The sequence below is a fragment of the Takifugu rubripes genome, chromosome 14, assembly GCF_901000725.2.
Source record: "Takifugu rubripes chromosome 14, fTakRub1.2, whole genome shotgun sequence".
Taxonomy (NCBI): domain Eukaryota; kingdom Metazoa; phylum Chordata; class Actinopteri; order Tetraodontiformes; family Tetraodontidae; genus Takifugu; species Takifugu rubripes.
Genome location: NC_042298.1, coordinates 4819319 through 4952086, shown reverse-complemented (window position 1 = coordinate 4952086; position 132768 = coordinate 4819319). Strand labels below are relative to the sequence as shown.

Genomic DNA, 132768 nt, shown 5'->3' with positions numbered 1-132768 from the left:
AACAAGATCAGACGCCAAATGGGACAGCAGAGAAAAGCGTGACCTCTTTGAAACCTCTCCATAACGTCCGATGTCCACCTTCGCAAACTTGAGACCGGAACAGTTGTACCTGCAGAATAAATGGGAGAAAAAGTCAAGTGATGCTTAATAAACATTTTATTCTGTTACCCTCACTGCAAGCAAAAAAAGCATACTGTCAAAGTGTTTAAATTCATTATGCACTTTAATCAGCATTAATCTGTGAGTATATCAACAATTATCAGATAATTCAACCAACTGAGATCTTGCAGGCTTCGATATCCTGAATGTCTTTGATCTCTTACTTGAGAGACAGATCGGCAAAGATCGGAGCAAAAGACTGGCATTCGGAGGACCAGTTGGCGTAGAATTCAACGATCCAGCTGACCCGACTGTCTCCCTGTAACTCCTCCTATCCATTCAAGACAGTGTCAGGTTACGCATCGACAAAATGAAACCCCAGAATGAGAAACCTTCAATGTCAGAGTCACATTAATCAAACGTCAGATATTACTCACATCGATGGTCTTGTCACTGAGGTATTTGATGTACTCTGGACCCATGTAGAGGGGGGGTTTACAGGTCATGACGAATGCTTAAGACAAGCAAAAACACAAAAGGAACATTTAATATTCCAGTTGAAATGATTAATGACGTCAATCAATACTGAAATGGCCTGTAAATGAAGATTATTCATTTATATTTATGCTGATTAAGAGTTTTCCCTTTGGTGCCTATACCTGGATATGAAAAAAATACATCTAATATTCCTGAAAATAAAAATCCTTAACAGGTCTCTCTGATGCTAAAAGAGCCATTTTATTAGCCAGACTTTAATGATGCTTGAAAAGCACAATTCTGTGACGAAATCCAGAAAGACCACTGACCCAGACAGAGCGCGAGGTAAAGGATGCCCAGCCTGACGTCCAGCCTGAAGAAGAGGATGACGTTGGCCACTTTGCTGAACAGAAACACGTTGCCTATGTGCTGCTCCAGTGTGACTGAGGAAGAAACCATGAAATGCAAGACCAGGGCAGCTTTTCCACAATGAGCACGGCACTTTCTGACTCCCCTTTAATGCGGGTTTACTCATCAGCTGCACTCTAGATCACAAATACCCATTCAGTTGGATAGTAATGCAGGACGCAACCTTTGAGTCGCTGCTGTGGTTGTGCTGATGTGGGTGACGTTTACACAATAAGCTCAGACAATGGGCTCTAAAACTGCGCTAAAGTGCCTTGTTTAGAGCCATTTCTGGTACATCAAGTGAAGTACACTAATACAAAAACTTCACTGAATTGCATTTCCTTTGCACCTGCATCAATTAGATTTAGATTAAAAATAATGGTGATCATCTGAAATGAGTTTTAAGGTACTGAGGTCAAATAAGCCCATGCATGTGCTCCCCTTCAGCCGTTGAGATGATCATGGTCGTGTACAGTGTCAACAAGTTGTATGACACGAGTTAGTTTACACTAAAATATGAGTGACTCACTCGCTCTCCTGTTCTTCATCATCACTATTGCGCTGAGAAACATCAGGATTTCTATTTCTCTCTGTAAAAAAATAAAATAAATGCAAGAAAACCAAAAAGACTCTGCAGAAGCGAATGAAGCCAGCAGTGATCTCCAGGCTCTCTCACCCAGTCGAAGTCGCAGGAGTTCCCGTCCTCGCGTTCCGTCGCCAGGTGCTCGCACAACCCCGGAGCCTTTCGGACCACCAGGAATGCGACGGTCATGAAGAACGACAATAGATAATACGGCTTCAGGAGCCATTTGTAAATCTGCGGTAAGTGGTACAAAAAGGCGCAGAGTCCTGTGATTAAACCCATTCTGGCTGCGATGACTGGCGAGCACGACTTTGAGGGGGAGTGACAGCTGGATTTAAGGTCGTGGCCAAGCGGACGCCACTGCGCATGCGCCAGATTTGGGTTTGTTTTTGTCCCCTCCTGCTCACCGTAGATTTGGTGAATTTGGCGGGATTTGTGAAGTGTAAACAGAAAATGGAGCAGAGCGAAGTAGAAACACAAGAGCCTGCTGGAAGCCAACATGTCTCAGACAAGGAATCTGAGCACCAGCAAACGAAGGAGGCAACAGGCGATGTTTCTTCTCAGGAGCCGAAGCCTGGATCCGGGGGGTAAGATGTCCGAGGAGAGCGAAGCTCGGGTTAACAGGTTCAAGCTGTTCGAAAAGGTGATGCAGAAGAGCCTGGAGAAGTTCATCGAGCTTGCCAGGTAATATTTCTTCGTCTTTTAGCGTCTCTTGATGGTTATAGTTGCAAAGGTCCAAAACTATAATTGCAGTCATAAGATCACGGTAGGAAAAAAATCAAGATCTCTAAATGGTTTTTACAACGATTCTTCAGTCAGCTGCTGTAAACCGGTTTGGTTGATAATTATAAACCTCTTTTTTGCATAAATTAGTGACAGGTGAGAGTTTTTATCTGTCATTTTTTAACTAACTCTGTTAATTATTATCAAAGCACCGTTATCAGGTCGTCTTGTATGCGGGTGGTCGGATTTGAAGACCATTGCATGCATCGACCTGTGGGTTCACTTCACTGCAGCCTTCCAGAGACCGTCTCTCCTTCAGTTTCCACAGATTTTCCAGCGTGTTCCGACCACTCTACAAGAAGAACCCTCAGAAGATGGAAAACATTCACAAGCAGTTCATAGAGGAGCTAAAGAAAGCTATACAGGTGCACCAAATGCTACAGCGCTTATAGAATTACATAAGAAAATAAAATGTCTGCCTTTATTGGTGAATAACGATTATGACAAAAAAAATTAGGATGACATCTGCAAATTGGTTGAAGAAGGGCAGTTGGAGGCCAAACTGAATGAGCTGGACAAACTGGAGCGTGCAGCCAAAGACCGGCCAAACCCTGCATGGTCCGTGAACCCCATCACACACATTATTTTCATCCTATAACTTTAAAATGAGCTGAATTTTTAATCTAACACAAGTCGCAGCTCAAGATTCATAAGACAATCATTTGCCTTGTTCTTTTTAGGCGGCCCAGTGGGATTCCCGAGCAGGATTTCTGCAGTTTTTTGATGCCGTACTTTCAGAAGCAGGAAGCCTACATGCGAGTGGAGCTGAAAAAAATTCAGGCAGAAAATGCAGCACTGGCACAGAAGGTTCAAGCTGGTCGAGAGGGCATTGCTGAGACCGAACGGCGTATTTCATCAACAGTTGATGAGTGGAAGGTGAGGAGAGAGCACGGAAGACATAGAAAAAACATCTTAAAGGCGTGACAGACACTTAGGTCCTCTGAGCATGAGCAGATGCTGCTGTTCGACATCAAATATGACAGAACAGTACTGAAACTACAAAGAATAACTCTTCTGTTATTTATTTTTCCTCTGCAGGCATCAGTCGCAGAGTTTGAAAGGCTGGCGGCTTCTCTCTCTCCCGCCGACGTGTTTGATGTGTGACTGTCGGAGGGAGACCAGCAGGCCAAAACTGTACATAGTCATTTAGTTATTCTCTGTTTGTCCAAAGAAAATAAAATTGAAAGCTGGAAAATCCAGACCCGGAGACCTGTGGCCTGCATTTCCTGGTGCGATCTAAACTTTGCGTGCGCGTTTGTGTGTGGTATTACGGTACGCAGGCCTCCGGCGGAAGATCACGAAGACGTCGGAGGCCCGACGGTTTGCGGTGGATTCCTCGGGAGTGCGCTCGGCCATGTACGCCTGAACAAACCGGCGGCTTCTTTGTACGTTGTATACATGTATTACTTCCGATAGATATGACTGAAATGTTTTCAACTCTGTTCGGACAAAATGAAGCTCAGGGACCACCTGGCTCGTCGTCCCTGGGTTTTGGACCGAGCAAACCTCCGCCGCCCCTGCCGCAAAGTCAAGTCCCTTTAGCGGCGCAGATGCCACCACAGCTCGGGGATGAAGGCCCTGCTCTTCGAAAACCCGGAGCTATGAATGAACCCTTTTACCTACTGCGAGAACTTCCTGGTACAGTTGAATTAACTTATATTTGGCTGCTTGAGTTATTTTTGACGGCTGCTCTCAATCGGTTGCAGCACCGTTTGTAAACAGTGCTAGCTAGTGCTAGCCAACAAGCTAACAGTTGGAGGAAAACATTCCATCCCCTTTATGTAACAACCAATAGTTTATGACGTTTAGTTATGTGTTGCCCGTTCTGTAAATCAACATTTTATTTAGACTCAAGTTCCAGTTGGTGAGGTTAAATTGATATGTCATGAAGCAAGAATCGGTCCCTTGGCTAACGCTAAACACTAGATCACTAGTCAACCTGACATAAAGTGGTAGAAATCTTTGTCTTTTTAGTGGGAAACGAGCTAACGGGAAACACTAACCTCATCACACACTACAACTTGGAGCACGCCTACAACAAATTCTGTGGGAAGAAGGTGAAGGAGAAGCTCAGCAACTTTCTACCGGAATTGCCAGGTAGGTTTTACCGATCGAAACCCGACAGCCAGTTAGAAAAGACGGGGACAACAGTGATGATGGACAGATCCCAAGAAGGGGAAGTGTGGGGTCAATGATGTCGATAACTTCAAGATTATTCAGGCTTGATCTTTGTAATATCATAATAAACACTGAAAAATTGAATCTCCAGCTAAATGATGTCTTAAGAAACACTTTTAACCTTAACATTTCAAGTTCCCTCCTATGTTGTATAGGATGTTTTCAGTGTTTACCAGAATTACAGTCTTGAAACATGATGAACAATCAGGACTCAGTTGCGATCTGGCTCTGTGACCGGGTACACTATAAAAATCAGCTGTGAATTTCATCACTGCATCCACAAATTAATTCCAAAACACTAAGACCATTTGTCATATGCCACGTTAGAGAACTCATCCTTTGAACGCATTTGTATTCACAATTTGATCAGAAGAAAATCACATTAATCTCAGTGAGCTTGTGTCTTATATTTGTTTGTGTGTGTTTTTCCTGTTGTGCTGCAGGTATGATTGACTGTCCAGGCACTCAGGATGGCAGCTCGCTGCGTTCTCTGATCGATAAGCCTCCGGTTTGTGGGAACTCCTTCAGCCCTCTGACTGGGGCTCTGCTCACAGGCTTCCGATTACACACAGGCCCGGTACTACTCCAATACACCACACACACACACTCTAAAGTTACACCTACCTGTTTCCAGGATTAACGTACAGAAGCTACTGCTGTTAATAAATGTTTATTGTGTGTTTCTTTAGCTCCCAGAACAATACAGACTAATGCACATACAGCCTCCAAAGAAGAAGAGCAAACACAAGCACAAACACCATCGACCGCAGGACCCATTACCACAAGGTACAGAATACAGAAGTTAAGCAGCAATGGAAGTTGTGTTTTCAGAGCGCTAACCTTCATCTGTCACACCTTCAAGAAACTCCATCAGACACTGATCCCAAGAAGAAGAAGAAAAAGAGGGATGATGATCCTGACCGCAAGAAAAAGAAGAAAGACAAGAAGAAAAAGAAAGTAAGACAACCCATCAGCAATTGATCAGTTGTGTTTTTTAGAGCCGAATTTAGTTCAATGCAGAGCTACGAGGCTGTCCGTGACCTGTAAAACTCCCTTAAGACTTTAACATTTTATTATCTCGAAGAGTCAGACCAAATCGGACGTTGTCCTGCTTTAATCCTGGCTTTCTATTATCCTATTTGGGTCATTTCCACTTGAAATTGAAAAGCTTCTGTTCTGAAAAAGACACATATTTGCGGGGCCCCAGGTTTGACTTGTTAACCGGAGTTTGACCTGGTAGTGACCTGTGGCTCCACACCAGAAACAAGCGCAAAGGTCATGACCCTGATGACTGAAAACATTCTGTCAGGAAGGCTCTTGCTGATAAAGCCCCATCCTTGATCAGCCATGGAAACATTTATAGCGGCGTCACATTTAAATGAATAAAGCCATAATTGTCTGCCTGTCCGTCTTTCAGAACCGCCACAGTCCGGACCATCCTGGCCTCACTGGATCACAACCCAACAGCAGCAGCCTCAGATAGGAAGGAAGAACTGTATGGATGCACGTGTGCGAATGGGCATTTTGTAAGAGGCCAAGTGTATTTTACAGATACTTGTATTGTTGAGAGTATGCTTAATATGTGAGGATGGAGTTTCCTGTGTGAAAGGAGCAGGCACACATCCACTGTGTAACTGCGCTGTACATAAGCCCCGCCCCTTTTGTTTGTGATACCTTTTGATCAGAATGCCAAAAATAAAGTTTGGTTATCTTTGCGTTTGTCTGGGGATGTGATTCAGTGTGGTGTAGCTGTTGCAGAAACACAGAACCTTCTGTCCAATCATACATTTATTTATCAAAGGCACAAGCAGAGTATGTGGATTAAACACGAGTACATTTATGGAGACGTAGCAACACTAGGAGCACACAGAGGAGCTGCTGTACATGATTAATTTCAGCTTTAATGCCATGATTACAATCGCGTCCACAGCAGAGGCCTAAAGACTAGCACGTGGGGTGGGGGGGGGTGCTGGATCCTGGTTCTTTTGGCCTCTGCAGCAAAACAAAAAGCAACATTCAAAGCCATCAAAGTCAAACACAGATTAGGTCTAGATCAGCAAAACGGGTTATAGAAATATGATCTGAAAGAAGGTGACCGAACTCTTGCTGCAGGACTGATGCTGTTGCTTATTCCTATTCATTTGCTCCTGGGTGTACTGAGGAAACGTGAGATACAGTACTATCACCTAGCAACAGTCCCCGCACATGGCTTTTGTTTACAGAGGGAGGTTCATCATTCTTCACATCTTCCACGTCTACTTAAACAGCGTTTAGTCTTCAGGCACCGAGTCTTTAATACATCAGGCAAGCATTAAAAACTACTAAAAAAAAAAAAGCAGCAACAAATTCAATCTGTGACAAGAATCTTCCTGTCTTAATATGGAAATCAAAGCGTAGCTGTAGTCAGAACACATCAAAGCCCGTTCTGCCATTTTCTTTTGATCTACAAATTATTGAATATGAGGCAGAAACGCTGTACACGCCTACGTCAATGAAGCGAGCTGAATGCATCACGAAAACCAGAAAAACACATTTGTATTTACACAATTTGATTGTTACATGTCAGTGATTTTGAAAAGGAAGGGAGAAAAAAAAACTGGCAAAGTTTGGACACCCGCTGAATCACCAACGTTAATTCATTTCTATTATTTTAATTATCTTACTACAAAATGACGAATAGGATAGTTGAACAAATACTTCCCTTTTCAACGCTACTGAAGCTAGAGTATAAAAGACACTTAAATACATATTTTATACACACACATCTCTGTGCATAAAGCAGTACAAAGTGTTTCGTAACATTCGCACACACTGTGTGTCGGTTACTCATAGTTTTCCATCACATCTTTCCTATATTCATACATTAAAAAAATCCGAGTATGTGAGGGCATGAAGGCACGACTTGAAATATCCGGTTCTCACAATATTTCCTCAGGTACGATGACAATGAAACCGATGGACCGTCAGGTGATTCGGTTGCAGAGAGACTAAGCACAGATACAGAGGAGGTAGATGTGTCTCTACAACTACAGCGAACATCTGCAGCGAACACACTGCATCTGCATCGAGCTCTAGGAAAAATCCTTAATGACTGAATATCTACAGGCAGGACGTCTGATGTCCATCGGCTCTGAATGACAGCATGAGTTGGTGTAGTAGTGTTATTTATAAATATGTATAATTATAGTTGTAGCTTTTATTTAACGGAGTGCAGTAAAACAGCACAAAGAACTACTTCATTTCTCACACGTTTTAAAACAATACAGGTGCAACACATGTAACATTGCTAATGCATTTAAGTTATTCTTTGGTGTTAGCAACAGTTGAGATTAATGTTTTGATGCTATTTCAAGTACTGTGATAACTGACCCGGGGCTGTGCCCGCAGGCATGTGCTTGTCTGTAAAATCTATGGCTTTGGCTCATACTAACTTGACAATTTTGACTATTGTTGTGACCTGATGGTAAATTGTTCGTGAATTTTGCTAAAACAAACTTGGATCTTTGGGCTGCAGAATAAAAATTCAAATATTTTCCCAGCCCACTAGATGGCGCTACGCATCCACTTTCTGGTGAGGTCGGTACAGCAAAGGTGATGCGACACAATTACAAATTTATGGACTTAAAACCCCCCAAAAAAGAAATAAACTGGTGTTTAAGATAGTGGCAGGGGTAGAGGGATCAATCAGAGCATACAACATTCACTCATAAACACGTAAAGCTAATTTTTAGCTGCTAATTATCCTTCTGTGTGGTTACCAAAGACCAGCACGACCTGTAACCCAGTGTTACCCGCCACGGCGTCTTCGGAACAACAGAACATTCGTGTCAGTCTGTTTGTGACAGAAGTGAGATGAACAGACCAAACAAAAAACATTAGATCGAACACATCATACGCAGAAGTGTTGCGCTAGAAATTTAGTTAAGGTGACAAAAAGTTTTGCAATATATAATACTGCAATATCCACCATCCTATAGGATGGTGATGTCAGGTCTGGGGGTGGACAGGATTCACACCACAAACCTTAAACTAATCTGAAATCGGCTCTGAATGCAGCTTGTGGTGATAAATCGTGCACCAGCACTTGGCCACGAAGAATTAAAACTGGTGGTGGTGCTCATGAGAACACATTTGTAGCGATTGTCGTCTCCGTGGCGTTGATCTAAGCCTCCACGGCGGTCAGGCCGTTGCTTTGAGGTTTGCAACCGTTGGCCCCAGCGTGGTTCAGTGCCTCGACCTCCGGTCCCGCAGCGTGCTTGTCGCGGGCCGCCTTTTCCCTAATCAGGTTTCGACGGTGGTAGAACAGGTAAGCCGGCAGCAGGAAACCGGACAGCGAGAGGATGAGCAGGCCGAAGTTTAACTGAAAGAGGACGCCGGAGTTACAGCGTGTCGGTGCTGTTTATGGTAATTAAATCAAATAAAACTGTGTCGTCAGGAAAACCGCCTGAAACACTTTGTTCTTCCATTTACATGCAAGACTCCTGTATATGTGTGTGTGTGTGTGTGTGTGTGTGTGCGTGTGTGTGCGTCTGACTCACCCAGTAAGCGTTTCCATGTAGCGACCCCACCATGATGATGAAGAGAGGCTGCTGCAGCAGGGCGATCACGGCGCTGATCATGGACTGGAGGCCCGTCAGCGTGCCGAAGTGGTTGGATGGGTACCTGTGGGAGACAGTTTGCGTGACTACAGGTCTCCCCCGGCCCGATTGTGTTACACATCATGTCCAGAGCGCTCACACGGCAGCATAAAGGCCCCCGCAGCAGGAATGGATGAAGCCTCGGACCATAGTGTGGAGGATAAAAGTCAAGATCTGGAGGAGGGAAACAGAAAAGAGCCAATGATTAATATCAGTCATGTGTGTACACTCAGTGTGTGTGTGTGTGTGTGTGTGTTACCTGCAGGGGGAGGCTGTCAATTAGGCAGCAGATTCCAAAGATAATCAGCAGCAGGTTGGTGAGAATGAAGGCCCGCATGGCGTTGGTCACTTTCTGGATCTTCGGGTCTCTTTTGGACCCACTGATGAAGACACACAGCTGATTTATGGTTTTGTTCTTCAGAAAACTAAAAATACCCATCAGCCCACAAATACCAGTAACTGCCCCGTGAGCAATGCTGGGCGTACCTCTTCTCCGTGCCAGAGTTGCCCTCCACATTACACTCCTTCATCTTCCAGTCCATGATGTATCCAATGAGCGGACACGTGACCAGGCACAGCAGCTGCAGGGTGCCGAACATGGACGAGTAGAAACTGACTGAAGAGAGAAGCGGAGGGTCAGACACAAGAACAACAGGAGAACCCCAGCACCCCCCAGCTGCTGACACCACCCACCTTTCTCCTCTGCTTCGATTACCAGCTGCTCTGATGCTGAGACAGGAAAACAGGCGTATTAGCTCAACTCAAATCGATGGTTTCCTGGAAAGGCAGCTGAGGGTTCAGCACTTACGATGTTCTTCACCGTGGGTGACCAGAAACTCCAGCATCTTGTTCATCGCCCCCATGAAGAAGATGATTCTCAACTGGGACATTCCCATGGTAACCAGACTCCACAGGAAGATGGGAGAGAAGACAGACCGTCGGAAAGGGACGGAATCTGAGAGAGAAGAAGATGTTCTCTTAGCTACACCACCCAGAAGCCTGGGTGTAATATGCATGGCACGTATGGAAACTACATTTCTCCTAAAAGAAAGTAAAACAGGACCATCTGATGACTTACTGGGCGCAGGCTCAGGACCATTGGGAAGTTTCTCTAAAGAGTGTTGGAGGTCTCCGTTCTTCTGCTTCAGCCTCTCCTCGGTGGCCTTCTGGTCTGATGAGGGCATCTCTTGCATTGTGAGGATTTTGCTGTCAGAAGGCCACAAACACACACAGATGTGTCAAATCCCTCCCACCATGCTAACGCCTCACAAACGCGGCAGGTGTGCTGACCTGTAGTCGACTTCATCGGGGGTCGGGAAGCCTTCTGTGGGCCAGTTGAAGAAACAGTTAAAAAAGACGAAGCCGGCGAGACCGGCCCACCCCCACATGATCGCCTGGAAGGAGAGGCCTGCGTCGTAGATCAGCTGGGGGGAGGACGGGACAGACGGTGCTTTAATCATGCGCGTGGGCGGCAGGAGAACCAAAGCTATGTTACATATACATATAAAGTGGAATACAGATATTGTAAATCACCTTGACCCCCGGGAAGGTGACAGCAGAGGAGGCATAGGAGCCGATCATCAGAGACATGACGGTTGAGCTCAGAGCACCGAACATGTTGGGCAGCTGCAGGTGCAGAGAATAAACCACCACAGATTAGACTAGCACTCTGTTTGTTCAGTGTCTGTCAAACCCCTAAAACAAATACACACAGTTTAAGACAAATTCCATCCCTTTCCCTTCACGGGGGACGTTTAGTGTTAAAATGTAACATTAGGTCTGCTTTAAACCAGGTGCAGTTCGCCTGTCTGAGCAGCAGGGGCAGACTTCTTGCACCGGACTGAGCCAAACTCAGAAGGTTCTTCCAACGGTTCCTGCCTGCAGAGTTTGTGGTCTACTGCATTTCTCCCTCCCTGCAGAGCAGACTCATTAAAAATATTAGCTGTCATGTCCTGAGGAACACAGGAACCAAGTCATGACCCAGTTTGGGCATTTGCCGTGGTTCAGACGTGGCGCTAAGCCAACTTAGGAGCATCCACCCTCCTCGAGCTCCCTTTTTCAACAATTCTGTGGTGGTAGGATTAAAAAATGTGGACACCGGCCCTTGATGACCTTCAGGGGGCTTTTCGGCCTCCAGTCTGAGGGCACTCATGACACACAGCAAAGGGGACAAGGTGGCAGGCACCAGGCACTAACACATATATTAGGTTGACCTATTTACAGTTGTAAGAAGCTTAGGTCCTTAACAATGACCTATTGTGGCACCAACGCACCCAGTGTCCTTTGAGTTTTAAATGGGTCAATCGTGATTATAAAATCACATGTGAGGGATTTTAGGTGTGATGCATGGCAAACCCACAATGGGTTTCCAAACTTCTCCAGCATCACCTAATCTCCTCGCTGGGTCAGAGTTCACCACACAGTGTCCATTTTCATTGAATAAAAGCAGTTGTGTCCCCCAGACCGATACCATTCTTTCATAATTTTGCCTCTGCTTGAGGACGAGAGCTGGACGACCTGTCACAGGCATCGATGCCCCCCAAAACTGCAAGATGGATTGAGACAAAAGTGAACGGTCAAGTTTCCCGGGTTACACAGCCCTTTAGAGGGCGTCGAAGAACTGAGTGACCCCCGCCCGAACATTCCTTGAGCTACTGTTGGTTCACGGGTGCAGTGCGATGCAAAAGATTACGCCTTCACGGCTTATGTGTGAATGCAGATATACGCGTGTGTGGCGGTTGGCCGGATGTGAGATAAAGCTGTGGCGACTGCAAGCTATACGTTAAAGTGTGTGCCTATGTGCGTGTGTGTGTGTGTGTGCGCGCACTTTAGTGCGAAGCATGGGGTCACTTCAACAGCTCACACAAGAGACTTTCAGGTAAACATAATATGGATAACACATCCTCATTCAGGGCTTCTGAGAAACCCACATACTTCACAGCTGCTCTGTGGCCCTGTGAGCGCACGCACACACACACACACACTCACACCTCGCATCTCCCGCTAACATTTGAGCAAATATTCTGCGGCCATGTGAGCTGTCGACCCACTCAAGAGGCAACAACGCCACTGTGTCGTGGCGACATGTGAGGCAGAGAAGCGTGCGCACGTGTGTGTGCGCGCCAACAGCAGGTGTGGTTTTTCACCACGGTGTTCTGGCATGAAACACATATTTATTTCACTCCTGGAATGCATGCAGCACATGCACCGACCGCCGATGCCACCAGACGGAACCAGATACACGTGAGCGGAGACAGCAGCGCCTACATTTACACATGTCCAAATATTACAGCTATGTGGAAAACGAAGAATAGGGCTGTGCATGAAGACCCCTCTGGCTTTGGTAAAATTGCACTTTCTTGTTTTTAGGACTTGTTTTCCCTCATCATTCTGAACGCGGTCAACATTTTGAGACTCTAAACTTCTAGTGTTGATATTATCAATGATATGTGGACTTTTGTCGGGCGCAGGGGGGCCAACCGGTGTCAAAAAGTGAAACCATTCAACTGTCACAGTTAATAAGTTCAGCCCCTGCTGTGCTCACTCACTCGGGTGTTGGAAGGCTTTGGCACCGGCTTTAATTAAGACCTTAATCACTGGAAAGAACAGGCTAAATGGCAGCTTAAAAAGGCTTTTGATGATGTTCTGCAGAACTCGGGGGAACACGAGTCTAAGAAGTGGGCAAAAAATAAAACCGGGGGGAAAGGGCTTTCCACAGGTGCACCCCCCACCAGACTCTCCTCTCTGTGGAAATCCCAGCAGGATCTTTCTAAACCACCGCTGATTATTACAACCAGGCACTTCCCTCCAATTCATATCTCCGCTGCTTGTTCTCCTAAACAGACGCCTGAGCCCTCGCAGATTTCCACAACACCACGAGAGACAAAGGCTTTAACCCAGAGGCCCGCGGGCTTGGCGCGACGCACGCGCGGCTCCAGTTTCACACAAAGTCACTGTGAATCAATGGACGCTATCATCAATTAACCGGGGTGATGACAGAGGCGTGTCAGGGACCAGACTCCAGCAGGCGGCAATGCTCTCTTCTCTGACAGCGTTTGAACTTGGAAATAAACAAAAAAAACACACAGCCAAGCTTCAGATCAGTGGCAACCATAATGACCGGGTTATCATGCTGCAATGGACAAGCCGAGAGCTGATTTTGTGTATTTTTTATGCATTAGAAAGATCAAAGGAAGGCGGGAAGAGCAGTTTTTTAGGAACCAGATCAAATGTTCTGGAAAAACAACGACAGCCTCTGAGATGTGCGGCTGCAGGCCTCTCATTTACTAACTGCACCCTTGCATTACGTCACCGGCCGCTCTGGTCTGAGGCAGAACCTGAGCTGATAGAGGAAATATGGTAAAAAAAAGGAAGCAACCCTTCAAAAATGTGAATGATCAAGCTCACCTAAAGAGAAAGTCCCAACAAAGTTGTTGATAATCAACAATAAAGTAATTTCTTGACCATCATTTTACACAGAATTCAATGATTTCTGGCTCTCCCCGCCTCCAAACCTGCATCATGTTGTGATCTATCCAGCTGTCTGCTGGCTCTCCACTGTTCTGGCTGTTTCCAGAGCAGATGGGAGAGATTATGGAGGTCTACAAGTGTGGAAGACACATATTTAGGAGGAACAAAGTGCTATTTGCCTTAAAATGGCCCCAGAACAGAAGGAATGGAATGCTTGTGGAGCGGTCTAATCTAAAAAGGCAGGAACGAGTCCTGTCCTGCCTTAGTAGGTGTGAGCTGAGCGCGTGCATGTGTGTGTGTGAAGAGTGTGGAGTTCCTTTAATGGTGCTGTTGTTATTTTTCCAATGGAACAGAACTGAGGTCAAACCAGGACAAACATGGGAGGGTAGTTACTCAACAGAGTTTGTGTGCATGTGATTGAAAGCCATCAAAACAGCTCTGACATTGTCAAGACACAGGAATGGACACGGGACCTGTGTGTGCGTGTGTCCCCTGGTAGCGGGCAGCAGGACACCGGGGGTGGATTCCTTGGGTCATGTGGGCCGTCAGCTTCTGTTCTCTCCGCTGTTCCATTACATAACATTCGACTGGACCACGATGAGAGGTGTTTCAGAGGCCAGGTCAAAGTTTTGGGCCGTGTTCCATCAGTTGTTCCTGGGCTGTATTTGTACCGTGACGGGGTACATCACCCACTCGCCCTCGTCACCTGACCAAATAACAAACCTCCCACAATAAAAGCCACCTTTAAAACCAGGCGGCCAGAGGCATAAACACAACCTTCTGTATAAATACCCAGAAACATGACACTGGTTCTGGTTAGGGTTCCAAACTCAAAAATGGGAACACAACTTGTGAGCAAGCTTAAACAATCAGTCACTGTTGAGTCAGTGCAACCAGCTCATTCCCGTAATAGCTGTTTGTTTTTTCATGTTAATAATGTTCAAGCCAGTTACTTCATGTTGTTTCCTGGCATTTAAGACAAGGTCAGACGTCAGGAGAGATAACAGGTTGGCACTTATGTGTTTAGCATTTGAACCTTTTTTGGTTCAATTTCTCATTATGTAATTCCAAGTCCGTCCACGCTCATCATCCCAAACATCTGGTCCGCGTTCATCTCCTTGCTCACCCACGAGTTGTGCAGGGTTGCAAAAAAAAAGGGGTTTTCGGGGATTTTCTGCTGACTGTAGGGCAGCAGGGGGGAGGAAGATAAGAGGACAAGAACAAAGGAAGGAAGGAAGGAAGGAAGGAAGGAAGGAAGCCAGGTGAGGGAAAGTGTGGCCTTTAAGGTTTGGAACAGAGGTGAGGGGGCGGGACTTCAGGGAGGGTGTGTGTCAACCAGAGGAGGCCATTGGCTGAAATGTGAATTGGAGCTCTTCCATCTGAAGGGACTTCATGTACAACTTAGATACACACACACACACACACACATGCCCACACAGGGTATCAACTAGAAACGCACTTGATAATAATGGTACCAGCTGACACATCACATGCTGATACACATGCCTGTAAACAAACACAGCTCCCAGTCACGACGCGCATGTTTCCTCAGCTGTGACAAGCGGCTGCACTGAGAACCTCAGCTACTAAAACCGTCCAGCCCGTTAGTTCTGGGATCAGTATTTTCCCAGCCTATTCCTTATGTAACCACAGCACAGATCTTTCTGCAGTGTCAGGCCCATGAACCTAAAGGGGGGGGGGGGGGTCATCTGAAAGCCACCGTGTGACAAATTCTCCAAAAACTGCACCCGGTAAAACATTTAAAAACACCACTGATGGAACCGTAAGGAGGGGGCACAGGTGTGATGGTCATGAGCGAGGACCTTGAACACACAACCTCCTTTTAGCTGCAGCGCCCGTAACAGACCCCACATAGCGGGGTTAATTATAAATACCAGATAGGCTGCTCTAAATGATGGGAGGGGCAAGGTTACAGCAAGATTTAAGCTCTGTAAACACATGGAAAGTACTTGCAGACCTGCAATTTCAGTCAGTTTTGACCTGGGCTGTTCAAATATCACTTTTTTTCTCTGTTTGTTGTTTGTTGTTGTGTCTCACCGTGAGTGAAGTGAAGGTCAGGCAGATGCCTCCAAAGCCATTCAGGGACAGCGCCAGGAAAATGAGTGCTGACAACACTGCAAATGAAATCAGATTTGTAAATGCAATGAACTCAAAAGCAGCATTTACTCTCTAAGCAGAGACACTTAAAAAAGTGCTGTTTTAAGGAAAACAAGCCTAATGAAACGCCCTAACGGCCCCTAACATTTAATACATGTTATCATATTAATCTAAAACTTCTCACCTCCTGTTTATTTTAAAAGAAAACATCACTTAATGTTGGAAGAATAGATGCTGATACAACGTTTCTGTTAAAAGTAGTCTGAGTCTCACCACTTTATGGGCTACTGCCCATATTATCATTTACATTAGCAAAATAATGCATTAACAGCTCAAATCAATCACAGCTCCTCCAAATGCTGCTAAGGTTCATTTGACTTTCTGTCAAATGTAGATGAGACTTTGCTGCAGCAGTTCACGTCCAGCAAAAGAACATTTTTACTGGAGAAAAAGGGCTCAACATCAGGTTCATTACTCCTCGGGAACAGGTAAAGTGGGTCAGCGGGACTGAAAGCACTACTGTGCTTCATCATGGAGGGAAACGTGTTTGATGTTAAACAAGAACAGAGGGAACAGCGCTTGTGTTTGTCTGAACGGTGTTTGTTCAGCACGTGCTTGGACTCACCGTGAGGGTCGTAGGCAGAGGCGGCCATGATGACGCAGGACAGACCGAAGCAGGAGCTGGAAGACAAAAAGCCACCATGCTGCTGTTACTGGAACGCCTGTATTTCACTGGGTTTTAGAGGATAACGCCTCCATTCCAGACAGCACACCGGTGTGATCTCTGAATGGCCTCTAGCTGTGAGTGTGAGTAAAAGGTGTGTCTCGTCCTGTGCGTGTTTGTGCGTGGGTGTGTGCGTGCAGCTTCTGTGATCATTATTTCTGCACGCGGCTGCATAATTTACATACTTCTATTTCCCCTACTCTCACACCCAAGCAAGAATGTTTCACTACAACATACATTTACTGAATTTACCGGAAAATCCTCCTACGCCCATCTGTGAAATGTAGTCCATCTTCTTTCTCCCCTTTTACTACAGCCCCATTAACTCGCTGTCACAGCCGACAGGGACTTTTCTCCAGTTCTAGATTTTTACTCTGTTGCCTGGTCTCATCCGCTGAGTGTGATTTATTCCTGATAAATAGAGTTTATGTCTTCTGGGAACATTATAGATCAGCATACAGAAGTGTGTATTGAGCCGTTTCACCCTGCTGGCGATGTGCGGGCCATGACTTTACCTTCCCACCAGGCGGATGGGGCGTGGCCCAAACTTGTCCATAAGGATGCCAAGCGGAAGCGTGGTGGCGCTCAGCAGGAAGGAGCCGATGGTGAAACCCAAATTCAGCATCTCTTCCTGGTCCACACAGCTGAGCCACTCGTCCACCTCGTCGCCCGAGGACGAGTTGCCCAAGGACACGACCACCGAATCGTTCTCTGTGAGGAAGGTTGGGGGGCATGGTTACGGGGGAATATTTGGACTCTTGGGTCCATGCTGGGAACCAGACTGGCACAGTACAGTGTGTTCTGCCACTTCTTATTGGGTATCTGCATTCCCACTGTAAATTATTGCACCCCCCAGCATGACTGGTTGCTACAGTGACATTGTGGGACACGTCTGTGATGCAACACACAAACTCACAGAAGAGCCCCTCTCTTCTCCCTGGATGTCTGCTCCAATGTCAGCAAATATTGAGAAGACAGGTTTTACAGGAACCTGTTTGTTCTGTGACATTTTTTTTAAACAAAATGGGGCTAAAATAAGGATTACTTCTATTTTACTCTTGCTTTAACACATGTGTCCTGAAATCGTGTGCTTGCGTGCCAGGAAGTGCCGGCGTGTTTTCCAGTTGTGATGCCATATTTTAAATGTCCACACAGCCGTTACCTGAACACAGGTGGGAGTAGAAGCCTTCCCTCTTCAGCATGATGAGCAGCGATCCCCAGCCCAGAAGCACAGCCGAACACAGGAGGTTTTCCAGGACCGCCGTCACCGCCATCCACCAGCGCCTCCTGTAGGCCTGCACCAGAGAGGGCGCCATCGCAGCTGCTTGGCAGAGGGAGAGGAGGGCACAATTAGAATGACAGCGGCAGAAAGTTAGGGTCAATTAAGGCAGTTGTTAATCTTAACTGGCGGGTTGCCAGCTATGCAGGTGTCTGACATCCACTGGTCTGGTTTGTCAGTCACCCAGGAGTTAGCGCGCCGCACCTTTGTTTGCTGTTGGCATTAGCAGTGGGATTTTTTTTCTGCGTTGGTTCTTGCGATTTAGCTTTTGTAGCTCAGCGGTGGCACTAAAATGGCAGGTTCTGCTTCCCTCCTGCAGCATTTCTCTTTTACTTCCTCCTGCTGTAGTTAGCATTGTTTTCTAACTGCCAGGAGGACGCTTGACACCTTCCACCCCCTGGACCGTCCCTGAGACACATATTTTCATCACGGAGCATAATGCAGAGCGCTTCTGTGTCCCTATCTTGAACAATGCGGTTGTATCAGTTAAAAAAAGACATTAGTTTGTGTCGCTGAGACACACAGAGGGTCAAACTGAGTACAAACACAACTTCTGTATAAACAATTGGAAAAATCTATAATATGACTGAAATCTATAATATGACTGAGTGCGATAAAGTTGGTCACGATCACCCAGAACACACACACAAACACACACCTAGAATACTGTATATCAGCAAGATCTCAGCTACTCTGTGGGTGACCTGTGCAAACTGAGGGAGGAAAAATCTCAGCAGTTTGATGTGAGACAGGAAGGAGGCGAAGGGGCTTCTGTCAATGCCCCAGACAGGAAACACTATTGGAGTAGTCCCTAATGAGGGTGTCAATGAAGAGCGTGTGCCTCTGTGTGTGTGTGTGTGTGTGTGACAGGAGAAATAAGGGAGATCTAATAGGACAGATTTGACTCTTTGTGTGTGCTTATACGGCGTGCACATAATGCGATTACCCATGGCCCACTGAACTGCTTTTGTCCTGAAAAGAGTTTGAACAGGGAGGATTTCGATGTAAGTGACACCCCATGTCGAAAGGCTGTTCAGTACACACACACACACGCACACACACACTATCCCACTGTGTCTTTCAAGTCTTTTACCAGTTTTATAACAGTAATGAAGAACATAAATGTATTTTTTGCATGCATTCTGTAGAAAAATTACCAGTTTTAAGGACATTTCCCATGGTTCCTATATCTAAAACTTACAATCGTCTGATTATGCCAAAAGACACTCGACAAAGAAATGTACACAGACACAGCAGCCTTTCAGACGAGACGCGCAGCCCCAAGTATGCAGGCCGCGGTCACATGGGATGGATTTACGCTGTTGCGGAGCAAAAAAACTACACGTTGCCAACACATTGCTGCTAAGTCGGTGCTGCACATGCACTGTGGCATTCAGTCAGTCGGGGAGCGCGTTCTAGCTGGTCTTCATCGTCAAACTAACGGTCTTCCTCTGCACTTCCCTCCAGTTTTGTTCACGGTGGCGGTTACATGGACGCTGGCATGCTGTCATGAATGTAAGGCTTCCTTGTTAATGAGGGCTAACTTGGTGTTGTGACACAGGAAAGTCAACACGTGACAAAGACCAGCAAGCAGGCAACCGTCCCCGAAAGGAAACGTCTTTTACAGTTGACAGACAGTTGTTAGTCTTTATTGTAGCACTGCGAAACATGTGTGTGTGTGTGTGTGTGTGTGTGAGCAGTCGGAGCCGGTGAAGCTCATCTGGGAGGAGTGCCATATAAAGAAGTTCCCAAAATAGAGCTTACCTGAGCTCTGGACACTGAATGATGCAATGTTTCTCCATGGAATCCTTTATTGTGGGAATGCGCAGGAGTATTTGATATTGACACAGCAATCAGTGGGAATTTTAAAAACATCGTGTCCGTGTCATTTCTTTCATGTTTGGCTCCTTGCTGTCCAGCTCTTTTTTCCCCACGGGGACGCTTTTGACCTTGACCAGTCGTGTTTATCAACCTCAGCAGGACACAAAGGACTGTGAGGCAAACTCTTTATTCTCACAAGTTTTAGAGAAAATAAACCATACGCTCTGGGAGCCCCTGTCCCACCTGAGGAGTCCGAAAAACGCAACCCCCGAGGCTGCCCGGGCGGCCAACAGCTGTCTCTCTGTAGGCATGACCTCAGGCCGGGTCCGGTTACTGGCATGGTCGGGCTGGAGCAAGTCAGCCGCCGCGTTCAAGTGCTGTGCGTAATGTCAGAACTACATGTTCAACCACACGGGACCATAAAAATAACCCCACACAGTGGTGGGTATTCATGCTCAATCTCTTTCCAGTGGCAAAAAGAGACATGGAATAATGCTGAATAATTTAGATGCAAATCATAAATAATCATTTGAACAGTACAAACATAGATGTAAAATGAACGTACCGAGATTCTTATGTGTAAAAAATAATTTTAATCTAGGCCAACAGAAGATTACTTAAAGATGCATTATTCTAAAAGATGACCCAAATAAACGTGTATACACAAAGTTTCCTCTCCTTTTATTTACTGACGCGACTACTGTCCCCTAATTCCTGCATTATCGGATTTTAAATGCCGTCTTTAAACACGTCAGGGATATTTATTTCCCCCAAACCATCGCGTCCTACCGCGGCGGGGGGGTTACTGTCCCACAAATTAGTATAATTATTCTACAGCCATGCGGTCCCTGTTAGGGACACGTGGAAAAACGCAGGCGAGAGTTTATCACTCAATAAAAGAGGAAGGCGAGCGCCTCCGAGGTCTGTGCCAAAAGAGCGCGGTTTGCCGACCCTTCCACCCTCTTTTCCTCCACCCGCATTCTGCCCACGCGTTTTCCCTGATGTCCCCTCGCCGGACATTCCCGGTTGGACCGACCGACCCCCTCCGGTTTGCGCTCCGTGCCACGTGTGAAGCGGTTCGACGCGCTGTGGTTATTTTACAGTCAGACTCTGTGACAAAACCTCGGAAAAAAGGGGGGAGACGGGAAAATGGGGGGAAACGTTGGATTCACACACTTACTTGAGTTGAAGATTCTTCTCAAAATTGGGGAAAGGCTTCCAGTTGTTTCCTGGTTCGCTGCGCCGATTTTTTTTTAAACTGGTTAAACTGGTAAAGACGCAGTTGCTCGCTGTCCTCCGGTTCCGGCGCTAATAAAAGTTTTCCCTACTTTCTTTAGGTGGTGGTTTCGTCTGACCCAACTCTATCTCTCTCTCTCCGGTTTCAACACACACTCACCCTTCTTACTTTTCCTAATTTGACTTTTAATGCCCTCCCTTTTTTCCTATGTATCTGACTTTAGTCGCCACCCCGCCGCTTCAGTCGTCACTCAGGACAAATGTCTTCACTCGCCCACTGAGAGTCCAGCAGGGATCCTGCGCCTGGAACCACCAAGTCATTTTCAAAAAAGAGAACCTGAGACCGTTTACAGGAGTTGTTGATCGTTAATACAACTGTAATAACCGTGCTGCGCGTTTTCAAAGCCAATGCCAAAATGAGCTGCTCCACATTTGGGATTTTTAGATGCAAACTCAAGTTTTCTCCTCCCGAATAACATATGCTGCTTTAAACATGTTGTCGAAGCTGTTTAAGCAAGAAACACAAAAGAAAAATGTTACATGGCACTGAAGCGCAGGTTAATAATTAAGTGCGTGATAAAACGAATAAATCGCTAAACGAAGACGTTTTTGACTAATTTATTAATTTATTTTAAAGTTTTCATAAATCCACAGAGTATTAAGGACTTGTTAAGATGTGTATTAAACTCCGTGTGAGCTGCTGCATATGCATGAGAGGGAGCAGAAGGACCCAGTCCTGCTACTCCAGAACCCAACAGGGTGCCTGTAAAACCTTAAAAGGGACCAGTCAGTGTGTGTTCCTGCAAAGTAAAGCCTGCAAATGGACGCGTGTTATGCAAAGATAAACTAGGGAGCCCTCAAAGACTGTTTCTTGTGGGTCCCGGTGGTGTGTTGGGTTCATATCCAGCATCAAGCAGCCTGCAAATCAGGTAGCATCAGTCTGATGAGTAAATAAATGTTAACATTTAAAATGCCCCGGAGGTGATTGGAGAATATGAATGAAAGGGATCTCGTTTTGGAGGGAAACTCCTCTTCTACACTACATGCAACTTTAAATCATTAGATTATCATTGTAAAATATAAAATAGCAGTGATACCTGATGGTTATAATAATAATATTAATCATTCTTCTTCCTTGTACAGCAGAAAACGTAATTATTAAGTACGTGGTGGAGCTCATCATCTTAAATCAGATTAAGCCTCCTCCTTTATTAAACTCTCTCTGTGGAGCCTTTTCCAACTGTTCCATATTAATCTTGCCTATATGCACTTCTCAAATAGCCCCCCCAATGGGGCACAAAGAAAAAACTTCAACATAATGTACTTTGTCACTGATGCTTCCTGACAGTCACTCATTAAAAGTTTGTTCCAGCTGTGAGAGCAAATCTGTGAACCCTTTGCCCCAAATTCTTAATCAAATAATCCTCCTGGAATTTCAATGAGCACGCTCCAGCTGTGGGCACCTGGAAATACCACCTTTAGTCTCACCTGCAAACTGCAAACCCGGGGTAATCTACACCCGTGCACCGTGTTCCTGAATGCACCGTCCTGCTGGGAGCTGCAGGACGCACAGATTTAACAATAACTTCAGAAATGTTGAGAAGTCATTTAGGCAACAGGAGCAAATATAAATGCCCAGAAATGGATTGTGGCTAGAAAACAACAACAAAGTTATTTAGAAATCATCCAAGGTGACCAAACATGTGACTGAGGGATATTTGCCTCATTAACATCTTTCAGAACATTTGGATCATGTTACAGATTATGACAGATGGAGGTCAGAGAGATTATCGCCTCACTTCTAATCATCATCGATGACCAAACCAAATCGGTTTTATTAGATTATGTCATGTAATATTTCAGTCCTGCCTCATGTTCAGGTGGAGGAAACACGCGCAGGAAGTGTATTAGTGATTGAAACTGTCACATGGCTGGAAGGATTTCATCCTTGTGACTTCATCTCGGAGCTTCTGTGGGAATAAATTTCGGTTGGCAGGAAACGAAATAATAGGCGCCCTCTGTTGGAGAAACAGCGGTATAATTCCAGCAAATGCAAACGTTTAAAACTTAATAATAAAAACAAAACTTCTGAGGTGAATCTGAATCCGAGGTGGCGTAAAGTTGATAACTAACCTAAGAGGGCTGTGGGGTAAAAAATAAATAAATGGAAAACAACTTCTTGAAGGACCACAAATTAATTAAATGAAGATGCACACATTTTATTAGTTGAAGGGAGACGGGAAATTTTATGAAACCAGGCTGTAAATAAGCAAAATATTGTAATTCTAATATTCTAATTATGACAGAGGGCAAAAATCTACTGAATCGTTGATAATCGCCCGATGGCTCCCTCTCGTGGTCACTGGTCGCCAGCGCAGAAATATTTGCTGCTCAGCTAAATTTTTCTCCTTGGATATTTGTGGATGTCCTGGTGTCGGCAGCGGCAGTAGGTCCGCGCCATGAGAGGAGCTCGAGCAAACAGCAATCGGAAAAGTTTTTAACCATCAATTAGCTCAGAATTTGTGCAACTGACTGCAAAATCTTCAACATGGAAGCATGCAGGTCTGGTGCTTCCACAAACTCATCTGAGTGTTTGGAGTTGAAAGACACAGATGCTTAATTCAAGTGGGTGGATCCGGATATGCTGACCTGTGCATCCATATGAAGGAACCATCTGCTCCCTGCCATAAACAGGAGGGGTTTTGTTTATCTGCTGGAAGACATTTTTCCTCTCAGGGATCACCTGGGTGATTTTTTTTGTTCTGGGGCCCATTTTTTTCCTCCCCAGTGAGCAGTGGTTTATGTTTTGGTGCTCTGCCATGAATCTCGATTGTCTTCACCTCCGTGTTGCTGGTGGATGCATGAATGTTGACCAAAGCCAAGGTCGAAAGAGTGAAGACCCCCAGACTCTGAAACAGACTCGCTCAGCAGTTGTTGGGTTTTTTTTCCTTTATGGTTTACTCCTGGAGAGATTTTGGCAGGGCGCTAACATCTTGGAAGATTCAGAGTTCCTCCACCACATGTACAGAACGTTGCTGGCTGGAAACCAGCTGATTCCTGGAGCTTTTGGAATGAGATTTCAGACTGACAGGCGTCAACCTTATCCCACAGGAAAAGTTGCATTTGAAAGTGAAATTACATCGTTCTCAAAGCCCTGCTGCTGAAGCCTAAACACTCTTCTCCGATCAGAAGGGAGCAGAACCTTGAGTATTTATTAATAAATCTGGTCAGCAATTATCACTTTGCACTATCAACACTATGGCGTGGGAAAGGGGAAGAGTCCTCAGAAGAAAATCTGCATCCTCACCACAAAATTTAGTTTCAAAGGGTTGCAGAGGAACATGGAAACAAGCCTGATTCAATCTGGAAACGAGTCCTGTGGACTCTGACTCTTTGGCTGCAATTAGCATGTTTGGAGAAGAGCGGGCACAGACTTTCATGAAAGGCCCGTCCAACTGTTGTGCACAGGGTGGATGAGGTGGTATGTTGCAGCCAGAGGCACAGGGGACATTTCACAGGTAGAGAGGAGAATGGATTCAGTCAAACTCCAACAAATTCTGCTAGCAAACACAACACCGTCTGTGTAAAGGCCTAAACTGGCGACAGGCTGGTGGAGGATGACCCTAAACGCACCTCAAAATCCAGGACAGACCTCAGGAGGTGCCAGCTGAAAGCCTGCCCACGGAAGTCGTAACATCAGTAAATGGAAACACAAACTTCTGTTTCCTTTTCTGTTAATTGAACACTATAAAAATGAAACTTGGAAAAAAAAGAACCCTCAGTTTTTGTTTGATATGTAAGTAGAATGTATCTTGCCTAACACTTTTGACCGTGGTGCCCAAACAGCATCTTGCTGTTAAATAGACCCCTCAAAGTAGCGTCGATGCTAATAAATGTGTGAGAGATGCTCAAATCCCACACATTAAAGACACAAAGAGATGAGAGCAAAAACAACCCCCCCTTGGGTGTGTGCGTGTGTGCACGTGTGTGGTTCCAATTGACCTGAAGCCCCTCTAAAAGGAGCCCTGTGATGCGGCTGCTGTTTGACATACTCGGGGAAATTCCATCTTATTAGGCCTAATTATCATTCTTCAATCTGTTTCTACTTAAATAAGGTCCAGACAGCAATCAGTGACACACACACACACACACACACACACACATACACACACACACACACGCACACACACACACACACATACACACACACACACACGCACACACACACACACACACACACAGAAACTCAATGTGGTCTTAATTTTCATTACCATTTGGATGGTTGGCGGGTATGTAGGAGAGTCTCACGGTACCTGAAACATAAAACATATCTAATCCCATGATTCCATTAGCAGGAGGACATAACACATCACTCTTCTCAGCTCAGAAACGCACACAGGTGGTCTCTCTCTCACGCACACACGCACACACATACACGCACTCATACAAACATCGGTCATAGTAACACTCGATGCTCACCACAGGAGGGCGACAGAGGCCCGTAAAAACAGCAGGATGCCACTTTTTTACTAGGGGACTCTATTTGAGCTGTAACTACTCTGCAATCATTTTTGGGGGGGTGGTGAGGGGGCTGTGGTGGTGGTGGTGAGGGGGCTGTGAACTGAGACAAAACAGTTTCCACTTGGTTGTTCAGCTCCCGGTAGTTTGCTCCTCGACAACAGTTCAAATGTCTTCTGGACACATTTGAGCTTTCTCATCTTCTCCCTCTCTGAACTCCTGCGCAGCTTCAGTTCCGGCCCAACGAAAATGGAAATAAATGTTATTATTTTTTAAAAATGAGTGAATAATTCTATCCACAGAAATAGTGATGGCAGAGTTTATTTTATTTATCGAGTTTATTTACTCTGGTTATGCAGGTTATTTGCAGAGATCTACTTTAAACTCACTTTTCGTCTGTTTTTATTGAAAGCACGAGACTGACTGTAACTGTAAAGTAAGCGACGTTTCTTTTTTTTTTAAAAAATGCTTTTATTACATATAAATATTTTAATTGTCTAATTTTTAGCCGCATTAAATATGGTGAAAACGCTAATCTGACTCGTTACACGCGCAGAAATGTTATTACACACCTGCATTTTCTGAAGTTTTTGAGATTCATTTTAGATTTTTTTGGTATTTTAAACCTTCAAGCCTTCTACAGTTTGCATACTTTATTGTATTTTATAACGCGTCATTTTAATTAAATAACGTTTATTTCCATATTTAGTCTGCTTTTGTTGTATTTTAGTAAAACGCCTTAATTATTACAAATGCACAGATACATTTTTATTCAATAATATTAACATTTGTTTTCATGTTTTGTTTATTTTGCCTCCTGTTGAAAGACAAGTTAACTTCGTCATGCATTTGTTTTTTACAGTTTATATCGCGGACATTTGCTCCCTACGTGGAATACAAACATGTTTTATGGGCCACTATGTTTTCCTTACTGGAAATATGAAAATGCATTATATTATTTGCTAGTCTGACCTATGGTGTGCGCGTCTGCACGGAAATGTGATTTTATTTAGGCACAGCAACGTTCTAAATTGACACAGATTCTTTCTCTTCAGTTTTACATTACCCAACATCAGCCGTGGAGCCTTTGTGGACGTAATCTGGAGCGCGAGCCAGACAGAATGACCCCCCCACAAAAAAAAAAAAGTACAAAGATTTATTATAACCAAATAAGTCTCTGGTCAGAATTGGAAGAAGATGTAAAAATGCAGTCCAGGTTGAAGATGGTCTGAGTTATATTTTCTGAGGGCATCTGGACCTTTGGGACCCCGAGTGTAGGCCCTGATCCCCTCCCCCCCCACTCCCTGCTGCCTCCTGCAGCTCAATGGCCAGAGCAAAGCACCAGCCATGCCGTGGACCAGGGCTTAGCCCCCCACCGAGGCTCCACAAATTGAAACTGTATGCCTGCATACTACTGAGAGCCCAGTAATAAAACATATCCTCCGAGCTGCATATGGTGCATTTGAGTCCTGTGGGGCGAGTAGGTAAATTCCATTAAAAAGAAAAATCAAAGGGATGTGCCCTTTGACCCGTGGGCCAATCAGATGTCTCCTGCTGGCTTCTATTATGACATAAAGCTTTCAGGTTCAAGTCATGGCGCCTTGAGTAAAAATAAATTGAAGGTAGCACAAGTGTGGGACAAGCATTTTCAAATAAATATGAGATAATTACATGACAGCTTCTTCACCGCCGGCGACAGAGCGTGATGGATGAGCTGGGGAGAGAGAACATGACCACGGCGAGCCGGGCCGCAGATGTAACACTAACTGTGAACGGAGGAATGGCGGAGGGAGGCAAAACAAAAGGTGGATAAAGGGAGGTGGAGAGAGAGGTGCAGGTCTTGGGTCTCCGCTCCTCTCGCCCTTCTTCTGTTTCTGCCTTTTAAGGAGCTCCATAAGTTGGAGATAATGAGTGCCTTGAAGCAGGCTGAGAAAATCAAACAACGGCGTGGAGGGGGGAGAAAAGGTGTGCGAGCGGGTGAGAGAGGACCGAGGGAGGCAGTGGGAAACGGCTGAAGATTAGAGGTGATAATAAATGGAGCGAGAGAGGCAGCGAGAGGCTCTAAGCTGAGCGGAGGTGCAGGATAAGATCACGCATGAACCTAAAAGCATACTTTAATGAAAGCTGGAGATCTCTGAGTGAGGCAGAAGCGCCCAGGTTAGGAAAATACCCCCTCAAACTTCCTGACCTCCTCACACATCTCTATTTAGGGTCCGAACACACACGCTGGGATTCCTCTCTTCTTCCTTTATTTGGGCTCTTGCAGCCTCTCAGCATATATGTCATAACTTTGGCTCTGCTCTTCGATGAAGGGAAGAGGCCGGCCTGCAGCGGCTCGTCTACTGAAATTAGATCATCTAAATTGGGATCAGGGCATTGTAGTCGAGCACCCTCGACTATATACTGGGAACTCCCTGGTCTTTCCCATGGGTTAATCTCTAACTCCTCCACAAACTATTGGAGGGGTTCAATCGGCTACACCGAGTCATGATCGAAAATGCTGACACATGTCACACTCCTGGCTCTCGAAGGTGCGGTGTACAAATGCACATGTACGAAACAGCTATTTAATCCACTGATGCCATTAGGCCGGTAATGAGCTGCTCAAGCAGGGAGCCAGATGTTTCTCTGGATGTCATCTTCTCCGCCTGTTCTTCTGTAAACAGCACGACGTTCAGCCCAGGCTGATCTTTAACCTTCACCCAAATGCTGAAAACGGGCACCAAACAGAAGACAGACAAGACACGATGTTCAGTTTCACAGATATTTCACTCAGGTGTCGGCGGAAACCACAAACAACGGAATAGAGGAGACAAAATCTCCTTTATAACCAGCAACAGAGACACGGCGGAGTTGATGCTAAAACTTCATTACCGTCCAGTTACTGTGGCAAATAAAACAACAGCTTAATATCCCATAACAAGCCAAAAACATCCCATAAACCAGCCAGTTTTGACCAGAGTTTCCACCGTTTGTCTTCCTTTTTCTGCTCCTGAAGAACGACAGTGGTGGGAAATCAGCCCCAGCTGTCAGCACTTTAATAGCATCAAAGAATGTGTCAATCAAAGGACAAGTTCCTCAAAAATGGAACCCCCCCACGCTTGTTATTTCAGCCCCAGTCGGGCCCTCCGCTGAGGGATTAATTCCCACCGTTGAGCTGGATCCCCAGAGCCAAACTGTCCAGCTCATTGGATCTTTGCTGTGTCCAATAAGCAACATGAAAGTCTCCTGCAAAACAACATGTTCTCCGTTCCTCTGAATGCTCCTTCTAGCTATAAACACTTGCGTGGCAACTGCAGGACCTTCCTGATTTTGTCCTGATAAATATTTCTGGATCCAAAGGGACGTGTCTCTCAGGGACATGAAGGCTGCTGGGCCTGCGGGTTCCGCACCGTTCTGAACTTTAACCTTTGTCGCAAACGCGAAGTGACGTCTGCTTGTGTTTCATCTACGTAGGAGGACAAAAAAAAAAAGCCTCTCTCGTCTTTCTGGAGTCCATTTTTGCTCCAATTAAAGAGAACTAACAGAATAGTATCATATTCCTGGGGGTGGATGTCTGGGACCAGGACAGAGTTTGTGCTGCCTTCACTGACTGGTGGGAAAATAGAAGAGTCAGGAAAGAGACGCAGGCCGTTACTGTAAATACACAGGCGGTCAGCTGCTATACAATGAAAACAAAACGCGTAGTTTGATGACGCAGTGAAAAATTATGGGATTATGGGAGCTTTTTCAACAATGTAAGACACTGTGGACCTGATCTGACGTTTGTAAATGTGAAACTACAGTTTTTACAGTTTTTGTTTTTTAACTCTGTTTTCATGAAAATGAATAAGGATTCAGTACAAAACTCCACAGGAAAAAAATTTCCATTAAACCTCAAACCTTCCCGAGTTTTTTTTTTCCCCCACTCATCTGTTTAGCGAGTTTAAGGTCTCACGTCGGCAAACATTTAGACTAAAGCATCTAAAACAACGCTAACTGTAAACACGGCGGGCCGCTGGTTGCATCACATCTGGTGTCGTCACAGTTTTCAGAGCGTTTCTGTCGGCTACAGCATTAAAGGTCGATCAAATGGAGTGCAGATAACTAAATAAATCTATCAAAAATTGCTAGTTTTTGGTTGATGTTACACAGTTTGTGAGTAAGATGTGTTGTCGCTCGCCTGAGGAGAGATTCTTTTCAAGTATTTGATAAAAAAAATATAACAAATATGCTAATCTGACAATGTTTATTGGAAAATTAAATGTTTTACTCTATCCAGTCAAGTACTCTCTCTCTCTGCCTGTGTGTGTGTGGGTGTGTGTACGTGTGCGTGTGTGTGTAAAGAGTCTGCCATTTTTCAATAATCTTTGTCTTTGTGTGTCACACAGACAGTTTAAAAGCTTTCTATTTACCTTTTGCACCATTTTCAGCCCACAAGGAGGAAGGTGTGTGTGTGTGGGGGGGGGGGAGAGAGAGAGAGAGAGAGAGAGAGAGAACTGCATGTCATCCTGGCGTGGGTGGACAGCTTGTCCTAAACAGGCATTTTAGTTTCTAACAAACCGTGACATGTCTAACATGTAACGTAGTCGGCGACACGGCAACACGTAAAATGCTTCATTGACTCCCACTCCGGGCCTCGGGATGGGTGGGGTGGAGGTGGGGGGGTGGGGGGGTGGGGACGAGGAGCCTGACAAAAAAATCCTGCAGCTCACACACAACCTCAGCCATTCATCAGAAATGAAAATTTACGAGGGATGTGGGAGAACACGATATGACGATATGTCATAAAATGAGCAGAGTAAATATGCGGTGGGGAGATGTGGAATCACCTCACCGCAGGAGCTCTTGGCTCCAGATCCTGCCGCTTTTTGGAATCTGCTGCTTTTGTAGCTCCGTCTGTCTCTGTAAGGCGAATCGTCCACATAAGGTTTGTTCCCTCTCTAAGGGTTTGAGACTGGCTGGATGTTTTTCGGAGCTGAAGACTGTTTTTAAACTTGGTGCAATTTCTGCCATTAGCACTCTGATCAGATTTAAAACATTTGTTACGGTATTAAAAAGTGGGAGTCTGATTGGCTGTCAGGGTATCAGCCTAGTTTAAACTAATTTAGCTGATATTTTCATATGCTGGCTCTACTGCCATGTCATCTATTACTTGTTTCTTTCTGCGTGAGACACAAATACCTTCTGTTTTAAAATGGATAATGTAGTAAAACAGTCCACAACCAATGTATCATAATTTGGTATCCTGAGTATATGTCATTCTCCAAGAAAAAAGTTTTCTACAAAAAGAGCATTATTCAGCTGACCTTTGACCTTCGACATGCAAAACCGAACACATCTAAGCCCAGTTCATGGGTGGAGTCCACCGAAAGCGGAAAATGGATGCAGCTTTTCACATTGCCCACTCCAGAAAATCGGTCAGGAATGAGTAAAAATGGTGCTCAAAATGTCACAGAATAACTCATGAAAGCGGCGATATTGCAAGATTAAAACAACAGTGTCCTGCACTCATGAGTCCCATCACATGCACACGCACCATTGTGCATAGAAATTGAAGTCTATGTAAGCAAAAATACATCCGGCCTTATTTTGCTCACTCAATGGCAAATATGATGATATGAGTTGGTTTTATATAGTATTACATTTTATCTTTACAGACAAAAGCACTTCTCTGTGCTCGCCCGTGATGATCGTGGCTTCCTCACGGTATCTCTCTCCCACTGTTTCATATTAGGACGCTTCATTCCCTATTTTCTCCTGCGTCGGACAGTATTTTTGCATCATTATTCAAACCAAATGACTCTGTAATGTAGCGCAGCTGCTCCTGCTGAGATTCAATAGTAACACAGTGATGTGACAGCTTCAGTTATACGCTCCAGGGGGATGACGAGCCGATCTCTTGTCAACGCCACGGGCACACAAATCCGCACAGGCTAATTGCTCGCATCTTGGCGTAGATGATCCAGAGGAGTGGTTGAGGCCTTAACTGATCTTTACTCCATCTCTCAACCAAGCCAAAGGTAATTAAAATTTTAAAAAGTGTCCAAGTCATGTTGAAAGTTGTTTGTTATCATCCCATCCAGAAGAAGCTGACAGGTTCACACTGTAATTAAAGCATTTATCAGTGAGAACGTTGCTCAGGGCTGGCTAATATTTGAAAGTCTGGAGCTGAAGGAGGAGTTTTTCCCATTCATCTTCTCTTGATGTTGGATGAAGAGAACTGAAAAAAGACCAGCGGAGAGCACGACTGGTTTGTACTGTCTGGTTGCTGTCACGCCAGGGAACATCTGAACAGCGATCAACAGGCACATGAACATGACCGTTGGTCCCTGATTTGGTTTATTTGTGACGTGAACAGTCTCAAACAACAGAAGTTCAACAAAGAGCTTGATTAATTAACTAATTTCACAAATTTGAAAAAACAGAAACAAAACTTTAATAAATATGACAAAAGCGAAACAGTCGATGCTTAAGAGGCATTAGGGCCTTTTCAATTTTAGAATTATAAAAGCTGCCAACACGTGTTTTTGTGAACATCTTAGTTGTACCGCCTTCTTTAAGTCCTAATCTCGGTTAAATTTCCCATCATGCACTTGTCATTAAGACTGTATCGCCCCAGTTGCAGGAGCTTTCACACAAACAAGTCATTTGCCCAACAGGTGGGTGTGCCCCAGCCCAATTTTCTCCCTAATTGCTTTAGAAAACACGCAGAGGAGCTGAACATCGCTGCTGTTTTCCCGAGGGACTAAATCAACAAGCACAGACAGTGACATGAAAGCGCCCGTACGCCTCTGCGGCTTGACGCAATCTCACGGGCGACCAATTGATTAACTCATAAATCAGCCTCATCCCAGGCCCCGGGGCCTGGAGTGCCCCCCTCCACCTCCATCAGCCCAACAGAAAAGAAAAGAAAAACGGTAGTGAGCTGCCGCCCATCCCTGTAGCCTGCGGCTAAATAAGTGAAGGCAGGTCGTTCCAGCTCATGGCAGAAACCCAGCAGGAGGAGAAGCCAGGTGGGGCAGGTAGAGTGGGAAAAAAAGGGGGGGAGCAACTGAAACGACAGGTATCGGATTAGAATGTTATTCTAACAAAATGGAAAAGAAAAACACAGAGATGCTTTAAAGGGATACAAATGTGTTAAACACACAAAGGAGAAGGTCGAGTGAATTAGAGGCAGTGTAGCGCTGCCAAAACAAAGAGACAGGGAGACAGATAAGGAGAGAAAAGGAGAGAAAACATAGAGGAATGCAGTAAATCCCCAAGCGACTGAACAATCCTCTGGAGAAAGAAAAGAGGAATTTTTATGTGCTGCAGGTGAGCAGAACAGAAAGGGAGGGAGGAGACAGACAGATGGAAAAAGAGGGCGAGAACGCGGGGGTGGCCCAGGGAATTTGAGAGAAGCGTGAAAGGGTTCGATTGTTGTGCAGAAAAGGGGGACACACCGGGAGAAAATGGAGCAAGAATGGCACAAAATGACACAGAATGGCCACTCAGGGATGACGCCAGGATGGATACGGTGACATGTGGGGGAAGAAAACAACAGCGGGAGACATGGCGTGACAGAAAAGGAACCAAAATGGTGGAAAAAGAGACAACGGGGAAGAGGCGGAGGTCCGGGGAATATTTTGATGAGTGAATCTTAAAGGCATATGAGGTCTTTTAGGTACGTCGGAGTCAACAAGAAGATCGCATCAGTAAAACCCACACTGGCTACATTTGGGCTCTATAGACACACAGGAAATAGCCACCTGGGAACCATCTCTGACCCTGCGGAAGGGAGACTGGACTCCCACTGCCAGTGGGAACTCTGAATTAAGCGGAATCATGACATGAAATCGTGAGCTGAAAAAAATCACTTACAATCAATTATGTGATATTACCGTTATGAGAAACATGGTTCCTTCCATGGTTATGAGATGCAAATGCCCTCCCTGTGTGGCGAAATATCATGTCAGATCATCTACCCAATAGTTCCCAAAGCCCCCTTTCATAGCCTCTACATTTATAATCCCTCGCTCTCGTCTCCACTGGCAGTTTAGTGAGTAAATACAAAAGCGCTTGGAGAGCCCAGACCTCCATTTACCCACATATTGTGACTTATGCCCGTAGCAGGTTGCTTTGTTCTTTAGAAGATCAAAGGTCAAAGTCCCTCTGGAATCTGGAACATCACGAAAATTTATTGAGCTCTTGGACGCATTATCAACATTGCCTGAAAATTCCATTAAACTCTGTTCATAACTCTCAGACAGACAGACAGACAGACAGACAGACAGACAGACAGACAGACAGACAGACAGACAGACAGACAGACAGACAGACAGACAGACAGACAGACAGACACCTGCCTGTGCAGAGGTCCCAAGGGAAACTATCAGTGTCAAAACGCCCTGTGTTCTTAGCAACCATGTTTCTTGTCAGTGCTGTGTTTTGCTTTTAATCTGAAAATCATTGTGCCGCAGATCAGATGTTCGTCAAGAGGAAGCAAAAGTCCCTCCGCCTAGACGCCCGCTGCTTCAACCCCCGGAGCGGCAGGAGACGCCACCGTCGATGCCGTGACAGTTGCAGTGTGTGTTCCTGTGGATGGAGTCGCCGGCCGGGTCACACAGACCGGCCTCGTCTGTCCTGTTCCAGATTAGTTACGGCGGTGTGTCTGTGTGTGGCTGACAGAGAGAGAGACAGGTAGAGGGAGGACGACAATGGTGAAAGATGTCCGTTGGATAACACTGCATGACAAGCCTCATTCCAGCTCAATCCTGACACACAGACAATGACTCACACACGTGCTGCGTGTGCAAACCCACACACACACACACACATATACAAAGCTGCCTTTGTTGACTACTGGCGGTCCCTCAGTCACTGCTTGCGGAAAGTAAAAAACACACAGCGGCTCAAGTGTGTGTCTATTTGCATGTGTATACACACACGTGTGTCACCGTTAACCCTTTCCCCCGCTCAGTGAGAGTCATCAGTGTGTGTAATGACGTGTCAGCGCTGACACAATCGGCCTAACGTTTACAGTATAAGTCACGTCCTGCCTGGATAATCATTATCTGGATTCCTGTGCTCACTTGCGTATTAGCACCTGGTGTGTGCATGTGTGTGTTTGCGTGCAGGTGTGTAAAGGTGTGCGCCTCAGAGGGAGTGGGTGGGAGATGCTCATTCACTGATCTTTTAATGTCTGGCCTGGGGTGAAGCTAGAGCCAGAGAGCTGCAGAGCACATGGGAAAAGAAGAGCAATAAAGTCCAACACGAAGGAAAAGAGTAACAGCTGAGGAAGGGATAGAAGAAGGGATGAAGTTTAGAAACAGAGAGACAGAAGAAGAGAGCAGCTGGATGGGTGTATTAAGGAGGGTGTGTTTTGTACCTGTGCTGGTGTAAATCCCTGAGTCTCAGGTCAGAGTTGTGTCTGGGGAAGGAAGAGGAGGAGGTTGGGGGTGGGGGTGGGGGTGGGGGTGGGGGTGGGGGTGGTGGATGGTGGGAAGAGATGAAAGGAAAAGAAGAGCGATCGTAAATTTTCACCAGGACAGACAAATAAAAACTCTCTCATACACCGCCTCGCTATCTCCAGTCCTTTTGTCATGAATGTGAGCCAGTCTTTGTTCAGAAACCCCCCCCAGCATGACCCCTGACCCCGGTCCCCTCTCGCCCTGTGGCCGTCACCCCCCCCAAACCATTCCTATAAACATAAACCGCTGCTAAATCCATCGCTCTTTCCATTTAGCTCCCAAATGACCAAGTACACAATGCTCGGTACAAAACTTAAGATTTATTCTCTCTTGAGTTACACTACAACATTTTCACATTGACAAAAAAATAAATAAACATCTTGTTCAATAAATATTACAGATATAGGATCCATATTCTTTACCAACCCACGAAAAAAAAGAACAAGGCAATGACTTGACTATAGATTAATGTTAAAGAAGTAATGTAACTGAAGTAAAAGTATAGGATCTTGAATGGCGAACAAAGTGTGATATCTAACTTGAGAGAGGATCTTTGGAATATGTGTTTTCTGTATTTCTGAGTCAGTACAAACATAAAAAAGTGAATCATTCCTTCAAATGAAGAAGAGCTTGAGATGCTAATTGCACTTTTTGATAATGAATTTGTTATTTGAACAGGTCTAATTCCCTTTGAGCCTGTCAGGGCAGGATGTGAGAATTGTGAACAGGCCGGGCAATAAAACTTAACTCATATTCCTGAAGCATTTTGGCCCCGTTCATTAATCTAAATGATCTGAATCCGGCACTGAGCGCATATTTGGCAGGCGTAGAGGATTGTTCCGGCCAGCACATCTAGCAGAACGAGGAGAGAGCGTGGTCACATGAAGGGTTTTTACAACGTAACACCGTCGGGAAATTTAAATAATATGTTTTTAGTCCAGACACCAAGAATTGTTCCGCACTTGCTGTCACACACTGACTAAGCGTCGTTGCGCAAGTTTCCCCTGCGATCATGTCTGACTGGCGAATTGAAACCTGAATACTGCCAAAGTTTAAGTACCTTCATCTTTCCTATTTCTTCACTTGCAGGCTGAGGGAAAAAATCACTGATTATTGCAATTTTCAAGGTGCGCTTTACCTTTGGCCTAGAAAAATAGAAAGAAAAATGGCTGCTGTGAGTTTCTAAAACAATCCTCCTTCCAACTTTAATATTTAGACCTTTCTTTATTTAATCACCTGTACATGTCAACGTTAATGCTCAGAAAGGGCCATAATGGTCTAAACTCAAGGATGATGTGATACACTTGCAATTAAAGCCATCGTGCTGTTTTTATATTGATTAACAGTTGATGCTGGACTTGCTCTGATAAAAAACCTCCACCTTCCATGTGGTACGTGCACCCTTTTTTGATGAATAATGCCATTTAAACACCCATCTACGTAATGATTACCCCAACAAAGCAACGGATATGACTGATAAATTCTAACTGAGGAGGTATTTTCCACAGACGCTGATCAATCAAATGAAAGACACTAAATCCAGCTGTGTGCGCCGCCACCTCTGCCTGAATGTGTAGCTCTGTTGTAGAGTTACTGTAACTGCTCGACCGGATTCTGATTACTCAGCAATACCGCTCCGCTCTGCCCGTTATTCCCAGCGCTGACCCCCTGACTCACGTCTCGCCCCCTCTTCCTCTCTCTACGGCCTCCTCTCCTCCTCTTCAGCCCTCTGTCCATTTCCTCCTCTCCTTTTGTCTTGGGCCCATTCAAAGATGTTGCCATTTACTTCATTTGGCGAGAAAATGATTGTTTGGTGATTCACACGTCTGGGGTCGCTGAATCAGCTCTCTCAAAGGCTGCACTGTCCCTCTGCTCGTCTACCCTGCGGATTTCTGAGATGTGAAGTCCGGTAACTCTGTTGCCCTCCGCTCGCCTTGCTGAATAAGCCACTATGCACATAAGGCGGGTGACAGTGTTGGTAAAGGGTTGTCTTTATGTGTTATATTCCATTAGCGCCTCTGGTGACCTGCTGGAAAAGCCGGTCATTCACTTCTTCCAGTACTGGATGAATGACTGTATTAATCATGCGTGTATTTCAGTGCTTTTGTCTCAGATGTTTCCACCCAAATTTGTGCAAATAACAGATCTAAGCGTTGGCTGCCCTCATGTGAGGCCGCTCAGCCTCGGAATCTCTTCTTGAGGCGGTTGAAGTCCTTCGCCGAGCGCCACAACCAACTCTGGAGCTCTCGTAATATCCAGAACCCCTCCACCTTCCGGGCAAAGTCATTCATAGGCGGTCGCACTGAGAGGAGCGACGAGGATGGCGAGGTAGAGGACAGGAATGGGGTCAGAGGAGGAGAGAGCAAGGAGGTCCCTCTCTGTAAAGACAGAGGAACGGGCTGGGAGAGGAGGGTGTGTTCCTCCGCTGCTGCTAAGTCGTAGAGCAGCGAGATGGTGGAGAGGGACGGTTGGAGGGTGGAGGAGAGAAGGGAGCGTGGAGGCCTGTGCTTTTGGTGGTGGCTGGAGGAGGAGGAGGAGGAGGTGACACTTTGCCTCTCTTCCTCCACCATTAAATGTCCTCTTCCCTGCAGGAAGAACCCATCTTCTTCCCTGTATGTGTCCGTGCGATGTGCGTTCAGGCTGTAGCTGTGTTGATTGTGGCCGCTGTCCATCTGAAGGTTCAGGCTGCTCAGGTATGACACTTTCATCAGCTTCTCTTCGCCCTCACTGAAACTCAGCAATCTTCTCCTCCTCCACTGCCCATCTTCCCACAGCTGTGCCTCTTCCTCCTTCCATACCTCCACAGGGTCCTCACTAAAAGCTCTGCTTTCGGCTTCAGCCTGCCGGGTTGTCCTTCGTCGATTCCCTCCACCCTTCTCTTTTGACCCACCACTCCTCCTTCCAGCAGATGTGGCTCTCCGTTCTTCTTTCTCTCTTCTTCTCCCCCCCTGGTCTGTTTCCCCTCTGACAACCCTCGCCCCACTCCTTCTTTGGCTTTTTTTCTGACCGGACTCAGTTCTGGTCCCAGCTCTGGATCTGTAAATACCCTGGTTAATCAATGGAGCAGGTCTATCGCCCCCTGCCCCCCTCCGCAGGTACTGCAATGCTTCCGCATTATTTCTGCTGTCGGTATAGGATGGAGGAGGAAGAGGGTAACCCAGGCTGGTCATCAGCGCTGATATGGAGCCCAGCAGCCCATCCAAGCCTGTGCAGAAATGAAGCAGAGAGGTCTTGAGGGAGGGGCAGAGGGTCGAGCGGGCCAACTCCCTCACAGCTGCCAGTAGAACAGAGTAGGCTTTCTGGTTCTGAGCCAGTCGGGCCTGGTTCTCCAGTCCGTGCCACAGTTCCAGACGAGTTGCGGCGGTGGGCAGGGACAGAGCCGTCGTGTTGGGTCGTGGAGGGGAGAAGTCTTTCTCATTGAAGGGAGGGCCGAGGTAGGTCAGCTGCAGAGAGGGGCGAGAGGGTGCAAGAGAAGGTCTATGAGAGGAACCAACAGTGAGGTCATGAAATGCACTGACTCAGGGAACCTCCACGTTCTTGCACCAAACTTGATCCTGTCACCTTTTGATTGGAGCTCCTGCAGCAGCAATTTTACCCCCACACCCCCACCCCAATCCCCACCCCCCCACCCCCAGCTGTACATCATTGCTTTCACGAGTTCTTATTTAATCCATAGAGACTTACATAAATGTCCTTGATTTCCTTGAGCTGGTACTCCAGATACTTGGTCAGTTCGTATGTGCTTTCTATGGAGCTCCTCTCGTTGGCCAGGTTCTGCGAAACGTCCCGCGCCGTTGCCATGGCAGCGACAAACAGCAAGACGAGGTGGTGCTGATGGACTGTGAAGAAAATGGAGATTTGAATAATGTAAACTTTTTCCGCATGAATTTTACAATATTCTGTTTTATTTCTTTGTCTCTATGGCGAAGGCCATGTCTGTTTACATATCAAAGTTATCTGACTCTGCCAATAAAACTTTTTTCCCCCGTTTGCAGGCTAAATTTGGAAGTTTATAGCTGTCGGAGGTTTACTCTGGCCTCAGATAAAAGCTTTGTTAATAGCTTCAGACGGACAGACAAATGAATCAGCTATTTAGTGATGAAACACACACACACGCACTCATTTCTGCTCAGTCGCCCGAAAAAAGCGTCTTTTTACAATCATAAATATTAATGTTCGTATCAGTTGTGTGTTTTCATGTTCTTGTTTAGGTTTTCCTGTCTCTACTTGAGTGTTTCAAGTTCTAAGAATGTTTGTAGCCTTAATTATGTGGATCAAATTTGGATATAGCATCTGTGTGTATGTGCGTGAGCATGTGTGTGTGTGTGTGTGTGTGTGTGTGTGTGTGTGTGTGTGTGTGTGTAAACCTTTCAGTGCCCCTGTTTCTGGTTTCAAACAGAGAAAATTGGAGCTGAAAGGCGGTTTTCAACATTAAGGAACTTGGAGTACATTCAGCCCCCCCCACCCCCAACCACCTTCACGTTCCCCCTCTTTCCCAACACTTTTTCGCTCCTTTTTGCTTGAGCATGTCACACATTTCTTTCATCGTTTCTGCTCTCCGTCATTCCTCTCGATCCTCCCTGCGCTCCGTCTCCAGACGGTAGGCAGTGATTCATGCTTGTAATTGCGGGTAAAACATGCTGCTGTTCAACAGGTGTGAAATATGTGTGTTGCACAATGTGTGTGAACCTGTCAGCGCTCTTTGTTTTTCCCCCTCCTCACCTCTGGCCTCCCTTTTGTTAAGCCAAATGAAATCTTTTCGCCTCTTCGGCGAGTCGCTCTCCTTTCTTTGTAATTGCACCCCTGCAACACACAAACTTTCTTCCTCTTGTCCTGGCTCTTATCTCTTTTTCTGCCTCAGGGCAAAATAACAGCAGCCAATTAACCCCGATTAGCTCTCTGGTTCTCCCTCTACAGCACTTTTTTTCCTCTTTTCTTTCATCTATCCATCATGACGGCCCCACAGGATGTTATTTTAAGTGAATGGTTTCAACGCTTGCAAAACATTTGCCTCCAACACATTTTGAAACAGTCAGCACCTTTTCTCTCCAACCCTACAGCTTGTGTCTGACTGGGTTGGTCTTTTTTTTTTAGCTGTACCGTTTTAAACCGGATTATTCCAGCATCCATTTCTTTCGTTCACTGTCTTTTTCCATCCTCATAAAATATTTTTATTCTTCCAAAAATCATGGTGGGTTGAGGAAAGAAAAGAGCTTAGCTCCTGATCCTGAGTCATTTACACCAAATCGTCATCTTTGAATGTTTTTTATAACAATACACAGGGGCCCACACACACCTTGGAGTCGGTCAAGCGGGACAGCGCCCGTCGGCTGAGTTTCCTGGAACAGATAATCCTCATCACCTGTCAAATGCAATAAGCATCTTCAGAGCAACATTTGGAGCTCATCAAGGCCCAGAGCATCCTCCATTAGCATCAAAAACACACCGAAATCAACACAACATCGTTGACTTTCAAAGAGCATAAACAGCCCTGAAGGGGAAGGACAATGTGCGGTGAAGGGTCGCATTCAGACGGAATAAACAGGTGCCCAAAAAAAAGGAGCCTATGCGCCAAAAATCACCCCAAACTGTTCCAAAATGTTCCCTTGTGTGTGCAGCCACATGCTGGGAGATGATTGCCAGACGTGAGAGTCTCCTATTGTTTTGATTGAGCTCTGACATTTGTAAAAGCGCCCAGCGCTCAGGAACCGCTCTTTTCCAAACCGAGATAAGTCGAACTCAGAGTGGTGTTATTGTTATATAATATTATATTAAGTTGCTGAAATGAGGACGGCATGTAGCCCTGCAGGCTTGGCGCTGTGTACCTGGCTGTAGATCTACACCACAGGGCAGGGCTGGAACCAGAACATTCTCCGGGGAGGATTGGATTACAGCAACACAGGAAGTTGACCGTGGCCTACCTCCATTTAACTTTTCATACTTTTCTACACACCTGTTAGGGTCATACACACACACACACACACACACACACACACACACACATGCAGGGATCCATCCATTATTAGCTGCAGATCATATTTGTAATCTACTTTTTGTTTGCTGAACTGAAGTCGGATCTGGCTCTTTCAGATCTGGCCGCCATGTGTAACACAGAGCTGAACACGAGGATCAGGCGCCAGAGCTTCTGGGCTCCTAAAAAGGTCAAATTGAAACCTCCGTTCGGGGATCGGGGTGCAGGGTTCACAGGTGAATTTTAGGGCACCAGATTCTGTTCACGGATGAAAAACTCTGTGTAAAACTCTTGACATGTTTCCCTCCAGATGGTGTTTTGGTAAACCAGTGACCCAGTGTTTTTTTGGCCCTTGTTCTAATATTTCATCTTTGCTAGCGTGCACCACCGTCCAACTTCCAACAAGCCCGTCAACAGAATTTCGGAATTGTGGGAAAAACCATGTGCGAGCTATGCTCTCCGGTCTGGTCCAGGAAAAAATTAGCTCTGTCCCAAAAGAGGTTACCCTCCATCAGCGCAACCACTTGAAAGAGAATCAAAGAGAGCCAAAACATCAGGATATAGAAGATGTTATGAGTCAAATCAGAGGTTTATTATTTCCAGTGCAGCTCTGATTAGGATGACTGCGGCATTTTGTCATTGCTTCATGTTGGTGAGCAGATGTAACATTTTGACAAGATCAAATCAAACTCGACTTCCAGCTCCGGTGGAGGGGGGGGGCGGGGGGGAGTTGGACCGAAACGTCCCATTGGCTCCGCCCACCTCTATTGTCACACGTCAGCATTATCGAGCCATCGTGCAGAACATCGTCTCTGCGAGACCGGGGCGTTCACGCATGAATGCGGATGATTTCATGCCGACGCGGAAGATTGATGCCGTGTGTGCTGCTATGATTGACTTAAAAGACAGCTTTAAAATCCGCTCTGAGTGCCTGCAGACGCAACCGTAGGAGAGAGTCAATCTTTGGCCGAACCTTTCACATCTGAGCAATCGAATAAGTCACAGCACATTAAGAATTCTGACAGATTACAGAGAGCTCAGAGTCTTGGGAAAAGAGCAGCTGGGCCTCTGACACCAACAGATTTGAACAAAAACTACAATGTCGGTGATGTTTTGGGAGGTTTTTTTGGTATTAAAGTGGTTTTAATGTTTCATCAGAATAAAAACAGCAATGTTTTGTGTTGCATGCTCTGAAGCTTACACAAAGTTTGGCCATTACTTAACTTCTGGACCTGGTTTAGCACCACAAATATTGGACGGGCACATCCCAGAGACACTCAACGGTTTGGAATAAGGACTGTCCTGCCCAGTGTTTCATCATCTCAGCCTTTACTGGATGTTTTGCATCACCAAGGACGTACAAACGCTGCTGCAGCATGAAGACAAAGTTCCTTCTATTCCTCTTGTGTTTCCCCCCAAAATGAACATTCATCACATTCAGTGGTTGTAATAACAATTACATTTGTTATTTATGGCTGTCTAATGTGCATGAGATGCTCCCGTCCCGTCCTCACTAACTCGTCAGAGAAAAGGACCCGGTGCATCTTGGGTTGACCCTTGAGGCCAAACTGGGGTAAGGGGGGGGGGGCGTTTCTGATGACCCCGGGGCGCTTTACCCCTGCCGGTCCTCGTGACCCTGAGACGGGGCAGCGGAGTCGGTCCCGCAGGGACCCGCACGTCCGCAGAAGGACATGAGGACAGAGTGACAGAGGGTGGACGGCAGCACGTGCTGGGCTGACGCTGAGGTGAGTGGGGGTGAGTGGGGGGGGGGGGCTCAACAGTCTCTGATATGTGTCTGCGTACCGTTAAAGAGCAGATTTACATGCAAGCTGCACTCAATCAAACGTGCATTCTTTCACTAACTCAATACACACAAACACACAAACTTGCACACACTTAACTCCAGATTGAGCGCCAGAGTTTGGGCCCATCTATGTGCTGACATTAAACCGAGTCAATACACATAAACAAACCACGGCGCGTTCTAACGTCTTTCCCAGGAGATTATCCTCTCTGGAGTTTGTTCAGATGGGATTGATCCTCTCGCTTTGGTCACACCGCGGCGCTGCCAAACCCACCACTGACCCAGAATTCCAAAGCCAGACTCCCAGGAGCACGACGCCCAACATCTAGTTATTCATAAACATCCACTGTTTTACCCTCCGACTTTTCCTGACATCTGTCTCTCTTCACCTTATAAGTCAAGCTGGTTTTCCCTTCAGTCCCTCCATGTTTTATCACCATGTTTGGTTTCGGTTTCTTTGTCGCTCCATCTGTCTGGACCCTCTCCTTAAATCTTCTTCAAACATCAAGCTTCTAAATCGACTCTCAGACTCTATCCCACGTTTACCACTCTTACCTTTCTCTCGTTCCATTTGTTCCCTCCATCAGTCGCTTCCATTTTCTCCTTTAGCTCTTAGTCTTTGAACAGCCAACTAGCATCAAACTTATAAATTGTCCTCTAATTTTATATATATACTTCATATATATATATTCATATATACTTCATACTTTAAAAACAATTAACTGATTTCTGAAATTCACCTGATACATAATTTGAATGAATTTGACGTTTGAAACATTCAATGCAGATGAGTTGCAGATAAAAATGTTTGTTGGTTGGAGGATGTTCTCAATTTTTTTTTTTTGTATTTTTATGGTGAAACATTTATTGCTGGGGTTTTTAGAATATCATATTAATATAAATCTTTTTAATTATGGGCTCCTGAGATGGTGTGAAGGCAGAAACGTTTCTTGTTGTGATCTTAACTGTCTTGCAAAATAGGATTAGGTTATGAATAAAAATACAGTATTTACCATGTAAAGGATTTAATTCTGTTAACATGGTTATTTCACAGGTATTAATATTCAAAAATTATTGTTTAACCATCAAATGTGGTGACAAATATATGAGGTTTTAAATAATTAATTGAAACGCCAGAACAATTTGATTTTTCTTTGATGAAATTTTGACCGCAAAGCTTTATTAAATGTTTTGTTTATTGCTATTTGTACTTTAACTTTTTTGGTTCTTGGAAATGCAACTCTAAAGGTGCAGAAGACTTGGTTCCAGTGATTTAAAATTATTCAATGCTTCTTAATGACGGTATATTTGACTTTATCTCATTTTGAGATGTGTTTTATCATCTGTTGTAATGCTGGAAAGTTTTTAACAGCTGAATCAATATTTTAATGTTCGCACCGCACATTTGAGAGGGAGGAAAAGATATTTTGGGGCTCCTGCAGGAATATAGAGACCAAAGGGTGGAGGAGAAGGAAAGACAGGATCTGAAAGGAAGGAGGGAGAGGAAAGGGACTTGTGTAGGGGAGAGTGAGGGAGCGTTTTCTAAAGCGAGGGGCCATGTTAATTTGGGAAAAATGTAAACAGCATGTGTAACTGTTCAAAGCGTGACCAGCTCATTTTATATCATTCCCCCCCTTTTCTGTCCTCTCTCTTTCCCTCTGGGTGCTGCTCACTCCTGTCAATCGGGAATCTGCACTGCATTAACCCTTCGACTGCCAGTCTCTCTACTTCTGTATACATTTACTTTAATCCGTCTCTTCCGCTCGTTCCTCGGACACACATATGCACAAATCTCCTCGCATGTGAGCCATTGTAAAGACATAAAGACGTATGGCTGTAAAGAATTCAGAATGTCATTGACTGAAGTTAAAACTCTTCTTTTTCCCTCCATTTCCAGGATTAAACACACCAACAGTAAAAACAGGTCTGTGTGTTCCTGTGAGTTAGAAAACGAAATACAGGTAGATGGACAAACAACGTGTACGTGTGTGTGTGTGCGTGTGTGTGTGTGCGTGCGTGCGTGCGTGTGTGTGTGTGTGTGTGTGTGTGTGTGTGTGTGTGTGTGTAAAGAAGGGCTTTTAAATTGCTCATTCAATTATCACAGGAAGTAGCATTGTGTTGTCTGTTCAACTATTAAATTATCATCTCCATCATTTTCCAAAGTAGCTGCTGGTCAGAAGCTTCACACGTGAGCAGACTGAGGTGGGTTAAAGAGCGGCAGGAGCAGGCGAAGAGGTGAAGATGACTTCCTTCTTCCATCACATCCTTCTCCTTCATTTTGCCAAACTAGTCACTTTTAGGGTGTGTGTGTGTGTGTGTGTGTGTGTTTGTGTGTGTGTGTGTGTGTGTACACACGCTCTCTCTCACACCCTGACTAACATGAATCATGTACTTTCTCATATCGGTGACAGCTAACTAGACAGGGGCTTTAGCTTTGTCTGACCCCCTTAAAACCTATCATTTGTTATTGTGAATAAGAGCCCCCCTCCACACACACACACACACACACACACACACACAGAGCAACATTTATGTTCTTTGCTAATATCACATTCCTGGCACAAATTTTAAATGTCAGCTTAGTTTTCCATTTCAATGTTACTCTAACGTGAATTTAATAAAGTAAAGGGATTTATTGCAGTATTTGGGTATGACTTGACACATTTAAAGGACGCGGAGGGAATTATAAAAATAGAATTGTTGGTTTAAGCATTGCCTAAAAGGTTAGCGACAGGTCATTAGGGATATAAAATCCGACAATCTTTTTTATGTGTTTATAAACGACAGTAAAAATGTCAGAAACTCTCGAGTCTTCCAATATTAAATTATTGTGCGCAAAATGAACCCCAAAATTTGAACTCGAAAGTCTTACCTCCGAGAGACCTTTTCATTTTCTCCAGATTCCTGCAGATGATCATCTGGTGTTAAAGCTCCTCTCGTGGAAACGTTTAACTTGAATGTATCGGATTGAACCTTAAACCCGTCGTCCTCCTCCAGACAGCTCTAATAAAGGAAAATGCAGGCGATAGCCCTTTAATCAGAGATGTGAAGGGTCGGGATCAAATATTGAGTGTCCGCTGAGCTGGTGGTCTGTGTGACAGACTGAATCACGGTGGAGCCTTTTGTACCTCCTCCTCCTCCTCGTTTCTGCCAGTTTCTCCTCGCCCTCCCTCCCTCCCTCCCGGTCTCTCCTCATCGGTGCTGCTGATTCACCGCGTTGACGCATCACAGCTCTGCTCTGCAGATTCCGCAGAACCTCGGGACTTGTCAGAACTTATCTGCATCCCTGTGGCCTCCTCACGCCCGCTGAGCAGAATTTAACGGCGGCTCTTTGATCTCTAATCCGATCCAAATTTAAGACCAGTCCGACTGGATGGTTTGGCTGCCGCTCAGGAAGACCCCGCGACCCGCAAATCAAACAAATCATTGTGGCTGGATCATCTTCCTAAAATGTTTGGGATCAAATGGTATTTTCAGCTTCTTTTGTAATTGCACAGCATAACCTTTAGCAACGAAACGCTCCTTTAAATTGCCTTCAATATTTTTTTCTTTGAGCAAAATAAGGTGCAGTTGTTTGGTAGAAAAAATGTTCTAAAGACGAATAGATAATTAACAATCCAGGTGAAATCTACTATTTTTTAAATTAATTAAAGTGAGTTGGCAGGATTAATAATTTAGGCCTTGAATACACCGCGATTTAACTTTCTGAATAATTTATTAAGGCGAGTAAAGGCTCTAGATTTTGAATTACATAATCTGTCTGAGTGTGTTCTTTGTGCATTTATATATTCACTTTTCGTTTTCTTGTTACTGTCGTTTAATTATTAAAGCTCAAAAGAATGGGAAAAAAGAATGATTGAATAGAAATACATTTTTCAATCTGAGTCAATATGTGACGCAGCGCGACGCAAAGATGCGCACAGTTCACCTGAAATCACAGAATTTGTGGGGCTGCAGAATGCAATATTTGCATTAGAAAATATGCAGTATGCAACATACACACACACGCACGCACGCACACACACAAGCACACGCGCGCACGCGTGCGCGCGCACACACGCCATAAAAACGATCAGATATCAATAACAGCCCAAGTATAGAGGGTATATGAGGATCCTCTTGTTTTGCAATCTTATGTTGGTTTCTGTAAAACTTAACGTGTACAGTCACATAAATTGATAGTCAAAGCAGATTATAAAATTGTTCTAAGCACGCACACATAAATACGGACAAATGACTTTATTTCGACACATGTAGCCTAATCGGCTGGAATATATATTTTGAGTATTTTCTGATTTGTTCCAAGGCTTTTCTGCAGTCAATTGTGATCTTTTGAGAATGGAAAAATAAATAGAAGATATTCCAAATACACAAAATATGATTTAGGTTATACTGATATTTACTACACTTACTACACTACTACAATAACTCTAAGAATAAAAATTGTAATAAGAAGAGAGGGACAAAAAAGAAAAAAGGCCATTTCATTAGTTGTGTTGTGTGCCATCCAGTGGCTGTATATCGTCACTGCGGTTTATTCGACGGCCTTATTAAGCATTCGTCTTTTTATGTCCGACACAGTAATTTAATTAATTTAACTAAATTAATGTTCCGTCAATAGTATAAAACCACATTTTGAACAATTTTTTGGGCAAAGTCTTATACAATGAGGAAAATATCAGCGCAAACCGGAAGTGAATAAATCCTTAACTATTACTTCCGTTGACGTAAGGTTAGCCCTCGATGCTACACGCGGGAAAAAGGGCACTCTTCTCATCACATTGACAGTAAGACTGAGGATTTTTTTGTTATTCCGTATTAGAAACAATTTCAGAGTGATCCGAGAGTGTTAAAGTAGTCTTCAGTGACATCTTTTCGACGTCTGAAGGCTTATTTTCATTGAACAACTCTGGGTATCTCTGAAATTTATTATTTTGAGAAGTCCTGCGCGGGCGTTTGATTTTGTTATACGGCGCTTTTGTGTGGGGCGGCATTGCGGTGCGTACCGTATTTTCTACTGTCTCGAACAACCACTATGTCATTGTGCGTTGAAACGAGCACTACCAAAGCGGCGCTGGTTAGCATAGCATGGCAAGTGGCGCAGCATAGATTCCTATGTTCCATTATCATCATCCAGAAACATGTCGAGAATAAACCCTCACTGTTCATTAGTTACAATCCACGCGAGCAATATAAGAAATCTACGAGTGATCAAAGAAACGAAACAAAGCTGCAACGCGCCTCCACAAGGAATAGTCAACAATGCAAATCTTTAGCTAGCTCCAGTGGGTATTTTTAACTGCGTGAGGGACGTGGCTAGTTCAAGTCAGAAATACCAAATGTTACCAAAGGTTAACAGAATAAATACTGCTTTTAATGTTTACACATAACTTGATGGCTACTTTCCCCCGTCTTTCTCGTCAGTATGACTCAGTTGGGTTTGGCAACATCAACTAAACGCTGACAGACTTCATAACTGCATGTCTGACTACCATGTTTCCATAAACTTTAACCTATAATCTAGGGGAGATTATGAGCCCTGTGCTTAAATGTACCAATGATTTTGCAAAGTTTTAAGTTTAGTGTTAACTTTTACAGGCGACGCTCGGACAAGTAGAGGCCGAAACTCTCCATATATCAATATACATGGATTCTTTCCACATATTCACGTCTGCTCTAAAGAAATGCCACACTAACAACATTTCCACTTTTCCTTATAATTCTGTCCATTCTAAAATGTCCAAAGGTTTAAAGTTTCCACAGCACATCATGTTGTATGGCAGGATTTGGGATGTCATAGCCCAAAATATAGATGGCGAATACTTAACGTACAGCTTTTGTCCACACTGTTAGACAGTACTTGACATGGACTTAGATGCTCTCTCGGTGATCTTATTTCATGTCATTTTAATCTTTTCCATTGTTTCTGCAGAGCACTCTTTATCGCTTGTGGCTGAGATGGGAGACACTTTGGAGTTCAATGACATATACCAGGAGGTCAAAGGGTCCTGGGTCAGTATATTCTTCAGCCCCCTATAGTCATTGTGTTTATGCCTATACAAGAACCACACCAATTTAATACACCGTAATCCTCTCCAACAAACACAGAAAGAACGCACAGAAAATTACCTGTAAAATAACCTGTGCACTCATAGTTACTTTGATCAGTTTGTTTGTGGTATGTGTGGATGTGACTCAGTTGTGGTCTTAAAATGTTTTCGCAGAATGACGGACGGCTTCGTTTCAGCAAACAAAATGTGGTTTACAAGAGCAGCAAGACAGGAAAGGTGGACAGCATCCCCGCAGGAGAGCTCAACCTGGCTCAGTGGAGACGAGTGTGTTTAGGTCATGGTATCAAGCTTGGAACAAGCACGGGACATGTTTACAAATATGATGGATTTAGGGACACAGTAAGTGGTTTTTGTGTTCTTTTTTCATTGTAAAAACTGGCCTCTGTGTTGATAGCCAGTGGGTTTTGTGTTTTTCTCCGAATGAACCAGCGGTTTTACAGTTTATTTGTGTTCAAAAGGCCGATATATGCTCACAAGCCTCTGTCTGACACTAAATCTTTCTCCTTGGTGTTTTTTTTTTTTTTTTTTTGTTTCTATAGCAGTTTTGGTTTACTGAATAGACCAAGTCAGTAATGGAATATTACAAACCAGCTCTCAGTGGAGTGTTTATAAAAAGGGCTCGTGCGCAAGCGGGAAAACCACCAGTACACAACTTTGATATTTTCTTTTGTCAGACATTTCCACCAAAACAAAACGCTGCACTATACTTTGTCTGTGTCCTAAATGAGTCGCATTTTGTCTCCAAAGCGCCTAATGGGATTAATGAGGAAAAGCAGTACTAGCATGTGTGTTCCATAAACAGTGTAATCATCGGCTCATGTGAGTCACTGTTTATATCAATCCTCCGAGCTAATTTGGCTCAGCGGACAGATGAGAAATAATTGTGGTTGTGTTTGTTTTTTATCACCCCACTGCTGCTCCGAATGCATGGGGAATGTCAGCACACAAGTGAAAAACAGAGGAGCAGGTATAATTTGGAGTCTTGGCTGTAATCGCCAGTGTCTCCAGGGGCTAATCAGCACTTTTTTCTTTTTTAGAGATGGATCCTCTTGTCTCAGAGAGCCGGCCATGATGTCATTGTTTATTATCCCACAGCTAGTGTCAGTATTGGAGAATTGGCTGGTTTTCTAGCTGCTGCAGCGCTGTGGCTGATCTGCAGTTGTCTGCCAGAGGAGCAGTGGCTCTAGAGGTGTCTGCTAACTTGAAGTACAGGCATAGAAGGAAGAAGGTTTTGAGCTAAGGGACTGGACACTGGGCAACGTAGGTTGACTGTAGTGGAGTACAAAGACGCTAATGGGGGCGGCAGATATTTAGTTTATTGCAGTCTTTTTCATAACACAAACTTACTGTCCTCATGTGTGCCCAAACGAAGGAATTTCCTAATTTTTTTCTCATGTCCACAGTTTCAACAAATGAGAAGCTAAATGTTGTTGGGTTACATGGTTGAAAAATGGAGTAATAAAAGCCAGACGAGTAGTTGTATTCAATAAGGCTGTGGGTGGTGGGTTGGGGGGAGGTCCGTGTTTATTATGATTAAATGAACTGAGCAACAACAAATCTGCCAAAACCGTAATGAGGAGGACAGAAACACTGAGCAGCAGGCCCGATGAAGACAACTGTGAACGAACACACGTCTACACAAACAGGCGCCCTTCTGCACCAGCCTGTTTTTTATGCATTTACACATCTGCTCACACATGCTCTGCTGTCTAAACAATGTCTTAACTCGGGCTAACAAACACACTGATGAAAATTAGTGCACACGTACTGACTCCATGGGCTCTAATTGGCTGTAATAACCTTACGGACAGTCAGATATCCAGGTGCGTAAACTGTTTCCTCACACTCATTTCGCACACATTCATGAGGCACAATCATTTCCACATGTGTGTGCTGCAGTGTGAGAGAGGGAGAGATTGACCATGTGTTTTTGCTGTATGTGACCTTTCTAGTTGTAAGCAGGCCTGCAGGATAAATAAACAAGCTGATTGTCAGCGACAGTATTGAAGGAAAGAGGACTGAGGGGCTGGATGGATTACATTCACCTCCTGTCTTCCCAGGAGACCTCAGAAGTGGGCAGCACGGTTGTAACTGGTGTAATCAATTAGCGTTCCATCCTCTCATGTTCTCGGGGGGGGGTTAAAGCTTTGAACTACACACAGCCTGTATTGCTAACCTGAATTCACCCTCACTTTGGCAGTTTTGCCTCCTCATCAAGTTATCACTTCCTTTTCTGTCAGCATCATTTCGCAGTTTACATCATGCGTGCCTGCCTCTCTGCCCCCTCCCCTGCCTTTTGTTTCTCAGGACTTTGAAAAGATCTTGGAGTTTTTCAAGGCAAACTACAAAGTGGAGCTAACGGAGAGGGACATGAGTGTGAAAGGATGGAACTGGGGTACGGCCAAGTTCTCTGGTAAGAGTGCAAACATCTCGGTTCCCTTAACAGTATTTAGTTATACAATCCAAACTTTTCTTTATTCAACCCACGAATACTCAAATTTTATTATAATCAATGCAATCAGTCTTAAAAGGGAGTAAAAGTGAAGTAAAATATTTTAAACTGGTTGTTTTGTAACGGTTGCTGCCATGAGGACTTCCCGTCTCTGTCTCCCATCTCAGGGCCTCTGTTACAGTTTGACATAAATGAAAACACAGCATTTGAGATCCCACTTTCCAACGTGTCCCAATGTGCCACTGGGAAAAACGAGGTGACTCTGGAGTTCCACCAGAACGACGACACAGAGATCTCCCTCATGGAGGTCCGTTTCTATGTCCCACCCAACCAGACTGATGAAAGACAAGATCCAGTTGAGGTTGGGAGATAGGTTCCGCTTCCATTTCCTTCTTTTAATCTCTTTTCCTTATAGCATGTATTAAAATGTTGAATTCCTTGCAGGCCTTTGCTCAGAATGTGCTGTCTAAGGCTGATGTGATTCAGGCCACTGGCGATGCTGTGTGTATTTTCAAAGAGCTGCAGTGTCTCACTCCCAGAGGAAGGTAGGTCTAGAAACGGTCCCAGGGTTTCCATAATTGTCTGAACAAACGTCGTAAGAAAAGCAACTGTTTATTTCATTATTCAGTGTAAGTGTCTTAAGCTTTTAAGAGCTAAGTTTTTTAAGATGAGTACCTTTCTAATCTTTTATTCCCTCATTTAGATACGACATCCGCATCTACCCGACTTTCCTTCACCTTCACGGTAAGACCTTTGACTACAAGATCCCCTACACCACCGTTCTCCGACTCTTCCTGCTGCCACACAAGGATCAAAGACAGATGTTCTTTGTGGTAATTTGATTTCTAAGCTTCCCTATGTTAGTTCTTCTGTAATGTTTTTGCACAATTTCCCACTGCTCTGTCTTATTTTGTCTCACTAGATCAGTCTGGACCCTCCCATCAAACAGGGCCAGACACGTTATCACTTTCTCATTCTGCTGTTTTCCAAGGAGGAGAACATCAACCTCGCCCTCAACATGAGCGAGTGAGTATAGAGCAGCTAACAACATGCTGTCATGTTGTAATGCAGCCAGAGGAGCAGTCAGAGTGGCTTCAGAAATGCCCTCAACTGTTTCTGATCTTACCTATGTGTGTGTCTAACAGGGAGGATGTTGAACGTCGGTTTGAGGGTAAACTCAGTAAACACATGTCAGGGTCGCTTTATGAGATGGTTAGCAGAGTTATGAAGGCTCTGGTCAACCGCAAGATCACTGTGCCTGGAAACTTCCAGGGGTATGTAGCTAAACTTGCAATTAAAAGCCTTTTTCTGATATTTCTGCAAGCTGTGTTTAAGTGGCTCTCATTCTTCCACAGTCACTCTGGTGCTCAGTGCATCACCTGTTCCTACAAGGCTTCTTCAGGCCTTCTATACCCCCTAGAGAGGGGCTTCATTTATGTCCACAAGCCTCCTGTACACCTGCGCTTCGAGGAGATCTCCTGTGTCAACTTCGCCCGAGGCACCACCACCACTCGGTCCTTTGACTTTGAAATTGAGACAAAACAGGGAAATCAGTACACCTTCAGCAGCATCGAGAGGTGAGGACTGAAGTCAACCTGAGACTAATATGATGCAGGTCAGATGTCAATGTCTCGAATAGATACACCAAACACATAAACTGCATATTTAAATCTATGTCTGAGATCTATGACGTTCACAGTGCATGTCTGGGATCTGACCTTGTACTCTATTGCCCCCTGCTGTCCACTTCAGGGTGTTACAGGCTTTTTGGCGGTTTAAGGAAGAATCGTGTTGCCTCTGGGGTTTAGTAGATGATTGTAGGTTTTTTGTAAAATTTGGTTTTCAGTACATTTATTGAGAAAGCAGGAAATATAAGTAAGCTTTTTCCCCCACCTTCATGCAGCATAAGTCATGAGCTGCTGTTTGAGGTTTAGAAAGGCTGTTAATGGAAAGTGTAAACGAGATGCAACGAGACATTAACACCACTCCTTAAATTTATATAATGGACAGAATTCAATTTAAGCAACAATAATTGTGTGAGACTAAGAGGAAGTTCCGAAACCTACACCAAAAAGCCTTGTCGACCAGCAGCATATCTCTAATATTAGCTATTTTATGGCTTTTAAAGCAGGTTTTTAATTTGTGATCATTTCTCTTCACAAACCACATACAAAAGATGTTTGCTGAAGGCCCCTGAGTTTTCTTTTCTCTTTTTGTAGGGAGGAATATGGCAAACTATTTGATTTTGTGAATGCCAAGAAGCTCAACATCAAGAACAGAGGGTTCAAAGAGGTAAAGCACCTAATCCAAACATCTCAGATTAGAAATCAAACCTGTCATGAACATTGCCGGACTTAAATCCCAGATATTGACGCGCTCCTTCTCCTGTGTCTTTCCTTTTACCCCTGTAGAAGAAGGTGGGTATGGTCACAGGTGTCGAGTGTGAACTGCTTCCTCTTGCATGGGATGGGTGCTGTGTTTTTGGGTCCTATAAACTTTCATTGTACCTCTCTGATTTGATGGGTGTGGAATCAGATGAATCAAGAGTGATCTATAACTGATCGTTGCATTACTAATGGGGCATCGGGGTTTGTCTTTGACGCCTGACCGTGTGTATCGGTTTTGCATCGTACCGACTAATGTTCAGGGGCTCTTTGGTGTGCTCTAACACTCCACTCAGCGCTGATTGTGTATGTTAATAGATGAGCTTACAAGTTCCAGGACTGCGTGATGGCAAGAATACTAATTCTGGTTTTGCGGTTACAGCAGTGATGGGGTGAAAAGACCGGGTCAATGGACCTGTTATCCATTTCCTGTTTTAATGAGCGTCTGCTTGGCTGAGTGGCTGACACTGATATTGATACAAGAGAAGAAATACAACGCAGCCAACTCCTCTGAGCACTCCAGTGTCTGTCAGTGATACTGGGCTGAATGAGATAAATGGGGCCATTTTCATTTTCCGTATTTCCCTCTCTTTAACTAATCCACAGTATTACGGCAATTATTGGCTAATTAAAACTCTTTCAGATGTGGACTGGCTGTGGGCTCTCTCAGCGGCGCTGTGGGTATCTCTCTTGACTTTGAGATGTGCTTTCAGGGCATGAAGGGTAAGATTGATGAGTACAGCGACTCGGACGACGACCAACACGACGCCTACCTGGAGAGGATGAAGGCTGAGGGCAAGATCAGGGAGGAAGGCAACGACAGCGATGAGTCCGATTCTGGAAGTGGTGAGTCGATCTGGTACCAAACGTGTGATCAGGTCAGCAAATCTGTCGGTTTAACTCCGCCCCCTGTCGTTTTTAGATGAATCCTTCAATCCCGGGGAAGAAGACGATGACATAGCGGAAGAGTGAGCGACCGTTGTCCGTCCACTGATGCCGTGGCTTTAATAAAGACGCGGACTTAACTCCTCTTTCTCTCCATCTCCGTGAAACAGGTACGACAGCAACGCCTCAGCCAGCGACAGCAGCGATGAAGGGGACGATAGCGAGGACGAGAGTGCAAAAAAGAAGAAGGCAAAGAAAGTGAAAGTGGTGAAGGAGAAAAAAGAGAGGAAACCACGCAAAGAGGTGAGACAGGACAGCAGTTGAGGATTTTAGGAAGACAAACATCTTTTCAGTCCCTAAACTCTTCTCTTTTCTTTGGATTAGAAAAAGCAGAAGGATACCGGTGGCCCCAAGAGGCCAATGAGTGCCTACATGCTGTGGCTCAACGCCAGCCGGGAGCGGATCAAGTCAGAGAACCCGGGAATCTCCGTCACAGAGATATCAAAGAAGGCCGGCGAGATGTGGAGACAGCTGGGCAAGGACGAGAAGGAGGTGAGGCTTGCTGATTAGTGCAGATTACTAAAAAGCTGCTTCTCACTCCTTTATTTATTCTTCAGTGATTTCAGACTATTTAATGACAGTCTAGAACAACGTTTGAGGGAACCGAGGGAAATTTCTTTCTTCCTCGCCAATGTGGCATTTAATGGCATGCGTTCACGTCACCAGTGAAGTGTTGCCTGGTGTCAAAGCTGTCGTTTTTTTCATTCTTTTGCTGCTTCTTTTACTTCAGGAATGGGAAACAAAGGCAGGAGAGGCTAAAGAGGAGTATGAAAAAGCAAAGAAGGAGTACAAAGAGAGTGGGAGGATGCCCACCACCACTTCCAAGAAGTAAGACTGGCATCCCAGACTAAGTTCTGTTCATCCTGAACTTTAATTAAACACGTCTGTCTCTGCACGATCGGCTTATTAGGGAAACCAAAAAATCTGCGGGTAAAAAGGAGGAGAAGAAGAGGAAGTCTGCAGGAGGAGATAAGGACAAGGAGCGAGGAGGTGGCAACGACAGCTTCAAAAGTCGAGAGTTCATTGAGACCAGCGAGGAGAGTTCCTCCGACTCCGATCGCAAGAGCAAGTCCAAGAAGAAGAAAAAGAAGGAGGTAACAGGAGCGGAGCTTTTGTCAGGCAACAGCAACAAGCGCATGTTGTTCTTTAGAAAAGATCTGCTCTCTGGGCGTCTCGGGGATTGTCCAGATCTTGTGCTCATACTTTTTTTGTTACCTAGGAGTCAGATGAAGAGGAGGAAGAAGCAATGTCCACCCCTGCCAGCTCAGAGGAGGAATCTGAATGAACACATTTCCACACACACAGGACCAAACCTTTACTCTCTGAGTTCTCATCAATGGACTGACACACCAGTTACATTTTTAGTTGTATTTTTCTCCTGTTTTGAGTGTAAAATCATCCTTTATTCAGACAGAGCATGTGCTTTTGGACAGTTAAAAAGGACATCCATATTCTTTGGTGGTATACTGGTGTACCACATTCCTGGAGTTCATGGAGATCTTTCTCTCTTCCCCCCCCACATGACCAGTGGAGACTGGTCATTTTAGTTTTATAGCTGTGAGAACCAGGAGGTAGTTTTGTTCCTGCCATGAAAATCATTTTAAAATCCGTTTTCTCTGTGTATTTTGACTTATAAAATTTTCATGATGGAATAAATAAATGACTCATTTTCAGTAAATATTAATTGCTTTGTTGATTACCGCCCTCTAGTGGTCGTTCAGAGACACGACCCTTTCGATCCTGCTTTTAAAGATTTAATGGGAGAATAGAATTAGGACGTATTTAAGTCCAAACTTGTGTACTTCTGTTGACTTCCCCATTTCAAAATCATTGCATGAATTGCAGCTCCAGTTCATTTTATCATCCCTCCACTGGATAAGCTCATACATAGATCAACATATCTCTCATACATGAAACAAAAACTGCTGAATAATTGAAAACTAAAGTTTTGATCAGCCTGATCATGTAACTCATTTGTTAATATTTTAATATTTCTTTTACTGAGGGTTCTGCGCAGGATCTTAGCTGTTCCTAGGACTGCGCTCTTCTGGACAGAGATCTCTGGTGTGGTTCCTGGTATCTGTTGGACCCATCTACTAGGGTTGGGTGTTACTGCCCCTAGTGTCCCGATCACCACTGTTGCCTTCATCCCCCACATTCTCTCCATCTCCTCCTCCAGCTCTTGGTACTTCTCCAGCTTCTCGTGTTCCTTCTTCCTGATGTTGCTATCACTCGGGATTGCTACATCTATCACCACCACTGGCTTCTGGTGTTTATCCACCACCACTATGTCAGGCTGGTTGGCCACCACCATCTTGTCAGTCTGGATCTGGAAGTCCCACAGGATCTTGGCCTGCTTGTTCTCCACCACTTTCGGAGGTGTCTCCCACCTGGTCCCTGGGACCTCCAGCCCATACTCAGTGCAGATGTTCCTGTCCACTATGCCAGCCACCTGGTTATGCCGCTCCATGTATGCCTTGCCTGCCAGCATCTTGCACCCTGCTGTGATGTGCTGGACTGTCTCAGGGGCGTCTCCACACAGTCTGCACCTGGGTCTTGTCTGGTATGGTAGACCCTTATGGTTGGCCCTGGTATGGTAGACCCTGGCCTCTATTGCTCTGGTGCTCAGGGCCTGTTCTTGTGCAGCCATGATTAGTGCCTCCGTGCTGTCTTTCAGTCCGGTCCTGTCAGCCACTGGTATGTTTTCTCTATCAGCCACTTCCTCAATTTGTCTGTGGTACATACCATGCATGGGCTTGTCCTTCCATGATAGCCCCTCAGGTTCCTCCTCCTTGGTGGGCTTTTGTTGCCTGAGGCATTCACTCAGCAGTGGGTCAGTGGGGGTCATCTTCTTGATGTATTCTTGGAAGCTTGTTATTTCCTCCTGGACAGTAGTTCGGACACTTACTAGTCCTCGGCCCCCTTCCTTTCGCTTCCTTTCCTCAGGACGATGGACTTAGGGTGAAACCCTCCGTGCATGGTGAGGAGCTTCCTTGTCTTGATGTCAGTGGCTTATATGCGACTGGATAGGCCAGTGGTTTAAGCCGCTGACTTTGGTCCGGAAGTTTGCTCCTTACGCGTATATGCCTACACCTCGGTATGAGCGGAACATTAACTGATAGAGTCATACTGGCTCGGACGTTGCCCGGGTCAACAAGGTCCACGTCAGGGGTCAGGGAACATCTGCCTGATGTCAAATTGGCTACTGGTACAAGGCATTCATGGAGCAGGGCAGAGAACACATATATATATATATATATATATATATATATAGACACCTTGGTAATTACATCTGTAACAAACTCTCTTCAGGATAAAGCATACATTCAGAGACAAAATGGCGTCAGGCTCTCCAGGCAGACCCATCGCTGTGATCGAGGGATTCTGGCGTTCATTTCCGAATTGAATTTCCTGATCACTGTTGAAGCTTGCGAGGGTCTGGCTGTATCTAAGAGATGAGATGCTCATCAGTCTGAGATCCTGGGCCCACCAGGCTGCTTCCTAGTGAAGGACTAAATAATTCTGACACAAAATCCAGTCTCTCTGGTCCCATGACAAATCCAAAAGAATCGACTGAAAATAATCATAGTCGATAAGAAATTGCTACCTTTGTACTGTTTATCTGGATTTATTTCGAGTCCTGTCATCTTCATTCTGACAGGATTCTAATCTGTGCAGTGCTGCAGCTGAGAACCATTTAACCAGGCAGGGCGGTTTGGGATGAAGTGTTATCCCGGGAAGTTTGATGGCAACACTGTCGAGCATTTCAGAGACAGTGGTTTGGGCTGTGGGGGCTCTAGATGTACTGTGGTCTGTAAAAGTGATGCTACACTGATGTCAATCAAACCAGGTGGCTTTTAAGAGCCCAAACTGCCGGATGTGTGCTTCGCTCCCACTCTGACGGTGTTGGTTGAGATAAGGAACTCCTCCTGTTCTTGTAAAATGGTTAAATTGGTCAGAAGACCTCTGGATGACCCTTGGTGTTGCCTAATATGTGCGTGATTGTCTGCCTGCACTTTACAAATACCAATATGTGCAAATATGGTCCAAACGTTCTTTCAACCAACCTCTGAACTCCAAATAATCGGTCTTGAGCCATGTTAGGGCATCAACATTAGGAGCTGGGATTCAGGGCATCAGGAATACTTACATGTGACCAGCATCACGTTCTGCCTGATAGCTTGTACGCCTGTTTGCGTGCGTGCGTTTGTGCCTGGCTTGGATTGGGTTACCATTAATTGATCGCAAACATAATGGACCCACTTAAGAAATGACATCGTCTTGAGGCACACGCACTCACACGCCCGCGCGCTCTGTCATTGCTGCATTATATTATCTTCCTGATGTGAGAGGCATTAATGGTGTCCGTGTTTGTGAGAGTAAGTGGTTGTATCACATGTCACAATTATTGCACGGTTGCCAATAACGCCACGATGGATCGTTTATTTCGGTGCATTTGAAGTCAGGGCTCTCGTAAAGGCCTCCCAGTGAAGAAGAGAGTGGGAGGTCTGTCTGTTGGCCCTAAACCAATGAGCATGGGTGGGTGGGCACAGGAGCCAGATGATTAGACCAGGCCATCAAATATTTGATGACACAGATCACCGGTTGCCACAGAGAGGAGCAAAAGTGGGCTTTTCAAGGCCACCCCCTGCAGAGCGAACCGGAGCCAGACTTTCCTCTCATACTCAAGATATTGGCTCTCTGGTGCACACTGACGGGCAGCGATGGGCTCGTTCCTCCGGGGCTTCCTCACGGACTTCTTCACCTACGAGACCACCAAGTCGGTGGTGGTGAAGAGCTGGTCTGTGGGCATCATCAACCGGATCGTACAGCTGCTCATCATCACGTACTTTGTTGGGTCAGTCTCTGCGTTTGCATGATGTTGGGGTGATTATGGGGTTTTTCCTTTTTTTTTTATTTTTTTTTTTACATGTGGTTTTGATTCCTCCTGTCTGTTGATTTTGAAAGTGTCTTCTTCCTTTTTTCTATCACACAAGAAGGGAAGTAAAACTAACACTGCTATATTTGACTTTCAATCAGGTTTAATTAAGATATTTTAATACTGAATTTAAAGTAGGTACTGTTAATTGAACTGCATTTTTTGAGGTGTCTAATCATGTTTAAACCTTTTATCTTACTAAACACTAATTAATAAACTAAATTTTGAACACAGTTTTATAGAGATGTGCTATCTGACCACATCTATAGTATCCGTCTATAATGGGCCAATATAAAGAATATTGTTGTTACTTCTTGGTTCTGTGACTTGACTCCTATTAACTTCCAATCAAGTTGTTTAATTGTGGGAGTGTGACAATAATTTAAACCCACCTGTTGTTTCTGGGGGTTTTGTTTGCATTCTCACAAGTTTCTACCCCCCAAACACTTTCTGTTTTCATTTATCTGAACATGTATGAAAACACACCTGGTTATCTGCCTTCTCTCGGTGTCAGCGTCTGCCTTTGACCTCTTGACCTCCCATGAAAGGTACGAATCCTGCTCTTTGTCCTGCAGTTGGGTCTTCATCCACGAGAAAGCTTATCAGACGTCTGACACCGGCATCGAGTCCGCCGTGATGACCAAAGTCAAAGGCTTTGGGTATCATCACAATCAGGTGATGGATGTGGCCGACTACGTCTTCCCCACCCAGGTTGGTAACGCTCGCGGGGATTATTTATTCTGTTTTTAACTATGAATTATTAGGTCGTAGCCCCTAACCCTCAACCTCTCGCTGTCATCGGAAACCTGGGCGCTGTCTTTGTTTCAGGGTGCTGCGGTATTCTGCATCATAACCAAACTCCTCATCACTGACAGCCAGTTCCAAGGACATTGTAGAGAGGTGAGGATGCACAGGAATGGTAACAAGAGAACATGTGCAGTCGTTTTGATAAGTAATCAATAACTAATGAACTGTAACCATAACTGTGACTCCTAAGTCACCTCCTCATAATGAATTCACCTGACAGGGAAATGGGTCGAACACCAGGCTGGATGCCTCAAGAGCAGCGTAATACAATGACATTAAGTGAGATGCTTGCATCAGCAAATCAAATCAATCGCTGGCATTTTATTTCATTCATCGGTAAATAGAGACTCATCAATATTAGATTTATTAAGAGCAACCCCCCCCCCCCCCGCAGGATGTATCAGTGAGAATATTCTGACAACAGTGAAGTCATGTGGCTATTTGTGCCTTTCAGACCTCTTCCAGGTTTAACTGCAGCACAGACAAAGACTGCCACGATCATTTCGGCTCCATCCTCGCTAATGGTGAGCCTAAGCTGCGGTTTAACCCTTTTAACTGCCCTAGATGTAACTCCCCCCTCTTCGTACATTGCACAGGTGCAATTACGGGAGTCTGCCTCCCGCCCGAAGACCCCGTCAACAACACCGATGGCCGGTGTGAGATCGCTGGATGGTGTCCAGCGGAGCAAGATGATCAAATTATGTAAGATGTGCGCGCACGTGTCCTGGAAGCCTCAGCTTGTCCTCCTCAACCGTCTTCTTCTGTTGTCCTTTCCAGTGAGCCAATGCTGGATGTGAACAACTTCACCATCTTCATCAAAAACAGCATCCGCTTCCCGCTCTTCGACGTCACCAGGTGGGTTTCACCAGCACACCGAACCTCCGTTACCCACAACCGGAAAATCATTTTGTTTCCGGTCTCAGAGGAAATTTCCCCTCCACGATGACAACCGAGCAGATCAAGAAATGCAACTACCATCCAGAGAAGAACCCATTCTGCCCCATATTCCGTGTGGGAGATATGCTGAAGTATACTGGGCAGGAGATCGCTGACCTGGCAGACCAGGTCAGACCCCTTTTCTCTGATCTACGCCTTCATCGGCGCAGTTTCCCATCATCCAGCTCAGTCTTGAGTTTTAATTTCATGAGTTGAAATGGGATTAATGGTGGAAACCCACATTAACTCTTATTATTATAGGATATTACTTTAGGTTTTAGCCTTTTGGTCGCTTTCTATCTACAACACACGAGTAAATTGAAACCTTGACTTTTTTTCTGACTCAGGGAGGAGAAATTGGAATAAACATTGAGTGGAAGTGTAACCTGGACTGGAGCGTTGAATTTTGTGTCCCGAGATATTCTTTCTCACGACTCGACGCGCCCTTCGCCAAGAATGCCGTCTCCAAAGGCTACAACTTCAGGTACGGCCCATCGCCTCTCCACCTTTGTGCCAGCTTAACTAAAGCAGCCCCTTGTTTTGTTGCCTTTCTATGCAGATTCGCCAAACATTTCAAGACAGAGAACGGGACTGAATATCGGAGGCTTCACAAAGCCTTTGCCATCCGCTTTGATGTTATGGTCACTGGAAATGTGAGTTTGACCGTGCTGATTGTTAGTAAAGCGCCACTGAAGAAAGGAACTGTATTGACTGAACTCATGCACAAACCTGTTTGTTTCCACCACTTCTTTGCTTCCACCAGGCAGGAAAGTTTGACACCGTCCCAACGCTGATCAATTTAGTCGCCGCGTTCACCTCCATCGGACTGGTAAGAGATTCTGTTCCGGAGAAAGTAATCAGAAAATGTCTGGCGTTAGTATTAACTTGCCCTGTCTGCAGGGGACGGTTCTCTGTGACCTCATCTTGCTGAACTTCCTAAAAGGAGCTGAGCAGTATAAAGCTAAGAAGTTTGAAGAGGTAACAAGTTGAAGCCTGGGACATTTCCGCGAAAGCTGAGTTGAGACTTTCACTGTTTTGTTCCTGCAGGTTTCAGAGGCTCAGATCGAAGCGTCGCTTGCTCGGAGCCCCGGCAGCCAGCTGTCACTCAAACAGGCAATCAAGAGCTCGTACGACTCGGGGGCGGTTTCCCTCGCCCTTTCAGACCAGCCGGTGTGACCTGCAGCCGCTCTCTGAAGACCCTGAACATTTATTTTTCTCTTTCTTGGATCGCCATGCGAGAGACTGATTATGCCAGTGTCTGTGTCAACGTTTATGAGGGGACAAATGAGGTGGAGGGAAACCGTGGCATGTAACACGAACAGTAACAAACGTGTGGGAAATGTATGTTATTTCTTTACTGCAGTGACAACATTCAAAAAACACACTGTTGCTGTACTCAGGAAGCTTGATTATACTCCACTATCAGCATCCTGTTGTTTAAATTTAAAAAAAGACACAGCTGAACCATTGAGTTCAGAGGGTTCCTTCAACCAAGGCAGATTTTGGAATATTAAAATAATTCTGAGAATAAACATATTTGCGTAACTTTTTTGAGTATGTCTCTTTGCTATCCTGTCCACGCCAACATCAACCCCGTGAAGAGAAGAACTAAAATGTCCAAAACCATAGTTTTAATAATATTGGCGTGTGTGTGTGTGTGTGTGTGTGTGTGTGTGTGTGTGTGTGTGTGTGTGTGTGTGTGTGTGTGTGTGTGTGTGCGTGCGTGTGTGCGCGTGTGTGTGTGTGTGTGTGTGTGAGGATGGGATGAATGGATGTGGTTTGTGGTCAACAAATGGGCCATTATTAGACTACTTCTGGGAGGTGACGCATGGAGACAATGTAATTGCACAGACTAATGGACTCGTGTCATTTCTCTTTTTTTTTTTGAACAGAGTCCGAGTGGTCGCTTCCCTTCTTCAGTCCACTTCAGACATTTTTATCTGAAACATTTAGGTTATTCCCGGGCCTCCTCGCTCCATCTGTCGCGCTGCAGTCCGCATTTTAGCAGATCCGTCGATGCTGTCGGTCTCACTCAAAACTGTGGCCGGGGCACTAAGAGACGAGCTAAAGAGCCTCTTAATGGCCCTGACAGTGATTTACGAGACGAGAGAAGTGAGGCCACTGGGGGATTGACAGCAGCCAGCCACATAGTTTGATGTACAAATTTAATCACACAAATCGATATGTGTGCAACGGAAGTGACAACACATAGAACTGTAAAGTAGCTCATTTGTTTACAGGCTGAATAAACTCTCCTACATGTTGTCTGATGACTGAACCTGAAGAATGTGGGATGATGGCTCTCCTGCATCTGTCCGATGTCACAAGACTGCTCATACATACAGAGTTCTGAAGAACACAGACATTTCAAGTAAAAATAAGTAGGACTATGAAGGAGGGTTGTAAAAAACTAAAGAAATAAGTAGAAAAAGTCATATTTAAATATAATTCTCATCTTAGAACCCAAATTGGGTTTATCTCACATGGCCCTGCATTTTGTGGGAATAAAAATAATTGTTTTTGACATTCACTAGCACTGACCGTGGCCCTGTGGAGCTGAAGGCCATGACTGATACGACAAACATGGCTTTCAGTGTTCAGCCTTTAATCGACACATCCTGTTGCCGCTGACGCGTGAGGGATGATGCTGTGCTCGTGTTCAAAGTATTCCATTACAGAAGAACATCTCTCTACCGAACAGATGCCTTTAAATTAAGGGCCAAGCCAATGATAGCATCACTGCTTTAGCTCTCAAGTGTCTATCAGTTTCTTCCTGTGAGCCAGAGAGTCGGCAGATGAGGCAGGGGTCAGTCTGGTGAACGGCCATGTGACACGGGAAGGCAGCGCAGTGCAGCGGTTAAAAGCTGGGAAAGCTAATGTTCTCCATTTATCAACCAATTAAACACACTTAGAGACCGATGCTGGCTTTACGGGTGCACACTTAGATAGCGTGAATTAAAATAACGTGTCAGGGCTACGCTCATTGTAAGAAAGTTACATTTGCCGCACATTGAAGCTGCTGGTGCAGAGACAAAGGTTTGATCCAAGATGTCCAGGAACAACTGCAGATGATGTTCTTTAGAATATTTTAATCTGGACGCCAAACGTGGCTATATGACGCGAACCGTTCCACCTTAAGTTTCGATTTTTGCAGGTTCATTTTCGGTGCTTCCTCTGTGAATTCATCTTCTTTAGAGACAATATCCAGGCGGGCAGAGTTGACCTGCGTGCTGGGGCCACATCCTCCATCTCTGATCGCTCCTCTTCACGCTCCAGCTCCTGCAATGAGTCCTCCTCTATTCTGGAGTCTTCCTCGGGGTCTGACCAATCTGGATCCAGCTCAGGAGGCATTATGGTGACCACTTGCTCAAAAAAACGCACATGTCGTTTGTCCTCTACTCGCCTCTGAGGAGGAGAGGATGATTAGAATATATATTAATAGGATTGATTTTGCACACAATTATACATATACATAAAAAGGTTTATATCCAGGTTTTTTAAATGCAGTTAAAATTTTGTTAATTTCACTGTGCCATGAATATATGTTGGCCACAAGGGGGCATTATAACGTTTTAAACTTTGTTTTACCCTTTTTGTCAGAATTTCTACTGAGGACTGTGAGTCCTGGGATATGGAGTGTTTGAGCACCCCCTTAGTTGGACTCGCCAAAGACGGGGAAAAAGATGGTGAGAGAGGTGGAGACATGTATACAGGTGGGCCAATATCATGATGAGGTGCTCCCGACACCCCCATCTCACAACTGCTCCAGGAAGACTTGATGCCTTCTGTAAGGGGAGAAAGAGGACACCAGAATGACATACTACGGCTATAAGAGCATCTGTGATGTCTAGAGCATTAGGTGAGCCTGACCTCTGTCTGGGTGGTTTACATCTATCTGGAGGTCCTCCTCTGTCCTCTCAGTTAGGTGGTGATGTCTTTTTCTGTTCATTTGTATCCTGCGCTTCATCCACGAGTTGTTCTGTATATCTGGGCACTGCATATGAAATCAGATTAATAATGACCCACTCACACGTGATTCTAAACTTTGGGAAAGCAGAAAAGGATGCCCCACCTGTGACAACGGCAACGGTGTCGTTTGTCGTCGAATTCTCACATCTGACGGAGCGCGTCCGTGCTCCATTAATTCCGTCTGTTCGCTCTCTCTCTGAACGCCCTGTTGTTCCTCTGAAATGTCCATGCTGACAGGCTGGAAGTATCCAGGCCACGTCTGTGCCACGCTAATGTCTGAAAATGACGTTGCCCCCCTGTCGTGAGACCCCCTTTGGTCGTCGCTGCTGTGGTTCGGAATCAGCGACTGGGTGCTAAACGTGGGCCTTCTGACCTTTGGCAACGGTCTCAGATCTGCTGAGGCAGGCGTCAGGTTAGGGGTCAGGAAGTTGGCCCACTCCTGTCCACTGCTGATCTCCTCCAGCAGACTGAAGGAGCCCAGACCGAACTCAAAGTCACTGTCGCAAGAGAAGAGGGGAACACACTTGGAATCATCCAAATAAAAAAATAGACCCAGTTTTTATTATGTATTGCAAGTTTTTAGCAGAGGCCTGTACATCTTTTAAAGAATGGAACAAAAAGGTTTGTGTCCAGGTTTTTTCATGTAGTTAAAGTTTAGTTAGTTCCTCTGTGCAATAAATATACATTTTTGTCCAGAAGATTAGTTTCAGAATAGATGTAACAGAAACGCGTGTAATGACTGACAAAACACAAAAGGCCCACATTCTTTGAAATCAGCACAATTGCTTCTCAAAATGATATCCTTTTGAATTGTACAAGCTGAGGCAATACAACAAAAGACAGCAAATACCAAAGACGGGCATGAATGTGCAGTGCATCATGGGTAAGCTGAGAAACTAGATCCTGAGTGTGTTACATCATTGTGGTTGCAGAATATAACACAAGAGAGAGACACACACAAGAAAAAATTCTCAAGTGCAAAAGCATCGCCATGGAAACATGACCATGCGAGAGCTTTTCTGTATTGTAATTATTTAGCTTTTGCTGCATACCGGTTAGAGGTTGACTCCGTGTTCCGCTGAAACTGAGCGATGGCAATGACAGGCCAAAATAAACAAAAGGCACAGCGTGCACACCCAGGACCATGATTTTAACTATCCGGATATGATGGAAACACAACCTGCAAGCCTTCATTTGTTCTCTTTAGAATTACCAATTTGTTCCACTGCAGCCTCATTCTATTTTGTAAAAAAAAATAAAAAAAAAAAATTCTCTCAATATTCTGTACAGACAGAAGGACAGAAGGACGGACGCACGGACAGGCAGGCAGGCAGGCAGGCAGACAGACAGAAAGCCTGATCCAAAGTGTTCAGGACCCCAGACTAAGCAAGACACTGACCCTAAACACACCTATGACAACTCTGTGAAAGTTCTTAAGTGGCCCAGTCCAAGCCCTGATAAACAGTCCTCTCTGGAAAGACGTCCACTGATGGTCCCTACAGAACCTGGCAGAACTTGAGAGGCTCTTCAGAGAAGAATCCAAAGCTTGTGGCATTATTCTCAAGAAGACTGCAGGCTGTAACTGCTGCTTTAACCCAGAACTGAGTCGGAATACTCCTGATAATACAAGGCTTATCTTTTCTTTTTTACATAATTAAAACGTCTAAAACTCCATTTCCACTCGTGCTATTGAGTGATAGCTGGTTTTTAATAAATATATTTTATTTTAAATATATTTTAGCTGTAGGCCACTTCACAAAAGGTAAAATCCCAGTCCTGCATCCATAAACATGTCCTATTACCATGAATTACAATAAAAGCAGATGTGAGAAAATGATTATCTACCAAAAATCTCATCACAGCTTTGACCAGCTTCTGCTCTGTGGTTGTTCATTTTGGATTTAACGGCAGTTTAAATCTGACAGTGGGAACATTTGTGTTTTTGAGTTGTTATTCTCTATTTGTATGTGCTTATTGATCATTTCCCCTCTTACCTTATGCGCGCTTCATTTTTGGTGTCCTCAGTACATGTCAGAGCAGTTTTAATGGGATCACTGGGGCCTGGTGGGGAGACTACAGCTTCCTCCTCCCCATTTGATGCACTGATGATACTGTTTGTCCTGAGCAGCTGCTTGAGAGGTGAAATCAGTGAAATAAATTAGATGTTGTGTCCTTCAGCTTTGTCAACAAAGCACGAAAACTCAGAAATATATTTATCACTCACTTCAGCTTGTTGCCCGATTTGTTTAGCATCTCTCTGTTCCTCTTTTTGCTTTTTGCCAAAACTCCCTTGTTTGTCCTTCCACCTCGCCTTAATCCTCTGAGTCCACCTTCTTGTTTTATTTCCTGCTGACTGCTGATTCGTACTAAAACCGGTGGCAGTCATGTGTGTGTCCGTACTTGGTGAAAATTCTCCATTTTCCAAAGGTAAAACTCTATAACGTGGAGTTCCTGCAGCATGTGTGGGGCTCGAGGACCATGCAAAGACTTTAGATTGAAAACCCTGGTCCCAAGTCTGCTCTGTGCTACTAACAGTCACGCCGCCAATATTCACAGTCTGCATCTCGGCCCTATTGGAAGTAGCATTGCCCTCTTTAGGTAATTCTGCAGGAACTAGTTGTCCTGTTTCAGCTGGTGGGATCCTGAGCTGTGTGTCCTGTCCCATCACCCTGTTCTGACTTGTGCCACCATCACTTTGGTCTTTGTGGACTGGGAACGAAATGTGACCCTTGTCCACTTCCCAGTTAAGGACCGGTTTTTGGGCTACCTCATCTTTGAGGCTTTGGCCTGCTTCAGAGATCCTTAACAGCCTTGAGGGGATTCCATTAGAACCAAATTCATGTCCACCTACGGGGCCATTGTTAAGTTTCTGCACGCTGGAGGCTTCAGCAACTCCCTCTGCACATGTGGAAACAGTTGAGATGGGTACATGTGTGTGTTGCTGCGTCGCACTATCTTTACCTTGCTGAATCTTCAGTCTTTGCAGCATGGACTGCAGCACGGCCTGAGTATCTGTTGAATTAGGTGACTGAGACATCTAGGAATGGATCTGCAGCGGCTCACAGGAAGAAGACTCCTCACAGCAGCACGACAATGACAGGCGCATTTAAAAGAAATGGATTCCTCAAAGTCTTATTGCTTAAAATACTTGATTGAGGAATTGTGTGTGAAGCATGTCACCCCTTCCTCCAACTCCTGCCCTTTGGAGTCTTGAAATCCTTTCTTTCTCAGTTTCCACTCTTTTCCTTTATCCTGTTTTGTAAAAATTCCACAGATAGCATTTCCTTTCCTTGCGTGGACTGCTCCATTTCTCAGGTCAAACGGCCTCAGCTATTCCAGAATCCATGCTCCCTCTTTAGGCTGTTGTGTCACTTGCCAAAGATAGTCTCATTCACTTTGAGCCCAGTGTTTCATTACATGATGGTTGTTTTAGTCACACCTCTTCTGAAACCACACATGTGATGCTGGCGAGCGTATAAGCAGAACAACAAGAAAGACCAGTGAAGTCAGATAATTGTGCATTGACAGTGACACTCCCTCCATTTTTATTCCTGCCCATCTTTCTACTTCCTATTTTCTTGTCTGGGTCTCTTGACACTAGATTGCCTGTGTTTTAAATTAAAGAATTTTTTTTAGTAGGCAGCTGCTATTTTCAGCATATATACCTTTGTCCAAATTGACTTTTTCTGAAGGTGATGAGATTCTACCAATGGAATGAGGGGGTGCTTCCCAAATTTTTCTGCAGTTTATAAAATAATTTGATAGAATGACTCAACAAAATCTGCTATTGGTCAAAGTAACCAAGTTTAAATAACATGCCTTACTTTTAACATAGGACATTGTGTCTGTGCTTTATCCAGGGTAATCCTGCCTCTTGCACGGCCTCTGCTGGGATAAACTGGGATATCTTTTGCGCATGCGCCGATCGTCGACCAGTTTTCCCCTTCCTGATTGGGCAACAGACCGGAAGCTGTCAATGGCGGCGTAAACAACGCAAGTACGGTGTAACGAACAGCATGGATGAACTTATGTAGAAACAAAACACAGAAACTGGCTACTAAACAGCCGAATTCTAATTCTCTTAATGCAACTATATAAAAATCACGGGTTTACTTGTGGGAGTTTAGCCACCAATTAGCCCGTAGCCAAGTTTGCTAACTTAAGAAGGAACAAATGTAAATGTTAGCAGAGTTGAATCTGTGAAATGGACTGCGTCATATCGGGAGGAAATGTGAGAGGTAGGAGTTCTGTTACGCGTAATAGAATAGCCTAATATTTCTATATACCATTCTGAAAGCATTGGGTGTTTGTCTTGTCTCTAAAATGTGTCTGTGCGTGTGCGTGTACCGTTCAGTGCTGGCCAAAGCGATCCATTCCCTGTCCAGGATTGGCGAAGAGCTCTATGTAGAGCCTCAGAAAGATGGGGTGAGGCGCTGCCATCAACACCTCCTGCAACCATGCATACAGCCTCGGTGCTTCCTGTTGGTGCACACTTTGCGTAAATGAGAAACATCACTCTTTTTTTTCTCTCTTGTAGCTGGCCTTGCGGTCCGTAAACTCTTCTCGATCAGCATATGCTTGCTTCCTGTTTGCACCACTCTTCTTCAGCAGGTGCAGTTTGTGTCTACATAAATTGCTTTGCGATGTGTGTGTTTTCCTGTTTGATCTATTATTTTTTGTTAAAATCAATCAGATATTAGTAGTGTCAAAAATTATTAAATTTTTGTAACCTATTTAAAATTATTAAATTATTAAACAAAATATTTTATTACTCATGCATCAGTGCTTGCATGTTCTTGTTCTGGTGTAGGTACACCATCCCCACTTGCCAAACCTTCCGCTGTAAGATGGCAATAAAGGTGAGTTAAAGGATGATTTATACATACATGAAGGAATAAAAGTCCCAATTAGTCCTAATTGAATAAAAAGTCCTAATTGCCATCTTCTCCATGTGGGTCAGAGTGTTCAGGCCATATTTAGGTCCCAGGTATCTCTGGAGAAGACAGTGGAAAAGTGTCATATCAAACTGGAAGAGCAGAAGAACCGCCTCACCTTCACCCTCCACTGCAAACATGGTATCACTACTTTCTCTTTTGTCAGTCGTGCTCGGTGTTAAATGTTTCAGATGTATTCTGATTCCAAATGACTGATCTTATAATCCTGCTCGTGCTGCAGTGTAACCTTGTCTGTGTTTGCTCCTCCCTTGCAGGCCTTCTGAAGACGCATAACCTGTCTTTTCAGGACAGTGAAAGCTTACAAGCAGTATTTGATAAAGACAGCTATGGCAATGTTTTCAGGTGTAATCCCAGGTCTGTAAAAACAAATTCAACATCCTTTAGAAATAAATAGCTGACCTTTGAAAATTTAGCTTCATATTATAATTTGCTAGAATTTTTGTGTTTGAATTTATTGATATTTATTTAATTTATACAGGCATCTGTTGTCAATAAGTATGTTGTTGGAAAAAAGTGAAATGATCTACAACTGTAGTTATCAGATTAAAACCTGCTGTACACCATCTGCACAAAAGCTAAACGCAACACTGGTCTCAACTCTGCAACGCTCTTTATCAGATTGCTGGTGGACACTGTCACACATTTCCCCCCTTCTCTGGAAGAAGTGACTGTGTCAGTTAATGATGAGCGGATGTGGGTCAGGAACCATGTGGAGGAACATGGTAGTCTTTTTATTTTTTCAATCAGCAGCGGTGATAGCGCATGAGATACATCCGGTATAGCTGTAAATTTGCTTTAACACAAAATATGTCATCGTCCTGCACAGTAATTCTCTGTTTCAAAGGAATAAACATGCTGACTCACTAGGGTGCATTTTGTAATATCTATTCTGTTATTTCCTCTTTGCTTTGCTGCTCATTTTCCTCTCAGATCAGGGCAAGACCATGTTAACTGAGCTGTGCCTGGGATCAGACGAGTTTGAACATTTTGCTGCCCAAAATCATAACAGTATCACATTTTGTCTGAAGGAATTACGGGTAAGAGCAACAGTGGAGTCTCAAGATGCAATTTCCAGATAATGAAATAAATCTGATTGACAATATAGGCTTCTGTAATTATATGCTAGTAGATTTATGTATTAATTCCATCATTTCTCTTATAGGGTTTCTTAGTGTTTGCAGAGTCTACAAGTCTCCCTGTCTCAATGTACTTTGATGAACCTGGCAGGTAATTATCATTTACAGGTTAGTGATGAAATGTGTACAGTAATCACAACACACTAATATTTGGTTGTGTTGATCAGCCCTGTAGTCCTTTGTGTGACAGACAGTGTCCTGGAGGGCAATTTTGTGCTGGCCACTCTCTCTGATGATGTCAACCACTGTAGGAGCAATACTGGACTGTAAGCTATATTTTTAATTAATCTAAATGGTTCGCTAATTTTTAAATACAGATTGAAAGCAGACACCTTCTTTTTAATCTGAACTCTGCAATGATTCCTCAGAGTGGAAATTCATTTATAGGCACTGTAACCTGCAGGTAGATCTAAGTGAATCTCAATACGCTAGATTTATATTAAATGCTATTATTTGTGTAACTTTGTATCCAATCAGTTTTGAGCAGGAGGGGCCTGTTAATAATTTGACCCTCAGTAGTTGTTGCTACACATTGTTGCTAAACTAAATTAGTCCCAGCATGGAGTTAGAGGTTACTTTTAACATGTTTCGATTCTCTATTCTCCTCAGAGCAAACTCATCTCCGCCCCCTCCTGATGACTTCATGAACGATGACATGGACTCTTACCTCATCTCCATGGATACTAGTATTGCTCCAGCTCCCTCGTCTGCGGGAGCTCCCACACCGCCATTTGTTGCACCTGCGTGTTCGAAGCAGCCTGCTGTGGCCAATCACAGGGCCAGGTTGTACAGTGAAGAGGAGGATGAGGAGGACCTGGGCTCTTCAGAAGGACCGCCCAACAAGAAGGTGAAGCGTTTTCACGTAAATAAATGAAAGAATTAGAGACGCTGCGGTCATTTCTGTGGATTTGCACGTAACTGGCATTGATGTGTTTTCATGCTGTCTTTCTTTCAGTTTTGTTCCTTGTTCTTTGGATCAGTTCTCCCACCATCTTCACAGACATCCACTCAGCCAGTAATGACCCAGGAAGTCTTGGCCAGTGACAGCGAGGATGACAGTGAAGTGTAGTGACAGTAGCCCGATATGGAGCAGAGAGGAGGACTAACCTGGAAGCTTGTGTGTAGGATAACTTGTACCCACATCATCCACACCGGCTGCAGCATTAGAAGAGATCAGTACCCCCAGAAATCATTCTGTTTGTATTTACCTGCTTATACAGTTTTATTTACATAAATCTATGCAAAGAATGTGCAGACAGATTATTCAGAAAACAGCAACCACAGCTAATGTATTTCAGTTTTTATTGGACTATTATGTGAGTTACAGGCTAGAAATTATGGGGAGATTGTACAAACATTCTGTCCATTTGTTATCCAGTACAATTCAAAGCCTAAATAAAAGATGTATTTTTTTCAAAACACTTGTCTTCTTACTTTTGGAAACACCAAGAAAACAGTTTAGTTTAGTCAAAAGTAGGATTCAGCATAGGAGGTAGAATTTCTTTGTCTGTGTGACTGATGCTTCCCAGGATGGAGCCCTTCGCATTTCTCTTGGTCACCTTGTACACGGACATCTTGTCCTGTCTGTGCGTTCCTCTTCCCTTTCTCTGTCACCTTCTCTTGCTCCGTTTCTCTCTTCTTCCTGACCTTCTCCTCTTTCGTCCGCCTGTCTTGCTCCCGTTGCCTCCGCCTCCTCTCCCTGGAATTCAGTTTCTCCTCCCTGTATTCCTTCATGGGTTTCTCCATCCCTGTTCCGTCACTGAAGTCCTGAATGAAGATTTTGGGCACTTGGATTTTGGGCGTCCCCTTTTGGTTTTTTGGGGTCTGGCCTCTTAGTTTACGGAAGAAACTGAAACCTTTCTGAGGGTTTGGGGTCCCTTTCTGTTGATCTGTTGGATTAGTCTCTGATGATTTGACTGAAAACACATCAGGGGAATCCGGGGCTGAGTTTACTCCTCCAAGATTTGAAAGCGGCTTTGCGTGTTTGTCTCCTGGGTTACTCTCAGTAGGTTGTTGTTGACTGGGTTTGTGCGGGACTGTGAAGAGGTCTTCAGAGAGCCTGCGTCCCAACCTGGACGCGTGCGAGCTAGAGGATTTACGGATGCAGAAATCCCCGGATGACCGACTGTTGCGACGGCTGGAGGCTTGTGCCAGGCAGCTGGTCCTCAGCTCACCACCTTGTAGGTCAATATTACAGTCTGTTAGTTTAATCGGATCAAAAACATCATTTTCTACTGTGGTTTCTGGCAAAGATTCTGTGTTTTTGTCCTCTCCTGCAGTACCCAGGACCTTTTCTGGGGCAGGTACGTCCGGAGGGCTGACATGTGTCAGACTAATTCTTCCATCAGGATCCTGTGGAGATGCTGTGATGTCAGAAGGCCTCTCAATAATCTGGCTTTGCGTTGGTGTGTCACTGTTTTCACCCCCTGAGTTTGCAGTAAGTGAACTTTCACCATTTCCCTTTGTTGCTTCAGCTGCTTTCAAACATGGAACCAAGCCTTCACTTGACCCAGTCAATGTGTTACTGGAAACTAGTATTTCTTCCACTTCTGTCTTTGAATGTAGGTGTTCTGAGTGTTCCAGGTCCTCCTGTGCTTTTGTATTTTCCTCCTCTTGCTCCTGTGTCTGATCCAGCCCATCGATTTCTGCTGCTGGTTGAGTCTGGGATGGTGTTATCAGCTCAGAGCTGTGCTGTTCCTCTTTAACTGCATCTCCATGTGAACTGTTTTCTCCTTCCTTGCTCACCGTGTCTGACTGGGCTCTTTTTTCAACCGCTGCTGCTAATTCTTCAGTGTCCCACTGAGACTGTTGCACATTTTCCTCAATTTCTGGCTCTGGGTTTCCTTCCAGATGTTTCTGTGTACCATCCTGGTCATTGATTTTAGAGTTCTCCTCTTCCAGGAAGTGTGACTGGCTGTCAAACTGCGGTCCAGCCAGCTGTAGATGGTTTACTGTAGCATCTATAAGCGTTGCCTCCTCGGTTTGTTTTTTATTTTCATCTGTCTCTCTAATTAGACTTTCATGCTTTCCTGTACTTATGGGTTCCTCTTGTTCAATCTGGTCTTTCGAACTATCTTGTGAAGGCTTCGCTGCCATGTTTGGCAGGTTCAGTTTTTCAGTTTCCCTCTGATCAATCAGTTGGTGTGAATCTGCATCCTCGTCCTCCTGAAGACGCTGCGAAGGTTTAAAATTGATCTCAGTCCACCTCTGGTCCTTCGCTCCCATAGAGAGATGTCTTACAACTCGGGCGCCTCCTTCCCGTTCTCCTTCATTGATCTTTCCACCTTTCCTCCACCTCTTGGGAGACAGTGACAGCATGGAGGTCGATCGAGTGAGAGGGAGCGACAGGTGTCCCCTCTCTCTCTCCATCTTCTCCAATAGTTCCTGGTTCTGCCGAGCAACCGCCCACACCATCTGGTATCCCGTGCACCGATGTCTGGGGTCAAATGTCGATGAAGGCCTGTCTTTCTTCCACTTTTCCATCTCTTTCTCTGTCTGCCTCTCAAGATCCCGGGCTGAGAGTGGCACAGCGCTCACCTGAAAACGGCAAAACAACAGCCGTCACAATTTTGTTGTACTGCAGATTCTATTAACCAATATCGGGACGGTCCGGTATTATTGGTTGTTCCCCGTTCTCTACAGCATTCTTTTTAAGTCTCACTTCTGCGATAAAGGCATCGGCTTCTTCTTGAACATGCTCTCTGATGCCTCTCAGCCTCTCCAGAGTCTCCATCTGACCCTCGCACTTCTTCCTCTGCTCAGCCCGGCCCAACGCCCGACGCACCAGCACCACCGCCACTTGAAGCAGCACCCGAACCCCTGCACGAAAGGCAACAGCCGCATTCTGCAACTTAAACACATCCAGCTTAATTCACACCATATTGAATATTATTTCCCTGCTACCGTAGCAGAAGAACAGGTCCCAGACTCGCAGCAGAGCGTTGAAGGGCAGGTGGCGTGTGAACAGACACATGAGCCAGTCGGTAGCAAACATGAGGGGCTCCACGTCATGATGCTGCAGATGTTTGTGAGCAGCTGGACAGATCCTTTTCAAGACCCAGTCCAAAAGGGCAGCATCAAACAGGACTCCCTCCTTTTTGGAGACATCATAGTTAATTAATTATGAAGACATTTTTTGTGTGACTCTTCACATCAGCGATGTAGGTTGTATGAACAGAGCATCATGGTGGTGGAATCATTATCAGCGAACTTAATTCACGTGCAATTCATGGCATTCTGCTGGCGTCCTCACCAGTAGAGGGCTGTAGTATCCAGGCAGATACTGTTCACTGATCTGCACTAGACACCAGAAGGCCTCCTGCATGGTCACAAAACACAAGCCTGAGTCAGGTTCAACAGTGAAAGCTGTCTCTGCAGCGTGTTTGGGTACCTCAGCAGGCATGTTCATCAGCAGCACTGCAGCCACGGGCCCCTGAGCCTGACAGTAACCTTCTTCTGGCTTATACTGCGTGTAGGATTTCAGCACTCGGAACAAACCACGCTGCCTGCACATGCACACACACACACACACACATCAAATGGCTTCCGTGCAAAGCCGGAACTCATCCAGAGTAGAGATGGTTCATACCCGTGTCCGTCCTTGGACAGAAACATTTCGTGGAAAGGGAACTGTCGGTCTAAGTCTCTGTTTATCACGTCCACCCAGCTCTGCAGAGCAGACTGCGAGTCCAGACACTAATACAGCGAGAATAAAAAGTTGCACAGCATTTTAATGCCTCACTGGTTACGGCATCGTTTACTTTAATGCACTTTAATCTATGAGTGCGAATGCAAACTGGGACAGAACCGAGGGGTTTATTGTCAAAGATTGGCCATCTGCTGCAGAATCTGCTGCAGTTTTTAGGCCTTACCTGGTAGAGGTTTTCATTTTGTTTCATCCTGGCTGCAGCTCCACACAGCAGAGGCCAGCACTTTGCTCTGAGCGAGGCTGGGATGCCTTTCTGACATTGCACTTTGATCTGAAGAGACGGGTTGACAGCTGAGCACATTAATTTCATTAGAAAGTGTTTAGAAAGTCTAGGCAACTGAACTCACCTTATTGGTCCTCTTCAGCAAAATCTGATCCCATTGGACGATGATGTTTATCCATTTGGCCTCCCTCTGTCTGACCAGCTCAGGAGATGGACCCACGCTGCTGGTGTAGAACAGCAGAGACATGAAATCAGCAGTTCACTACTGTTCAAAGCTGGCAGCATCTGCACGCATTTTTTTTCCATGCAGGTTTCTCAGTTTATGTTACAGAATAAATGTGCTCTGAAAATTCAGACAGGAAACAGGAAAACCACACAGTAGCAGTTTAGTCTCCATGGCAACGACCAGGTCAGGATGTTATCAAAGAGGCAGATAAAATCAGATAAGATCTATAAAATCATCTTTACCACCTTATTAAAATAAAAATGTGTATAACAATGTAAGGAAGCTTTTGAATGATCCCGAGAGAAGGAATTTTCCCTTCATTCTGCATGAAAAGTAAATAAAATAGATACATTTCTTATTTATCCATTTTCTTCTAAAATGCTCTGGCCTGTAACATTGCAGTTGGCTCTAATATTGTCTAAGTCTTCTTTTTTATTGGCCTTGGAGGCAAATCTACAAGTCTAATTTTTCCATCTCATTAACAGGCTTGACATTTAATTTAATGTGACATGTGGAGCTGTTTAACTGGTTATGGTAAGTCTGCAGTACTCATCTGGTTAAAAACAGCTCACCTGGCTGTGGCTCTGTCGGTCACAATGAAGCCAAATCGATCCGTTTCAGGCTCCAAACCTGCATCCGACCCAGAGCTGTCCTCTTCACTGGTGTCCTTCTGGACTCGAATCGATGGGCTCAACATCTCAACAAAAGACAAAGCGGCCTCATTTTTCACATTACTTACATTTGCTCTGTATCATCATTAAAACGGCTAAAACATTTCTCAGACATTCCTATCCCATAGGACGTGAGGTGTTTTGATGCTAGATAAAACTCTTCTGTTGACCACTTTCAAAGGAACTTAACGTAGACCCAACGTGAACTAACATCTGCATTGTCTTTATGGTCTGCAGCAAAACACAAAGCCTGTCAAACATAAGCAAAATAAGGCAACGTGTGTATATATTGAATATTCCATAAAATATTAATCGTTTTACCTTTTACGTTTCAGTCATTTTTAATCACTGGATCGTTGAAGAGGTAAAGTTCCTCAATTGCTGGGAGACCAACTTCCTCTCTCTCACTCTCCCCTCTCTCTCTTCTCGCTCCCCTCTCTCTCTCCCCCCTCTCTCCTCTCTCTCCCCTCTCTCTCTCTCTCTCTCTCTCTCTCTTCTCTCCTCTCTCTCGTCATTTAGTTCATATAATCTTCCCATGAATAGTGATAAGTGAACGATCCATCAGAAATGTCTCTTCGTAATTGGCGATAATTACACTGTTGTGTCCACTACTTCATCATGACTTGACAAAACACGTGTTGCGTGCGAGTGGTTTTAAATGTGGCTCTTCTAAATTACGAGGAGCACCTGAACGCAGCACTAATACAATTGCGCAGTTCCAGCTGCCCGGTGGTTGGAGCCATAATAGACTGAAGAAATCCGTGACTGTGCGTCATCAAAACTTCTGCCACAGGTATTTTATATTGTCATTATTAATTGGAGCTTTCACCAGTTGTGATTAGTCTATTGCATGTTTTGGGCGGTAGAAACCAAGTAAAATTGCCTCTGCTTTTAATTTATATTATTGTGTTCACCTAGCTTATTCTGGGAGCGTAATATTCAGTAAAACTGCAAACCTGTGACCTTGAATAAGTAACTACATCATCTTAACTACATCCTAATATGTTGTTGCTATTTCTTGTTAATATTTAGTGTGTGTTCCCACTTAAACTGAACCGTGTGGGTCGTGATTAACAGCACTATTTATGCCTTAATAATATTTTCTTCTGTGTCCTTTTCAGCTGGAGTCGAACAGAAAGCTAGACCGTTTAATATGTGGGCTTGACTATTTCGAATTAAAAAACAAAGAAACTTGTTTTGATTTTTTCCCATTCTGACCGGTTGGCATGAACGTGATAGGCACTGACGTAAAAAGAGAGATTTGGGGCGCGAGATTGCAGGATGCTTGCTATTTGGCATCCTTCATCTTGGAAATGTTCCTCTATTTTACATATATATATATTTTTTAAAAATCCTTTAAATAAACCCCTTTGTCCTCTTTGCTCAGATGTCAGCTTCACTGTCTCTCCGCTTTCTGCACTGCCACGTAAATCCAGGTATTGAAGCGCGTTCCATTAATATTAAACCTATGAGTAATGTGTGACATGTTCTGATAACATTTGCCCTGTATCTTCAGGGTCATTTGGGTATGTCACCCGCCCTTTCAGTCAGAATGCAGTGAAACAGGGTTATAGTAAGTACAGTGCTACAAAACCAAGAGTTAATAACACCATTTATCAGTGGCATGACCTTTTTTAAATCCCCCCACTTGTCTTATGCAGAGTATGTAAATGCTCAAGAGTTGCCAACAGATATGAGGTCCATCACTGACAGGGCCGCCACCACTTTGCTTTGGACTGAACTCTTCAGAGGTGAGACATCTTCCGATTCCTATCGTCGTTAATGAGAGCCTACAAAAAGTAAAGGCTTTAGCCACCGCTTCTACAGGTTTGGCAATGACCTTGAGTTATCTGTTCCGTGAGCCCGCCACCATCAACTACCCCTTTGAGAAGGGTCCCCTGTCACCCCGCTTCCGGGGTGAACACGCCCTCCGCCGCTACCCCAATGGGGAGGAACGCTGCATCGCCTGTAAGCTTTGCGAGGCCATCTGTCCCGCACAGGTGAGCGCACACTCACGTTGGGTTCCTGACACGGAGTCACACAATTAACCCTAACCCTCCCGGTGACTGTGTTGATGACAGGCCATTACGATTGAAGCGGAGACACGAGCTGACGGCAGCAGGAGGACTACGCGTTACGACATCGACATGACCAAGTGCATCTACTGCGGCTTCTGTCAGGAGGCCTGTCCCGTCGATGCTATTGTTCAGGTAATATTACGACCTGGAATTCTGCACAAGCTACTTTCTTACGCTTTTTCTTGAAATGTGTGAGTAGATTATTTAAAATTCTGCATCTAGATTTATAAATATGCAGGATTAAACTGACAGTATGAAACTATATAGACTACCTAAGATGCAGCTTACATCATCTATATGACTACAAACTGACAGATGTTTTCTTTTGGCTTCCCAAATCTTTTGCCAGGGCCCGAATTTTGAGTTCTCCACCGAGACCCACGAAGAGCTGCTGTACAATAAAGAGAAGTTGCTCAACAATGGAGATCAGTGGGAGGTTGAAATATCAGAGAACATTAAGGCAGACTACCTGTACAGATAGATATGCTGAGGTGTGTGCAGAAAGCTGTCTAGGACACCATACATCCTCCTAGCCAGAAGAAATATGAAGAGGCAGGCAGTGTAATTAGCCACGTAATAGCCTGAAAGTCTACTTATGCAGTGATATTATATGAAAGTAAGATACTCAAATGAGTGACCCAACCATTTTTTCTTTTTTCTTCAACAAATGCATTATTTAAATCATATATGAGCATCATTAAACTATTTTAACTCTAAGTTTTATAGTTTTTGGACTTCAGCAACAGCAGCCCAAGAAAAGGCAAATCCTGCACATTTTGGGTCCATAAGAATGAATAAAATGGGTGCAGCGAGGTTATCCTTCACCCCCCCCCACAATGTATCAACTACTTAGATCATTAAAAGTTCAAAGGGAGAGAGGGAAAGGTTCAAACCACTAGATAGTTTTGCATTGTGTCACCACCCACTGTACTACGGATGCCGCTACAGAAAACAACGTAATATGTGTTGTTATTGGGGGGGTTGCAGAGGCGGATAACGCCGTAAACCGTGTCGGTATGGGGGGGTTGCAGAGGCAGGGGGACATCCTCTGAAGTTCGGCCTACCGTCGTTTCCTTTAAAGCCGCTGCGGGGGTCACGTGACCAGGGCGGAAACTGACTCATAGGCCACGCTGAATCTCCCGCGAACGCAGCCATTTAGCTTTCTCTTCTCTCTGTAGCAGCACCGGTGAGTTTGCCTTCCCTCGTCGCGGCCCATCCAGCATCTCAAAGCGTTTGCGCCCCGGTGGGTGTTGTGCACGTTAAACTTAAGTGCAGCCTTTTTGGTGTACGTCGAATACACATTTATTCGACCGCCGAGGAGCCACAGAATGCCGTTTTATTTTGTTCTCACGCTACCTCGGAGCTACCTTAGCCATTAGCTCGCAGAGGTTCTCCTGCCACGCGTGCTAACTATTTAGTCCGCAAAGCTTTTCCTCATTTTAACTGCCTCGTTGTGGGACACCTCATATGCATTTATATATAATTCCCAGTTATTGCTCCGGCTTTATTAGAATGTTGTCCATTAGAGTGTAAAAGTGGCGCTAATTGGAACGCATTGTTTAGCGGCCTTCCGCTGCTAACAGGAACGGTGTTGCTGTTCGATTGTTCTAGTCGACAAGGAAAAGTGCGTACGCACGTTGTGGCGCAACCGAATTGTATCCCTTCGGCCCGATAAGCGCCCAGTAACGTTAGAATAACGGACCCGTTTGACCACCATCAGGGTTTTTGATCCCATATAGACCTGCGAACGCAATTTGCCCCTATTGTAAAGATTGCATTTGAAATTGGGTAATGGCTAACGCGGCTAGCTTAGAGCTGTTGATCACTTCAGTTGGGAGAGGGATGGCGAGCAACGTGTTAACCATCTCGTCTTGTTGTGCTTCAGCAAACTAGAAGATACAACCGACACAATGGCCCAGTCCGTACCGGTGGTGATGTTCAAGGTAAGACTTGCTACAACTTTACACTGGCACAAGTTATAGTTTTCTGCTAAATGGGCTCTAGATTAGCTGCGCGCTACGAAAGCGGAGCCAATCGCGTCGCAAACCGGTTTGTACTAGTGCTAACGGGTCATTTTCCCCCCTCACAGCTCGTCTTGGTTGGCGATGGAGGAACCGGCAAAACGACCTTTGTGAAGAGGCATCTGACGGGAGAGTTCGAGAAGAAATATGTTGGTAAGGCCCATGAAGCTAGCGCCAATCTCGACCAACGGTTTTCATCGAGCCGCCCCGGTCCCCTCTTAATGAGTCCCAAACTAGGCAACTGCAGAACCCACAACATCAGTGTAAATCACCAGAAAATACACAATCTCACCTGTTTGGCTACTTTTTGAATGCAGTTATGCATCCTAAAATCATTGACACAGTGCGTAAATGACCGAGAACTTAAAGGTTTATGCGATGGGAAAACAATTGCTGTCAAACGGCTCCATTTAAACAGAAAAATAAAAAAGTTTTGTGAATTTTCATTTACCATAAAGATTGTGGTGTATTTGAATATATTTCTTGGGATGAAAGGAACAGTAGAGACCCTGCTTATCTTCATATTCTCGTTACATCATTAACTGTCTGTAACTCCCACCATGACCAGTTATTTTGGCACAAATCAGTCTTTTTTTAATCACTCACTTGTTGATTTTACATTTTAATGTGTTTTTGCTTGTAATCCTAGCCACCCTTGGAGTCGAAGTCCACCCATTGTTTTTCAACACCAACAGAGGAAACGTTAAATTCAACGTTTGGGACACTGCTGGTCAGGAGAAGTTTGGTGGCCTGAGAGATGGCTATTATATCCAAGGTGCTCTTCCCAACATCCCTGTTTAAAATATTGTACGGTGAAGTAATGTTTCTGTATTAAGAGCTATTGTGTTTCTCCCACAGCTCAGTGTGCTATCATTATGTTTGATGTCACCTCCCGCGTCACCTATAAGAACGTACCCAACTGGCATCGTGATCTAGTCCGTGTTTGTGAGAACATTCCCATTGTCCTTTGTGGCAACAAAGTAGATATTAAAGACCGCAAGGTTAAGGCCAAGAGCATCGTTTTTCACCGCAAGAAGAACCTGCAGGTTGGTGCGCAGTGGCTGATCTGAATGCAAGTATCCAATGTATGCACCTCTAATCCAAACGGTTCCTTCTGTCTCCAGTACTATGACATTTCTGCCAAGAGTAACTACAACTTTGAGAAGCCTTTCCTGTGGCTAGCAAGGAAGTTGATTGGTGATCCTAACTTGGAGTTTGTGGAAATGCCTGCCCTCGCTCCCCCAGAGGTCACTATGGATCCTGCTCTTGCTGCGCAGTATGAGAAAGATCTCCATGTGAGTATAATCCCCGTGGCTGCCCATTATAGAGCGCAGACAGCGTACTGACGTCTCTGTTCTGTTCAGGTCGCATCACAAACGGCACTCCCAGATGAAGAAGATGACCTCTAAAGTATTTGTACCATGGCCCCCTCCTTTCCCCCTCCCCCGTCCCAACCCCCCATTTGTGGACAGGAAGTTGTTTTGCCCCTAAACTGTAAAATCCTTTTTCAGATATTTTTATTTTTGAATTCATTTTTGTTTGTTTTAAAAATGAAAGTTGGAAAAAAAAAAAGTTGTCTTTCACTGTTTAAAAACTACCCACCCCAGTGTTGTCATTGGCATAGCAACAAGCTATTCTTTGTCAGGCACCCGCCACTGCACTTGACCAGCTTAAATTATGCTGTTGTATGGTGTATTGGACACACAAAGGGGAGAAAACTTTGAATAAAAATACTCTCAATATGAATGTCAAGCTTCTGAATCTAGATTCACACGTTCTGTTCTGCTCACATTCTTGAATTTGCTTAATAAAACGGACTGTTGAGTGACTGACACAAACACTGGGATGATCAGGTGCACATTTGTTCACATATTCAAGAAACTTATGCAAGAAAGGCGCATGAACATTGGATGGTTTTGCTTTTATCGTCCACCAGATGTCAGTAGTGTCCCAACACCGAGGCTTCACGGAATTACATCTACACGCGATATAAATCGGGTCCAGTCCCGTCAAGTCGTTAATATGGCCTCGTAACCTAAAATGTCTTAACTTGGCATCACCGCATGTAATCTGGAAGACACGCGTATAAGGATAGTTTTAAACAATTGAAAGTGCTACTTTGCATGTAAATGGAATCGTGCGAGTCACCGTCCAAATCTGGCGCACGTCATCGCATCCTTTCATACGACAGCCGTGCTGCATTCAGGACTAGTGATACGATGTGATCAGGTTTAAATCAATTAACTGGGATTAAGTAAGTACGGGATAGAGAACATTTTGAATTGGTATTCGGGGGTAGATGGAAGTTTTATTTACTTGAATCCCGCTCGTTTAACAAATTTAAAGTTGCTAAGGAAGGAAATTCGGTTGCATTCCGGAATGCATCCCGGCTGCAGGTGGCTCTGGGCGTGGCCTCCTCGCCCTTGATAAAGAAAGACCTGCGCATGCGCGGGGGGAAAAGTGCGTTAGAATGATTACTGTCGGCCAGCGGAGACAGATTATACAGCTCCACACAACTGTTGTTTTAATCCCCCGGGCGAGGAGATTTAGGAAAGAAAAAAACCACCGGTTTTAAACCGAGCAGCCATATTGCATGGAAAAACGACAGAAAGACGCATCTTTTCCGGAAAAATAGTTTTTCTCCGACAACTCTTTCAAGACTTCTGGGGAGTTGCGTCGGCTGGTGGTGTTTCTGACGGACAGCTAGCTCACCAGCTGGCTGAGGAATCCAGGGATTTGGACTCATTTTTGAGGCATTTTGCACAAGTATTGGTTTTATCTCTGTAGCTAAAGGTGTCAGGTCATCTCTCTGAGAAATGAAGGACCGATTGGAGCAACTCAAAGCGGTAAGTGGCGCTCAGGAAATGCGAAATTTACTTTGGCTAATTTCCTCCCCTGTGTTAGATGATGGGTCAAATATAACAGAACATTTTTCCGCGCATAAAAATGGTTATATCTCATTCTTCAAATAGTTTTACGTGGATTTTTACTCAAAGTATTTAAGCCTGACGCATACTAAACAATTGAACCAGCAGCATGGGTGCATGATGTGATTACGTAATGGCACTAATAATTGGTTTACGTTTGGATCAAATTGTACATGAAAAACCTGTCCGTTGTCATGCAAACATACAGAAAATAACACAAAGCCGTTTAGAATCGTGATCTTCAAAATGTGTTTTTAAGCCCGGATTTGCTGTTATCATAGTGTGCTCCATTGTAGCTTCTTTTAAAATATATAAAAGGAAAAATGATTACCTTTAGTATTTGTTTAAAACCTCCAGTTTGAATGCAGACAAATGTATCATTAATTATTGTCCAAGTTATTTGCAGCAGCAGAGTGACGAGACTCATTATAATTACCATCATTTATCAAATACCCGTGTGTCCGTGAACGTCTCATTGGAGGGAGGCCTAATTGTAACCCAAACTGGGATTGGTTGCTATGGAGACCTGAAACTGCTGGCCAAATATTTACTGTGTTTAAAGTTGCTGAAGTGTGGCCCTCCAGGCCCGAGTGTCTCACTCATCCCAGGGAAAAGAAGGACGGGACACGAGGAATGGGCTCAGGTGTTGATCTCTAAAACCATCCTGGTGTTTACCTCCAAGCTGCAACATTTTCCAATCAGTCCCGCCTTTATTTATCTTTCTGCTTTATCCGCATGCTCCCATCACCCTTGGTTTCCCAATTGGCTGTAATGGTTAACTTAGTGGCTTTAATCGAGGGTGCATATCTGTGTGGGATAGGGGATGGAGCGTGTGAGCGCCTGGATTAGGCTGGCAGCATTTTCTGCTCTCTTCACCCAATGCTGGGCTTCCTGCTTAACTGACTGCGTTCTTCGGCTGCAAGTTCAGCGTTTCACCACTTGAGATCGATAAATACGGTCTGATAAGTGGCTCCAACTGACGGTTTGCCCCATTTACTGTGTTTTTTATGGTTTATGCAAACTACCGGTAGTCAACTCCATGTGCTAGTGTTTCCTCGTCAGGGGTTGTTGTACAGGCTTCATGTGTTGGTTTCACTCTGCTTTAATGTCGTTCTCAGATGCCAGTAACTTTCTTTGTGGCAAATGGTAGCAGCCTGGGTGCTTGCTGCTATTCACGAGTTGCTTTTACTTTTTTCCCCACCTTTTTAAATTCTCATTTGTTGGGGTGCAAATGTTGCTGACAGTGTTTGTGGTGTCGCACGACGAGATGAGCCTTTCCTGTATCTCGATGGTTCCCAGCCGCTATAACCTTCTCACAGTTTCTCCTCAGGCGAGTAACGTCCTTCAGCACTGAACGTGTTTTGCAACGCAGATGCAGAATAACCCTAAATAATTCCCCAAGGTTCCTAAAACTGAGTATTGCTTATGGGCCTTGTCACTCGCCTGATCTCTGTAAAACATCGTGTTGGTTACTGAAGACGGTTGCAGTAAAAGACCCACAAAGAAGAAGCAACTGAAGTTGACGGCGGTAAACATATTCAGTGATATTCAGCGGCCTCAACCTGCAATGGATTTGTCTGTTCTGACTAAACTGTACATTTTGTGAAGCGTCTCTACACGTTGGCGACAATGATCTTTAGACTCTTGCTTTTAAGATGGTTGTTTTCCTCATGGTTAAAGAAAATGCTGTTCCCTTTAATGTTCCCATCCACTTCTTATACCGGGAAAGAAGTGTTTTCTGCTTATCTGTGTAAGGACTGTATCACTCTATTTTTTTGCTGAGCGACAGACTTGGGAAGGAAGTGAGCAAGCGCACCAGAGAGCGAGAGAGAGAGACGTGTGAGTGGGCATAACGTGGGGGGAAAAAGCAACGGCTACTCTATAAACTCATGGAACATTTCACGAAAGAAACGAGCAGTACACCAGCAGTTCTGCCCAGGTTGTGTTCACAGCTAATGCTAGCTATAGCTACATTTGCAATTCAAAGTTTAGGTGTTGCATAAAAGGCCAAGGAACAGCATTATGTGTTTAGAAGTCAGGATGCAACGTCTTTGAATGGTTTTAAGAGAATTATTTGGTATCGTTAAGCTGAACAGTTGTTCCCTGGTCACATGATCCACGTGAACACCTGGATTATTGTAAATATACATCCTCTTTGTATATTCCAAATTCTATTCTATTTGATTTTATCTCTTTTTTCTCTGCGTGCTCTTGTTGTTGTTGCACTGTAAATTTCCCCGTGTGGGACAATAAAGGACCTGAATCTGAAACAGGGAAGTGCACAGGTGCATTGACTTTGAACCCTGCTAACATTCTCCAGGAAAGTCGTGTAGTGACATCAGTTTAAAGACAGAAACACAGATCATTGCTGGTTTATTGCTGTTGCAGTCTTGAGTCTCAAAAGGAAAAGGTGTTTGTTTTCTTATTTGCTACACAAGGAAACTGTCAACATGACCCTTATTTTTAATTTATTGTTTTTAGTACAGCCTGAAGAGGGAGTTCCTGGTGCTGGGCTCCGGTCCCTCAGTCTATAAATATCCATCCGGGTGCTGAGGTCCTTGCGGCCGACCTGGGGCACTGCCCTGTGTTTGCTGAATGACACTTTAATACATTTATGACATCAGCAGGTTGGGGCTGTTGGCTGTCACACCTGCTGAGTGATATCACGAGACTTCAGCGTTAAATCACATGTTGCTCTACGCCTGTAAAATCACCTCCATAAAAAAGGGCATTTTTGACTTGGGATTATGTGTTTGTCAGACTACATAAAGAGGCCGTTTATTGTAACTTTTATTGTATTTCTGGTCAAGAATATGCCTAAACCACACCTGCACACAGGTGTCCTTTTATGGCCAGTTAAGGAGTATCAGTTGAGGTCTTCTGCCCACCTACACAGGCCCAGGACAACACAGGTGTATTTACTCTCTAGATGTACCTGGGTCACCAGCTCACTAGATTTGTGTGTCTGTGTAACGTCTGTAATCGTTTTCTGTAACGCTAAGTGCGGTTATGTAAGGGACCACAGCTACTGCAGGTCTTTACACAAAACCTTGGGGGCATTAGCTCAAGATTATCATTGAAAACACGATGATACAGGTAGGATCTAAGAATTATTTGAAGCGTATAGCGAAATGATAACTGCTGTGCAGCCACGCCCTATGATAAACACCTTTAAGAACGATTAATCCTGAAGGTCTGCGCTCTGTTCACGGCAGACCTGCGATCAGGACGATGAGGAGGTGGAGATTGCGGTGGACAACGCCGCCTTTATGGACGACTTCTTTTGTCAGGTCGGTGTGGTGACGACACATGGTTCACCTAAGTGTGAGGTTTTTTAGCTTGAATGTGCACGTTTGTGTTGCAGATTGAGGACATCAGGAACAGCATCGACAAAATAGATGAAAATGTGTCTGAAGTCAAAAAGCTCTACTCGGTCATCCTCTCTGCTCCCACGTCAGATCAAAGTAAGATGTCCTCTCACTTTCACATTTTCTTCCGTATCGCGTAGTAAAATTCACTTCCTCTTTTTTTCTATTTTGCACACATGTCATCGGTGTTGTACGTGTGTTGTTTTACACTCTGCATTTATCTGCTCTGGGGAGGTGGTGCCACTGCCATTCAGGTCGCTTTTCTCTGTTTCTTTGCAGAAACACAAGATGATCTGGAAGCAATCACCAATGAAATAAAGAAGATGGCTAACAATGCGAGGAACAAACTCAAGAGTGAGTCTGACACACGTGGATCAAGCGGCGCTTTGGGGCATTCAGCACTGAATCAGAATACTCTAAAATGATTTAGTGATTGCAGTAATGCGTCATTCTTGAATCTGGAATTCCAGCTATCGAAAGAAATCTGGAGTCAGAGGAGCAGGAGAGGGTGTCGGCTGACATGAGGATACGTAAATCCCAGGTAAATTATGTCCTCCGTTTATGTTGAGGACCATCCTCATCCGGGATGGTCTTATTTTAATATTGTTTTGACCTTTAATTGGGGAAATTCCTTTATTTCTGGTCTTGTTCCAGCACGCCGTCCTGTCCAGGAAGTTTGTGGAGGTGATGACCAAATACAACGAAGCCCAGGTGGACTTCAGGGAGAGGAGTAAAGGTCGTATTCAGAGACAGCTGGAGATCAGTGAGTGACACCCACGTCCACGTTGGTCTGGTCACATGGACGCGCTCCACTCGTCTCTGTATGTAACTCTGATATTCCTTCAGCTGGGAAAGCGACGACGGACGAAGAACTGGAGGAGATGTTGGAGAGCGGCAACGCAGCAGTCTTCACTGCAGGGGTGCGTGCTGTGCAGCGTCTGTGCACGGCTTTGCGTCAGCCTCGGGTGCTTCTGCTGTGCGTCTGTATTTACAGTACCTGCGCTTTGTGTCCAACGCAGATCGTGGACTCTGGCATCTCCAAACAAGCCCTGAGTGAGATCGAATCCAGGCACAAGGACATCGTCCGCCTGGAGAGCAGCATCAAAGAGCTCCACGACATGTTCGTAGACATCGCCATGCTGGTGGAGAGCCAGGTACGGCATGTCCACCTGCCCGCCACGCCACCGCTTCCCCTTCGCTCCATCGTCCATTCTGAACTTCTGCCCAACTCGAATCTGTTTGTTCTCTCCTTCGCCTCCGACCACAGACCTGCATTTGTGTCTGTCTCCTCTTTTCCAGCTCCATTTCTTTCTTAAAGCCTCCTTTTCATCCTTCCTGCCATCTCATCACTCGGTCTCGGTGGAACCGACCTGAATGCGTGTTAGTAAGATGTTCGAATGCGGCCTGCCTGCAGACACCACAGCCCATTTCACATTACAGCCCACACGTGCACTGATCCTCCCATAGTCTAACCACATGTTTATTACTGCTTGCACCATGCTTTCTGAGGGGGAGCCCTGTTTGAGGTAAGGGTGTTGTCCTGCTCTTTGTGTTGTTATTTGCATCTCTGAGGAAACGCTCGATGTCTTGAGACGTCAACGTTTGTCTCGGCATCGACGCCTCGTCAATAAGCAGCAACCTGAACGTTCCTGTATTCCTGCTGGTGAATGGTTGTGCTCTTTTTGAAGGCTGTTGTTCTTTTTTCCAGGGTGACATAGTAAATAACATAGAGCAGAACGTGTCCAAGTCCGTGGACCACATTACAGTGGCGAAGGAACAGACCAAAAAGGCTGTCAGGTACCAGACCAAAGCACGGAAGGTAAACTGCTCCTCCACGTTCCGCGCGCGCTTTCTTTCTATTTCCTTCCTTTTTCACAGCTGCGCCACTTTTTGAACAGTTTTGTCACTTTTCAACCACTTGATGTGTCCACACATCATGCGCCCCCTGCAGTAACCATGCCCCCCTGCAGTAACCATGCCCCCCTGCAGTAACCATGCCCCCCTGCAGTAACCATGCCGACCACGCGGCCGGGGAGTCCGCTTCTTTCTCTGTTTCTATGCATCCCTTCATATATTTATGCGTTGCTTTCTCCTGATGCGACGCCTGCCGTCAGGGTGGAATGATCGAAAGAATCGAAAGCAACATGGACCAGTCGGTGGGCTTTGTGGAGCGGGCTGTAGCCGACACTAAGAAAGCGGCAAAGTTTCAGCAAGAAGCTCGACGCGTGAGTGCCTGCGCTTGGGTAGCGCGGCTCGGTTTCCCAAAAGCATTTTTGACTTTGACTGAGTCGCAACAAAGCTGGATCAAGATTCCAGCTTCTGGCCTTGGAGCCGGTACTGGTGTTTTTGTAGCAACACGGGGACGTCATCCTACAGCAAAGAGGTCATTTATCCAAGGACACATTCTTGGTGATGCTCTTGAAACTCATCTCTGGAGTTTACTGCACGTATTCCTGAGAGCAAAAGGGTGTTTTTAAGATAAGAGGTTAAACCAGAGTGACCCAGTTTAGAGCCTTTAACACTCATGGATGTGCGAGACGATCTCTCCGTCCTACATCCCGAATCACCTGCTACTTTCAGTTCCCAGAATATCCACAAGGACAATTAAAGCGCCGCGTGCATTGCTAAGCATGTAAAACTGTGCAAGAGCAGTTTTCCTTTTCTTTTTTCTGAGCAGGCTTGCTCAGCCCCTATGAGGAGGAGGACGTGTCGGTGACCTCCCTCTTTAAGAGCCGCCTCTAAACTGAGTTATTTGTGGTCACGTTCCTTGGTTTTTAGGTCACTCTGGGAGTGTAAATGGCTGAGGAGCCAAGAGGACCAGGTAGTCTTGATCCAAGAGCAGCTGTTCTGTGAGAAAGAACTAAATTTGCCCAAATTCCTGTTCACACAAAATATGCTTTTGGGAAACCTGCCGGATGAAGGCAACCCTCCCCTGTGATGACCTGCCCACCCGACCTGCTCCTGAGCCCCTGCCAGTCTGTCAACCCCAGTATCCCCGAACACACACACACACACAAACGCACACTGCTCTTCTTTTCAGCCTGCTGAGTGATACTGCTGCATTGTTGTTTGTTGTTCTAAACTTGTTCATGTTTCATTATTTGTTCTTTTTTTTCTCTTCATTTTCAGTATTTATTTACTGATAATATTTGTCTCCAAGTAACATAAAAACACTGGTCACGCTTGGTGACCAGGCCTCAGCCAGTTTCCTTTACATTCAAAAGCATATATCATGAGTGGAATCCATACTGTGCATGTATATTTTCCTCAGGTTACTGCAGAGTTGGTGTGATGTATGTAGCATTAATGATATGTCTGTCAAAAGTTGAATGTGTTTGTTCCTGTGAATGAGTCTGACGGACCTGTCGCTTGTTCCAAACAGAAAGTGGTGATAATAGTGATTGTTGTGCTGGTGTTGGTGGCCTTGCTGGCTCTCATTATTGGCTTGTCAGTGGGACTGCAGTGAAGTGGATGAGCTTCGCGGAGGGTGAGTAACTGTTACCACAGAGGGCGTGGCTGTCAGGCCTGCTCAGGAGCAGCTTTTCCACTGCGTGTGTGTTTTATCTATCCGGAGGGCTGCTGAGGTGTGTTTGTGTATTTAAACAACTTGGGTGTGGGAGCGTGTGTTCCTCTGGTTGCTGTCGATCTACCAGCTTTCTCATCATTTCTTTAGTCAGCAATCACGGGATGCTTGTTTCTCACCATGTCCTCTATCTGCATGCACACCTGTAGAAGAAAATCATAACCCGGTGGGGGCTGTCATCATCTTCATCATCATCCTCCTCCTCCTCATCCGGACGCCATAGCAGGAGAAGGCTCCTGCTGCCTTCACCCACATTGTCGTCATCCATTCCACCATCTGTCAGCTGACTTTACCCTCCCTCCCTCCCCGAGGATGCGAACTTGACCCCACTGATGTCACTCATCAGTTAAAAAGAACAAACTGCTCATTTGACCTGTAGGGGAAAGAAGACGCATTAAAATAACAAGAACGAGTTCTTCTTGGCCGATTTTGTGCTGCAGAAACGAGACTGAAGCCAGCACGGGGCGCCGCAGTGAGCACATCAGTGTGGCCGCAAAAAAGGGAAATGGCCAAACGATCAGTCTTTCTCTAGCAATCAGTATTCGCCATTTCAAACTCACCATTCAGAAAGTCTGCCCCATTTCCTGTCCGACTGAGCCTAGACACATTGTTTGAAGCTAGCTACTCTGTGTTCCCTTTACTGGAAAGGTCCTGGGGAAGTTCAGCACTTTGACATTTCAACAGGTGTCTTCTTTCTTTAAATTATGATTGTGTAAATAATTAAGATATTATTAGGCTTTGTGGACATTTAGCCCTGAATATGGGTCTTTTTAAAAAAAAACAAAAAAAAAAAACGTTAAACCAAGATGTCATTTGTATGATACTTTTCACTGCAAATGTAAAAAATCTGCTGATTAAAACCAAAGAGTTTGTGGATTGATGATTGAACTCAACACTAGCTTGTTCACACACAGTTGCTGGATTACTCTATTTATTCTGAAATTTGTATCATGCAGAGGCAGAAAAATTCAAAGAACACTGTAAACAAGACTGAAGGTTCATCACCAAGGAGACATGTTTTCTCTTCCAAGCTTTTTGTCTTTCAGCATCACTGAAACCATCAGCTGCTGTGAGAGGAGCAAAGTGAAGACGCTGTAAATTCAGATAGAAATAAATGTAAAGATTTTAATACATGTAAAAATGTTCTATTTTAATAAATAGTGGATGTTATGTTGCCATCACCTGCTTGTCTACCCTCATCAATGTGTCACTAGTTTGGATTTGCAGCCTTGGGCATGTTTTTTTTACTGTCTGTTGAAGCTGTTGTCAGCAATTACTGATGCAGATTGTTAACCACTGTGTTGCAAAGTTCAGTTTCACAGATGAGGTAGGAGTTCTTTTTTGCTCTGCACACACACACACACACACACAAACTTCTGTGACCTTTTTCTCACTCCCAGTTACTCCCTTAAACCAGATGTCCCCATAACTGAGAATAATAGTATTTTGTGTTTGTCCCACGATTTTAATCCTAACCCCAACAACTGACGGCTGTCTGTCTGATTAAATCCGCAGAAAAAGATGATGATAACCTTGTGCTGTGCCATCATTGGAATCGTGGGCTTCTCCTATCTCTACAGCTTCTTCTCATAAAAGGTTGAACGCCAGTGAATCTCCTTTTCTGCTACAGAGTTCAATTAATACTCTTGGAATGGATTGATGGAACTAAGAGGGAGGCAAATAGATTTTGAGTTCCTTTTTTGCGCCCCCATTAGTGTTTTTGCATAAGAAATAACCAGTTCGTTGTATTTACCCTTGTGTCTTTTAATTTTAAAATCAATTAATTTGCTGTGTGGAGTGTTTGGAAACGTGTTATGTGTAGATTTATTTTCTGAAAAGGCTCAAGGGGGTATTTTAATTTAATTCTACTCGACTGTGGGCTGGCGCCTCCTGTTGGTGCTCAGTGGGGAAGCATGTTAAGTAAAATTTGAATCACATTACCTTTTATAATGAACGCACTTTTGTGGAGATTAACTCGTGCACATATGTTGTTTCCTGAAATGGACGAGTATATGGTATTTCAACTCGTCGGTTTTCACAATATGATTGTTTTATGTCTTTTTTTTGTTGTTCAATTTTCGTGTGCGTGCGTGAGATGAGCCTGTGCTGCTGCTGATGCGTTTGTTGCTGCTCTTCTCTGTAACATTCATCCACCAACACTGCGTCACCCCTTCTAAACCCGTTATGTAATAAATGATTTGCGTGCGTTGCCGAAGTCTGGCGTGTTTGGCTTCTTGTGTTCGGGAGGGTGGCGATTATCATAAAGATCGTATGTGTATACGCAGACGCTGCGGAACCTTTCTCCTTGTAGATCTACTGTCTGACACGGTGAGGGATTTAAAAAGCAGCTGCGACCATGTGAGATTCGTTTCGGTGACCTGATTTCTTTCCTCACCTCTCCTTTTCTTCCTCGCCAGTAACTGGCCCCGCCCACCACCACACCACAGGGCGGGGTCTAGATAAAGGATGCGCTCGTTTTGGTTTTCTGGTTTCACCGGTCTGAGAGCTACTTCCCCTCTTTTTGTAAAAAAAACCCCTATATTTTCATCAAGAAAAGTTGTTGCGAAATCTTTTTGGGTGATAACTGCACAAGATACGTGTTGAAATATCATATGGAACCTATGATACGAACGATTTTTCTACACGATTAAATTAATATTTGCCTACATTGGGTCTTTCGTCTGCTGTTGAACATTGTCACTTCTTTGTCTATTTGCCTATTCAAATGGCTTTTTTGAGCAAGATGCAGTAATTACTTGACATTTCCTGCACCGTCTTGTCCAAATATCTACGGCACAACAGTGTACAAGTGTACAGTGTAAAACCCCTCAAACGTAAAAACATCCACCCATGATTTAAAACAAACGCACTCCCATATTAACATATTCAGACCGTGTTTAAATAGCACGGGTCTGGGCCAATGAGAGCGCGTCTAGGCCAGTTTGACTGCAGCAGTTGTAGTAGGGGGGCGGGACCTCAGCTTCTTTTTTTTCCTCTTTTGCGTGTATGTGTGTGTTTTTTGACCAGCTGAAAATGGCGGCTCGAAGCGTCGAATCGTCTTAACTTTCTCGCACAATAACAAACAGAACATTACACGCAGCCGCTAGCTCGCAACATGGGGGGAAACTCAACCGGGACACATCCAAGGCCGTAGCCCGGGCAAGACGTGGACCGCTGCTGTTGAAAGGGGTTAAAACGCGAAGGTAATGAGCAAGAAGCTCACAACTGTGGCTAATGTCAGTTAGCTAGCTTGCTAGCGTTAGCCGACCACTTATCAAAGGGATTGTCAAGTGAGCTGGACTCAAAAGCTAAAGGGAGGCAAACGATAAAATACTTATTTAAACACACGACTCGCAATGGAACATAGCCGCGCTAGTCTGCAGGCTGCAACGGAAGTTAAAGGCAAATGTCTCTTGTCGCCATTCTTCTGTAGCGAAAGCAGCTCACTCCGAATATTAGCTGTGCTGTGATCCTGGAGATGCGGCTCTGAGCGACATCCCGTCAAAATACACTTTTACTCTTTAACGCTTTCCCTGTTTGTTGTAGGTATTATGGAGGACCCACATACACGGTACAGCAAACGCCTGGTGAGTAGCTCGGACCGGCCGGTAGCTAAGGGATCCTTTAAACGTTTGTTTGATGTTTACAACAGTCGTCAAAGTGCCTCTTGTCCAAAACGCGTCCGTGTCCCGTTTGGGGGTTCTGACAGGCGGATCGCAGCCTGTTTATAACCGCGTTCGCCAAAGAGAGCCCCTCTTTAGCAGGTCGCCGCCGGTGGTCTTTGGCTTTATGAGTCGCCCTGCAAAGGTTAATGAACTCATCCGAAGAGTTCAGCGAAAAGTCAAGTTCACTGTGGGACTGTTCCCTCGCTACTGGGATTCTGCTTCCCCTCCTTCCATCCTTGTAACCTTTGCCAGGACGAAATTATTAGTTGGCCAGTTCCTTACCTTTGCTGTTAAAAGATCACCTTGCTCGGACACTCTGGGGGTCAATCCATGTGTAATAAATGTAGTTATGCCTTCCGTTGATGACGTAGTCATACCCGGAGCCATTTGTTTGTTACACCTTCATTTAATTGTTCCAATTTACAGATACTCAACCACTAATTATTGTCATTTGACGACATGAGAGCGCTGGTTGGTGTGTTTGCAGGCGATCACAAAGGTGGTGTTTCATATAAACACACATTTGTGGGCCAGGTGATGATGTGGGGGTAGATTGGGGGTGTTGTGCTTGATCCATCTGTCTATCCAAACAGTTCTTATTGGGATGAATGGCAGCAAAGACGTAAAGGGGGGGTCACTGAGTGAAAGATTAACCCCCCGCTATTGTGCGGCCTTATTGTTACATGCCCACTTGATTTGGGGGCAGGCTGACTGATTAGCATGGGCTTATTTTCTGTGTTTTTAGCCACAATTTGGCTGGGAACACAGTCTAGATTATAATTGGGTTTTTTGTTTTGATTACGGCTCTAACGTTAAGTTATACTTAAAAAAAAAAAAAAAAGTGTAAGCATTGTTGCGTTTTTTGGCTTGATTTTGTGTGCACGTTCATGCTAGACCTGTGACGGTGATGTAGGTAATATCCAGCTGTTCTTATATTGTTTTGAGAGCTGCGGTTCATTCTGTATTCCCACTATGAAGTTCCCACATCTTTTCTCTTCTTTCATCCCCAGCGGACGGGGACGCGGCGCCGCTACCAGGACGATGGAATTTCAGATGATGAAATCGAGGGGAAACGAACGTTTGACCTGGATGAGAAGTTGTTGTGCGACAGGTTTAACTCGGAGTTGATCAAGCACATGAAGGGGAACGGTAAATGATTTCACTGAGTAAACGGAATGTTTCACAGCCAATTGAGAGGAAGATACGCACGAACCATATGGCCTCAGGATAGTTGAGTTTAAATATTTGTTCAGTGTCTGTAATTCTTGGTGCTGTGTCCTAGATTGTATTTTACTTTATAGCAACATTTTTTGCAAATCTTTTTTGGATAATTCTCATCAGATGGTCGTCGTGAATGCCAGAACTGAACATAATTCATTATTGTCCTACAGTGATAAGAGCTGAGAGAGTTCTCTTGGTGGTTTGGTTTCCAAAATCTTATCGTTCTGGGCTGAATCTTTAATCCTTTGCTGGACAGTTTCTTCAGAGTTTTTGAAAAATCCAGTATGTTCCTAATTTATTCACAATTTAATTTAAGTTTATTTTGTCCCCTTGAAACACCATAGAGATAATTCTCATGGTAGTGAAAGTTTCATTCATTATACCTTTGAATCATGAGAGGTGGGGGAATTCCTTGAACTCAAGGACCTGAACCTTCAAGCACTGCTCAGACCTCCTGTTAGCTTGTCTACTATTTAACGGTGTCTTTTCATTTCCTGTCTAGAGTTCACGTTTGAATACATTCAGAGAGAAGGGCTCAGGGATCCCATTATCTTTGAGAACAGCGATGGCCTTGGTTTACAGTAAGTATTCCGGTGGTGTGTTAACTGTCAGAGATATCACATCCCAAGACGGTTTCTTTACGGATAACGTCTCCCCCCTCTTGCAGAATGCCAGACCCTGATTTCAGCGTGAGTGATGTCAATTTGTGCGTTGGTAAGTTTCTCATCTTACTGTAGGATATTGCTCGTATAATTTCATTGAATTGCAGCGCTCTCACTGGTGAAATTTCCTTTAAAATCTCTTGCAGGTAGTCGACGCATTGTGGATGTCATGGACGTGAACACCCAGAAGGGCATTGAGATGTCGATGGCACAGTGGCGACGTTACTACGAAACGCCGCCGTCGGAAAGAGAGAAACTCTACAACGTCATCAGCCTGGAGTTCAGCCACACCCGGTTGGAGAATCTAGTTAAACGACCAGCTTCGGTCAGTCCAACAATGGCTGCTTCGGTGTTTTTGGGCTCAGCCACAGCAGAGTTTTTTTATTTTTTATTATTAAAAGTCGAACTATCATCACGGGTTCTTATTGTACAGGTGGATCTGGTTGACTGGGTTGACAACATGTGGCCACGACACCTCAAGGAAAGACAGAGAGACTCCACCAACGCCATCATAGACATGCACTATCCCAAAGTACAGAAGTAAGTAAACCAGTATCATAAAATGCTTTGATTTGCCGTTGTTAACGCGCATTTGCACCATCTTCTTCAGGTACTGTCTCATGAGTGTGCAGGGTTGCTTCACGGATTTCCACATCGATTTTGGAGGCACCTCGGTCTGGTACCACATCCTGCGAGGGGCAAAGGTCTGAATCTGTCTTGCTTTTCTCACTTCCTTGCAAAATCATTTGAAAAGTAAATCGGCCTGCATGGAAACCTCACCACTGACCCTGCAGGTGTTCTGGCTGATTCCGCCCACGCCACAAAATCTGGACATGTATGAAAACTGGGTTCTGTCAGGGAAACAGGGAGACATTTTCCTGGGGGACAAGTGTTACGACTGCCAGAGAATAGAGCTGAGGCAGGGCAACACCTTCATTATCCCCTCAGGTGTGTTTCAGTGTGATATTTGCATGAACAGCACACATTTCCCACCCGGATAGGCATCAGCATCTTTTGGGTGTTTTGTACACGCAGGGTGGATCCATGCCGTATACACCCCCGAGGACACTCTGGTGTTTGGGGGTAACTTCCTGCACAGCTTTAACATCCCCATGCAGCTCAACATCTACAGCATCGAGGATCGGACGCGGGTACCTAGACTTTACCATATTATACTTATTTGGATGACAAACTATGCATGGTATTTCAGTCAACATTCGGTAGATTGGATTGTTTCAATATTTACTTTCCACAAAAATCACATTAAAGCTTCAGTATTACATTTCCCTCGCTGTTTTCCTTTAGGTGCCAGCAAAGTTCCGCTATCCTTTCTACTACGAGATGTGCTGGTATGTCCTCGAGAGATACCTCTACTGCCTAACAAATGTGTCCCATTACACTCCTGAGTTCCAAAAATATTCCCTTGGACTTGGTAAGAATTGTTGTCTGGTACGTTTCCTGTTTCTTTCTGAAATAGGCTTAAAACTCTGTCTTGCCTCTCTTGTCAGGATTGGCGCCGACTGACCTGGAAAACTACGATCAGTCTGGCAACTGCGCCCCCGATGGAGTCAACGCTGAGGCTGGGAGCATCGACGTCAGTGAAGATGTCAAAAAGGAAGAAGAAGCAACTGCAGTCAACAAACCGAAGCATGTGCTGACCAACTTTGAGATGGAGGGTTTGTGGAATCTTTTAGGGAAACTGGAGGAGTTGCCAGACCATAAAAAGTGTGTCCCTGATGGCATCAGGGATCCCTCAGCTTTGCTGAATAACATCAAAGTGGGTGCACATCATCTGACGGAGGAATCCCACTGCACCAGACTTTACTGCTGTCTTCTAATATTTGTTATCTTTCACCTCATCTGATCAGGCTGTATTGAAGCAGTGTGCTCTGGATGACCCTAAACTGTCCTACACTGGAGAGCCCATTGTCAAGTGGCCTGAGAGGGTGAGTTGAAACTAGCATTTTATTTTTTTCCCCAACACAAATTTGTTGCAGCTAACTCTCGGTTATTTCGCTTTCCCAGCCGGCATGGTACCAACCGCCAGCAGTTCCTCCGCCCGTCCTGTACCGTCCTCGCTTGGGGCCGACCCTGCACAAGTCCCACGGTCAGAAGCGCACGAAAAGCTCCTCCATCTCTGCGCTACGGCGCAGACGGGTGCGGTGTAAACGCTGCGCCGGCTGCTGCAGGAAGGAGTGCGGCAACTGCATTTACTGCCACGACATGAGGAAGTTCGGCGGGCCAGGGCGCATGAAGAAAGGCTGTATCATGAGACAGTGTCTGGCGGTGAGTCCTCAATCATGGTTGCTGTTTATACAAGAAGCCATATGCTGCTGACCTTTGACCCTGATCCAATTTGAAAGGATTTCAACTTCAATCATATTTACGCCTTTAAAAATTAAAAGAAAACATTGGAATGTAAAGTATTGAATTTTGATGTTGCGTTTACTCCAGAAGCTATTAAATTTTGATTTATTCCTCCAGCCGGCCCTGCCAAACACAGCCCGATGTGCCATATGTAGAGAAGGAGAATTTGATGAATCAGATCCAAGCACTTACTCGCTGATGGAGTGTTCTGTCTGCTCACAGATCGCCCATCGCCAGTGCATTAAGGTAACCCCCCCTCAGAGATGTTACGTCTTTTTTACCTGCCAGCTCTGTAACAGATGCGTGCTGGAGGAACAGGACTGTGGTGCTTATGTGGGATGAGCAGAATACAACAGCCCAATAAAATTTCCAGTCAGTGTGACAGTAAAGATTATCACTAGGATTTGTTGCCTTCAGATTTATTGATTTATTGTCAGATATTTTGGCAGCCGTTTAAAACTCGAATGTTTCTGCGTCAGGAACCCGGTGAAGGGAAGATCAATAAAGATCTGCCCAGCTGCTGGGAATGTCCCAAATGCTATCAAGGCAAGGACTCGGGATCAGAGGTACCAAACACACGCCTCAACCTGTTTCTGTTTCGAAATCCCGACAATTAAGTTCACCTCTCGGTGCCTTTCGTTATCAATAACGACTGCTAATGTCTATGTTACCAACACGACCTGGAGTCTATTGTAAGATCTACTGGAATGCGGCAGCCAGCAGGATTGAAAACATTGTCATAATTCTCTCTGAAGCACCAACACCTGTCTTGTGTTCCCCAACAGTCTTCCAGCGAGGAGGAAAGCGAAGAGTCCGAGGGATCGTCATTTCTACCACCATCGAAACTGGGCAATCGGGAAGGCATCGGCGTAGGAGAAGGGTTGAAAAAAGGGTCACGGAACACACCTGCGGCGCGGCCGACGGCTCCACCGCCTTCCCAGAAGCTGCTGCTGCAGCATCAGCAGAGCCGCAAAAGGGCGAGCGCACTGGAGCTCCGATTTAAGAAGAGGGTAAGGAGGGGGGCTTTTAAATGTGCACTGTTGTGATCAACAAGAGCAAGTCTGAGCGGTCTGAGAGACTCCAGCCTTTAGTTTCACCGCTTCTCTTCCATTGCAGATAAAACTGGAGCGCAGCAAAGTCTTAATGGTAAGATGCATATTAAAATGTAACATCATTCATTTTCCCTGCAGTTCTGTAGTTTTGGATAAAACCAATTAAATAAACTTAAAAAAGGAACCGTAATTAAGTACCGTAATTTCTGGACTACAGAGCGCACCTGATTATAAGCCGCATAATCTAATTTTTAGAAAGAAAATCAATTTTGTACTTATACAAGCCGCACTGGATTATAAGCCGCAGGTATCCCACGTAGTAATATGAAAAATTAGATCGAAAACATTCAGTACCAGTAGATGTTTTTATTACCGTAAGAGACGAGTCACTGACCAGTGACAGACAGGTAAGAAACAACAGCCACTCTTTTCACTTGTATGTTTATACAGAGAACTTAAATCCAAATTTTATCACATCAGGATTTTTAACCTTTAATTTAATCCACTTAGCAACATAAATATATTGTACCGGTAAATGCTTTTTTCTTTCGAAAGGTGTCTGTAATGCAGCTACCTTGAAATATACGTTTGTATCAGCTACACACAAATTATGTTGTTTATGGTTTTTTACTCAACAATGAACAATCTAAACTCCCCGATGGCCCATCTCTAAAATCTTCTATTTTCATCGCGGTGGCGATTGCTTTTGCCTTCAGTCTGATTTGTACAGCGGAAACACCGCGGCCGCTTGCTCTCTGTGTGTTGACCCAGTCTTCCAGAACGTTTTCAAGCTCGGGCCACCTGCGATGTTTACGTCTAAAAGCTTTTGTCATCTTTTTGCTTTGGATCAGTTCTTCGGGCGGGCGTCTCCACGAGTGATCGCTTTTAACTTAAAAGTCCCATCATATGCTTTTCTTCTAGTATTTTCCACGTTGATGAGAGTTAGTAAAAATGACTGATTCACAATAGTTGTGATAGTGCGCCACGAAAAAACCATAAATAAGCCACACCGTAGAATAAGCCGCAGTGTTTAAAGTGTAGGAAAAAAGTAGCGGCTTACAGTCCGGAAATTACGGTAGTCACGTTTGTTAAAATGTGCAATATCTTTTTTTTAACCGCCCTCATCTCCGCAGAAACATGCACGTCTCGATCGTTCCCCCAGGCTGCTGGGATCCAGGCTGCTTTCCCGGCTGCGCTCGCCGACAAGCACATTATCTCAGGGCAGGGGGCGGGGCTCCCCTTACAACGGCGCTCCTGGAGGAGCAAGGTCATTCCAGCAGCAGCAGGCGTCCCACAACTTGGTGTTGGAGCCACTGGGGGAACCCCGCAGAGGGAGGGGAAGAGGTGTAAGGTTGCGGGGAGGCGGGGCAGGAAGAGGAATCGTCCGAGGAAGAGACCTGGAGGAGGAGAGCGAGGACAGCAGCAGCAGCAGCACCAGCAGCAGCAGCAGCGACGACGACGAGGCAGAAGAGACGGGACAACGCAACGGAAAAGGACTGGACAAAGAGAACCAGCCTGACCTGAGTCAGGGGCGAGCAACCAAAGACGGAGAGGAGGAAAAGATGGAGGTGGGAAACCAAAACAGTGGAGAAGAGGAGGAGGAAGAAATGGAGACTCAAACGGGTGGAAAAGACGGCTCGTATTATAAAGTGACGCTACAGAAACCCAGCAGAGCCGCGAGGGACCCATCAGCCATTGTCCCCAAACTGGAGGCCGTCACTCCTCAGACTGCCACGTCTACATTACACAACCAGAGCAGAGCCCTCAGCAGACCCCCGATCAGAGACCGCGGACCCTGTTCTGATCAGCACTCCAACAGACACAGAACCTCACACGCCCACAGCGAACATGCGGTCCAGCGGAGCTCCCGTCCAGAGAGAGCGGAGAAAACCAAGCCCAGCAGAACCACTAAGCTGGGCAACGTGGGCTCCAGTTCTTCAGCTTCTGAGCTGGGTCACCCCCGCGTCCCCCTGTCCGCTCTGCAGGAAGGAGGGAGCGAGGCAGACAGGGAGAACGGCGGGGCCGGGCCAGCCTGCGAGAGAGAAGTGTGGGTCTCCGTCTTCCGTTATCTAAGCCGAGCGGATCTCTGCGTCTGCATGGCCGTCTGCAAAAACTGGTACAAATGGTGAGAGCTTTTTCTTTTCACTTTGGAATCCACAATTCTCTGCTGCAGGTTCCAGTCAGAGCGTGTTCTCCTCCGCAGGTGCTTGGACAAGCGGCTTTGGTCACGGATCGACCTGAGCATCAAGCGCACCGTCACCCCTCAGGCTCTCACGGGCATCATAAAGAGACAGCCGGTCACGCTCGATCTCTCCTGGACCAACATTTCCAGAAAACAGCTCAACTGGCTTGTCGGCCGCCTGCCTGGTACTTTATTAAACACAGACTCATTTAAAAATGAAAGGTGGGGGGGGCGTGGGGAGATCGCCTCGGACACAACTGTCGTCTCATTTTTGCAGGGCTGAAGGATTTGATGCTGGCAGGTTGCTGCTGGTCGTCTGTTTCGGCTCTCTGCTCCTCCGGCTGCCCTCTGCTGCGCTCTCTGGACCTGCGGTACGCAGACGGAGTCAAGGACACTCAGATCAGGGATCTGGTGACCCCTCCGGGTGAGTACGGGGTACGCTCACCCCCCCACCTGTTTCCCTAACCTGCTCTCTGAAGTTTCCCCCGCCCGTTCTCCAGGCTGTGACAACCGTAGTCAGCTGCGGAACATGCAGTCCCTGCGTCTGGCGGGCCTGGACATCAGCGACTCCACCGTGCGCCTGGTGATCCGCCACATGCCCCACCTCACCAAGCTGGACCTGTCGCACTGCAACAGCCTCACAGACCACTCCATCAACCTGCTGACCGCAGTGGGCTCCTCCACCAGAAACACGCTCTCGGAGCTCAACCTGGGAGGTAAGCGCGCGCGAGCCCGTGCGGGAGGCGGGAGGCGGGAGCCGAGGCCGGCCCGGCGTTGACGTGTGCGCCCGTCTCGTTTCAGGCTGCAGCAAGCTGACAGACACCTGTCTCAAGTATCTCCGCCGCCTCTCCTGCATGTCGGTGCTGGACCTGCGGGGCTGCAAAGGCGTCTCCAGGAAGGCGTGCGAGGCCTTCATCTCGGAGCTGTCGGTCAACACGCTCTACTGCCTGTCGGATGAAAAGCTGATCCAGAGGATATCCTAAAGCCCGCCGCCTCCCACTGCTGACGGCGGACAGGGCGCGCGGTCCTGATGAGAGTCTGCGTGCGTCTCAACGGTCACGTGCACTTGTACGATCGAGATCGCTGACTCGCATCCGAGGTCAGCTGAAGGGTAAAAACCAACAAAAAACACTTCTTTTCAAGTTTCAGTACTTTTTCTTCAGGAGACTCAGGAGCACTAGACGTCGTTCTTTTGGCGATGAGCGCGGAACATCTCTTTCTTCGCTGGGAGCGATAGAACCCGCACAGATGTCGGACCGTGCTGCCGTCGCGCCAGGAGCCAACAGACACTTTTAATCTTCACACTCGGACTAGAACTGCATCCTTGTTGCTGTTGAAGTCTTAATCATCCTCCCACTTCAGTTTACATCCCAGTGCTCCACATTGCTTTGCCCAAAGGGGGTAAATGTGAAACGATTTATGCACAGCCTGTTTATTTTTTCTGGACGTTACCGCGGAGCAGCCCGCATCACCACGCGTCAGTCGTCCAGTGATGTACTTAATAAGCATGCACGGACAACGAGTGGATGCAGTATAAAGACCCAAGGAGACAGTGTGAGAAGGCAATCGTCACGGCAACGAGACCTCACCCCGAAAGGGCAGGTTGCAGTTTAAGAGATAAGCCAATGAAAAGTTGTTGGATGGATGAACGGTGCATCTTCAAACAACTGTTAGACTTCAGGTGCTATTATTTCCAAACTCCTCAGTCACTTTGGTTTTGTACAGACCTTCAGAACAAACGCGTTCATGTTCCAGACAGACTTTCCCAGTCCTCTTTGATACATGTTTTTGTTTTTACTGAAAAATCTACTTTCCACTGACTTTCCCAACCGCGTTCACGTCAGCGTAGGGGTGTTTCATTTACTTTGAGCGGCCACCTCTCCAATATTTTCAAGTGTAGTGGTTCAATATCAGAGGTTTCCTGCCTGCCCGGCCATATCCTTTCAAATTAATATAAGTATATAGATATATACTTTTGTGTAAATGTGTTTTCCTCTTTTTCGAGTATCAAATCGGGGATTCCTGTAGCATTGTAATTATTTTCCAAAGCTTTTTTGTTTGTTTGTTCCACTTTATTTGTGTTATTTTTCAAGAAAAATAATAATAAAAAAAAAAAAATGCGTAAGGACGAGGACGCGTTTGCAGGCGTGCGTGTGTGGCCGGGGTCTGCCGGACCGGACCGGACCGGACCGGGGGAGCCGCTCCACCCAGCTCCACCCAGCTCCACCCCACAGGAGGAGGGAGAGGCCACGGGAATAAACCATCCTCCTCCGCTACAGCTGTTCGCCTCCAATGACGCCTCCGCTGCGACCAAACGGAGCCGGAATTACTCGCATCACCTTTGGCGACTGGATCACCGCCATCCTGCCGGTTCGCCCCCCCCTCCCCGCGTCGCCTGACCTGGATGTGAAACCGAAATAAAGGCTGTGTCGGTCTATTTTGACGGACCGGGACAACCGTGAGGAGGGCTAGCTAGTTCCCAGCCGCTGGTCTCACGCGTTCCTTTGACACCGCGCATCTGTCGTGGGTAAATGAGGATAGCGGGTGGAAAGGAGCAGTGTTCAGGAGGGCAGAATGGCAGACAGGTGCAAAAGCCAACAGGAAACGGGCTTGTTATTAGCAAGTTAGCTCCCCTTAGCTTTGCTAGCTTCTAGTTAACGTTAACTTCATCAAATTAGTGGGCTGAGTTAGCTGGGCTAACTCAGCCCACTAATTTCAATAGGCACACGCAATCTTGTAGATTTATTCCCTTCAGACCAGGGTTATCTACGCGGAGGGACTAATTTGGTGATGGTTTTTCCCGTGGATGCGCCTTTCTTTTAAATAACCGCCCTCGGTTGTGGTCAACTAAACTAGCTTGCTAAACCAGCGCCTTGTTCCAGTCCGGTGTCACTGCAATCTCTTGGCTGCAGGAATCTTATTGCAAGCTTAGCCATTGCACTGTCAAGCGGTCCACAATGGCGCAAGAAGCCTTCCCTTTGCATTTTCTCGTCTGGAACAATCAGTATCTGGAGCTCGACCGAGAGCTGCAGAAGAAAGAGGTAAGTCGGGGCTGTTCGCAGCTGGACGATGGTGGGATTTTTCCTTTTCACCCCCCCCCCACAAAAAAACCCCCCGCGTTGGACGGGTCGCGCTGCATTGCGCTGATGCTGCTCTCCGGATTCGGTTCCGCAGCAGGATATGGAGCGCCTGGATCCGAGGGGGCGCACCCCTCTGGAGCTGGCGGTGTGCCTGGGCCACCTAGAGTCCACCAGGGTGCTTCTCAAACACTCCTCAGACCCCACACACTGCAACACACAGGGCTGGACCGGTGAGTTTTCCCGGTTTTAAGGAATGACTTTAAAGAAACAAGGGAGACCCGCTGTCATTAAATGTGGACGTTTGGCTCAGTCTTGCAGGAGGCCGTAAGCACTGGGGACCCGGAGCTGGTTCAGCTGGTGCTCCAGTACAGGGACTTCAAACGCGCTACCGAAAGACTGGCAGGCATCCCAGAGCTGCTGAGCAAACTCAGACAGGTAAAACCTGCCCCGCCATCCCGAACCTAGTAAACATTTGTTGAAAGTTTGTTTTGTGGATTGATGGAAACGTTTCCCTGTTGGTTTCCAGGCTCGGGACTTCTACGTGGAGATGAAGTGGGAATTCACCAGTTGGGGTAAGTGTGTCCAGCGGGGGCGTCTTCACAGAGGTCACTTTCAGCACCAACAGTAGGTGGACAGTTCCCGGAGTGATTCCGCTTTGCTTCCAGCTCTTCCCAAACGGCTCCTCCCGTCCTTTCATCGGCTGTTTTCACCAGCCTCTTTCCTAAACCTCTTGCCTCCATCTTCCCCCCCAGTCCCCCTGGTGTCCAAGGTGTGTCCCAGCGACGTGTACCGGGTTTGGAAGAGCGGCTCGTGCCTCCGCGTGGACACCACCCTCCTGGGCTTCGAACACATGACATGGCTGAAAGGACGCCGCAGCTACATCTTCAAGGGCGAAGGTGCGGCCGACGCCGACCCGCGCTATTAACCTGCGCCGGCGCCGGCGTTTGACGCGCCCCTGGTCTCCTTCTCTTCAGACGACGGCGCTGTGGTGATGGAGGTCGACCACGAGAAGCAGGTGGTGTACACGGAGCCGCTGGTGCTGTCTCCCCGCGACGCTCCCTCCCTCCTGGCCGCCATGCAGCCCTCCCAGGAGAACACGGCTCAGAGGCTGACGTCACCCATCATCGCCACGCATCTCAACACGCGCAACATTTCCTTCGAGAGGTAACCCGGCGGCGCCGGAGCCATTGTGCGCCCGCTGCAGGGGTCCGCCTCACCACCTGCCATGCTTTTATTCCAGGAACAAGTCCGGGATCTGGGGCTGGCGTTCAGAGAAGACCGAGGTGGTCAGTGGATATGAAGCTAAGGTGACTCACTTGAGCCAGTCTGGAGTTGCTTTTGCTTTCTGCTCTTGAACAGTTTGTACGCGTGTGTTCAGGTGTACAGCGCCGCCAATGTGGAACTGGTGACGCGGTCAAGGACGGAGCATCTGTCCGACCAGGATAAGTTAAAGAGTAAAGGTAATTCTGTGTTTGGGAAGCCGTGTAAAAAAAGACGGCAGAGAGAACCGATGGCATCGTGGCAATTTTGAGGACGATTTCCGCGAGTCCGCTATCGCTTTATTTGGGTTCTAGAACAAGAATAGAGTAAAGATTTCACCACATTCTTCCCTCTCAGGCTCCAGGACACCTCTGCAGTCCTTCTTAGGCATTGCTGAACAGCACACCACTCACAACGGGGTAAGAGCCTCGGCCTCGCACACGCCATCTTTCTTTGATCGCAGCTCACGGCTCTGCTCTTCCGTCTCTCCCCCCAGAGTAATGTGTCCCAGTGTGCCAGCCCTCACAACCCCACCGCCATCACCGCCGAGGAGTACTTCGACCCTGAGTTCGAGCTGAACGGCCGGGACATCGGACGGCCCATCGAGCTCACCAGTAAAGTCCAGAAGTACGACACGAGGCAGCTGGTTAGCACGCCGCGTAGCCCTTGATTGTTACGGCTCAGGGTGAGGGTTGGTTCTCTGTCCCCTCTCCAGGTTTAAAGCCACCCTGTGGTTGAGCGAGAGCCACCCTCTGTCCCTGGCCGAGCAGGTGACGCCCATCATCGACCTCATGGCCATTTCCAACGCCCATTTTGCAAAGCTGCGCGACTTCATCACTCTGCGCCTCCCGCCAGGCTTCCCTGTGAAGATCGGTGGGTGTGACGGGTCACACAACCGGAGGGAGGAGCCCTCTGTCTTCATCACAAATATCGTTGCACTGCTCCTGTTGGGCTCCCCCTAGTGGTGCTTCTCAGTATCGACTAGAGGTGTGGAGGTGTCTGGCTTACCCACTTGAACCTGGCTGTTTTGCAGAGATTCCCCTGTTCCACGTGTTGAACGCCAGAGTGACGTTCAGTAACCTGTGCGGCTGTGACGAGCCCGTCAGTTCTGTGACTGTGCACAAACTGGAGGGCACCGACAAAGCTGGTGACTTTTGTTGTTTTTTTTGTCGGATGTTGTTCCAACATTTAAAAAAAGGAATCTTCAACTTTTTAAACACGCTCTCGCAGGTCACTCGCCCCCGCCCTTCCTGTGTGAGGTGGACCCCTCGGTGTTCGAGCCCCCCGCGGATTACACCACCCTCGGGCCGGGCCGCAGCGAGCCGATGAGGGACGAGGACGACAACCTGCTGCAGTTCGCCATCCAGCAGAGCCTCCTGGACGCCGGCACAGAGAGCGACCAGGTGGGAGAGCTCCATCACCCCCTCCTTGCTCCTCTGAGACGGAAAAACGAAATTCTAAGGATTTGTGGTTCCAGGTGACCATCTGGGAGGCGCTGACCAACAGTCGTCCGGTGCTCCAGAGTCCGCTGTACGAGGAAGATTCCCAGCTGGAGAGGTGATCCGACCGTCGTGTATATATCTGGATTACATGAAATCCACAAGGGATTGAATCTGTGAAAGGATTTCTCTGGTGCAGCCTTGTTTAGTCTGAGCTACAGTAACGTTCTGGGTCAGGAGTTTATTGGAAATGGGCTTTTGAAGGCATCACAAGCGTTAACTTCTTTGTATTCTCTCTGATCCAGGAGAACATGTGGTTAAGGTAATTTAATTAAACCTCTTTAAATATAGTTTGTAGATTAGCTTCCCGCCCCTCACGGGAGCATTATTCCCACTCCTGCTGCGTGGACGCCGGCAGTCACACGCTCCTCCTCTGTTTTCAGGGCCATCCAGGAGTCTCTGTCCATCTCGCTGGCCGGCAGAGACCCGGAGGACGGGGTGGACCCCGGCCAGCCCCCCTCCGTCTCCCCTTTGGAGAACTCCAGGAACTCCCTGCTGTCCTACAGCGCCGTGACCGAGTCGCAGCTGTCGGGACACATCGGCGTGGCGTCCAGCTTTGACGAGCAGCTGCGCATCGCCATGGAGCTGTCCTGTCGGGAGCAGGAGGAGCTGGACAGGTGAGGGTGGAGATTAAAGCGAGGGTGTGCGTGCTGATGGATGACGGGAGATGCTTTGCAGGAGGCAGAAGGCCGAGGAGGAGGAGCTGGAGAGGATTCTGCAGCTGTCGCTCACCGAGAAGTGACCCCACAGCCGCTGCTCCTCCAGGAGCCGCCCTCTTAATTTATTCACTTTTATTTAATTTGTTCTTTTGTCTTTTTTTTTTTTTTAAACTCCCAGATGTTAAGTTATTTCCAGATGTTTGGTTTTTCTCACAGGAAAGAGGAGCGAACAAGCATATAAGAGTCGTGGGCGTCAGGGTAGAAACGCTTAGAGACGAGAGGAAGTCTTTGGTTTTTTTATTGAGTATTTTTCACCATTTGATGTCTTTTATGAAGTGATGAATAATCATTTAGCCTATAACGTAATTCCTGATCATAACGCAAGAGGTTGGAGTTCAATAATGTGGAATTAAAAAAAAAAAAAGGTGATTATAATATTTAAATGTTTATGTTGGATTATGTGTGGAAAAATAAAGAACAATCTTCATCCTGAGTTTTGCATCTGTGTTTTTCCTCCCCTCATCTCACACATCAGCAAGTTTAAAGCTGCTGCTTCCAGGCTTAAAACCAACAAATAGGAACCATTTTAATAGATCACGCAAAGAGTAATTGGTCTAAAAAAAAAAACAAATGCTAAAATGTGCAGGTCCCTGATTGATCACAAATCAATATTTAAATGCTTGATTTCCCACCTAAATACCACCTACATGGCGTAAATATTTTACACCTTTAAGGAAACTGCATTTAATTGAAGTGTAAATTTTGTAATAAACAAACGTATTCAATTACTTTACACCAGTAAAGGTAGTCAGACATCACCCCGTCTGTTTCTGCTCCAGAACCTCTGATCTGCCTGATTTGATGGTTTTTATGAGTCCTAGTTCTCGTAGGGTCGCTCCTCCTCGTCCGCGGAGGTGTAGATGACTTTCTTCCAAACTCCATCCTGGTCCAGGCGAGCCGCTGCAAAAGGAGACCAGAGCGCACAAACCGTCCTCTTACTCTCCCGTAAAGCACACCGGAGCTCATGGTGTCACCATCTACATACGTGTCTCCCCCAGTTTGAGGTCATCGGTGATGTGACTGTCAGGATACACGTATCCACCATCCACGGCCTCTGGAGGTGGGAGATCTTTAGCCTCCGGCTGCCGCCTGGGCACCACTTCACACCACGGTGCCAGTCCAGGGTGGAGCGGGGTGGTTCTGGTGTCCCTCGGAGGAGTCGGCAGATCTGAGGCGCCACAGAAAGGAGACAGTGATGTGAAATGAGACCAGAAGGGTCTTCATGGGAGCGTAGAGTTGGAGACTGACCGATCTGGGTGTCGTACAGCTCAGACGGGCTGTAGGGAACGAGGCGGAACTCTGTCCTCTCTTGGAAGTATCTGACCACATCATGCAGGGAGGACACAGTCACCTGCAGAGGACGGAGCGTCACAATTTACTCTTTATTTGTTGTGGCGAAATGACTTCACTCAGCATAAATCACTCAGTAATCTTATGAAAAATGGACACACTTCTATTGTTGTGAACAGCCAAATATTCCCTCTTCCTGTTTTCTGTAAACAATTTTATGATGTTAAAGTTTCAAGTCATTAATGTCATTAAAGTTAATTATAATTTCAACTAAAGCTGCTGAAACACTAGAGAGAGGGTGTCCTGAAAGTTTTTAGATTTATATATTTGCACGTAGCAATTTGAAAAAACCCAAACTGTTCTGATATATTGTATCAGGCATAAAATCAATATTCAACAACATTGATTAGCAAAACAAAGGTTATTTGTTACTCTATTTGTAACGTCAGGTTTGTGTTCCCCATAAATCGGATTTTCTGCATCAGTATTTGACAGACTGGGACTTACTGGTATGTCCAATCTAATGATGAACCCTGATTTAGTGGAGCTCACTCTGTAGTTCTTCATCACGTGTCCACTGAAAGACAGATTGACCTATTATAGCTCCTAATACTATATGATGTTCATGTAAACGTGCGTGCGTCCGTGTGAGGCGGCGACCTGGGCGTCAGCAGTCTGAGGGTCACGGCGTAGCTGTTGGCGATGTTGGACGGACGCATGATCAGACCTCCGTTCTCGGGGTTTGCCTCCAACATCTGCTCGGCCTCCTGACGACTCACCCTGAAGAAACACCTGCAACAGCGAGACGTAAAGAGAGAGGTGTTGCTGGTACTGGTGCTGGTGCTGGTGCTGGTGCTGGTGCTGGTGCTGGTGCTGGTGGAGGGGTTCTGGTTGAGCTGAGAGAAGGATCCAACTCACTCAGGGAAAACGGTTGAGCTTTCAGTCCTGTCTGTGGGCTTCTGGAGGAGGTTGGAGGGGGAGGCCGAGGGTAGAGGCGCCGGTCTGGGTGGAACTGGAAGGGAAGGCAGGGGTTGAGTCCGTCTCCTTTCCTGGGTCAGAACCTCCTGCAGCTTCAACACCTGACCAGGAAGCAGCTGGACTTTGCTGGGAATCTCCTTCTGTGGGGAATGTGGGGAGATTTTCCACATCATGACCCAGTGATCAACCAGGAAATATCAACCTTGGATGAGATCATAACATCAAAGTTATGACATCTATAATTAATAATCCATTGATGGAGCAGAGCGTGTTTGAGTTCTTGTATGTGCTTCAGTGAGCACCCAAATCCATATTCTTCTAGCAAAGTGAGGACACTTTGTGTGGTCAAAGGACCTTGTGTGTGTGTGTGCATGTGTGTGTGTGTGTGTGTGTGTGTGTGTGTGCCCTTACCTTTGCCACGGTCAGGATGTAACATCTCCATTCCTCTCCACTATCGGGATTTTCCATCTGATTTTTCCAATAGAAAATGATTTTAGTTTGTTTTTTTATATATATTTGATGTGCAGAATCATGAAAGAGGATCAGCGTCCCACCCTCAGCTGCACTTTCTCTCTTTTCATTTTGAGGGTAAAAGTCACGGGGATCCTCCTCACATAAGGAGAATCTAACTGAATAGACTCCAGCTCCTCCAGGTCCAACTTCTCTGTGTACTGACAACACACACACACACACACACACACACACACACACACACACACACACACACATTCTTACATAGGTCTGCAAATGCTTTAAATGATCTCATTTTGAATGAATCACGTTTCTTTACTGTTTCCTGAAGCTCATCCTGGTACAGGAATATCGTGGCTCCCCTCAGCTCTGCGTGGTAGCCCTTAAAATCCTGAAGGGAACACGTTGAGTCATTCACATTTGGGGCAACCTGCAGTTTTTTTCTCTCCCTCTCTGTCCTCACCTCTGCTCTGCATCTCTTCAGCAGGTATCCAGAGTAGTAGAGGGGCAACGCTGTGATGGCCACCCTCCTTTGACAGATAAACTTGAGGTTTGAAGACATCTAAACCCTTGTTTCTCCTGTAGCGACGAATCCGCGAATATTTTCTAATATTCCTGAATCAGTAAGAGAAGCAGCGTTGCCCCTTTGAGCCGTTGAGGCTCTGAGAAGGAAATGTGGCAGGGGTTTACAAAGAAGGAAGTCATTTATATGTATGTTAGCCAGCACTTACTCTGAACCTGAACTTGTGACAGTACACACACACACAAACAAACACGCACACACACACACACAAAATGTATTAATTATTTACCTTTGGATGAATCATTACTGCAAAGTTTAATATTTGCGAACACGGCTTCACCACAAAGATGATTAACCACAGACGTCGATTCAGACGTTGTGTTACAGTATGAGAAAATAAACATCCACATAATTCACAGAATCCATTGTCTGGATGAACATGCAGGAAGGGTTTCCCAGTTTTCTGATGTGACACTCAACTGACGTCAACTCAAATGTCTCCGTTCAAGACGTCGCAGCAGCACAAAGACTGACTACCGTAGACTGTGGGAGGAAATGAGGACTGGCGAGGAGGAAGCGTGCGCCTGTACCAGCCGGCTCATCCGTTTATGATGTAAATGTGTCTGTTTTCCACTTGGAGCGCCTGGACGACTACCTGCTGGCCTCAGATTTGATTCTCGGTGTCTCTTTGACCCCCCTGGTCCCTGTGGTGTCTCCCATCCCCTCTGTTAATCCCTCACACTGAGGCAGGGAGTCCATGGAGAAGAAAACAGGGCCGCTGTTCTTCATCATGGGGCCTATAATGATGTTCCCTCTCAGCCACCGGCTGGGGGAAAATGGCCACATGGCGACACAGATCAGGTATAATATGCTGAATTAATGAGAGGACGGTGAAACTGCAGGTGCACACAAAGAAATGATGTCCACACACCAGGTCATTGCAATTTGACTCCCTCCAGTTGAGACTTCTGCAGCGGAAGACAATTTTTAATAAATCGGGTCATCAAATTTAAGATTCGGACAATTTTTCCTCTGACGTCATCTAAACTCTTCCTCGGCCGTTGACACAGGAGCCTGAGAGGGAAGACAGAAGAGAGACATCTCTGTTGTTGCTCAAGCAGAACTTTTGTGAGGATGGCCAGACGCTGACGTTGACTGACCCAGTGCATCTGGATCCTGATCAGCTGGTTGACTGGGACAGAAGCTGCTCCTGGACACAGAGGGGAGGCTGGAATCTGACCTTTCCCAGGCGTCGGCACGGAAACAGTGCACGCTCTGGTAGCATGAGACATCGCCCACTGGAAGACAACCCCCACCGTTCCTGTTTAATTTCTCCTCTTAGCTTTGCTCCCACATTTGCAATGTTAAATTTCCCTCATAATGGTGATGACAGAGCTGTGCATGTGCGTGTTTACCTACAGGGTTTCTACTCTAATGGCTGCAGTGATGGAATGGTGGAGGTGCAAGTGGGCCTGTAATGAGAGGCAGAGGTGATGAGGAGGCGCAGAGAAGGCAGCAGCCTGGGGCGCTGTGGTGCCTCTCCTGCTGCAACCAAAGCAGCATCAACACAGGACCACCAGGACCACTGATCAGTGTGATGTGTGGTCTGTTACCATGGAGAATCCACCATAATCCGAGCACCTGCAGCTACCGCACCATATTTGAGCGTGGGTGGGATCGTCTCTCTCGTGTATTGTGCTGAACTTTGATCCAGGATGGCACGTTTTCATTTCTCTGCATGTGCTAATTATTTTAAATGAAATGAGAAGCTTGAATATCATCACGGGGGAAAAGAAATTACATTTTTGTATTAGATTTTAAAGGTGTCGCTATGGCTGGAAAAGACAGCACTTTTAACAATTGAAAAAGCTTGTTTGGGAATAAATAATAAAGTCCTATTAAACAAGAAAAATCGATTGGTGGATGTATGGAGGCACATATACTGTATTCCACATATACAGTATACTTTAAAGGGCCGAAATCTGTTGTTTCCAAATAAATCTAAAAATATAAATGCATTGATTTGATAAGAATAAGAATAACTGATGATGGCTGTGAGCTTCAGAGCGGAGAGGAGCAGAGCTTCTGCTGGAGATGGGACAGGTGGAGGGAGGAGGAAGATCTGGGAGTGAGAGAAGGAATGGCAGCATGAAGAAGGTTTGTGGATGACCTTGAAGGGTTTTGATCACAATCCAGAATTTTACTGGGAACCAGTGAGCTAATGCTAAAGTTTAATGAAGATGTAGAGTGAGAGTGAAATAAATCCAACAAAATGTAAAAGAGAGAATGTATTTGTGTTCCTGCCCCTTTAACATGTGACCTAAATCGACCATGCATAATTTTCACTGAATAAAGTCCTTTTTTTTCCTGTGAAGTGTATTTAAGGCTATTTCTGATGGACCTCACTACACTTTATACAACATATCAAACTCTTCAGTGAAAAGGGGAAGTAAAGACATGAACAGAAATATAGTGAACTTATTTACAGATGTCTCCACCTCCTTTACGTTTGCGGCTGCACTTTCCGATTCCCAGAATTCCATTCATCGCACAGGTGGGCTCAGAGGAAGAATAGCCTGTTCCCATGGCAGCAGACGTTTCTGGTGTCAGGACAGGTCAGAGGTCAGTTACAGGTAGACTGTGCAAAGAATACGGCTGGTTTGTAGAAAGTAGGAGGAAAAACGTACCAAATTCATCCAACTCAGCTTGGTACATCTTTCTAATGATCCTGCAGGGACAGGAGGAGTAACTCCGTAACCTTGGAAACCATCACATGAAGAAAACTGTCAAAGAACCTGTTTATGGAGCTGACGCTGGGCACGTTTTCGTTGTCACACACTCGCTCCAGCAGCAGCCGGTCTCGGATCTCTCGGGCAAACATGCCAGGATTGATGCGTTTCAGGTGCAGGATGGTCTGCACGACTCTGGGAGTCGCTACTTTGGGTTTGGAGCCTCCCATTACTGCTGGTCTGATGCTTCCTGTCTCATTGTATCTGTCATGGGGTCAGACTTTTAATGTATAGGTATTGATTAATTCAATAAAAGCCAATAGAGGCCAACCTTCAAATTTGTATCAGCCATATTTAAAATCAGCTGGACCGTTTAAGTAAAGGTGACATTACTAAATATTCCAGTCACACAAAAGATCTCAAACGATGTGTTTTATGCTAATGAGCTTATCATCAGTTACAATTCAGTGATCAAATTATTCTCATATACATTTTTTAAACAAAAATCTTGCATGAAGAAAACAGGTTAATGATAATAAACCATCCATCCACCCTTCCATCATCCATCCATCACATCTTTTTAAACTTTTGAATACAACATTTAATTGAAATCTAAGGTGATCTAAACGTGTAAACTAAATGTTGAATCATGAATCACCCAACAGCGCAGCTTGGGAGACCAACAGAACCGCTTCACCTGGCCAGTATTTTGCTGACACAGCCGTGACTGACGCGCAGCCGGCGGGAGATCTCACAGGGACGCACGCCGCGTCCGGCGAGCTCCACGATGCTCTGCCTGACCACATCCGGTAAAGGACGACCGTTAATGAAAACCCCGCCGAGCTGGTTCACCCCGCTGTGTCCTGGTCACCCGAGAAGTGAAGGAAAATTTGGCTTCATCTCCACCAACTTTCACTTACGAATTGAACTCGGTACTTACTGTGCGTAAAGGTGGACGGCGCCTGTTCGGAGCACGCGTCCATGACAACTTTTAATTCCAGTTTTAAGTTCTGACTTTTTCAAGCATATCCTGTTGCTTTCTGTAGGATTTTTGTTCAGGTTTAAAGAAGCCTGATACAGCAACCATTTGCGACAAGAGAATTTGGGTGGACGCACGATTCAGTGCGTCCCTGCGTTATCTCCCTCTCTCTGTCCCTATATATACATACCCCCCCTCCCCTACATACACACACACCGACTTCTTAAACAGTCATTTCATGTGTCTAATTTTCCCTGAAAGAAAACGTTAAAAAACGAAGGTCATCACAGATCCTGTTGGTCATTTAATACATACCAGGGAACTATTATTGTTGGGTTTATCTGTTTCTCTTCAGTCGGTCGGAGACTGCACTTTAGTAATCTAGTTCTTATTTAAAGAATATTTTACTTAACTTTAATTAAGGGTACACTGGTGTGGAAAACAATACATTAGATGTTAGTGAACAGATATTTAAAGCTTTATTGTGTAAATCAAATGCCAGGTAAAACCAAACAAGCAAATAAATTAGACAAAATCTAATAAAACATACAGAATAAATATAATCAAAGCAAACACTAACGTTCATATAATCAAAACGAGCCCCCCCCCAAAAGGAATATGCAAAGCAAGTTTTTTTTATAAATGAAAAAAACCTTCTCAATCATAAAACAGATGACAAACACCATAAATGACTATGTTAAATACTTTAATAAACATTTGATGGCATTATTGATTTAATATATATATATGTACTGATTAGTACTTTAATTGTTTTAATAATGTTTACAACGGAATGGCAAGCAAAACTATTCCTGCGCAGCGACAAATATAAACTGGTATCAGTTTTAGTTGGCCAACACAATTCGCACGGAAACGCCGGGTAACCCTTCAACCACATTTCTCCCAGAGTATAAACAGAAAAGGCCGCTGAAAAGCCTTTTCAGACTGAATAATCTGGACAGCGCCAAAGCAAACCTCGGTCTAGGACAATGATGATTTACAAGGGAAAGGTATTATCTTAAATACCGCAGTTCTTTCAGGATCGTCTTGGCTACCTTGCGTTAGCATGGCGTGTGTTAGCCCCATGTGTAAGTACACTTTCAAGGATCGATATCATAATTGAGCGTATGATGAAGAAACGCCGAACCTGGACAGTTAAAGCGTGGCCTTACGCAAGTAGCAGTTTGGACCCACACGTTAAACGGGACGTTATCTCAGTTGGGTAGCAGTTCCGTGAATGTTCACTTGGTGGTGCTGTTTCCACAATGGATGTTACTCCAAGAACCGGAGACGGAGCTGATGGGGACGGCTGGGAGGACACACTCTTTATCGAAGGCGCCAGTAGTTCAGATGATGAACTGGACTTTGACATCGGGAACCATAAACATCGCAGGACCAGCTCTAAACAGACAGCAGCCCTCAGTGTTGAAAGGTCTCCTCCACTCCTGCTGGCATTCAGCATCACCTCTGGACCGAAGATGAGGGACGACAGCCCGAGTCCTGCTTCCAGTTTGGGTGCACAAGCTGAGGAGGAGGCCATTGAGGAGTGGATGATCCTGGGAAGAGGTGAGCAACCGGGTGACTCCAGCATCCACCTCAACCTGAGCTATTGGAAAAGCTCTGAGGAAGACTCTCCTGATGAAGGTGCGCCTATCCTTGATGGTGCCTTGGGTATGCATGACAGATTTCCAATGAATAACATAGGATTAATTAACCATTTTATTCCTTTCCAGATGTGTTTGAAATGACTCCATCATCCATTTAATGTGTGTATGCATACTAGAACTCCAGCTTCCATAAACAACCACTTTGTCTCATTCTGCCAGCCAGTGGCTTCACTTCCTTTCACAACTTACCTTCAGTTCGCTAAAGCGTCAGGGAGATACAGGCAGAACTCCTAATAAGTCCTGCGTCTATGCCATGTGTAAAAGTTGTTTTTCATTGACTATTTAACTGCAGGGGTGGTGTGTCTGTAATATCCTTATTAGAACCATAAACATTTGAGCTGTGGTGGACAAATTCTAATCATTACTCATTATAGGTCAGTGTGGCAATTTAGAAACCAATTCCTGCTGGGCTGTATCAGAAAAGGACAAGGTAATATTTCCCTTTGGTGTTAATATTTTTGCGCATGTGGTGTAGTGCAATTGACTAAGGCGTAAACGATCATGGCTGATGACTTTTCTTTCATGCCATCTCATTTTTATCCAGGGTGACACCGGTAAGCTGCTGCCTGTGAGGTATTTTGTGCCCAGCCGTTCTCAGATCTGCAGCATCTGCAACAGGACTGGACACCTCAGCAGTAGCTGCTACTACCAGAAGGTGAAGGAGTGCTCTCACGAGCCTCTGTGTTGACAAATATATCACATGGTCATTAGCAGGGCGAAGTGGATCTTTCTGCCTCTCACTGCTGCCACCTGCTGGTTTGTGTGTTGTGTTTCGGCATTTGTTAACGTTTCCGAGTCCTGACTCTTCTAATATTCTTGTCCACATTCCGGCAGAAATCTCCTATGTGTATTCTTTGCGGGACCCGGGGCCACGTCTGTCGGGACTGTCCGAGCCGACCGTGCTCCAGCTGTGGACTGCCCTCGCACGTGCCCGGACCCTGTAAAAGGCCTCCTGTGTGGAACCAACATTGCCAACGCTGTGGCGTGGCAGGACACCTCCTTGATGTGAGTTTATTTACAACGCCTTTATCTTCCCTTTGCTAAATTTCTGAACTTTCTCATCATCTTTCTGTTTTTCCGCAGGCCTGCCCCGACACATGGAGACAGTACCATTTGACAGTAAGGCAGCGTGATTGCACTTTTCCTCCCATTCTGTCAAAAAACGTAGTAAGCAATAAGTTCCATATTCAAATAAGGAGCAGAGAAGGAGAGCTGTGTCAATCTGAAGAAATAAAGATTCAAAATGATGTAAAAATGTCCCTCTGCTTTTGTTCCAGGTGACATTAGAAGTCCCACTCAGGCCACATAAACAGAAACATAAGAAATCCCGTAGTTACTGCTACAACTGCTCTGGGAGAGGCCATCGTGGCCATGTAAGTTTTTACTGAAGTCATGCAGTTTTGGTTTTTTTTCTCTCGCTTTTACCATCTCTAGTTTTTCATTTGATCTTTTGTCAATATCAGGAGTGCACCAAGAGGAGGATGGTGAGTGGGACCTTTCCATCAGTGCCCTACGTTTGCCACTATGACACCATCAGGGACGTCATGGGGCATCACACCAGGATGCAGAACAGAGTCAATGGTAAGAAAAATGTCCTCCTTTAAATAGGAAATGTGTTCGATTAAGTAAAGTAGTCATGCATTTTTGTATCACACTTGTTTTGATTCCGACATTGCAGTCGTGTAACTGTAGAACCTCAGAACTTCCTTGGGTGCATTTATAACAGATCTGATTTGATTTCCCTCCGTTCGTATCCTCCCATCTCCTGGGGACAGTACAATATTTGGGAATCAGGGGTATATATAACATCCTTAAGCAGCAGCTTTTGTGCAGCATCAGGTTTCAGGTTTTGCTGCTCCTTGCTTCATTGTGAATTTCATGAATTCTGCGGACCGGGTGAATATTGAGACGCACCATAAATCCACCTTGTAAACCTGTCTTGGATTGCTGCGTTGTACATCAGAAGATAGAACAATTGATCCATTCTTCCCATCATTCACCCAAACTTCCTGTCTTTGTAGCTGTGTCGCAACATTCTGCAGGACTGAAAGAAAACCCAGACTTGTGTGCGTGCGCTTACATGCACCTCTGTTGTTGCTATGATGCCACTCATCAACCTGCAATATCAGGAAGGTGTTGCTGCTCTGGAAGCACTCATCAGTTTAACGCATGGTTGATACGGTCACGTTTGAAGGGTGAACTTCTGAGATGAGCGTGAGGCTGGGTGAGAGAACTGTGCTGAAACGTGTTGACTTCGCTGCTGCTGGTGGAGGTTTGGATGTTTGTAGGCGCTTTAGTAGACAATGCAATATCAGCAGAAGCATGTGGCGTGTCTCATCTCCCATAGGATTGCTTTCCTTTCAGTGAGATTAAAATATATTTTGTAGAAAACACATGATTATTTCTCAGGTTGCACCGACACGTCGGAAAATGTGGGTATCGGTTGATATTTGCCGTAGTGCCGCTAATAGCTGTTCTCACTCATCGTGTGTTTTCTGACTGATCTGTCAAAGGTGCCTTCAGGGTGTGAAATTTTCCTCCAAAGATAGTGTTGTGGTGGGATGAATGACAGTTATTCTATAGCAATGATTTCCTTTTTTCCCCCTGTGGAATAAATAACAAAACACAAAGCGATGAATAAAAACAGAAAACACTCGGTATGGGTAGATAACGATTCAAAAACTGATATTGACCAGTATTTCACGATCAGTTCCTCTCTAACTACTTCAGAACGTCTGCTTTTATTGCTTATTATAGAGTGCATGATGACTTTAGTTGTTGCTGGCTTCTTAAATATTTGATATGCCTTAACACAACTTTTTACAGTCTTTACCTGCTTGCTGTAGCAAAGGCTCACTCTTTTAGTTGATAAAGGGGTATTTTAGTCTTTACAATGCCTGAGGCCATCCCCTCCAATTCTCCATCTTAAACAGTTTATGGAATGTTTATATTCGAACCCATCATCTATTTAAAAGTTTTACTGTTACGCTCCTGGCCCGGGTGTGGCCAGCGGTGCACCTGTGGCTCAGTAAATTAGTTACAGGTTCTAAAAGCACATAATCTAGAAAACAAAGCAGCAACAGTGGCATTCTTTTTTCCTGTGTAAATATTGATCAAATCAACAGACTAACTAACTAACTGACTGACTGACTGTATCTATCCACCCACCACCCATCCTCAATTTGTATTTAGATACAAAAGAAAGAACTTTGTTTCTGTCATTCACTTAATTATAAAAGGCTCGAACTGGCTCATTTACAAGCTGCCCAACTGTATAAAACACACCCAATGTGCACTAAAATGCTTGTTTATTAGATGAGCCAAAACCGATGCATTCTGCAGTTTAATCATCTGACAACCTGGAGTTTAGCCTGGTTTAAGTGGCTTTTAGTTGCGTAACGTTACAGCACTCTCTTTCTGTTGGGGCTGTTTCCAGAGCTGCTGAATACTGCATCTGTGCCTGACCTGCAGCCCCCCGAGACCACAAAGAAAAGCGACACGGGGAGCCAAACAGTCAAAGAGGGGAGCAGGGTAAAACCGGAGACGCTGAGCCGAGCTGGCAGGAGAAAGACGTGGCCAGAGCGAAGAAGAGAGAGGCGGGAGGTAAAGAGGCTGAGGAGGGAAGCTCAGGCCAGGCGGGAGGGCACGGTGCTGGAGAGATCCCCAGAGAACTACGATGAAGATTTCACTGCAGGCTCCTTCAGTTCCCCACTCCAGGGTCACTGGCACGCTACGGACTCTCCACGCAAAAAGAGAAAGGGGGAGGAAGGAGGCACAAGGACTAGAAAAACGGAGAAATGGAAAAAAAGAGGTGGAATTAAGCACACAGATTTTTATAGCGACGCTGAAAACTTTAATTCTTTAAAAAGAGTGCAACAGAGAAGAAGATAATGGCTGCATATTATACGCGTAATAAATCTTTCTTAGTATTCCCCATTAAAACATCTGATGTGCTGGTGAATTTACTAGCTCCTTTGTATTGTACCGTGTTTTTTGGTTGTTTTGTTTTTTAAAGAATGCACTGTATTCACGATGTTTCACCATAAAAGAAGTCTTTGCAGCGCTGCGTGAATTGGAAAATGACCAGAATTGAAAACACAGTGCACACGATGCGCGTCGTGGTTGGTATGACCAGAGCTTCGGGATATCTGGAGCTTGCGTTAGTTACCTGGAAACCAGAACGACGCCTACGGTTTCCAAACCTTTATCTTGTAGTACTTCTGCTATGAAGTATTGAATTATTAATGTCCTGGGCAGCTGCCCGCGGTTCGCCAGGACGAAGCAATCAACTCTGATGACAAAAGGCTGCGTGGAATCCAGTTTAAACGATCCGGGTCTCCGAATCCTCCACGCTGGGATTGTTTTTAACGACTTCTGGGTTATTGTCGCGGTTGATTGGAGTGTCCGACGTCGCCAAACATCGCCGGGCAAGTCGTTACCGAGCTCCGCGCTTATCTACGTTCGATTGCTTTCGCCTGGTTGGAGATGCGAAACTACCATTGATTGATCTCCGCTACACTCCCCACCGACCAGAGATAACGCTCGATAGCTAATGCGAGAGGGGATTTAAATTTGACAAATACCGTCCGCCTGACTTGGCGGATAAGGCGGCTTTTTGTTTCCCTGTGCGGGCCGAGGCGAACCGCTCCTGACGCCGTTTGCCGACGAGCCGAACCCCGCCACAGTGCGACGGCGGCTAGCTTGTAATGTCGGAACAGTGGGACTTGTTTTTCCTCTAGACTCCGCTTCCTGAAGCTAGCCGAAGAATCGGAATTGTCCTAATGGAAGGGCAGGTATAGCCATCCAGCGCAAAAGGGGTGTCGCTTTAACGCTTCGGGTGAATTACCCCGTTGAATTTCGTCGGAATTTGCTCTCTACCCTATGCCAGTAACTTTATTCTTCCGCCAGCCATCGGCTCTGTGTTTAGTTTGCTAACGCTCGACAGCTAGCCATCTTGCTTGTGTTTGGGGACTGGAGAATTTAACTCGCAACGCTGTCGGCGCCGAGCGAGCGACGGTCGGCTGGAGTTGCCTTTTCTTTTTTGTTGTGCACAAGTTATTGTGCAATTCTCTGCTGCACAACACTTAAATGCGTTGGTTTGCTGCGTGTCTGGGGGAAGGAGCTGTGACAAGACAAGACAAGACAATAGAGAGTCTTAGACTTGCTCAGCTGTTTGGTTAACGCCAGGGGGGGGGAGCCCTGTGATAATTAAGGTGGATAATTAACACTGGCTTGATTGTGGCGTTTTGGCTCTAAATGTTAATTTAAGGCGCTTGCGGAGGTTTGCCGATGATAGGTGCCAGTTTGCGTAAATGACCGAGCGTGGATGCGGTGCAGATGGTGTTGAGGGCTGAACCAGCTGCTTCCAGGTATCTCACCTCATTGTGCCGATAGAAATAAAACAAAACCTAGAGATTTAAATGCCTCAGAACTCCCTCGCAATATCCGACCATCACCAATTGAAACTAGGCGACTAGAGAGAAGAATAGGCACTTTTCCGCGAGCGTATCTCCAGCCGAGCTCCATTACGCCCATCCACCACCGCCCTGCTCCTCCCCAGCCATGGACCCCCCGAGGACTCGGTCGCGGTCTCGGTCCGGCTTTTACCATTTCAGCATGAACGGCAACGTTGGAGGCAACGGCGGCGCGGCGGGCAGCGGGAGCATGATGGGCGCCAGTGGAGGAGGGGTGAGCTTCCCGCAGCAGAGCAACCCCGGGTGGGCCCCGCATCATGGAGGTCGCAGCTACCCGGAGAACCAGCAGCAGCACAACCAGGGGAGCTACCTGTCTGCGGGGGCGCAGCGCCATTCAGCACACGGAGCACACGGAGCACACAGGCACCCCGGGGCCGGTGAGCTGGCATTAGTAGAGCAGCAGCATCGGCATCATCACATGCCCAGTCCCGCTGAATTTACCCCCTCGGGGCTGTAAGCGGGGCATTAGCAGATTTGGAAACATGCAACTGAAAGCCTCCCTGCGTTTTTCTACTGGCTGCTTGCAGTAGTCGCAGATTAGAGCTGCCTTGAAGTTTGGTTGTTTGTGTTTTTTTTGTTTTTTTCTCTCGTTTCCAGGTTAATAGACGTTGAGCAAAACAAACATTTATGTTTGTCTAAGTTGATGATGGATTAAGGCAACCGATCCGTGATGTGGACTGAGAAGCCATCTTCCACACTTCCCAGAATAAACAGAATAATGTGGAACAAAATTATTTAATAGCCCAAAGTGATCATAGCGTTATTTTCTGCCCCCTTGCATTTTAGTCTAATACTGTAAATTTATTAATAAGGTGTTAAAGTTTATGTGGCTGGCACAGATGAGCTGACAGATTAAGTTGTTTTTTGAGCGAGATGCATTTATTTACATTGCTGGTTGCCACTTTACAGGAGGGTCGGTATGTTCAAAATCATTAAATAACATTTCAACGGGGATGAAAACGATTTTGATTGCTGATCCATTAGTAAAGGACCGTAAAGCGATCTGTAATATCAGCTTGGATTCCCTCAAAGGCAGAAGAGAGAGTGAATGAATAAAATCCAGCTTTTAAGCAGCTGTGAAAGATCAGTGTTTTAAGATGACCAAAATAGCTATAACAGGGAGGACACTCAGAAGGGCGTGCTCCTCAAACTTGAGGATCTACAGAGGGGATGGCGTGGCTGACTTTAAAAGAGCATCATTCATTTGTCTGGATGCCTTCCTTTGCCCCCCACATGTGCCCCCCCCCCACTTACATGACTGTAATATGTCTATTGTGTGCCAGTTCTGTGCAGATATTCTTAACATTGTAATTTAAGCTTGATTTTTGTGGGCGTTTAAAAGGGTTTTAGTTTTGTCTCATCACTCGATCTGCTTCAGCTTAATGTAGCGCCGTCAAACCTGTCTTGAGTTTCTAGTTCATTACTAACAGGGTTTTGAGATGGATTTTTCCTCTTTAGTTTGGCTCAAATGGCTCAAGTCTTTGTATAAATATAAAGAGCAGAAGCAAATTGCCCCTTGATGACAGCTAATACTCTCAGGTTGAAAATCCTGCCTGGCAGCCTGATTTCATTATCTGTCACGACTGGCAAAGAAACGGTGTCAGCCTTCCCCAGGTGCCACGCTCGGAAACAAGGTCGTGTCTAATCGTGGGCAGAACCAGTCCAGCCTGGCTCCATCCACCCCCCTCCTCTCTTTGGCCCTCCGGTTTCAAAAAGAATCTTGGACATTGATTCTGGCTAGTCAGTCATGCTAGTCAGGCTAGCCATTCTGTTTGATGCTGCCACTGGCTGTGCATCTTTGAGCTGTCAAAACTCTCCAACTTCACATAGTTCGGGGGTTCCAATGCAACGATGATAAAGGATTGGGGAAGGCTTTTAGGTCTGTTTGTTCTCAGGAGGCTGAAGGGGCTGTTTGGATGAGAAAGAGATAAGGGAGGAGATTGCCCCCCCCCCTTTTTTTTTTTGGTGGTGATTAAAGGTTTTTGGGGGACCGCTTGGAAGAAATTCTTGTCAGCCAAGTTCAAGGACATTCCTTTTAAGCTGCTGAATTGTCTGTGTGCACAGACTGCTTCCAGATTGGACATGTGGACTCCCAGATAAACAGCTGGAAGAGCTGCCGCTCTATTGATCTTTGGAGGGAGATTTTTATGACTTAGAGAAAAGGGAGAGAAGCACTGGATCAGTAAGACCAATCCCTTCAGGATTCCTGGGTCTTATGATTCAGAAAGAAAAGCCTTTTCTCAAAAATGCTGCTTTTTTGGCAAAGTTGTTAGGCATTTCCTTTCAATAACATTCAAAGAACAAGTGCCAATTCACGTGGACAGAACCAACACGAAAAGGTTGGATCACAAATTTAAAAATTGGAAATTGCACCTGTGCGGCGGTTTCTGAACATGAATGGAGTAATAATTTTGAGTAAAGAATCTATACCCGCAGAGTCTGTGGTGTTTCTGGTGGACTTTTCATGGTGGATGAGAGACGCTCGTTAGCCAGAGAGGACGCGTCCAGTGTGACATTTTCCAGAGATGATTTCCTCCCTCATCTGCTCATTTGAAGCAGGAAATTCAATTGCACAGAATATTTTCTAAAGAAAGAAAAAACCTAATCTTTGGGGGGGGGGTCTCTTTTAGGTTTCCAGTGAGATCTGAAGGAGAAGCCGTGAATTTGGAGAATCTCTGTTGTTTATCTGTGACGTGTCCTGTAATGTTTTGATTTGATTGTGTCCCTCTCTGTGATCTGCAGGAGTAGTCCTACATTTCCATCCAGATAATGTGTGCAGCGAGGATCTGGACAAAGTGAGTATGACGCTGGACCACCGCTTTGATTCCCACCGTGAAGAGGATTTATGCCATTGTATTCATTCTCTGCCTTTATCCGTCGCCTTATTTCCTTGGCCGACCACTTCCCCGGCTTCCCCTCCTCCCGTACCTCTGCGTGCAGATGGAGGACAGCCCAAGCCCGAAAAGGCAGCGCCTTTCGCAGCAGCCCATGTTGGACTTAAACTCTGCCCCTCCCTCTACTCCTTCCTCACCAATTCGTCCCTGGGAGCTTCCTCCCAGTCGCAGACCACACCCCCATTACATGGCAGAGCGATGCCACACGCCGCTCCGCAACAGACGAAGGTGAGGGCGTGTCGGAAACACAGCTGGATCTTTGCATACACTTAATGCAAATATCTGTTTTCTAGACTTTCCCATACTTGCAGATGAAATTCCCTCTTATTTCTTCATCCTATTCCCAGTTAGCCTTTGAGCCTTCCACAAGCTCAGATTCTTAAACATGAACTCATAGATTTCTTTCCCCTCAGTCCTCCAATGAGACGCCGTGGCCGGAGAGATCGCCTGTCCCGCCACCACCACCACCACACCCACAACAACAACAACCACAACCACAACCACCACCATCACCACCACCACCACCACCACCACCATCCCAACGGCCACCATCATCAGCATCACCTACACTCTCACCACGGGCTGCCGTCGGGCCACCAGGATGAGAACTACCGTCACCTGGCTCCTCCTCAGGGCTACACACCTTACAACCAGCAAGCACCCCGGGGACTGGGACCTGGTCCCGAAGAACGCCCGGGCCACCACCCCCCGAACCCTTCCCCGAGGCCCCTCCACGCGTCGCCAAACCTGTCTCCCAGACTGCTGCATCCTGTGGCGCATCCGCAGCACCAGCATCCCCATCCTCACCCGTCCCAGCCTCAAAGCAGCATGGTTCTGGACCTCCATGAGCAGGTGACTACCAGCTGACTGTCACGTACACATGCTGCCCAGATGGGACCTAGTTGAACGTGCCCCTTTTGATGTATCTAGGGTTCAGCACCAGTATCGTATCCCGTGTCTCCCCCTGGAGTACCGCCAGTGCTCCCGCCTCGCTCAGCGCCACAGCAGATCCCAGCATGCTCAGTAGTCTTCAGCGGACAGCACTATCCTGTCTGCAGCGTCCCACCCCCGGTGAGTGCTTCTGCGTCTCCATCAGATTAATTTCGGTGTGGGGCGGAATGTGCTGAATTTCTTTATTTTTCTGTCTTTAGGTGCTTCAGACCTGTTCTGTGCAGCATTTACCCATGTCTTACCCATTCCAGTCTCTGCTGTCCGGTGACCCTGCCTTCCTGCTGCCCCCTCCTCACCTCCCCCGTCCCCCCACACACCTCTCCCACCACCCACCCCATCTGCCCCAGCCTGGACAATTCGGACCTTATCCAACGCAGCAGGCTAGATCAGTGAGCAGGATTTTTTCTCTCTCTGGGCTCAGAAATATACAATGCGATGCATGAGTGATACTTGATTTAAGTCCAAACGTGGTTATTTGAGAGTGGGACGCGAGCGATTGCTGGGTGAGGCGGCAGGTCATGGACTATGATTTCGGTCAGAGAATCAAGGATGCTTCTGAGGGATGGTGCGGGTATATTTTATTCTGAGTTTAGATCGGGTATGAAGTTTTAGCATTACAGATACAGAGATGGTGAAGTTCCAGTTGCTATCTAGGCTGCGTACAACCAGGTGTTCATGAGCTGGAGCTTCTATCCAGACATTAACAGCGGTTAAACAAAGGGTAGGTATGCTTTGGGATCAAAGCCCCCCTGGCTTTGATTCCCTGAGGCTTAAACAATTTGGCCATTTGATCTCTTCTTTCATTTGTTACTGGGCCACAGCCGGTGATGCTTCCGTACAGTAATTATATCGCCACATAAATGTAACATTTCTGTAACTGAAGTAAATCGCTGTGAATGACTAATTGAATAATGGTGTCAACAACTTTGCTCTATTTATCGCCCCACCAGCCGTTGCAGAGGATAGAGAATGACGTAGAGCTGCTGGGAGAACACCTGTCTTTGGGCGCTGGACTCCACTATCCACCTACAACCCACCCTGCACTCACCCAACACTCCACACAGCTTCACTTCCTCTCCCATGACCCTCTGCCGCAGGAGTTTTTCGGAATGGTGAGCAGCAGGAAATTGATCCAGTATGGAGAAAAACAACTTATTGGCATTCCATCATTTTCTTGTCTTTTCATTCACACTCTAGTCCTATCCAAACTTTATTCCTCGGCGTCTCCCGGCACGACGGTACCGCGCACAGCAGCCACTGCCTCCTTCGCCTTACCACCCCAGCCTCCTGCCTTACTTCCTGTAAGTAGATCTGTACACTGACCTCCTCACTGCACATATGGGCTGTATTTATCATGGTTAATTCTAATATCAACCTACACATTTAAAGTATCTCTGGGGTGAGGACATTGCAGCCTGAGGCAGGTCATCTGAATACACTTCACACAGACGAGTGCTCAGGTGTCCTCTCTGTCTCTGTCTGTAGGTCAATGCTGCCAGTCCAGCCCACCGGTCCTGCTATCAGTCTGGAGCTGGAAGTAGATGATGGAGAAGTAGAAAATTACGAGGTTTGTCCTTTACTGCTAGTTCGGCTTCTGTCATCGTTTGATTAATAAAGATTTTTGCGGGTGTTGGTTCCCAGGCCCTCCTGAACCTCGCCGAGCGTCTTGGGGAGGCTAAACTGCGAGGGCTGACAAAGGGGGATATTGAACAGCTTCCTTCCTACCGTTTCAATCCAAATAACCATCAGTCTGAACAAACACTGTGAGTAACGCCCGATTATCCCACCTTCCTTCTCTCGAGCCCCCTGTATTCACCACTGAGCAGCGGTTCTCAGACAGTTGGAGCAGTTTATTGCATGTACTAAATCTGATGACAGCTGAACCTAGATCTGTTCACATCTCCTCACCTTTGAGATGCTAATATTTGTTTGGCTACAGGTGTGTGGTGTGTATGAGTGATTTTGAGTCCCGCCAGCTACTGCGAGTCCTGCCCTGTAGCCATGAGTTCCATGGGAAGTGTGTGGACAAATGGTTGAGGGTAAGTCCCCTATAGTACACATATGATTGGCGTAGGAATACTGCTTCAAACGCCTTCGACTAGCAGCGTTGAGGCTGTCTTTGTTAACTGCGTATATTAACCTACCTGGAGCTTTTCTTTTTTCTATCCTCAGGCCAACAGGACGTGTCCCATTTGTCGGGCCGATGCCTCAGAGGTGCAGAGAGACTCCGAGTGAACACACGAGGGATCCGGGAACTGAATTGAAACACTTCAGTGCCACCTGCTCCTGATGTAGAGATAGAAACGCACATAAACCTGCTCACACACAGGCACCACTTTTTGTGCAGCACTTCCCTCATGTCGTCATTTAACTTTTCAACATACGTTCTGCATATCTGATCTACTTTAATAATGGTTCCCAGATGTTTTTCCCAGATCAGTATTCCCGTTCTCTTGTTTTGGTTACTGTTAATTACACTTGTCCACTATCCTACTGTGGTGTGTGTTTGCACTTTACACTCTAGAAGTGTAAAGGTAGTGCTGGGCCAGCCTTGTTTTGAATGTTATTGTGCCAGTGTGTGTGAGTGGGGGGGGGGCTGCCGTGTCCCAGAACATGCTTGGGTTTCTGTTCTGTATCAGAGAATTGACCACAGCAACGAGTGAGTGAGTGAGTAACTTCCTAATTTACTGTTTGTACATTTCTGCACTGTCTGTACGTACGCATACCACGTCAAAGTCCTTGTTCTCTAGTAGAACACTAAGAGTCCACGTTGCCACTATTGCCTAATTGATCGATCTTTATTGATAAATCACAAGTGATTGTTTTCTGACTGGCAGTTACCTTATCATTCCAGTTTTAGTCGTCGTTCATTACAGGCTCTTTACAGCACAGCTTTAAAATTAAGCACATTTATTTCGTTTTTGTTAGTGAAAATAGGTTTGTCTTTGACTTTGCAGTGGCACCTGTGTGACAAATATATCTATATATATATACTGTATAAATCTATGAATATCTGTATACCAAATAAAAAGCTTGATATGAAGTTTTTAAACCTTGTATTTTGTGTGTATACTTCATTTTAAACATCTGAGATGATGGCCTGTGGTATGTGGTGAAGGGTTAAACTAATACTTCTGGAGCTGTAGTGACTCCAGGCTGCCACCGGTCGGTGCCCTTGAGCTTCAAAAGACGTTTTAATCACAAGAATAACTATTACAATCAAACACTTGGTGATATGCTTCATCTGTGATACACTTTCCCTGAAATCCTAAATCTAAGTTGTAATTGGAGAATTTAATTGACTTGAAATTTGCCTTTTGTCCTGCTGAGGAATTTGAGTACAAAACACCGCGACCTCCAAAAGATAAGAAGTACTAAATAAGAAGTACTAAACTGGTGTGAATGGGTCCTTCCCTTTCTTTGCCCTGGTAAACTGGTAAACTTGAGACTCGGAGTGGGGCTGGGTCAAATGTATGCCCACTCAGACTTACAAGAAGGTTTCATCACCAACAACAATGAATCTTCAATAGAGATGAGATGGATCACCTGCTGGATGAGTATGAGGGCAACAACCTCTGCATCAATGTCAAGAGGTGGTTGTGGATTTCAGGAGTGACAGACGTCATCCACGCTCCTCTGCACGTGGGAGGAACAGGTGTGTGAGATGGTCTCCAGTGTCGGGTACCTGGCCTTACACCTCACCAACCTTACGTGGAGCCATTGCACCTCCTGCCTTGCTGGCAGGGCCCGTTGACGTCGATGCGCAGTGGAGAGCGTTCTCTGCTCCTGCACCACAGTGTGATACGGCAGCTGAGAAGAAGGCCCTGCACAGGGAGGCAAAAACATTTTAATTCTGACAGTACCCTTTAAACACGCACGCATGATTGTGTATTATATACCTTTTCCTTATGCTTCTTTCTCATTTGAAAATGTTGTGGCTTTTCCTCTCTGTCAGATTACTTAATAAACTTACACTTTTCCTAAGTCAGAATGCCTATGCCAGTGCCAATGGGTTGAAGCAGAGTTGCCACGACAAAGTCGAATAATGAGTCAGGGTCAGCTGGTTCACGGTCCAATGATGGTTTATTGTCGATTCACAATTCACCATGCATGAGAAGTAGCCCGGGCTAGTCTGAAATCTAGCAAGAAATCTCCAGCTTTTATAGAGTTTGGAGCCTGGGTTTACTCCTCCCCGGGCTCCTCCTTCTATTTAGCCATTTTTCCCCCTTTTCCACCATTATGTACTTTTTAGTATTCTTATCAGAGGTTAGGTGTACTTTCCCATGTTTTTTTTAAACAGACAATATCCTTTTAGCCATTCCCACCCTTGGAAACCCCCACTTTCAGGCCATAAACAAGTCTGGAAAGGCAAACATTGCAACCGTAAGGAAGGAATACATTAACATACACTACAGGAAGGTGTGCAAATGTTGGGGAGAGCAAGAGTAAATGTATATGTGTATACTATATGATGGATCATTTGCTAGTTGGAAAATAAGAGGAAGCGCTCCCAAGAACAGTATAAAAACCTGTCTGGAACTACAGTTGGGGTCCAGACTCTTAGAGAGACTGCACCCTCTTCAGCCTATTCAAACCCGAGCTCTGATTGGATGTGAGGTCATTGTTGATGATTGATGAATGTTGTGGGTTGTACCCACAGAGAGAAGATTGTTCTTTTTCTCAAAATCACAGTGTTTATTAAAATCAAAAATCGAACAGGATTGCAGCAGCAAAATCAATCAGAAGAGGTAATGAAGGTAATAAAGCATAATGTTCCAGAGCAGAACCTAGTGGTGGACCACCTCCGGCCTCTGAGGTACCTGAACGTTCACTGAACCAACTGCACCTCTCCGGCCTTGGGATGGCGCCTTATGCCCCCGTTTGCTCCTGGACAGTCAGCTTTTGTACCCCACCATGGAATGTATCGACTGATAAATTTACAGTCACGTTCAACTTAGACGCATGTCGTTGAATCCTTACTCGAGTCCTCAGAAGTGTATTCAGGCAGACGCACCAACAAAGTTCACCACACAAGTTGAGACCAAACTTCGAAGTACCTTTTGACCTTGCAAGGGAGAGTCGGAGACTCCCACTAAAATACAGACATGGTTACACAGCAGGAGGCGTATCTTAGTCACATAGACTGCATCAGCTACACTACTCACACAGGCGAGTCACATTGCTCAGGTTTTGACTACACTTTTTTTGTTTACCACGGTACCGTAGCACACATGTCCAAGGCCATGTGGGTGCCGAGGCTTCTTTGATGACATTGGAGCGGTTGTCAGCATACGCAGAGGCGCACAGGCCTGACTAGCCTAACCTAAGCAGATATCACACATTATTGTTTTGTCCTCCTTCTTACTAAACATGCTTACACACAGACCCGTTCCCATTCTCCACTTTCCCAATTTTTAATCCTTCTTGTATTACATACGAAACTACTCTCTTCTAATTTTATTAGAATACCAATAACATAATAATGCAATTAACGATATTTCACCACACACATCATGTTTTTTCCTCGGGAAATTCTCTGCCTTCCAGACCCCTCAAGAACGAGACGCACCGGCAGTTGAGACAGCATAAACTTCAGGGAGGTCAAGCTAACCTGTTGAGAGGTTAGCTTGGGGAATCGAATGGACACCTACTAACAGCACGCGTGTAGCGTGTAACTCCAGCATGACAAACGGCACTTTCCTGCAGTTGAGATCACACATGTTGTGACTCCTACTCTGGCCCCACCTCCTCCTGTGCAATCAGCTCAACCACCACCACCCGTGCCCTCTCCTCCAGCTGCACCCAATCCGCCCAAACGACTCTGCACCCATAAAAGGCCCCTCTGCACTCAGGCCAGTGCTTGATCTAACTGGTGTTTTGGCAACACCTTCCGTCGACCCAGCATCTCTCCAGGCTCCCCAGCGACTCCCCGGCGACCCCCAGCGACCCCCAGCGACCCCCAGCGCCTCTCTGTGTCTCCCAGCGACTCCCTGCGACTCCCAGCGACCCCCAGCGCCTCTGTGTCTCCCTGCGTCTTCCAGCGACTCCCAGCGACCCCCAGCGCCTCTCTGTGTCTCCCTGCGTCTTCCAGCATTCTCCAGCGTCTCCCCCAGCTCCTCTGCAACCTTCCTAGCCCCTCTTCCTCTTCCCCTTCCTCGGACGGATTTCC

General features: G+C 45.6%; 19 protein-coding genes across 48 annotated transcripts in view; 12 read left to right on the top strand and 7 right to left on the bottom strand.

The window, feature by feature from the left end:
* The window catches only part of LOC115252291 (thioredoxin-related transmembrane protein 2-B-like), a 2685-nt gene extending 725 nt beyond the window's left edge, over nt 1–1960 (bottom strand). Inside the window, exons 1-6 of the mRNA XM_029846897.1 lie at nt 1661–1960; nt 1514–1574; nt 906–1019; nt 537–613; nt 324–430; nt 44–109 (exon numbers count right to left, since the gene is read on the bottom strand). Of these exons, the coding sequence (XP_029702757.1) occupies nt 44–109; nt 324–430; nt 537–613; nt 906–1019; nt 1514–1574; nt 1661–1849 (614 nt within the window). The 5' untranslated portion in view covers nt 1850–1960. The remainder of the gene's footprint in view (nt 1–43; nt 110–323; nt 431–536; nt 614–905; nt 1020–1513; nt 1575–1660) is intronic.
* LOC101065224 (polyamine-modulated factor 1-like) lies at nt 1950–3557 on the top strand. The gene is made up of 5 exons (XM_011610594.2): nt 1950–2251; nt 2610–2715; nt 2808–2908; nt 3031–3226; nt 3389–3557. The coding sequence occupies exons 1-5, from the start codon at nt 2067–2069 to the stop codon at nt 3452–3454; spliced, it is 654 nt and encodes a 217-aa protein (XP_011608896.2). The 5' UTR covers nt 1950–2066; the 3' UTR covers nt 3455–3557.
* A 24-nt stretch (nt 3558–3581) lies between these two features.
* Nucleotides 3582–6247, top strand: med19a (mediator complex subunit 19a). 2 transcript variants are annotated; one of them, XM_011610596.2, is made up of 7 exons: nt 3582–3706; nt 3809–3988; nt 4325–4447; nt 4972–5105; nt 5218–5314; nt 5391–5485; nt 5946–6247. In XM_011610596.2, exons 2-7 carry the CDS (start codon nt 3901–3903, stop codon nt 6009–6011), a joined length of 603 nt encoding a protein of 200 aa, XP_011608898.1. In that variant the 5' UTR covers nt 3582–3706; nt 3809–3900; the 3' UTR covers nt 6012–6247. The 2 variants fall into 2 exon arrangements, with proteins under 2 accessions (XP_011608898.1, XP_003970316.1); XM_003970267.3 differs by having other exon boundaries at nt 3634–3988.
* A 51-nt stretch (nt 6248–6298) lies between these two features.
* Nucleotides 6299–21051, bottom strand: slc43a1a (solute carrier family 43 member 1a). Of its 2 annotated transcripts, none has more exons than XM_029846895.1 (15): nt 20758–21051; nt 17640–17801; nt 16993–17188; nt 16379–16434; nt 15694–15770; nt 10699–10791; nt 10456–10589; nt 10244–10371; nt 9974–10120; nt 9859–9894; nt 9652–9781; nt 9425–9545; nt 9266–9339; nt 9067–9190; nt 6299–8888 (listed from the first exon to the last, which is right to left on the bottom strand). In XM_029846895.1, the coding sequence occupies exons 2-15, from the start codon at nt 17791–17793 to the stop codon at nt 8691–8693; spliced, it is 1668 nt and encodes a 555-aa protein (XP_029702755.1). In that variant the 5' UTR covers nt 17794–17801; nt 20758–21051; the 3' UTR covers nt 6299–8690. The 2 variants fall into 2 exon arrangements, with proteins under 2 accessions (XP_029702755.1, XP_011608897.2); XM_011610595.2 differs by having other exon boundaries at nt 17640–17798; nt 20758–21049.
* A 14014-nt stretch (nt 21052–35065) lies between these two features.
* clcf1 (cardiotrophin-like cytokine factor 1) lies at nt 35066–45666 on the bottom strand. The gene is made up of 3 exons (XM_029847382.1): nt 45410–45666; nt 38447–38601; nt 35066–38205 (listed from the first exon to the last, which is right to left on the bottom strand). Exons 1-3 carry the CDS (start codon nt 45453–45455, stop codon nt 36940–36942), a joined length of 1467 nt encoding a protein of 488 aa, XP_029703242.1. The 5' UTR covers nt 45456–45666; the 3' UTR covers nt 35066–36939.
* Nucleotides 45667–47207: 1541 nt separating this feature from the next.
* ssrp1a (structure specific recognition protein 1a) lies at nt 47208–56067 on the top strand. Of its 2 annotated transcripts, XM_011610597.2 has the most exons (19): nt 47208–47324; nt 48470–48549; nt 48762–48947; nt 50916–51021; nt 51228–51421; nt 51505–51605; nt 51764–51893; nt 51983–52086; nt 52206–52334; nt 52416–52637; nt 53280–53352; nt 53472–53477; nt 54158–54290; nt 54367–54412; nt 54500–54632; nt 54714–54881; nt 55120–55217; nt 55300–55483; nt 55609–56067. In XM_011610597.2, the coding sequence occupies exons 2-19, from the start codon at nt 48496–48498 to the stop codon at nt 55672–55674; spliced, it is 2133 nt and encodes a 710-aa protein (XP_011608899.1). In that variant the 5' UTR covers nt 47208–47324; nt 48470–48495; the 3' UTR covers nt 55675–56067. The 2 variants fall into 2 exon arrangements, with proteins under 2 accessions (XP_011608899.1, XP_011608900.1); XM_011610598.2 differs by lacking the exon at nt 53472–53477.
* A 2999-nt stretch (nt 56068–59066) lies between these two features.
* Nucleotides 59067–62616, top strand: p2rx3a (purinergic receptor P2X, ligand-gated ion channel, 3a). The gene is made up of 12 exons (XM_029847384.1): nt 59067–59247; nt 59904–60039; nt 60157–60228; nt 60590–60659; nt 60732–60837; nt 60913–60990; nt 61059–61200; nt 61419–61555; nt 61631–61724; nt 61835–61900; nt 61972–62049; nt 62119–62616. The coding sequence occupies exons 1-12, from the start codon at nt 59114–59116 to the stop codon at nt 62245–62247; spliced, it is 1242 nt and encodes a 413-aa protein (XP_029703244.1). The 5' UTR covers nt 59067–59113; the 3' UTR covers nt 62248–62616.
* A 606-nt stretch (nt 62617–63222) lies between these two features.
* Nucleotides 63223–69567, bottom strand: LOC105417352 (uncharacterized). Of its 5 annotated transcripts, none has more exons than XM_011610602.2 (8): nt 69388–69567; nt 68865–68987; nt 67265–68504; nt 67035–67171; nt 65144–65537; nt 64942–65065; nt 64660–64856; nt 63223–64476 (listed from the first exon to the last, which is right to left on the bottom strand). In XM_011610602.2, exons 3-8 carry the CDS (start codon nt 68075–68077, stop codon nt 64228–64230), a joined length of 1914 nt encoding a protein of 637 aa, XP_011608904.2. In that variant the 5' UTR covers nt 68078–68504; nt 68865–68987; nt 69388–69567; the 3' UTR covers nt 63223–64227. The 5 variants fall into 5 exon arrangements, with proteins under 5 accessions (XP_011608904.2, XP_029703241.1, XP_011608903.2 ...); XM_029847381.1 differs by having other exon boundaries at nt 67035–67168; XM_011610601.2 differs by having other exon boundaries at nt 67265–68987.
* Nucleotides 69006–72550, top strand: rad9a (RAD9 checkpoint clamp component A). Of its 2 annotated transcripts, none has more exons than XM_011610600.2 (12): nt 69006–69278; nt 69395–69465; nt 69578–69651; nt 69851–69899; nt 70001–70115; nt 70250–70349; nt 70614–70717; nt 70926–71032; nt 71158–71222; nt 71299–71397; nt 71741–71978; nt 72087–72550. In XM_011610600.2, exons 1-12 carry the CDS (start codon nt 69245–69247, stop codon nt 72198–72200), a joined length of 1170 nt encoding a protein of 389 aa, XP_011608902.2. In that variant the 5' UTR covers nt 69006–69244; the 3' UTR covers nt 72201–72550. The 2 variants fall into 2 exon arrangements, with proteins under 2 accessions (XP_011608902.2, XP_029703245.1); XM_029847385.1 differs by having other exon boundaries at nt 69824–69899.
* On the bottom strand, nt 72417–77410 carry tbc1d10c (TBC1 domain family, member 10C). Of its 2 annotated transcripts, none has more exons than XM_003970337.3 (10): nt 77281–77410; nt 76861–76985; nt 76187–76286; nt 76003–76110; nt 75720–75826; nt 75522–75636; nt 75384–75449; nt 75035–75224; nt 74793–74950; nt 72417–74668 (listed from the first exon to the last, which is right to left on the bottom strand). In XM_003970337.3, exons 2-10 carry the CDS (start codon nt 76983–76985, stop codon nt 72599–72601), a joined length of 3039 nt encoding a protein of 1012 aa, XP_003970386.2. In that variant the 5' UTR covers nt 77281–77410; the 3' UTR covers nt 72417–72598. The 2 variants fall into 2 exon arrangements, with proteins under 2 accessions (XP_003970386.2, XP_029703238.1); XM_029847378.1 differs by having other exon boundaries at nt 76187–76283.
* A 101-nt stretch (nt 77411–77511) lies between these two features.
* ndufs8b (NADH:ubiquinone oxidoreductase core subunit S8b) lies at nt 77512–79754 on the top strand. Of its 2 annotated transcripts, none has more exons than XM_011610605.2 (7): nt 77512–77752; nt 78347–78395; nt 78476–78532; nt 78621–78710; nt 78772–78959; nt 79041–79169; nt 79387–79754. In XM_011610605.2, exons 2-7 carry the CDS (start codon nt 78347–78349, stop codon nt 79516–79518), a joined length of 645 nt encoding a protein of 214 aa, XP_011608907.1. In that variant the 5' UTR covers nt 77512–77752; the 3' UTR covers nt 79519–79754. The 2 variants fall into 2 exon arrangements, with proteins under 2 accessions (XP_011608907.1, XP_003970387.1); XM_003970338.3 differs by having other exon boundaries at nt 77519–77752; nt 78787–78959.
* A 330-nt stretch (nt 79755–80084) lies between these two features.
* On the top strand, nt 80085–82896 carry ran (RAN, member RAS oncogene family). 2 transcript variants are annotated; one of them, XM_003970269.3, is made up of 7 exons: nt 80085–80223; nt 80923–80980; nt 81127–81211; nt 81708–81833; nt 81917–82104; nt 82183–82353; nt 82423–82896. In XM_003970269.3, the coding sequence occupies exons 2-7, from the start codon at nt 80948–80950 to the stop codon at nt 82465–82467; spliced, it is 648 nt and encodes a 215-aa protein (XP_003970318.1). In that variant the 5' UTR covers nt 80085–80223; nt 80923–80947; the 3' UTR covers nt 82468–82896. The 2 variants fall into 2 exon arrangements, with proteins under 2 accessions (XP_003970318.1, XP_011608908.1); XM_011610606.2 differs by having other exon boundaries at nt 80145–80280.
* Nucleotides 82897–83501: 605 nt separating this feature from the next.
* stx3b (syntaxin 3b) lies at nt 83502–93301 on the top strand. 4 transcript variants are annotated; one of them, XM_011610607.2, is made up of 11 exons: nt 83504–83904; nt 87201–87275; nt 87350–87449; nt 87633–87707; nt 87824–87894; nt 88008–88116; nt 88200–88273; nt 88373–88507; nt 89062–89172; nt 90736–90840; nt 91086–92117. In XM_011610607.2, the coding sequence occupies exons 1-10, from the start codon at nt 83875–83877 to the stop codon at nt 90817–90819; spliced, it is 864 nt and encodes a 287-aa protein (XP_011608909.1). In that variant the 5' UTR covers nt 83504–83874; the 3' UTR covers nt 90820–90840; nt 91086–92117. The 4 variants fall into 4 exon arrangements, 3 of the variants coding, with proteins under 3 accessions (XP_029703247.1, XP_011608909.1, XP_029703246.1); XM_029847387.1 differs by lacking the exons at nt 89062–89172; nt 90736–90840; nt 91086–92117 and adding exons at nt 89468–89578; nt 92452–93300 and having other exon boundaries at nt 83502–83904; XR_003890826.1 differs by lacking the exons at nt 90736–90840; nt 91086–92117 and adding an exon at nt 92452–93301 and having other exon boundaries at nt 89062–89578.
* A 628-nt stretch (nt 93302–93929) lies between these two features.
* kdm2ab (lysine (K)-specific demethylase 2Ab) lies at nt 93930–104217 on the top strand. The gene is made up of 23 exons (XM_011610608.2): nt 93930–94139; nt 94483–94523; nt 95612–95750; nt 96325–96403; nt 96490–96536; nt 96631–96809; nt 96918–97024; nt 97095–97188; nt 97279–97432; nt 97520–97635; nt 97790–97916; nt 97993–98261; nt 98353–98430; nt 98510–98770; nt 98969–99097; nt 99331–99417; nt 99637–99861; nt 99968–99997; nt 101037–102028; nt 102107–102270; nt 102363–102509; nt 102586–102801; nt 102887–104217. The coding sequence occupies exons 2-23, from the start codon at nt 94488–94490 to the stop codon at nt 103066–103068; spliced, it is 3858 nt and encodes a 1285-aa protein (XP_011608910.1). The 5' UTR covers nt 93930–94139; nt 94483–94487; the 3' UTR covers nt 103069–104217.
* Nucleotides 104218–104316: 99 nt separating this feature from the next.
* On the top strand, nt 104317–108993 carry ankrd13d (ankyrin repeat domain 13 family, member D). The gene is made up of 16 exons (XM_003970270.3): nt 104317–105126; nt 105260–105395; nt 105476–105600; nt 105692–105737; nt 105918–106061; nt 106140–106329; nt 106406–106472; nt 106544–106625; nt 106783–106844; nt 106922–107052; nt 107141–107298; nt 107459–107572; nt 107656–107828; nt 107903–107982; nt 108308–108541; nt 108603–108993. The coding sequence occupies exons 1-16, from the start codon at nt 105043–105045 to the stop codon at nt 108664–108666; spliced, it is 1890 nt and encodes a 629-aa protein (XP_003970319.2). The 5' UTR covers nt 104317–105042; the 3' UTR covers nt 108667–108993.
* Nucleotides 108994–109229: 236 nt separating this feature from the next.
* On the bottom strand, nt 109230–112114 carry LOC105417353 (signal-transducing adaptor protein 1). Of its 2 annotated transcripts, none has more exons than XM_029847508.1 (10): nt 111846–112114; nt 111702–111773; nt 111466–111582; nt 111323–111379; nt 110852–111048; nt 110594–110725; nt 110441–110510; nt 109892–109994; nt 109629–109811; nt 109230–109543 (listed from the first exon to the last, which is right to left on the bottom strand). In XM_029847508.1, the coding sequence occupies exons 1-10, from the start codon at nt 111942–111944 to the stop codon at nt 109461–109463; spliced, it is 1113 nt and encodes a 370-aa protein (XP_029703368.1). In that variant the 5' UTR covers nt 111945–112114; the 3' UTR covers nt 109230–109460. The 2 variants fall into 2 exon arrangements, with proteins under 2 accessions (XP_029703368.1, XP_011608912.1); XM_011610610.2 differs by having other exon boundaries at nt 110852–111051; nt 111846–112112.
* A 138-nt stretch (nt 112115–112252) lies between these two features.
* Nucleotides 112253–115751, bottom strand: LOC115252487 (paired box protein Pax-5-like). 11 transcript variants are annotated; one of them, XR_003890899.1, is made up of 11 exons: nt 115575–115751; nt 115332–115497; nt 114701–114898; nt 114593–114633; nt 114392–114505; nt 113949–114027; nt 113519–113648; nt 113325–113377; nt 113066–113203; nt 112837–112979; nt 112253–112731 (listed from the first exon to the last, which is right to left on the bottom strand). XR_003890899.1 is itself a non-coding variant. In XM_029847789.1 (10 exons), the coding sequence occupies exons 1-9, from the start codon at nt 115615–115617 to the stop codon at nt 113086–113088; spliced, it is 942 nt and encodes a 313-aa protein (XP_029703649.1). In that variant the 5' UTR covers nt 115618–115751; the 3' UTR covers nt 112253–112979; nt 113066–113085. The 11 variants fall into 11 exon arrangements, 10 of the variants coding, with proteins under 10 accessions (XP_029703649.1, XP_029703650.1, XP_029703651.1 ...); XM_029847789.1 differs by having other exon boundaries at nt 112253–112979; XM_029847790.1 differs by having other exon boundaries at nt 112253–112979; nt 114404–114505.
* Nucleotides 115752–116452: 701 nt separating this feature from the next.
* Nucleotides 116453–121339, top strand: LOC105417354 (zinc finger CCHC domain-containing protein 7-like). Of its 4 annotated transcripts, none has more exons than XM_029847184.1 (8): nt 116453–117179; nt 117655–117710; nt 117825–117935; nt 118115–118285; nt 118364–118447; nt 118558–118653; nt 118744–118861; nt 120717–121339. In XM_029847184.1, exons 1-8 carry the CDS (start codon nt 116879–116881, stop codon nt 121169–121171), a joined length of 1392 nt encoding a protein of 463 aa, XP_029703044.1. In that variant the 5' UTR covers nt 116453–116878; the 3' UTR covers nt 121172–121339. The 4 variants fall into 4 exon arrangements, with proteins under 4 accessions (XP_029703044.1, XP_029703042.1, XP_029703043.1 ...); XM_029847182.1 differs by having other exon boundaries at nt 116453–117257; XM_029847183.1 differs by having other exon boundaries at nt 116453–117284; nt 118364–118399.
* A 282-nt stretch (nt 121340–121621) lies between these two features.
* Nucleotides 121622–129646, top strand: LOC101067481 (E3 ubiquitin-protein ligase RNF38-like). 2 transcript variants are annotated; one of them, XM_011610612.2, is made up of 12 exons: nt 121622–123131; nt 125497–125549; nt 125695–125876; nt 126062–126500; nt 126579–126719; nt 126800–126988; nt 127550–127711; nt 127797–127900; nt 128085–128166; nt 128241–128362; nt 128539–128638; nt 128772–129646. In XM_011610612.2, exons 1-12 carry the CDS (start codon nt 122843–122845, stop codon nt 128832–128834), a joined length of 1926 nt encoding a protein of 641 aa, XP_011608914.2. In that variant the 5' UTR covers nt 121622–122842; the 3' UTR covers nt 128835–129646. The 2 variants fall into 2 exon arrangements, with proteins under 2 accessions (XP_011608914.2, XP_029703040.1); XM_029847180.1 differs by having other exon boundaries at nt 121625–122073.
* Nucleotides 129647–132768: the final 3122 nt, after the last annotated feature.

Coding starts and splice junctions, on each gene's coding strand:
- ran (XM_003970269.3), top strand. CDS start 80,948: ATGGCCCAGTCCGTACCGGTGGTGATGTTCAAG. Junction 80,981..81,126: donor TACCGGTGGTGATGTTCAAG/GTAAGACTTGCT, acceptor CCCCCCTCACAG/CTCGTCTTGGTTGGCGATGG. Junction 82,105..82,182: donor ACCGCAAGAAGAACCTGCAG/GTTGGTGCGCAG, acceptor TTCTGTCTCCAG/TACTATGACATTTCTGCCAA.
- slc43a1a (XM_029846895.1), bottom strand. CDS start 17,793: ATGGCGCCCTCTCTGGTGCAGGCCTACAGGAGGCGCTGGTGGATGGCG. Junction 10,372..10,455: donor CCCGATGAAGTCGACTACAG/GTCAGCACACCT, acceptor GCCTTCTGACAG/CAAAATCCTCACAATGCAAG. Junction 9,191..9,265: donor GGGGGCCTTTATGCTGCCGT/GTGAGCGCTCTG, acceptor TGTCTCCCACAG/GTACCCATCCAACCACTTCG.
- LOC105417354 (XM_029847181.1), top strand. CDS start 116,879: ATGGATGTTACTCCAAGAACCGGAGACGGAGCTGATGGGGACGGCTGG. Junction 117,285..117,654: donor TATCCTTGATGGTGCCTTGG/GTATGCATGACA, acceptor TACTCATTATAG/GTCAGTGTGGCAATTTAGAA. Junction 117,711..117,824: donor CTGTATCAGAAAAGGACAAG/GTAATATTTCCC, acceptor ATTTTTATCCAG/GGTGACACCGGTAAGCTGCT.
- LOC105417352 (XM_011610601.2), bottom strand. CDS start 68,077: ATGTCTCAGTCACCTAATTCAACAGATACTCAGGCCGTGCTGCAGTCC. Junction 67,172..67,264: donor AAATCGGGCAACAAGCTGAA/GTGAGTGATAAA, acceptor TCACCTCTCAAG/CAGCTGCTCAGGACAAACAG. Junction 64,477..64,659: donor TAGAAATTCTGACAAAAAGG/GTAAAACAAAGT, acceptor TCTCCTCCTCAG/AGGCGAGTAGAGGACAAACG.
- ssrp1a (XM_011610597.2), top strand. CDS start 48,496: ATGGGAGACACTTTGGAGTTCAATGACATATACCAGGAGGTCAAAGGG. Junction 54,413..54,499: donor GACGATGACATAGCGGAAGA/GTGAGCGACCGT, acceptor TCCGTGAAACAG/GTACGACAGCAACGCCTCAG. Junction 55,218..55,299: donor CCCACCACCACTTCCAAGAA/GTAAGACTGGCA, acceptor TCGGCTTATTAG/GGAAACCAAAAAATCTGCGG.
- ankrd13d (XM_003970270.3), top strand. CDS start 105,043: ATGGCGCAAGAAGCCTTCCCTTTGCATTTTCTCGTCTGGAACAATCAG. Junction 107,053..107,140: donor CTCACCAGTAAAGTCCAGAA/GTACGACACGAG, acceptor TCCCCTCTCCAG/GTTTAAAGCCACCCTGTGGT. Junction 108,542..108,602: donor GAGCAGGAGGAGCTGGACAG/GTGAGGGTGGAG, acceptor GATGCTTTGCAG/GAGGCAGAAGGCCGAGGAGG.
- LOC105417353 (XM_011610610.2), bottom strand. CDS start 111,944: ATGTCTTCAAACCTCAAGTTTATCTGTCAAAGGAGGGTGGCCATCACA. Junction 111,052..111,322: donor ACATCCTGACCGTGGCAAAG/GTAAGGGCACAC, acceptor CATTCCCCACAG/AAGGAGATTCCCAGCAAAGT. Junction 110,511..110,593: donor CTCAGACTGCTGACGCCCAG/GTCGCCGCCTCA, acceptor TCTGTCTTTCAG/TGGACACGTGATGAAGAACT.
- clcf1 (XM_029847382.1), bottom strand. CDS start 45,455: ATGATCATCTGCAGGAATCTGGAGAAAATGAAAAGGTCTCTCGGAG. Junction 38,602..45,409: donor AATGAAAAGGTCTCTCGGAG/GTAAGACTTTCG, acceptor TTTTCTTCACAG/TCCATCAGCACCACCTCGTC. Junction 38,206..38,446: donor AGGAAATCAAGGACATTTAT/GTAAGTCTCTAT, acceptor CCCTCTCTGCAG/CTGACCTACCTCGGCCCTCC.
- tbc1d10c (XM_003970337.3), bottom strand. CDS start 76,985: ATGTTGAGCCCATCGATTCGAGTCCAGAAGGACACCAGTGAAGAGGAC. Junction 75,225..75,383: donor GATACTACAGCCCTCTACTG/GTGAGGACGCCA, acceptor GTCTCCAAAAAG/GAGGGAGTCCTGTTTGATGC. Junction 74,669..74,792: donor CCGATGCCTTTATCGCAGAA/GTGAGACTTAAA, acceptor TGCCGTTTTCAG/GTGAGCGCTGTGCCACTCTC.
- stx3b (XM_011610607.2), top strand. CDS start 83,875: ATGAAGGACCGATTGGAGCAACTCAAAGCG. Junction 87,276..87,349: donor TGGACGACTTCTTTTGTCAG/GTCGGTGTGGTG, acceptor TTTGTGTTGCAG/ATTGAGGACATCAGGAACAG. Junction 89,173..90,735: donor ACCAGACCAAAGCACGGAAG/GTAAACTGCTCC, acceptor TGTTCCAAACAG/AAAGTGGTGATAATAGTGAT.
- med19a (XM_003970267.3), top strand. CDS start 3,769: ATGACTGAAATGTTTTCAACTCTGTTCGGACAAAATGAAGCTCAGGGA. Junction 3,989..4,324: donor CCTACTGCGAGAACTTCCTG/GTACAGTTGAAT, acceptor TTGTCTTTTTAG/TGGGAAACGAGCTAACGGGA. Junction 5,486..5,945: donor AAGACAAGAAGAAAAAGAAA/GTAAGACAACCC, acceptor TCCGTCTTTCAG/AACCGCCACAGTCCGGACCA.
- LOC115252487 (XM_029847789.1), bottom strand. CDS start 115,617: ATGGACGCGTGCTCCGAACAGGCGCCGTCCACCTTTACGCACA. Junction 114,899..115,331: donor GTCAGCAAAATACTGGCCAG/GTGAAGCGGTTC, acceptor ACCCCATGACAG/ATACAATGAGACAGGAAGCA. Junction 113,378..113,518: donor ATTATGGTGGATTCTCCATG/GTAACAGACCAC, acceptor CTCTCATTACAG/GCCCACTTGCACCTCCACCA.
- p2rx3a (XM_029847384.1), top strand. CDS start 59,114: ATGGGCTCGTTCCTCCGGGGCTTCCTCACGGACTTCTTCACCTACGAG. Junction 61,201..61,418: donor TCGCTGACCTGGCAGACCAG/GTCAGACCCCTT, acceptor TTTCTGACTCAG/GGAGGAGAAATTGGAATAAA. Junction 61,901..61,971: donor CGTTCACCTCCATCGGACTG/GTAAGAGATTCT, acceptor CCCTGTCTGCAG/GGGACGGTTCTCTGTGACCT.
- LOC101067481 (XM_011610612.2), top strand. CDS start 122,843: ATGGACCCCCCGAGGACTCGGTCGCGGTCTCGGTCCGGCTTTTACCAT. Junction 125,877..126,061: donor CCGCTCCGCAACAGACGAAG/GTGAGGGCGTGT, acceptor CTTTCCCCTCAG/TCCTCCAATGAGACGCCGTG. Junction 127,901..128,084: donor AGCCTCCTGCCTTACTTCCT/GTAAGTAGATCT, acceptor CTCTGTCTGTAG/GTCAATGCTGCCAGTCCAGC.
- rad9a (XM_029847385.1), top strand. CDS start 69,245: ATGGACTGCGTCATATCGGGAGGAAATGTGAGAG. Junction 69,900..70,000: donor GCTGTAAGATGGCAATAAAG/GTGAGTTAAAGG, acceptor CATGTGGGTCAG/AGTGTTCAGGCCATATTTAG. Junction 71,979..72,086: donor AAGGACCGCCCAACAAGAAG/GTGAAGCGTTTT, acceptor TCTTTCTTTCAG/TTTTGTTCCTTGTTCTTTGG.
- kdm2ab (XM_011610608.2), top strand. CDS start 94,488: ATGGAGGACCCACATACACGGTACAGCAAACGCCTG. Junction 96,537..96,630: donor TGATGTCAATTTGTGCGTTG/GTAAGTTTCTCA, acceptor AATCTCTTGCAG/GTAGTCGACGCATTGTGGAT. Junction 96,810..96,917: donor TAGTTAAACGACCAGCTTCG/GTCAGTCCAACA, acceptor CTTATTGTACAG/GTGGATCTGGTTGACTGGGT.
- LOC101065224 (XM_011610594.2), top strand. CDS start 2,067: ATGTCTCAGACAAGGAATCTGAGCACCAGCAAACGAAGGAGGCAACAG. Junction 2,252..2,609: donor AAGTTCATCGAGCTTGCCAG/GTAATATTTCTT, acceptor TCTCTCCTTCAG/TTTCCACAGATTTTCCAGCG. Junction 3,227..3,388: donor CAACAGTTGATGAGTGGAAG/GTGAGGAGAGAG, acceptor TTTCCTCTGCAG/GCATCAGTCGCAGAGTTTGA.
- ndufs8b (XM_011610605.2), top strand. CDS start 78,347: ATGTCAGCTTCACTGTCTCTCCGCTTTCTGCACTGCCACGTAAATCCA. Junction 78,533..78,620: donor TGCAGTGAAACAGGGTTATA/GTAAGTACAGTG, acceptor TGTCTTATGCAG/AGTATGTAAATGCTCAAGAG. Junction 78,711..78,771: donor TTGGACTGAACTCTTCAGAG/GTGAGACATCTT, acceptor TAAAGGCTTTAG/CCACCGCTTCTACAGGTTTG.